Genomic DNA, 144,179 nt, shown 5'->3' on the forward strand with positions numbered 1-144,179 from the left:
TTATATATATTAGATGTCTTGTAATTTTGCATAAGTGAAATTGAGTCAACTGCTATGGAAATACTTTCAATGGATGTTTCTATAGGGCTTCGACGGATGACCCAAGTCTCATTCAACGGATGATCCAACAGAGTCTCGACGGATGATCCAACAAAGTCTTGACGGATGATCCAACAGTGTCTCGACGGATAACAAATTCATATAGGAGTTGATAGTGATTTGACAGTCATATGGGATGATTGTATACAAAAGGAATGTGGCAACCTATTAGCAGGGTTTTGAGAACAAAGAAGCATTTCCATGCTTACTTGAAGAAATATTAAGATGCTTGATGGAGAAATGAAGAAGCATGTGATTAGACTTAGACAGTTTTATTTTATTAGTTTGTCTTTTTTTTTCACATGTAACTTGGTGATATATAAACCAAGAGTAGGAAGTAAATGATTGATTAAAAAGAACTGAGAAATAGATAAGGCATAATCTGTTAAGAATTTCTTAGTTCTCTCTTTATAAATTTAATTGTAAGCAGCTGTGTACATTCTTGCATCACAGAGTTCTCAACCAATATATATCTTTGGTGGAAGAAATAAGCTAAGTCAATCTAGCTCTAATGGCCAAATCAGATGAAGCAGAAGTCAGTTCTTCAAGATATCAAGTAATCACTACTAAGTCTGTGGTGAGCTTGTGTCCCTAACCCTCTTGGCCTGTGCTCTTGGTTGGGAGCTTGTTTTAATAGTAACATCCTTTTGGGAGGATGAAACTAGAATTAAGCTGATTTCCTTATTAACAACCACAGTTTGTTGGGAAACTGTGGTGTGGCTAGTCTTAGGTACACTAATCTCACCAACCTTATCCTTAGGGTTTCTTTGATTTTCACCCTGTCCCTCACCTAATTCACTCTCCTTCACAGTCCCCTCTTTGTGTTTGATAGTTTTTCCAACTGGTTTCTTTTGAAAGAAACCAGAGGGGGCTTTCTTAGCCTTGGATTTTGAAATTGTTGATCTGGTAGCTTGGGTAGGCATCTGTTGGGTCATTAACACAGATGCCATAGCTACACTTGAAGGCACAAAAATTTGTGAGGTTGGAAGTGTAGAGACAGTGGTGCTTACCTCACTTACCTGAGGGCCCTCCATGATCGGAAAGTAGAAGAGGGGCACCTCTTTGTGGTGATTTGCTCTATTTAGATTTACAATTATTATCCTTTCTTAAACCCAACAATTCAGTTTGTTGGTTGGGTTCTCAACAACAATGTTCTCAATGAGATGGTTAGCAAGCATCATAAAGAATCTAGCATAGTAGACACTTTTACCCCTCTTATTAAGTTCCCCTAACTTATAACCTAACCCAAACATGATCATATCAATGAAGTTAAAGTACTTATCAGTAACTAGCATGTAAAGCATGTTAAGCATAACAATGTTAACAGAATCAAAATTACTCACTTTACCAGAAAATACCTTAGTTACCACATCACACAGATAGCTCCATTCCTTTCTAAGACCTAGCCTCCTAATCTCACTTAACTTAGAGGTAGAAAGTGCATAGCCCATAGAATTTAACATGGTAAATAAATTAGCATCAGTATGTGGAATAGTGGTAGAGTTATCTGGAATTTTAAAGCATGCTTTAAAAATGTCACTATTAATGCATATCTGCTTACCTTTAAGAGTGAAAGTTATGGTCTTGTCAGAAGATTGATACACAACAGTTGTCCATATCTCCTCCACAACTTCACAGTAGATTGTGGGTGACTCCAGCATAGCATAACTGGGTTTACAGCTCCTTACAAAGTCTATCATTTTGTGAAAGTCTATAGATTGTGGAATCTCCTTGTTCACAAGAGCTACAGAGTTGTTCTTTTCCAGTCTGGGACATGATTTTGACTACTAGTGCCATTGTTAGAGTATGGAAATTTGCAGAGAGAGAGTATTTGCTTTGGGGAAGAAAGAAGTTAGAGCAATTGATTTGAGAATGATAAAAAGATAAAATAAAAATGAATTCTGCTTTTATACTATCTCAGAAATAAACTGTCAAAAATAATGAAGTAAAATAAAGTAACCAATCAAAATAGCCAAAAATAGGCGTTTTAAAAAAAATAAATAAACTGTCGAAATTCTGTCAATTATCCATCGTGTTATACTTACAAACTGTAAGTATACCCAATTGATAATGTTCAGAGTTTTAACGGCTAAGATTGAGACAATTCGACGGATGAGAATAAAATAATTATACGTCGGGTTATATAATTATCGAGAAAAGTAATTAATTTTTACTAGTAAGTATTATTCCGACGGATGATCAAACTCGATGGATAATGAGCATCCGTCGGGATGTAAATTTTGACTTAGCCAAAATTTCATCCAGAACAGAAAAATTAGTTAAATTTCTGGCTACATTATAACTTGCAAAAATATATGAAATGATTCAAGAATAATTAAGCATACCTAATTCACTTACTAACCTTGAAAAGGTGGATTCATCAAGTGGCTTGGTAAGATATCTACAAGCTGCTTTTTACTTGGAACAAAATGAAGTTCCACAGTACCATTCATCACATGTTTCCTAATGAAGTGATACTTGATGTCTATGTGCTTTGTTCTTGAATGTTGTAGTGGATTTTTATTGATGGCCATTACACTTGTGTTATCACAGAAAATGGGAATTTTGTCCACTTGTAGACCATAGTCCAACAATTAGTTTTTCATCCACAAAATCTGTGCACAACAACTACCAGCAGCAATATATTCAGCTTCAGCTGTAGAAGTAAAAACTGAATTTTGCTTTTTATTGAACCAGGATACAAGCTTGTTCCCTAGAAATTGACAGGTTCCTGTTGTACTTTTTCTGTCTATTTTACAACCTGCATAATTCTGTATCTGAATAACTAGTTAGATCAAAACCAGAATCTCTAGGGTACCAAATGCCAAGTTTTGGAGTTCCCTTGAGATATCTGAAAATTCTCTTTATAGCTACTAGGTGAGATTGTCTAGTGTAATAACCCCAAAATTTTTCAACTTTTTGTAACCCTTGTGAATAGTGTTTTAGCTGAATGAGAAAACTTTTCACGCCACACTATGTAGGGGTTCTGTTATGGATATTCTGGGATATTATTAGTACTCTATGAAGTATATAAGTGTATGTAAAGATCGTCAGAATCCAATTCCGAACACTTTGGTTTTTCCCGGAAATCCACAAGATACGGAGAGAATTGAGTATAAGGTAACAGGATAAAAAGGATTTAAATTAAAGGATTATAATAGAGGATCATAAAAATGAATATAATGTATTGAGAAAGGTTAAGGGAACCTAAGTAATAAGATCCCGGGTGTGATCCTTCAAACGATAAACGAGAACGAAAGTTAAGCGAACCGTATAACAGATCAGCGGTCATTAGGCAAACGATTAGGAAGTTAATCAAAGGGATTAGCGGGAAGGATGTCATCCAACCAATAGAAAGAGGACAAGGAAGGGAGGATGACATCATGAGGATGACATAAGCATGACATGGGAAGGAAGGAGGTGTGGTAGCTTTGTAACCACACAATTTCAAGGGCAAGAAAGTAATTGACTAAAGCAAGCACAAAACAAGTCAACCAAGCCAAGTAAAAATCATTCTCATCAAAAATCAAAAGCAACCAAGGCATGAGTTCTTCATTTGCTCTCGGCTTTTAGCTTTTTTTAAAGGAATAAAATTTCAAAACTCAAGATCCAAGCCTCCTAAATTGGTAAGATAATTCCCTAATCATCTTCATGCTTAGTTAGGACTATATCATGAGTTTAAGCCATTAATTCTTTCTCAATCTTCTTCATTTAATCAAAGAAGAAGACAATGAATAGTGTTTTCAAGTTTTTTTACTTGAACTTTTCTTGGTTTTCTTGAAGATCCAAGCATTCTTAAGACTTCTCCAAGCTTCTTAAGGCTTCCTAGCTCCACCCACCACTTCAAGGAAGGTATACCATCTCCAAACCCTAGATTCCTATATATTATAAGATGATTTTGATTAGTGGGTTGATATTGTAGCTTGTTGTTATGATTTAGAGTTTGGGATTTGGAATGGTAGTGAAATGGAATGGTAATTGTTGTGGTTTTGATTTAAAGGAACTTAAGTATGATTAAAGTTAAGTTTAAGCATAAGTATGAATGATTAAATTGAATTGGTTGGGGTTGTTATGATGTGATAAGGATGGATGTTGGTTGTATGTTGGATTTGAGGTTGGTTTGTGGTTGGTTTTGTATGGTTTAAAATTTGGAAATCGCGTAAACATAGCCGTCGTACCGTCCGATTTTCTTTGGACTGTTTTTGTGCATAGCATTAGGACCCGAGAACCCCCTGCTAGATTATGACCACTGCCATGATTAGATAGCTCATGTTACGATCTTCGTTTTGATATGTAGTTCGTTCGATTCCGATGCACGGTTTAGGAGAAACGACCGTTTCAAGTAACGGCGTTTCGCGAACGAAACTTTTTCCCTCGCCTTACTTTGAAACATAGGTTAAAGACCAAAAAGGGTTAATTAATGTATGAAACATTTATGGTAAGTGTGTTAGGCAGTTGGTAAGACATTCGCGAAGGAATCGCTTTAAAACTCGTAAAGGTTAAATTATTAAAAATGGTGGAGCCGAGGGTACCCGAGTGACTTAAGCGAATCGGTGAGCGCAAAACAAGCGTTAGAGTCTAAGTTAGTTAAAGTATAGGTTTACAAGTGATTTTGGTTTAATTCCAACTTACTTGTTGTTTATAGGTTATCAGACTCGTCCCGAGCCTTTCTCACCCCCAAGTCGCTCAGGCAAGTATTCTATCCGTTATACTGTTGTTGTGATGAATATATGTATTTGCATTATCTTGCGATAGATGCATGTTGGTTAATTAGCAAAATCTTGCGATATATTGTAGCATGTGATATGGTATATATATGCATGCCTGTTTCATATTCTTGAAATATATATCTGTTGGTTCAGTTGATAATACCTATGCTAGAGGATAGCGGTATCTTGCATATACCCTTAGTATAGGGACCCAAAGGTGAAAATATTTTCTAAAACCGGGAGTCGAGGATCCCGAGTAGATTTTGTATATATATGGATATGGATATATATATATATATTTATATATATATATGGTTATAGTTTTTCCAAACTATTAATCGAATAAGGTTTATTCGATAACTTTAACTTTATTTTATTATTGAATATTATTTCGAATATTATTCGAAGGCGTATGACTCCGTTTATTTTATTAATAAATATTATTTTGAATATTCATTCGAGGACTTATGACTCCTTTTACTTTATTAATTGAATATCATTTGAATATTCATTCGAGGGTTATGACTCAGTTTATTTTATTATTTCAATATGATTTGAATATTCATCGGAGGACTTATGACTCCTTTTATTTTATTAATTGAATATTATTTGAATATTCATTCGAGGGCTTATGACTCAGTTTATATTATTTAATGAATATTATTTGAATATTCATTTGAGGATCTATGACTCCGATTATTTGCTGAAATATATTCTTTATTTTATTAAAGAATAAGGTGTTAATAATCAAACTTATTTTCGATTATTCAAATAAAGATAATACTTTCATATAAGTATATCTTTGGTTATTTAATACTCGTTTCAAGTATAAGTTTTAATACTTCTACTTCAATTATTTTTATAAAGATTATTCTTATGGGAATATTATTTAAATAATAATATTCAGTCATTTTCTAAATATTCTGGGGACTGATTTACTTCATTAAATCAGCTTTACTCCAAACACTCTATAAAGTGTTTTCGAGTCTTCAAAATGATTTTTAAAAGTTAGAGCGGATCCCAAAACTCAATTTTATATTTAAGATCTTCCTTTTTAAGGGGATTTAAATACTCGCTTAAAACCTGAGGGATCCGGCTCTGTGGTGTATTTTATATTCGCAACAAGGTTGCAGTTTTGGTAAATGAATTGATTACTTACCCAACGTTCGGGAAGTAAGTCCATCTATTGAGTCGGCATAAGCAACATGGGCTCAGTGGGCGTCCATGATAGTGTAAGTGGCTCAGTGGGAGTCCATCAAATGCATAAGTGGCTGAGTGGCAGTCCAGCATAAGGTCCTAATTATGACCAGGGTGATGACCAGTGGGGAATTCGTCCATCTACTAGTAGAAAAGGTTACTAATGGGTATCTTTGCCTGATCAGCAAGATATCTGGTTTATGCCAAAGGTTTTCTTTTCCTTCCAAATTTATTGGATATTGCAACTCTGTTCATACTTTACATAACAGAGGTTCCAGGAAATGTTTTAGAGATATATATATGTGGATATATATATATATCGGGACTAAATAAAGTATCTCATAACTTTTTTTTCATTCAATAATATTTCAAAGATTGAATCTATTCAAGTCTCAACTTGTGGTCTCATCTATGGGATGTTTTTCTTAAAACTTATAATACTTTGAACGGTGGTAGTTCAAGTAGCTTTATAAATGATATAAGTGTGGTGAAGTATTGGTAACTTCATTCCTTGTTTTTACATTATATCTAGTAAGTAATTATCTTACACTCGATAAAGATTCTAGTGAGTATCCATTTAGATACTTATATTATTGTTATCACTATGTATTATCTTGCGAGCTGTAAGGCTCACTCTTGCTTTATTTCTTCATCACACAACAACAGTTTGGAGAGATGGCCAGACTGCAGCAGACCCAGCGCAAGCGCGTGGGAAGCGCCCCGCGTCTTCCCGATGATGTTGTGGCTGCTATAGCTGCAGAGGTAGATCCATTGTAGTTCAGACCATCTACTTTTGAGAATCAAATTATGTATAATTATAACTTGTGGCAGATAATGGCAATTAACTGTAAATTATCAAGTAATCATTTTGGGTTGTAATAATTTTAAATTGTGGATTCAAAGACTTGTACTTATTTCAATTTCATCTCTGAGACTATAACGGGTTGTGGTGTGTGTTAGTGTGGGGTCACAGCATGAGGTTATTTATTATTAATTAAGTGAAGTGATATTGTGGAAAGAAAGACCGTGACAACCCGGATCCCCGACCCCGGATCTGGGGGTGTTACATCTAGGATCAGCTGAAATCTAGCACAAAGACAAGTAGAAAATATTATATCTGGCCTACTAGCTGTTAAGTACAAAAGTGAGCCAACCATGCCCCTATAGCTTGAATTTTCCACAGACTTTTTAGTAGTGTTTAATTCAAGTTTAGTTGCAGTGGCCATGGGAGTTTTTTCAGATGTATAATCCATTAGATCAAACTTCTTTAAAAGATCATGAATATATTTAGTTTGACTGATGAATATTCCATCACTAACTTGCTTAACTTGTAAACCAATAAAGTAAGTTAGTTCCCCCATCATGCTCATTTCATACTTACTTTGCATCAATTTGGCAAACTTTTTGCAAAGTTTTTCATCTGTAGAGCCAAATATAATATCATCTACATAAATTTGAACAAGTATACTAGAGCCATTAACATTTATAAAGAATAAAGTTTTATCAACAGTACCTCTTGTGAAGTGATTTTCCAAAAAAAACTTTGATAAAGTGTCATACCAGGCTCTAGGTGTTTGCTTAAGTCCATAAAGTGCTTTCAAGAGATAGTAGACATATTCTGGAAAAATTGGATCTTCAAAACCAGGAGGTTGACTGACATAGACTTCCTCCTCCAAATCTCCATTTAGAAAGGCACTTTTGACATCCATTTGATAGACCTTGAAATTGGCATGAGATGCATAGGCTAAGAAAATTCTGATGGCTTCAAGTCTTGCAACAGGAGAAAAAGTTTCATCAAAATCTATTCCTTCCCGTTGACAGTAGCCCTTAGCAACCAATCTAGCTTTGTTCCTGACCACTATGCCATTTTCATCCCTCTTGTTTCTGAATACCCACTTGGTGTCAGTTGGATTCTTTTCATTAGGTTTGGGTACAGCTTCCATACCTTGTTCCTTTCAAATTGGTTTAGCTCCTCCTGCATAGCTAAAATCCAATAAACAAAAACCACCTCGACCGAATCAGAGTAAACCACAATGTTGTTAGTCCCTTAACAATATAGCAAGAATTACAGAAGGGGGGTTGAATGGAATTCTTGAATCTTTTTCTTAAAATAAAAATGTTCAAACTCGAATACAAATATAAGTGTTTTGATTAGCACAATGCGGAATAAAAATTTAAGTGAATCAAAACATAAGTAATTAAAAACAAGAGTCTTTAAAAACTTTCTGGTGGATTTAAACAATTCCACCAGAGATATATATTATATCGAGAGAACTCTGTGTGCAAGAATGCTCACAGCTGCTTATAAATTTGAACTACAGAGAATACAGAGAAATGCTAATAATTCTGCTTACAAATTTTTCTCACTTTTTGTATCTCAGGTCACTGTTTCTATTTGCTACTTTCTTGGTTTATATATTACCAAGATTACAAAGTCAAAAGATAGAATCATTATAAAAACTATCAGTTTTTATGCTTTGCTACTTTGTTCTCTATTACCCAGTTAATAGGCTTCCTCATTCCATTTGCATACATCCCGACGCATGTGACCAGTTGTCACTGTCAACTGATGTTTGAATTCTTTATCCGTTGAGTACATGATCATCCGTCGATTTTATGATCATCCGTTGATGGCTTTATTGATCATCCGTCGACTGCTATATTAAACATCCGTTGATAGCCATTTGATCATCCGTCGATGGCTTTGTTAATCATCCGTCGGTAGCTATTTTGGCACTTGACTTCATTTCACTTATGCAGAATTACAAGACATCATTTTATGTACAATTAATCAACCTATTCTGCATATCTAGTTAAAGTCAACATGACTTATATGTTACTACATAATCTATACAAAGGTGTATGCAGAAATGTGCTACAGACTTATTATTACATAAGCTACTCACTCGATGGATAATAAATCATTATCCGTCGGGACTATAATGAGTTATCCGTCGGGACTATAATTTTTATCAGTTGAGTGCTACATTATTTCACTAAGTAAAATCTACTTAGGTGTTTTGTTTATGTCATCATCAAGTACACAATATATGCACAACAATCTCCCCCAATTTATGTCTACCGGAATTGTAGCCATAAATTAAGAGATACTTGATAATAACAAAACACCCTAAACATACATCTTTAAAAGAAAGTAGATAATACTGAAAGTGCTTCAAGTAATCAAAATGTACAACGATTGGCTCACAGTCATTTTCAAGATGCTCCTCTAGCCTGAGCAGATTTTTCTAGTTTCTTGAAGGTCTGGATCTTCTTCCAAGCTTTCTGTTGTTTTCATCAATTTGATTTTGGAGCTGCCTGTGGAATTCCAGTTCATCAGATTCTGAGAGATTTAGCTTTTCTTGCATTTCCAAGAGAGTCTCATTGCTGGAGATACTCAGTTGGTCTTCTAATCTGAAGAATCTTCTCACACCTTTGTCATCTATGAACTCCATCAACCAGTAGGGCCTTAGATGCACTCTTCTCCCTGTGTATGGGATGCTTAGAGTCTTTGGGAGTGCATCTTTAGCTCTAACACTCCTTAGTTCTTCAATCTTCTTCAATACTAGTCTTCTTGCAGTGACATTAAACCCAAAGTTCTTCTTGAAGGATGAATAAACTTTAATCAGTATAGCTTGGCTCTCTTGAAGAATCCTGTGAAGTGGCCACTGAATCTCCTTTCCTCCTTTGTACTTGAACACTAACCTTTCAGGTAGGTTTCTGTATGCATCAATTCCCCTCACTTCATCTAGTTCATCCAGATAGAGGTTTAGATCAGAAATTTCTTTGATGTCACAAAAGTACAAGTAGTCTCCCTTATTGACTTTGGGTTGAGCTTTGACTACAGATTTGGATTTGAGGGGTGACAGCTTCACTTTCTTGACTGCCCTTGACTTTGTCCTTTTTGGCTTGCTAAGGATTGGTAGACTGAAGTCAGGAATTGGTATGTTATCCCATTCTATTGGCTCATCCTTGGGCACAATAGGTTCACCATGAATATTCCTGTAGGGATCCACCACCCTTATATCTTCAAATACCACAGAGGGCTTTGATGCTTGAGTTGTAGTTGGTGTGGGTTCCTTACGAAAATTGATCTCCCAATTCCTTGTCAACAATATCCAGTTTCCTTTTTGTTCTTTTAGCCAATTCTTTCTTTTTTGGAGATTTCTTCTGTTCTCAAACTTGCTCCCTTGATTCAGATGGTTGAGAGGGAATTTGTTGAGATGAACTCACAGCCCGTAGCTTGGCCAAGATAGCAATCTCCTCTTTCTTTTGTTTAGCCTTCTTTGTATCTAGAATAGCTTGCTTCTTTTCCTGCTTTAATATGGCTCTTTCTTCTCTCTTTGCTTGAGCAAATTGAGGATGTCCAGCTATCACACAAATTTCCTTCCCATTTCTGAATATCTTAGCAATCCTCTTTTTAGAAGCTGAATCAGTTGGATCTTGTAGAAAATAATTGATCTTGACAGAAGCTTCTTCTCATCAGGATTTGGTGTCTCATACACAGTATCCAAGGGGTTCTTCAAGGATGATTTTGAATAGTTTACCCTTGGTTTAAGAATCATTTCAGCCTTTGGAGACTTGATGCAGGAAGATTGTCCTCTTTCCAGATAATTCATGCTCATCTCATTCACACTGATTTGCTTGACTTGAGAGTGATGGATGGCTGACTTAACTGGCTCCTTGACAAGTTGAAACTTCTTCTGTATCTCCTCATCAATCTTCTCCCAGTTGATCAAACTCAACTTTCCTTTCTCAGCAACTTTCAAGTTTGTTGCTGGTGCTTGAATCAGATCTATACCATCTCCAGCTGGTGGCTTGGAGACAGTAATTGATGGCACAATTACCTTAGTGATTTGTATCTGAAGATTCTCCCCCTCACTTGGTCCCTTCTCCCTCTTTTTGTTATCATCAAGTTGAGGAGTCAGGCCTTGAGCTTTAGCCAGTTACATTAGAAGATTTGTCTGAGACTGTTGATTTTGAAGAATGGTGGCCACATAAGTTTCAATAACTTAAACTCTGTCTTCCAATTTGGCCAACTTCTTTTCAGCATCTGATTCTCTTCTCAGTCTCAGTATAGATCCTGCATGGTACCATATGGCATGACTGAATCCAGCTTCTCAGAATTGTAGGTCTTCAAGTCAGCTATATCCTTTTTGAGTTCATCCACACTCAGATTCTGTCTTAACTGCTGTAGCTTCATGAGATGGAGAGAATCTAGGTGAGCTTGAAGAATTTCATTGGTACCAACATTTGAGCTCTTCTGAATGGCCTTTTGGATAGACATGATTTGTTTGACCAAGTAGACATTAAATTGTCCTGGTGTAGACTCCTTTGTCAAGGCCCATTCAGGCAAATCTGGAATAGAACTTGGGCCTTCATCTCCCCATAAGTTCATGCTTCCATCAAATGAAATAGAGTCATCATCATTAGAATTTACTCCAAATTCTTCAGATGGCTCACCAGTTGTAGGAGGCATTAAATTGACAGCAGCTTTATCCCTTTGTAGAGATTTTGAAGTATGTACCAGATTCAAAGTCTTTTCTGCCTCCACATTGCCCTGAGCTGCCAACAGTTGGTAGGCTGATACAGGATGTGTAAAAGTGTCAGCATCCAAGGAAATGTTATCAATTACAGCTTTGAAATGTTGCTGAAATTGTCTTTCCTTTTCAGCATCATCCACAATCATTGACTCATGAGCAATGGTTGGATTTACCCTTATACCCTCTATACCTGCTTTTTCTCTCATGTTCTCTCTTTTATTGTATCAGGGTCTCACCCTGGCTCCCCACCCTCACACCCTCACCTTCACCTACTAAGGTGGGACTCCTCTCACTCCCTTTTGCCAATCCTGAATAAATGGATTGCTGATTTTCACTCATTTTCTCTCCTTTTGCCTAGGAGCAACCCAGCCTCTCACTCAAGACACTCTCCTCTCTCAGTCCTAAGAGTGACTGTACAACCACTAAATCTTTTGCACTTGAAATAATTGAAGTTTGAAGTTGTGCAGAGATACTCGACGGATGAGTGATATCCATCGAGTGAGTGGTAATACTATCCGACGGATAACTGCTGTTAGGCTTATCCATCAGGATACAATCACTACTCGATGGATGAGCAATATCCATCGAGAGAGTAGAAATGAATGAGTTGGGAAGAGAAACTATTGTTGACTCTGTGCTGATTGAGGATATTTGGGGCACAGATGTCACAATAGTTTCTGAAAGAATTGGGAAGTGAGCCAACAAATCATCTAAAAGATGATGCTCACTTGCACTGAATTTTGGCTTCCCCAACAGAGTTAAAGAAGGGGAATCAGGAATTGAAGTGTTTATCATATCCACTTTCAGAGAGTTTGTTGGTGTATGAGATGCTTCTATAACTAGAGATTTTGGCTATGACTCCACATTTATTGGAGCCACATCAAACTGAATTTGAGAGAGTGCAGGGACTGTGTCTTTAGCACCAGTTTGCACTGTGTGTGCCATGTGCATCCCCAGAGGTTTTAGATTTCTTCTTTCTTGTGTAAGTTTGGGGTGAGCTTGTGTCCCTAACCCTTTTGGCCTGTGCTCTTGGCTGAGAGCTTTGTTCAATAACCACATCGTTTTGGGATGATGCAGTTAGAAGTGAGCTTTTATCCTTTTTAAGCACTACAGTTTGTTGGGAAATTGCAGTATGGCTAGGCTGGGATTCACTCAACTCTCCAACCTTATTCTTGGGGTTTCTTTGATGTTCACCCCTTCCCTCACCTAACTTACCCTCCTTCACACTCCCCTCTTTGGCTTTGGTGGAGTTTTCAACTGGTATCTTTTGAGAGATACCATAGGGGGTTTTCTTTGATTTAGATGTGGAAATAGTAGTAGGTTTGGAGGATTTGGTAGGCAACTGTTTGGTCATTAACACAGTTGCCATAGCTACTCCTGAATTCAAAGAAATAGTGGAGGTTGGAATAGTTGTAGGGATGGATGAACTTACCTCACTTACCTGAGGTGCCTGTATTATAGGAAAGTAGAACATTGGCACATCCTTGTGATGATTGGCCCTGTTCAAATCTGCAATGAGTCTTCTCTCTTGAACCCAACAAACCAGTTTGTTGTTTGGGTTCTCAAGCACAATCTCTTCACAGAGGTGGTTAGCCAGTAACATGAAAAATCTAGCATAATACACATTCTTACCTCTTTTAGCTAACTCACCTAATTTAAAACCTAACTCAAACAAGACAAGGTCACTGAAATTATAAAATTTATCTGTAACTAGCATGTATAGCATGTTAAGCATGGAAATATTCACTGAATCAAAATTACTGACTTTTCCAGAGAAAACCTTAGTAACTATATCACACATGAAACTCCACTCCTTCCTAAGACCCATTCTGCTAATATCACTCAGTTTAGAAGTAGGAAGTGCATAATACATGGAATTAAGCATATTGATAATATTAGTGTCATTGTGTGGTGAAGTCACATTATTATCAGGAATTTTGAAACATACTTTTATCACATCACTATTGATACATAATAATTACCTTTAATGGTTAGAGTGATGGTCTTGTCAGTAGAGTTGTAGATAGCAGTGGTCCACATCTCTTCAACAACTTCACAGAAGATTGTGGGTGATTCCAGCATAGCGTAATTGAGCTTGCAGTTCTTCACAAAGTCCATCATCTTGTGGTAGTCCTCTGATTGCTGAATACCCTTATTGACCAATGCAGTGAAATTGTTCTTCTCATAAATGAACCCAATTTGAGACATAATCTTTACTACAGGTGCCATTATTAGAGAATGAAAGCTTGAAGTGAGAGAGAGAGTAATTGCTTGAGAGAGAATAAAATTAGAGCAGTTGAATTTGAGAATGATAAAAGAAAACAATTGCAATGAAATAAGCTTTTATACTATCTCAAAAATAACTAATAAAAATAATAAAGTAAAGTAAATTAACCAATAGAAATTGTCTAAAATAGCCATTTAAAAATAAACTGTAAAAATTCCACCCATTATCCATCGTGTAATGCTTACAAACCGTAAGTATACTCGGATAATGTTCAGGGAATTAACGGCTGAGATTAAGACAATTCGACGGATGAGGATAAACTGTTATCCGTCGATTTTTAAAAGATTCCAGAAAAGTAATTGATTTTCATTAGCAAATAGTATATCGACGGATGACTAAACTCGATGGATAAGGGTCATCCGTCGAAATGTAAATTTTGACTTAGCCAAAATTTCATCCAAGACTGAAAAATTAACTAAATTTCTGGCTACATAGCAACTTGAAAAATAACTCAGATAAATTTAAGAGTAATTAAGCATACCTAACTCACTTACCAACCTTGAAAAGGTGGATTCATCCAGTGGCTTGGTAAAGATATCTGCAAGTTGCTTCTCACTTGGAACAAAATATAGTTCAACAGTACCATTCATTACATGTTCCCTTATGAAATGGTACTTGATATATATGTGCTTTGTCCTTGAATGCTGCACTGGATTTTCAGTGATGGCAATTGTACTTGTGTTATCACAGAAAATAGGAATTCTCTCAACTTGCAAACCATAGTCTAGCAATTGATTTTTCATCCATAAAATCTGTGCACAGCAACTGCCAGCAGCAATATATTCAGCTTCAGCTGTAGAAGTAGAAACTGAATTTTGCTTTTTACTGAACCAGGACACCAACTTGTTTCCTAGAAATTGACAGGTTCCTGTTGTGTTCTTTCTATCAATTCTACAACCTGCATAATCTGCATCTGAATAACCAGTTAGATCAAAACCAGAATCTCTAGGGTACCAAATGTCAAGGTTTGGTGTTCCCTTGAGATATCTGAAAATTCTCTTAATAGCTATCAAGTGAGATTCTCTAGGATCAGCCTGAAATCTAGCACATAAACATGTAGCAAACATTATATCTGGTCTACTAGCTGTTAAGTACAGAAGTGAGCCAACCATGCCTCTATAACTTGAAATATCCACACTCTTTTCAATAGTGTTTAATTCAAGCTTAGTTGCAGTGGCTATGGGAGTTTTTGCAGATGTGCAATCCATTAGATCAAACTTCTTTAAAAGATCAAAAATATATTTAGTTTGACTAATGAATATTCCATCACTAACTTTCTTAACTTGTAAACCAAGAAAGTAAGTTAGTTCTCCCATCATACTCATTTTCATACTTACTTTGCATTAATTTGGCAAACTTTTTGCAAAGTTTCTCATCTGTAGAGCCAAAAATAATATCATCTACATAAATTTGAACAAGTATACTAGAGCCATTAATATTTCTGAAAAATAAAGTTTTATCTACAGTAACTCTTGTGAAGTGATTTTCCAAAAGGAACTTTGATAAAATGTCATACCAGGCTCTAGGTGTTTGCTTCAGTCCATAAAGTGCTTTCAGAAGATAATAGACATATTATGGAAAATTTGGATCTTGAAAACAAGGAGGTTGACTGACATATACTTCTTCCTCCAAATCTCCATTCAGAAAGGCACTTTTGACATCCATTTGATAGACCTTGAAATTGGCATGGGCTGCATAGGATAAGAAGATTCTAATGGCTTCTCGTCTTGCAACAGGAGCAAATGTTTCATCAAAATCTATTCCTTCTTGCTAACAATAGCCCTTAGCAACCAATCTAGCTTTGTTCCTAATTACTATGCCATTTTCATCCATCTTGTTTCTGAATACCCACTTGGTGTCTATTGGATTCTTTCCTTTAGGCTTGGGTACCAGCTTCCAAACATTATTCCTTTCAAATTGGTTTAGCTCCTCCTGCATAGCTAAAATCCAATTAGGATCCAACAAAGCTTCTTCTACCTTCTTTGGTTCTTCCTTTGACAAAAATCTGCTGTATAGACATTCTTCCTTAGTTGCTCTACTTGTTTGAACTCTAGAAGAAACATCACCAATGATAAGCTCAAAGGGGTGATCTTTTGTCCATTTCCTTTGTTGAGGTAGATTAGCTCTAGATGAAGAGACCTCATGGTTGTCTTGATGTGTGACTGAGTTTTGATTGCTAGAAACTCCCCCTAAGTTTGTGGATCTTTGATTTGAGAAAGGGGAATTTTCTATAGGTGATCTGTCTTGACCTCCTACTCCTTTTGATAACCCGACGAATGGTGAATTTTGAGTACCGACGGATGAGGCAGGTTATCTTTCGACGGATAACGCAGATTGCCTTCCGACGGATGAAGCATTATGCAACTCGACGGATGTTGAGTTTTGTGCTTCATTGGTAGTAGATTTGTCTGCATTATCCTTAGACACTATTTCTTGATCACTTTCATCATCACTGTCATCACTAACCATCTCCATATTATCGAATTTGAGGCTCTCATGGTAATCTCCATCTTTCAGTCCTTCAATCTTTTTATCATCAAACACAACATGTATAGATTCCACAACAATGTTGGTTATTAGATTGTAGACTCTATATGCTTTACAACAACATATCCAACAAAAATTCCTTCATCTGCTTTAGCATCAAACTTCCCATTTTGATCAGTTTGATTTCTCAGGATATAGCATTTGCAGCCAAACACATGAAAAAAGTTTAGAGTTAGCTTCTTGTTCTTGAACAATTGATAGGGAGTCATGCATCTTGCTTGATTAACTAGAGAAATGTTCTGAGTGTAGCATGCATTATTTACAGCTTCAGCCCAGAAATATGTTGGTAGTTTAGATTCTTCAAGCATTGTCCTTGCAGCTTCAATAAGTGATCTGTTCTTCCTTTCCACTACTCCATTCTGTTGTGGAGTCCTTGCTGCTGAAAACAATACATTGACTGGTCCAAATAAATCCATGTGAAGTAGTTGCAAAGGCTCTTCAATTATTGAATCAAGTTTCTTCCTGAATGATGCTTTGATCTGCTTCCCTTTTTGGCAGGCATCACACAGTCCATCCTTTGAAAACTCCACTAGAGGAATGCCTCTTACCAGTTCTTTCTTTACCAGCTCGTTCATGGTCTTAAAGTTTAAATGGGATAGCTTCTTGTGCCATAACCAACTTTCATCCTGACTTGCTTTACTGAGAAGACAAGTTACAGATTCTGCTTTAGTTGAGTTGAAATCAGCTAGGTACATATTTCCTCTTCTCACACCAGTGAGAACCACTTTGTTGCTTCTTTTATTAGTCACAACACAGGCTTCTGAGTTGAAGATTACTGAATTGCCTTTGTCACAAAGCTGGCTGATACTCAACAGATTGTGTTTAAGACCATCCACTAAGGCAACCTCCTCAATGATGACATTGTCCTTTGAAATGAAGCCATATCCCACAGTATAACCCTTGCAGTCATCTCCAAAAGTGATACTTGGGCCAGCTCTCTCCTTAAACTCTGTGAGCAGGGTAGAATCACCAGTCATGTGTCTTGAACAACCACTATCCAAGTACCAAAGATTCTTTCTGTTTCCCTGCACACATCAAAATCAAATCAAGTTGATTTTGGTACCCAAGTTTCCTTGGGTCCTGCCTTGTTAGCTTTCTTTTTCTATTTTTCAGGTCTTATCTCATTTGACTTAGGAATTCCAGATTTGTCCTTAGTCATTTGGATTGGACCTTTGAAACCTGTCACACCCCCAACTTAATAAACACAATATATAACTATTACAAAATTTAAAAGAAAGTAAATATAACCAACTCCAAGATCTTACAGTTTAGGGTTTGGAGCAGCCCAACACTACCATCTATTACAACTGATTTAAAATACCGAGTCCTCACACAAACTACTATCACTTATTCTACCTGAGCTCGAACATAAGCATCAGCATCACAGGTCTTACGGGCAGTCTGCTTGAATCTAACCATAGCTGCTAGCTGTAATATCAGGGTAAAGCAAAGAGTGAGCCAAATGCTCAACAAGTGCTAACAGTACGATACAAAACATAAATCGAGATATTCATTAAAGAATGACAATGTAAAGACATAACTAATGATAACGAGGGATAAAACTATGCGTGATGGCATCATTTGCTTGTATCAAAACAATTTCAAAATCATATCTTAATCAAAATCATTTTATGACGCTACAGATTACAGCCGGTGATCAGCCGTGAAGTAATCCCGAACCTCGCTGGGTTCTAAAACATTAATGGGAATCCCTAGGCAACTTTTAAGCCTAATATAAGTGTGGAAAGGACTCGCGTCTCAGCCCAGATCCACCGTTCAAAGAAAACATTTATCCCCCTTTGGGACTGAAAAACCCACATTTTATTTATTTCAAAAACTGATGCCGAATTATGATAAAAATCTCTTTTTACAGTAAACATCTTTATCAAAGGATTATAGATCAACTCGAAACACGGGGAAATGGTGCTAACTCTCAGAGCCATGAATCACAAAACTAAACTCTATTTGGATATCATGAAAGGAAGTGCCAAATTGGGCTTAAAGCAATGGTTTCTCATCAAGGTTCAAGTGCTGGATCATCAAGAATGTAAGCTTCATGAATACTAAGGGTGTTAAGGTATGAAGAAATGATTTTTAGCTCAGGATATATCAGAATTGACAAGCTTTTGGATAAGAAAGAGGGGTATCAATCAATTAGGGACAACTTTGATAAATATCTGGCTTTCAGGTATCAAGGTAAGGTTCTATATGGGTTCAAGTATCAGGATGAGATATCATTACTTAGGAATCATTAGCATGGTAATCAAGAGGATCAACCGAGTGCTATAACAACTCTTTATTTTATCATGGCATTCGAATTACTTTAATATACTATCATGATAAGACTTTTGAACTACTTGCAATACGTACTTGAGGGTTTATGGCATTTCTATATGATTCAAAGATAAACATAAGATATGCTTGATTCAAATATAACAACATGACTCAGGATAGTTGCAGCAATGTATGAACCATTAGCAGTAAATACGAAGGTCAAGTTGAATCACTTGCATTGAGAAAGGCTGGTCTGGTCTGACTGGTAGGAGCAACTGGAGCTTCACTCGACCTTTATGGCAAGTTTTCCCTCATCTCGAGATCCTACATAATAATAATAATCCTCATTATAATATATTCTTACCATCTTAACCTATTTACAACTTGAAATTAAACATGGATGGCACTTAGGCATATACGCACTTAATTTTATATTCACTTTTAAATTACAAAAGTACACACATAGCCACATATTCACATATCATATATTAACACCAAATAACACCATATATACCATAATGCAACACTAGGCTTGGATGATCTCGACTCACCACTTAAGTAACTTGGTCGCTAAACTAGACATGGTCTTCTAATTTTGGGCTTCCTAACTCGATGTGCCTTTCCTAAATTATCCAAAACCTATTGACCCTCACTTGTGCCTTTAGCTCTAATGACCTTATACCATCTTACAACTATGGTGGTGGACCTAATACTCACTTCTAAGTGTTCTAAAACTATGTGATAAGTGAAAGCGCTCACTTGTGCAAATTTCAGAATGACAACTATAGTTTCTTGAGTGCATTAGGCACTCTTAAACTACAAGTTTTCCTTCAAAACTTTTACACAAGACTCTCCTGACCTAAGGGCATCTCACAAACTTGATGTGGCTCAAGGGCCTGGCTTGGGCCTTCTTGGGCCTAAGCTAAAAGTCCAAGGTTCCCCTGTTTTTCTCGGCAGAAAACACCCTGACTTGAATTAACTTGTGACACATGGTTCTAACTCATATCCTATGAACTATGGTTGGAAAAACTTTTATGACACTCCCTATAACTAAGGCCCAATAGGGCCTAATGAGGGCCTACCCATGACATGGTCAAATCTCCCTATTTCTAAGTTGCAACAAAATTGTCCCCTGTTGGACAGATTTTGTTATTCTACTTGTGCACCTAACCAAATGACATGCAAACCTCCAACCAACTCATAAAACCTTTTATATACTCCCAATACTAACTTCTGGTGTCTTGGGCCTCAAAGTGCACATCAATGACATGGTCAAAACTTACTCTAAACCTCAGGGTGCTAAACTGATTTTTCTGCAGAAACTATAACTCTCATTTCTCCAAGGTTTTGACTTGACAAACTCAACTACCAACATCCCAATACTTAAACCAAGACTTATACATGGTATTCTACTGAACTAACTCCCATATTCTCAAAATAACCTTGGTGAGATCATCCTTACCTAAGGTACAATTATGGCAAAACAAAAGAGACTACACTTCACAAATCACAAATCTTCATGCTTTTGAAACAACAAGATATATATTTTTATAAAAGATAACCACGAATTATTACCATGAAACAAGAAGCATAAATCAATATTAACACATTATTCCTACTGAAATTATGGCTCAATAACAAAATCTTTCTAAATGATCAAAAATCTTACAACATTCTAAGAGAAATCCACATACATGCATGCCCTCGGGTTTTGCAAACCAAAACAACACATTTTCTACATATATTCTACCATAAAATTGACATGCAAGCCTAGCATGAGCTATACCTAGATGATCACTTAGCATGCAAGGAGTTTTATCAAATTTTCACCACAAAATTCAAGTCATTATCACATAAACATGCAAAATTTGAGCAAAACAACAAGAATGATCTCAAGGACCATTCATTCAGCTCCCATATGGTCATGGCCGAATGAAATGGATGGGAATGGCCATTTAATCATCAAGAGTTTCCTTCTCAAGACTTGGCACTTATCCATTCCTTGTAGTCCTCTCAAAAACAACCCTAAACTCACAAGAATCAAGGTTGTATTTTGAGTTTCACTAAAACTTTTACATGCAACCTTTAAACTTAAACTTTCTACTCAAAACTCTTTGAAATATAAGTGATCATGGTATGGGAAGTAACATTTACTTATATAAAGAGTGGAAGCTTGGTTGAGGATTGAAGAAAAAAAAATGGGGAGGGGGTTTCGGCTTTTAGTCGAGAGTGAGAGGGGAGAGCCGAGAGGAGGGAGAAGGGAGGGAGGAGAGAGTGAGGTGTGGGTGGAGTATGAGAATGATCATGACATTTGCTTGTTTTTATGGTATTTGATTTGACAAAATTTGAGTGGAAAGGAGAATTGACAAGTCTATCCCTCCACTTATACTTGGTGCATTTTGCATGCAAGGGTAAAGAAGGAAATTGGCTAGAGAAATAAGAGTTAGTGGGGTTGGAATTGTCCTCTTTGTCCTTGAAAAGAATGAGAGGGTGGTTTGCATGCAAAGACTTTCTTGTAATTTTCTAAATATGACCACTAAAATTTATAATAATTTATTTTTATAAAATAAAATACAAGTTCAAAAATTATAAAATTTATACCATAAAATAACTTGGATTTTTAGAGGCTTTATAAAATCATTTTCAAAATTTGTGAACAAAATACCTTTTAAAAGAGAATTTTTCCAAGGCTTAGAATATTCCTTATAAATCAAAAATAAAGAAATTAAATAAACTATTGCTTTGAAAAAATCATATACTACATAAAGCAAATTTATAATGCAGAAATTTGCACTCACACAAACGTATAATCATTGAATATATTTTCATTCGGCTTTAATATTATACCAAATCCACAAATAATATTACACGAAGATACCGGTCATAACATCCTCTCCCCCTTAAGGGATTCTGTCCCCAGAATCTAAGAGAACAGATGAGGATACCGGGAACGCATATCAGACTCTAACTCCCAAGTCGATTCTTCGACCTTAGGGTTCCTCCAAAGCACTTTCACTAACTTTACCGACTTATTCCTAAGACTCTTTACTTGCCAGTCGAGTATTTTAACCGGTTGCTCCACAAATGACAGGTTTGCCTGAATTTCTACAGGTTCATATTCTATCACATGGCTAGCGTCAGGATTGTACTTCTTAAGCAACGACACATGGAACGCATTATGCACATGCTGATACTGAGGTGGTAAGGCCAACTCGTAGGCCACCTTTCCTACTTGACTCAAAATCTCAAAAGGACCTATGTATCTAGGTGCTAACTTCCCTTTCTTGCCAAATCTCATCAACCCTTTTCTAGGTGACACCTTCAGCAACACAGCTTCACCAATTTGGAATTGAACATCCTTACGCGCTGGATCCGCATACTTCCTCTGTCTATCTTAAGCAGCAAGCAACCTTTTCTGAATTAACTTGACCGAGTCATGCAACTGTTGTACCAATTCCGAGCCGAGAATTTTTCCTTCTCCTACTTCATCCCAACTTGTTGGTGATCTACATTTTCGCCCGTACAAAGCTTCGTATGGTGGCATGCCGATACTGGAATGATAGCTGTTGTTGTAAGAGAATTCAATCAATGGCAAATGGTCGTCCCAACTTCCTGTAAAATCGATTGCACAACTGCGCAACATGTCTTCGATTGTTTGAATTGTCCTTTCGCTCTGACCATCAGTCTGCGGGTGGTACGCCGTGCTCATATTCAACTTTGTGCCAAGATATTCCTAAAATTGCTTCCAAAATCTCGAGTTAAATCGGGGATCTCTGTCTGAAACTATTGATACAGGTACTCCATGCCTTAGTACGATTTTGCGCACATACAGATGAACCAACTTGTCCAATGATGACTTCTCGTTTATTGGAAGGAAATGCGCCGACTTCGTAAGACGATCAATTATAACCCATATTGCGTCATGTCCGGATTTCATTCGCGGTAGTCCTACTATAAAGTTCATAGCGATATTTTCCCATTTCTATTCTGGAATCTTCAGGGGCTGAATTAATCCGCTTGGTCGTTGATGTTCTGCCTTTACTTCCTGACAAGTATAACACTTCGCAACCCATTCTGCCACGTCTCGCTTCATATTTGGCCACCAAAAGTTTTTCTTTAAGTCTCGATACATCTTGGTGCTTCCCGGATGGATTGAAAATTTCGAATTGTGGGCTTCATGGAGGATCTCATTCTTTAATTCAAGTACATGAGGAATCCATATTCTGGATGAAAACCTTAGTATCCCTTGCTCATCCCTTTGAGTATTAATCTCCTCTCCAGATTACTGATTCTTCTCTTTCTCCATTACTTCTTCTTGACACTTCTTTATCTTTTCCACTAGTGTTGGCTGAAAGGTCATTGCACGACAAACTTCCTCGACATTTCCATAAGCACAAAGTTCCAATTCCAATCTTTCGATTTCTTCAGATAACTCTTTTGATGTTATCATCATATTCAGTCTCTCCTTCCTACTCAGAGCATCGGCCACTACATTCGCCTTTCCAGGATGGTAATTTATCGAACAGTCATAGTCCTTGATCAATTCCAGCCATCTCCTCTGCCTCGTATTGAGCTCTTTCTGAGTAAAAATGTACTTTAAACTCTTGTGATCCATGTAGATTTCACACTTCTCTCCGTAGAGGTAATGTCTCCAAATCTTAAGTGCGAACACTATGGCGTCTAGTTCCAAGTCATGCGTCGGGTACTTTAACTCATGCGGTTTCAACTGTCTTGACGCATATGCGATCACCTTACTGTGTTGCATTAACACACAGCCCAATCCCTTATGTGAAGCGTCGCTGAATATTACAAAGTTCCCTTGATCATCTGGAAGTACTAACACCGGAGCTGTCACCAATTTCTACTTCAACTCTTGAAAGCTATCCTCACATTCTGCACTCCATTCAAACTTTTGATTCTTTCTGGTTAACTTGGTCAATGGAGTGGCGATTTTCGAGAAATCCTTGACGAATCTTCTATAGTATCCGGCCAATCCTAGAAAACTTCACACTTCCGTAGGAGTCTTTGGCCTCTCCCAACTCATAACTGCCTCAATCTTTGCCGGATCCACTTTAACTCCCTCATTTCCAATGACATGCCCCAAAAATTGAACTTCCTTTAACCAAAACTCACATTTGGTAAACTTGGCATACAACTTCTCTTGACGAAGTATTTCCAATGCTATCCAGAGGTGCTGCTTATGTTCTTCTTCCGACTTAGAATAAATAAGGATGTCATCAATGAATACCACGACAAATTTTTCCAAATACTTCTTAAATACCCGATTCATCAGATCCATAAATGCGGCCAAAGCGTTGGTCAATCCAAATGGAATTACTAGGAATTCATAATGCCCATATCTGGTCCTAAATGCGGTCTTGGGAATATCTTCTTCCTTGATCTTTAATTGATGGTATCCCGATCTCAAATCAATCTTCGAAAAGCATTTTGCTCCCTTCAACTGATCAAAAAGGTCATCTATCCTTGGTAGCGGGTAGCGGTTCTTGATCGTTACCTTATTCAACTCCCGATAATCTATGCATAGACGCATACTCCCATCTTTCTTCTTTACAAACAGAACAGGTGCTCCCCATGGCGACGTACTTGGCCGTATCACTCCCTTATCCAACAATTCTTGTAGCTGGCTCGCCAACTCTTTCATTTCTGCTGGTGCCATCCTATATGGGGCCTTTGAAACTGGTTCCGTTCTTGGAGCAAGGTTGATCTCGAATTCGATTTGTCGATCTGGTGGTAAGCCTGGTAGTTCGTCGGGAAACACATCTGGGAACTCGTTAATTACAGGAATATCTTCCATACTGGGGCTGCCTTTTTCCGAATCCACTACATAAGCTAGGAATGACTCACAACCTTTTCTAAGTAGCTTCTTAGCCTGAACAATTGTAAGAAATAATTGCTCTTGCCTCTGCCCCTTAAATACTACCTTCTCTCCACTCTTTGTCTTTAAATACACTCTCTTGGTCTTACAATTAATCTGAGCATTATTCTCTCCTAACCAATCCATTCCTAAATTTATGTCAAACTCTCCCAACTTGAAGAGTATCAAGTCGGCTGAAAACTTATACCCCGAAATATCAATCTCACACTTTGGACAAAATTGATTCACATGAATTTTCTCTTGGTTCGCAATTACCATATTTACTAACTCACTCATAATCATTTTCTCACATTGAAGCTTATCAACAAAAGATTCTGATATAAAAGATCTTGTTGCTCCCGAATCAATCAATACTTTAGCTTTGACATTATTGAGTAAAAGTGTACCTGCTATCACCTCAGAATTCTAAACAACATCCTTCATTTTCAGATCAAATGTCCTTGTTGTTGCTTGCGGGGTTGGTGTAGGTGGTGGAGGTAATTCCAATACCTCAGCTGGCACGCTTGTACTGGTACTTGTCACGTTCATCAGAGCTTTGACTGGTCCGGTTGCCTTGCACTCCCTAGCTATGTGTCCAGTTCTCCCATATTTGTAACATATAACTCCTGGCTTCGGCATCTTGCACTCATTCGCCAAATGTCCCTTCTGATTGCACCTATAGCATGTCATGCTCAGCTTATTACACACTCCGGGGTGCCTTCTTCCGCAGTGCTTGCATTCTGGCCTCTGGAACCTGTTTTCTCCAACTTGCCCTTGGCTTGCCTGATTGTTCCCTTTTGATTCTTTCCTTTTACCCAAATTTCCTTTCTTTTGAAAATTTCCGCCCTTCTGGAAACCAATCCTCTTTACATTCCGATCTTGTGAACTTCCGGCTTCAGACTTTTCTCCATAAAATGGAACCTTCCTCTTCTTGCTATCCCTTTCCTTCCTTGACTGCGTCCTATTATTCTCAATCAGAGCAGCTTTCTGTACTACTCCCGCATAAGTTTCAAGCTCAAACATAGCCACCCTATCTCTGATCCAAGGCTCCAATCCTTGCTGAAATTTCTTTGCTTTTTCCTCATCAGTGCTGGTATACTTTGTCACAAACCTTGACAACTCAGTGAACTTCTTCTCATACTCCAATACAGTCATGTTCCCTTGCTTCAACTCAAGAAATTTTAGCTCCATCTGATTCTGCATGTACTTAGGGTAATACTTGTCCAGAAATAACTTCTTAAATCTCTCCCAAGAAACCTGCTGAGTGACTTCCATAGCTTTTACTGATTCCCACCAATAGATGACTTCTCCCTTCAAGAAGTAAGTAGCATACGGCGTCTTCTGATCGTCTCTTAACTGTACCAACTCAAAAGCCCTTTCCATCTCCTTGATCCATGTGTTAGCTATCACTGGATCAGTGGTATCATGAAATGCAGGTGGATTCACATTCTGAAAAGCCTTGAAAGTGACAACTTGTCTAGGTGGTACTGATGGTTCAGGTGGTTGGTGTGGTTCACGGTTATCTTGGTTTTCAATTCGTTGTTGAAGAGTTAGTTGTTGTTGAGCTATAGCATTGGTCTGCTGTTGTAAAGTTTCCAGTAGTCGAAGAATATTTGGGTCTGTGGTGGATGTGGTTGTTGGGTTCTTCTTTTTGGGAGGCATGATCCTGAAATAAGAGTTGTGTCAAAACAGATATGAATGATAAAATGATTCGAGGGTATCGCATGGCATTCTTATTTACATATGGGGTCAAGTTTCAAATTAAGCAGATATGGCGATGCATATAAAAGCGTAAAATAACAGTTGAGAGCAAATGGAACAATACTGCATGATTATTGAAATTTAAAGGTCACAATACATCTGGATTAGGACAAAGTCTGATTCTAGGATCAACAGGCTTATTTAGAGGAAATAACGGAAACAACTGGGGATTCCACAGAGTCTGATAGTACAACAACATGAAAGGTAAATGGAAAGAACTAAGGCTCCACTCCATCTGAACGGGGCTTGGTAGTCTTTTCCTCTCAAAGCGTCTTCACAATGCTCTGGAGCTCATCCGCCACCATCTGAATGACATACTGGCTGGTGCGATCCCGGTGCGCTAGCATCTCCTCAAGCTTAGTGTTGACGTACTGAACCAAGGTCTCAAGTCTCGCAGTCATCTGCTCCTTGGGCTTCCCTTCGTAGTTTCGGCTGTCCGGATACACGTTCTTCAGTCGGTCTATCAGTCGGTCGTACTTGCCCTGAAGCATGTCGAACTCGCGCCTCAACTCAACATACACGGAGAAAGCAATAGTGTCGTCCGACCCAGAGGATGACGAGGAATGTACCCTTTGATGACAACCAATAAGAGGAGTATTAATAATAATTTACTTAACCTACTCTCTCGCATATTATCTATAACCTACACACATATCCTATAACCTATTTGGGCTGTCCAGGGACTCTAAACCGTAGCTCTGATACCAAAACCTGTCACACCCCCAACTTAACAAACACAATATATAACTATTACAAAATTTAAAAGAAAGTAAATATAACCAACTCCAAGATCTTACAGTTTAGGGTTTGGAGCAGCCCAACACTACCATCTATTACAACTGATTTAAAATACCGAGTCCTCACACAAACTACTATCACTTATTCTACCTGAGCTCGAACATAAGCATCAGCATCACAGGTCTTACGGGCAGTCTGCTTGAATCTAACCATAGCTGCTAGCTGTAATATCAAGGTAAAGCAAGGAGTGAGCCAAATGCTCAACAAGTGCTAACAGTACAATACAAAACATAATTCGAGATATTCATTAAAGAATGACAATGAAAAGACATAACTAATGATAACGAGGGATAAAACTATGAGTGATGGCATCATTTGCTTGTATCAAAACAATTTCAAAATCATATCTTAATCAAAATCATTTTATGACGCTACGGATTACAGCCGGTGATCAGCCGCGAAGTAATCCCGAACCTCGCTGGGTTCTAAAACATTAATGGGAATCCCTAGGCAACTTTTAAGCCTAATATAAGTGTAGAAAGGACTCGCGTCTCAGTCCAGATCCACCGTTCAAAGAAAACATTTATCCCCCTTTGGGACTGAAAAACCCACATTTTATTTATTTCAAAAACTGATGCCGAATTATGATAAAATCTCTTTTTACAGTAAACATCTTTATCAAAGGATTATAGATCAACTCGAAACACGGGGAAATGGTTCTAACTCTCAGAGCCATGAATCACAAAACTAAACTCTATTAGGGTAACTGAATGGTTTTCATATATCAAAGTTTGGACAAGGGAATTTAGTGAGGCTATTGGATATCATGAAAGGAAGTGCCAAATTGGGCTTAAAACAATGGTTTCTCATCAAGGTTCAAGTGTTGGATCATCAAGAATGTAAGCTTCATGAATACTAAGGGTGTTAAGGTATGAAGAAATGATTTTTAGCTCAGGATATATCAAAATTGACAAGCTTTTGGATAAGAAAGAGGGGTATCAATCAATTAGGGACAACTTTGATAAATATCTGGCTTTCAGGTATCAAGGTAAGGTTCTATATGGGTTCAAGTATCAGGATGAGATATCATTACTTAGGAATCATTAGCATGGTAATCAAGAGGATCAACCGAGTGCTATAACAACTCTTTATTTTATCATGGCATTCGAATTACTTTAATATACTGTCATGATAAGACTTTTGAACTACTTGCAATACGTACTCGAGGGTTCATGGCATTTCTATATTATTCAAAGATAAACATAAGATACGCTTGATTCAAATATAACAACATGACTCAGGATAGTTGCAGCAATGTATGAACCATTAGCAGTAAATACGAAGGTCAAGTTGAATCACTTGCCTTGAGAAAGGCTGGTCTGGTCTGACTGGTAGGAGCAACTGGAGCTTCACTCGACCTTTATGGCAAATTTTCCCTCGTCTCGAGATCCTACATAATAATAATAATCCTCATTATAATATATTCTTACCATCTTAACCTATTTACAACTTGAAATTAAACATGGATGGCACTTAGGCCTATACGCACTTAATTTTATATTCACTTTTAAATTATAAAAGTACACACATAGCCACATATTCACATATCATATATTAACACCAAATAACACCATATATACCATAATGCAACACTAGGCTTGGATGATCTCGACTCACCGCTTAAGTCACTTGGTCGCTAAACTAGACAAGGTCTTCTAATTTTGGGCTTCCTAACTCGATGTGCCTTTCCTAAATTATCCAAAACCTATTGACCCTCACTTGTGTCTTTAGCTCTACTGACCTTATACCATCTTACAACTATGGTGGTCGACCTAATACTCACTTCTAAGTGTTCTAAAACTATGTGATAAGTGAAAGCGCTCACTGGTACAAATTTCAGAATGACAACTATAGTTTCTTGAGTGCATTAGGCACTCTTAAACTACAAGTTTTCCTTCAAAACTTTTACACAAGACTCTCCTGACCTAAGGGTATCTCACAAACTTGATGTGGCTCAAGGGCCTGGCTTGGGCCTTCTTGGGCCTAAGCTAAAAGTCCAAGGTTCCCTTATTTTCCTGGGCAGAAAATGCCCTGACTTTAATTAACTTGTGACACATGGTTCTAACTCATATCCTATGAACTATGGTTGGAAAAACTTCTTTGACACTCCCTCTAACTAAGGCCCAATAGGGCCTAATGAGGGCCTACCCATGACATGGTCAAATCTCCCTATTTCTAAGTTGCAACAAAACTGTCCCCTGTTGGACAGATTTTGTTATTCTACTTGTGCACCTAACCAAATGATATGCAAACCTCCAACCAACTCCTAAAACCTTTTATATACTCCCAATACTAACTTCTGGTGGCTTGGGCCTCAAAGTGCACATCAATGACATGGTCAAAACTTACTCTAAACCTCAGGGTGCTAAACTGATTTTTCTGCAGAAACTATAACTCTCATTTCTCCAAGGTTTTGACTTGACAAACTCAACTACCAACATCCCAATACTTAAACCAAGACTTATACATGGTATTCTACTGAACTAACTCCCTTATTCTCAAAATAACCTTGGTGAGATCATCCTTACCTAAGGTACAATTATGGCAAAACAAAAGAGACTACACTTCACAAATCACAAATCTTCATGCTTTTGAAACAACAAGATATATATTTTTATAAAAGATAACCACGAATTATTACCATGCAACAAGAAGCATAAATCAATATTAACACATTATTCCTACTGAAATTATGGCTCACTAACAAAATCTTTCCAAATGATCAAAAATCTTACAACATTCTACACTATGCCATAGATGGCCTATCGCAATGGTTTAATCATGTGTGTTACAAAATTATGTTACCTTAGCTATGCTCATCTTAGCCTACCGCAACGTAGTATTTTTTTATGTTACCATAGCCTTTGTAATATGTTATTGTAGCTTCAAAGTGTTACAAACGGTAACATGTGGAAACTTATGTTACAATAGGGTGTTAATAGATAAAAAAAAAGTAACATTTTATAAAAAAATTAAATATATATAATTATTTGACTTGAAAATTAATCAATTTTGATAATATAATTAAATAATAATATTAATATTAGCTAAGACTGATAAAATGATTTTTTTGTTAAATTTTGTTAACTATACTCATTAGTAACTGATAATTTTTATTAATAAAAAATTTGAACACTATTTAAACATAAAAATTTATTAAAAGTTAAAATTCAAAAAATAAAAGTGAGTAGCAACGGTTTTTTGGAGTTTCGTTGGGCTTCAAAAATTTTAGAGAGCGGGCTCAAAATTTTGGAGAAGCGGGCTCTCAGCCGCTCTATCACACTCTAAACGTATCTCTCTCAGTTTTTAATCGATTCACGCCCTATCAATTTAGGGCTTCACTGCAAAAGGATTTAACACAATTGGTTTGAGGCTTCACGGGTCTTCCCGCTTGCGCAATTTCTTTATCAGAAGAAGATGAAGGGGAGCTCATCAACGATGATGGCTTCGTCTATAAGCGCAACAAGCGCCCTCGCCTCGATATCATTGCCGCCACTTCTACTCCTCCTCCAGATCCACTTGTTGAGGACAACAATCGAAAGATTCGGAGAAGAAATGCTCTGTTAAAACTTAAAGAGAAGTACCAAGCTGAGCTTTCTCGTTGGGAACTTTTGTCAAACACCTTGAGGGACTTGAATTTGTGAACCCAGAATGTTGAAAAGAGGTCTGAGAAGATTGATGTTGGCCAAAGGGGAGATGAGTTGTCGTTTGAGTTTTCGGGTTGTAGTGGGTGTGCTCTTGTTGATGAGCTCTTTGCTCAGGTAGTTTCTAGATCTTAGTTTTTTGTTAAATTTGACTTTCTTTGTGAATTTTAGGAACTTTTTTTGTAGTGTATGAATATTCTGTTTTAATTCTTGGTAATTTCGAGTTTCGGGTTGTTTGTGAAATTGGGTTTTCTTGGATATATATTAAAATTTCATTTTTTATAGATGTAATATCATTATATCTATGAATCCAATTGCTTTTGCAGCACAGCTTCTCAATGGGCCTGGAGAAATGGTGTGTAGGTTAGATGCAAACATAAATAACTGTAAGAAACTCCCGTCTAATTCATGTAGTTAAATATAAGAATGCTCAGACTACTAGGATAGGGACAACCTCAGTTTTTACATCGGATTTTCGTGCAACTTCCTCAGCTGCTATTTCCTTGACAGGTTCCACCACTTTCTCCACAGCTGCTTCCTCCTTTGGCTTCTCCTCTGTCATTACCTCAGATGTAGTTTCTGGCTCAACAGTTTTTAGCTCCTCGGCCTTGGGAGCCTCATCATTTGAAGCAGAAACATCTACCAGAGGTTCATCTTTCTTTTCCTCTCCACCATTGATCTCCTGCTTTATATATGCGAAAATGAAATCAACTGATCGGTATTGTAAGGAATTAAGGTATATTTAAATACGATACGTCTTTGTTTTATTAGTTATCATATAAAAATATAATGCATAAAATCTAAACTAAAGGAATAGTTAACTTAACTAATTACCTGTGGAACAGTCTCAGCCACGTGCTCTTGGACGGTCTTTGCAGGATCCTCAGCTGGGACCTGAGTTTCGAGGGCCAAATCCTTAGTTTGTTAGGAGTGAATGAAGATGAAGATGAATAAAGCTTGCGATCTCAGCTATATCTCCATTCTTCCTCCTCAAGCCAGTATCTATATATTTAGATACGCGCCTCTGTGTTTATAGATGATTGTTTTTTTCTAATTACTGTGATTGACTAGATAAATGTTCGATTATATATGTATATGATTGTTTATATGATGATTTTTGTGTTTTCGCAATGAGTTGAGATCTAATATTGAGCATCGGTGATTATGCGTATATGTGATGATGATTATTGTGCTTATTACAACTGATGGAAATGAATTTTCTATTATGTATATATGTGATGATGATTATTGTATTTACTGTGAGTGACGTAGATGAATTTTTGATTATGTTTATTATGTTTTCGTGATAAAATGAAATCGAATATTGAGCAACGGAGCTGAATTTTCAATTATTGTTTATATGATGATTGTTATTGTGTTTAGTGCGAGTGATGGAGATGAATTTACGATTATGTGTGATTAATTGTATGCTGATTATTGTGTTTTGGTGATGGAAGGAGATCTAATGTTGCTAATACTGGCGCTGAGTCTTCGATTTTCGGGAGAAGTCAAGTTGCTTCTTAACTTCGATCGCAGCAGCTACCGCAACAGTCATTTTCTCAAGGTGTTTCGTCTCAGCCTAAGATGTTCTCACACCTCACTCAGAATCAGAACTCTCCTGATGACATTGCAATTAACGATCAGGTTTGAAATCTCCAAGCCTCTTGTAGCTTTCGATGATAATGTCACTAACTGATTTGAGTTTAAATAAACCTAGGTTAGTTTTGTTAAGTATGGAAGACATAAACCATATGTCTTCTGGATATGAAACATGTTTCCTTTTAAACTGCAAATTACTAGTAGATATTATATATGTGTTATTTTAATTAATTGAATTAGCCATTAAAACTCCAGACAATCACAAGATATACATATGCATTAGGAGAGAGTCAAGTGTCTGTTAGCTAGCTATTAAACATATACGACCCTATTAATAAATAGGGCTTTAATATTTAACAAAGTCAGTTCCTCTTTCTTTAAATATCGGTGAAAATTAATTAAATATTAAAAATACTGATATCACCGTTATTTTCATAGATTATCAGCATTCATGGATTCAAATCGCTGCATAAAGTTAAAAAGGTAAGCTGATTTCATAATTATACATACTTACATATATGTTCATATATTGATTCCTTGATTTCGTGTTAATTGTTACTCTGTGTGTGTGTGTAAGATCGGTGAATTGTGGTTCTGAATTGTTGGTAAGAGGTGCTGATTGATGCGGTAGACTTGATTAAGCTGATGGATCTGACTCGCTCCACTTTCAATGATGATAACGTGTCATCTGATGTGTTTGGAAAGCTTGGAATAATCTATGGCTAGGAAAGCTCTCTGAGCTTCCCAATAAGTAACAAAAAAATGTGCTTCGTATACTTCTATTTGGTACAAACTTGTTTTTTATGGCCTTTGTACTGTAATGGTTCCTATGATATTGTATATTAACATAATATTTTCTGGGATTTATGCAAGATTTAGCTTTTGGATCCCTGTTAGTGCATTGAATTTTTGGTAACAATTCACTTATACAACCTGTGTTGACTGAGATTCTATTCGCACTTGCAGAAAATACATATATTATCAACACATAGTTTTGTTGCTTACTTATATTTGATTCCATCTTGGTAGCAGACGGTCTGAACAGAACTCCAGCGAGAAACCCAGATTCAACCAAAGACGCACCTCCAGGTAATTCAGTTTTAACATTCCTTGTCAATCCACGTGATTTTGTATCTTGTTGCTATCGGTAATAGTATTTTTCTCGCCTTGTATACCATTATAGATTCTAAAAACATGTTCTAAATATATGATTATTAACTAGTTATTATTTAAGAAATAGGTACTGGTTCATCACATGGAAACCTCAACAATTTGGCAAATAAACCAACCATAATCCTTGTAAGCAAATAAACCAGCCATAATCCCGAGCCATACTGCCAACACCCAAACTCTTTTCCAGTTATCATGTACGAAGTAATTAATATCTTTATATGGTCTCGAAATTATTTGGTCTATTACAAATTGATGTTGCATTGATTAAATAGGTTGTTGACTAAATTGTGAACCATATTGTCATTACTTTTAACCACATTAATGTCATAATTAAAAAAATCTTTTGAAATGTCTGTTCTTCTTGTAGAATGACGCAATCCTAAAGGCATGTGCTAAGCCACCCAAAACTGCACAGATGGACAATGAGGGATTACAGTCAAAGAAAGAATGATTTAGTAGTACGCATCAAAATGTGGTGTAACCAAAAGGTAACAATGCCACTCATCAGCCTTGCCATTCTTCTTTTCTGTCAAATTTGTGTTGTCTAACTAATTTGTGCATTGTTATCTTTGAGGTATCTTGCAGTTAGAGACATGCTGGTGAAGGAGGACACTTAACAAAAAGTGGACCAACCGATTACGTCTGAAGTCGAGGAGAATGTGAAGAGTTTCTAGTGTTACTATTTATTAAGTTTATCTTTTTTTTCTAATGTTTAGTAAAGAACCTGAACTATTTTGTTTAGTTAAAATAATTGTTGTTGTTGTAGTTTTAGACATGTGATGGTTTGAGTGTTTGAGTTAGTTTGGATGTAATACATTTTGTGGTATGTAATGATATTTTGGGATTGTTCGATTTCGAATAGCAGAATTTCATGTAGTATTGCTTTTTACGTATGAAAAACATGTTAATGGTATATATGTTCAATTTATAAAGAAATCATGTCAAATTAATATATTACAAATCATTATAAAAAATGGGGCCCAGCAGTGGGTTTGAAAATTCTGAGTCCAAAGGTAACATACATATTATGATACTATAGATATAGATTTATGTTACCTTTGACAGCTATTGTAACACAAAAGTGAATGTTACACCAGGGCAAAAGTAATGTTACCTTAGGGGCCAAAGGTAACTCGAAAAAAAGCAACTTAATTTTTATGTTACCTTAGGTCTTTTTCTGGCTGTGGTAATACTTTTTTGGGCCTGTTGTAACATTTTCTTGGTGTTGCTGTAGGCCATTTATGGTGTAGTGCTAAGAGAAATCCACATGCATGCATGCCCTCGGGTTTTGCTAACCAAAACAACACATTTTCTACATATATTCTACCATAAAATTGACATGCAAGCCTAGCATGAGCTATACCTAGATGATCACTTAGCATGCAAGGAGTTTTATCAAATTTTCACCATAAAATTCAAGTCATTATCACATAAACATGCAAAATTTGAGCAAAACAACAAGAATGATCTCAAGGACCATTCATTCAGCTCCCATATGGTCATGGCCGAATGAAATGGATGGGAATGGCCATTTAATCATCAAGAGTTTCCTTCTCAAGACTTGGCACTTATCCATTCCTTATAGTCCTCTCAAAAACAACCCTAAACTCACAAGAATCAAGGTTGTATTTTGAGTTTCACTAAAACTTTTACATGCAACCTTTAAACTTAAACTTTCTACTCAAAACTCTTTGAAATATGAGTGATCATGGTATGGGAAGTAACATTTACTTGTATAAAGAGTGGAAGCTTGGTTGAGGATTGAAGAAAAAAAAATGGGGAGGGGGTTTCGGCTTTTAGCCGAGAGTGAGAGGGGAGAGCCGAGAGGAGGGAGAAGGGAGGGAGGAGAGAGTGAGGTGTGGGTGGAGTATGAGAATGATCATGACATTTGCTTGTTTTTATGGTATTTGATTTGACAAAATTTGAGTGGAAAGGAGAATTGACAAGTCTATCCCTCCACTTATACTTGGTGCATTTTGCATGCAAGGGTAAAGAAGGAAATTGGCTAGAGAAATAAGAGTTAGTGGGGTTGGAATTGTCCTCTTTGTCCTTGAAAAGAATGAGAGGGTGGTTTGCATGCAAGGGCTTTCTTGTAATTTGCTAAATATGACAACTGAAATTTATAATGATTTATTTTTATAAAATAAAATACAAGTTCAAAAATTATAAAATTTATACCAAAAAATAACTTGGATTTTTAGAGACTTTATAAAATCATTTTCAAAATTTGTGAATAAAATACCTTTTAAAAGAAAATTTTTCCAAGGCTTAGAATATTCCTTATAAATCAAAATTAAAGAAATTAAATAAACTCTTGCTTTGAAAAAATCATATACTACATAAAGCAAATTTATAATGCAGAAATTTGCACTCACACAAACGTACAATCATTGAATATATTTTCATTCGGCTTTAATATTATACCAAATCCACAAATAATATTACACGAAGATACCGGTCGTAACAAAACCATTCATTGCAACAAAATTATCATGCATATTATGACTAACAGGAAATGGCATGCTTGGTGTAAATATATTATTCCAGTAAGGCATGCTAAATGGCATTTATGGCATACTATATGCAGTATAATAAGGATTTGGTACAAATGGCATATTAGCAAACTGTGCATTCATGTTCTGTGTAGGCATAGCATTAACAGGCATGGGAGGCACGACATTCATGTTAGGAAATTGAGACTGAACATACATGGGAGTAGGCATGGCAGATTTGCGATTAACAGATAAATGATTTACACTACCACACTTGACACAGATTTTTCTAGGAGCATATTTATCAGGTGTGTAGTTATTGTGTTTGTTAATCCCTACTTTACCATTCCTATTGTTTTTCCTTTTGGTCTCTGTTTTTACCTCAATTTTCTCAAGTCTGTCACTTAACTGTTTGACAGTCATGTGACCAACATTAGCCTTTTTCCCTTTCTTAACTTGACTTGACTCTCCTGAAACAAAGTTCTTGGAAACAGACCCATACTTCTCATTCAGCTTGATTAGTTTGGCTTTGCTAATGGGTTTGCTCACAGCCGATGGATGAGGATTTTCATCATTCGACGGATAACACTTTTTGTTATCCGACGGATAGTCCTCATCATCCGTCGAGTCTACATCTATTAGGAGTCCATCTACCAAATTAGGTTCTAGTTTCTCTTTGTTCTTTTTCCAGGCTTCATCACAGAAAGACTCAATTCCTTGAACTTTGGTGATTTGAGCATGGACATCCCTGGATGTTTTCAATGCTTTAATCACCTCTTGTTCACGCTCGAGCTGCTTCTTTAAAATTTCTTCCTTTTTTAAGGACTCAGTTCATTCCTCCTTGGCAATCTTACACTCAATTCTTAATTTTTCAAAATCAATAAACTGAGACTCAAGCACATTATTCCCCTCCCTTAAAAATAAATTATTTTCTTTGATTTTAGCATTTTCTTTAGTAAGAGACTTAAGTGTAACACGCAAATGATATAATTCTGTAGACATGTCATTTATGGCATCATTACACTCAGCTTTAGATAAATGTGCAAGGTTTGTAGTAATTACCTGATTGCTTGAGGAACTTGTCTCTGTTTCATCAGACTTGGCCATTAGGGCTAGATTGACATAGCTGACATCTTCATCTTCATCCAAACCATCTGCTGCCCAGTCATTTTCTTGTGTAATAAAAGCCCTTTCTTTTTGTTTGAGTAGATCAAAGTATTTTTGCTTATAATCCACAGACTCAAACTTTTTCTTACTGGAATCTGACTTTCTACACTCATTGGCAAAATGCCCTGCCAAGCCACATTTGAAACATTTGAATTTTGACTTATCCACCATGTTTCTATGTGGCTTGGCTGCTCCAAAGTTCTTCTTGAACTTGAGCTTGGCAAATCTCCTGAAAAGAAATGCTAGGTGCTCATCAATGTCCTCCACGTCATCTTGGCTTAATGAATCTTCACTTTCTACTACAAGCCCCTTGCCCTTGTTCTCACAGACCTTAGAAGTTGATTCAACAGCTTCCATCTTCACTTTCTTCTCCTTTTCCAACTCAGCAACTAGTGCAATGGATCCTCCTTTCTTCTTTCCTCTCTCCATTCTTTCATCCTGCTGTATTTCAAGCTCATAGGTTTTCGGGATCCCATACAGTCTCTCCAAAGTAAACTCCTTATAATCTTGTGAGTTTCTTAATGAGACTGTCATTGGTTTCCATTCCTTTCGAAGAGATCTAAGGAATTTCAGATCAGAGTCTTTAGTCTGATAGACTCTTCCATGCAACTTAAGAGCATTTAGTAGTTTTTAAAACCTACTAAAAATATCAATGAGAGACTCACTTTCCTCATTATAAAAATGCTCATATTGCTGAATCAAGATCTGCATCTTATTTTCTCTAACTTGCTCAGTGCCATCACAGATTATCTGTATAGTATCCCAGACTTCCTTGGCAGTTTTGCAGTTGATAATATTGTCAAACATGTCTGCATCAACTCCATTAAACAGAATATTCATGGCCTTTTTATCCTTCCTGACTTGTTCAATGTCAGGATCAGACCATTCATGCCTTGGCTTGGGAACTGATGGCTCGTTTCCTGTTACAGCTCTCATTGGAACATGAGGGCCTCTTTCTATGCAGTCCACATAGGCCTCATCTTGAGAAAGCATATGAAGATGCATCTTTACCTTCCAATGATGGTAATTATCTTTATCTAGAAAAGGAATCTTGACTCCAACATCCTTCTTGTTCATCTTGCTGAATTGTTTTGATCTTTAAACTCTTTGTAGATTAAGAGCTTGCTCTGATACCAATTGTTAGTCCCTTAACAATATAGCAAGAATTACAGAAGGGGGGTTGAATGGAATTCTTGAATCTTTTTCTTAAAATAAAAATGTTCAAACTCGAATACAAATATAAGTGTTTTGATTAGCACAATACAGAATAAAAATTTAAGTGAATCAAAACATAAGTAATTAAAAACAAGAGTCTTTAAAAACTTTTTGGTGGATTTAAACAATTCCACCAGAGATATATATTATATCGAGAGAACTCTGTGTGCAAGAATGCTCACAGCTGTTACAAATTTGAACTACTGAGAATACAGAGAAATGCTAATAATTCTGCTTACAAATATTTCTCACTTTTTGTATCTCAGATCACTGTTTCTATTTGCTACTTTCTTGGTTTATATATTACCAAGATTACAAAGTCAAAAGATAGAATCATTATAAAAACTATCAGTTTTTATGCTTTGCTACTTTGTTCTCTATTACCCAGTTAATAGGCTTCCTCATTCCATTTGCATACATCCCGACGCATGTGACCAGTTGTCACTGTCAACTGAAGTTTGAATTCTTTATCCGTTGGGTACATGATCATCCGTCGACTTTATGATCATCCGTTGATGGCTTCATTGATCATCCGTCGACTGCTATATTAAACATCCGTTGATAGCCATTTGATCATCTGTCGATGGCTTTGTTAATCATCCGTCGATAGCTATTTTGGCACTTGACTTCATTTCACTTATGCAGAATTACAAGACATCATTTTATGTACAATTAATCAACCTATTTTGCATATCTAGTTAAAGTTAACATGACTTATATGCTACTACATAATCTATACAAAGGTGTATGCAGAAATGTGCTACAGACTTATTATTACATAAGCTATTCACTCGATGGATAATAAATCATTATCCGTCGGGACTATAATGAGTTATCCGTCGGGACTATAATTCTTATCCGTCGAGTGCTACATTATTTCACTAAGTAAAATCTACTTAGGTGTTTTGTTTATGTCATCATCAAGTACACAATATATGCACAACAAATGTCGAATCAGGCCGCCCAGGAAGCTGTTATATAGAAATTCTTTTTGAGTTACTTTCCTTGTTTGAACTCCAGAAGATACATCACCAATGATGAGCTCAAAAGGGTGATCTCTAGTCCATTTTCTTTGTTGAGGTAGATTAGCTCTAGATGAAGAGGCCTCATTGTTGTCTTGATGTGTGACTGAGTTTTGATTATGAGAAACTTTCCATGAGTTTATGAATCTTTGATTTGAGAAAAGGGAACTTTCTGTAGGTGATCTATTTTGACTTTCAGCTTCTCTCATTGTTCGTGATGCTGATTGTCTCCCGACGGAGAAGGCAGATTGTCTTCCGACGGATAAAGCATTTTGTAACTCGATAGATGTTGAATTATGTGCTTCATTAGTTGTAGATTTTTCTACATTATCATTAGTCATTGTTTCTTGATTACTTTCATCATCACCGTCATCACTAACCATCTCCATATTATCAAACTTGAGGCTTTCATGGAAATCTCCATCTTGTAGTCCTTCAATCTTTTTATCATCAAACACAACATGTAGTGATTCCATAACAATGTTGGTTCTTAGATTGTAGACTCTATATGCTTTTCCCACAACATATCCAACAAAAATTCCTTCATCTGTTTTAGTATCAAACTTCCCATGTTGATAAGTTTTATTTCTTAAGATATAACATTTGCAGCCAAAGACATGAAGAAAATTTAGAGTTGGATTCCTATTCTTGAACAATTGGTAGGGTGTCATGCACTTTGCTTGATTAAACAAAAAGATATTCTGAGTGTAGCAGGCAGTATTCACAGCTTCAGCCCAAAAATATTTTGGCAACTTTGATTCATCAAGCATTGTCCTTGCAGCTTCAATAAGAGATCTGTTCTTTCTTTCCACTACTCCATTTTTTTGTGGAGTTCTTGCTGCAGAAAACTCATGCTTAATCCCATTCTCTTCATAAAATGATCTCATCACATAATTCTTGAACTCAGTTCCATTGTCACTCCTGATTCTACTTACTTTAAAGTCAGGATGATTGTTGACTTGCCTTATGTGATTGATGATGATTTCACTAGCTTCATCTTTAGACTTTAGGAAATATGTCCAAGAGAACTTTGAGAAATCATCCATAATTACCAGGCAATTTTTTTTCTTGAGATGGACAACACATTGACTGGTCCAAACAAATCCATGTGTAACAATTGCAAATGTTCTTCAATTGTTGAATCAAGTTTTTTCTGAATGATGCTTTGATCTGCTTTCCTTTTTGGCAGGCATCACACAATCCATCCTTAGTAAACTCCACTTAAGGAATACCTCTAACCTGTTCTTTCTTGACAAGTTCATTCATGGTCTTGAAGTTTAGATGGGACATTTTCTTGTACCATAGCCAACTTTTATCTTGACATGCTTACTGAGAAGATAAGTTACTGAATCTGCATTTAATGAGTTGAAATCAGTTAAGTACACATTTCCTTTTCTCACTCTAGTGAGAACCACTTTGTTGCTCTTTTTTTGTCACAACACAGGCTTCTAAATTGAAAGTAACTGAGTTGCCCTTATCACAAAGCTGGATGATACTCAACAAATTATGCTTGAGACCATCCACTAGGGCAACTTCTTCAATGATGATATTATCTTTTGAAATCAAGCCATATCCTATAGTATAACCTTTGCTGTTATCTCCAAAAGTAATACTTGTGCCAGCTCCTTCCTTGAACTCAGTGAACAGGGTAGAATCTCCAGTCATGTACCTTGAGCAACCACTATCCATATACCAAAGATTCTTTCTGTTTCCCTGCACACATCAAAATCAAATTAAGTTGATTTTGGTACCCAAGTTTCCTTGGGTCCTGCCTTGTTAGCTTTCTTATTTGGTTTCTTAGGTTTGATCTCATTTGACTTGGGAATTTCTGATTCATCCTTAGTCATCCGAGTTGGACCTTTGAAACCAGTCATTAAAACAGAATTATCATGCACATTTTGATTAACAGGAAAAGGCATGCTATTTGCAAACATGTTATTACAGTAAGGCATGCTAAATGGCATTTGAGGTATACTAAATGCAGCATAATAAGGATTAGGTGCAAATGGCATATTAGCAAATTGTGCATTCATATTTTGAGTAGACATAGCATTCATAGGCATGGTAGGCATGGCAGCCATGTTGGGAAAAAAGAGGGTGCAGACATAGAAGTTGGCATAGCAAGTTTGCAATTAATAGACAAGTGATTAACACTACCACATTTAACACATATTTTTCTTGGTGCATATTTATAAGGTGTGTAGTTGTTATGTTTATTAATTCCTACTTTCCAATTTCTATTGTTTTTCTTTTTAGCTTCTATTTTAACCTCAATCTTTTCTAATCTGTCATTCAATTGCTTGATAGACAGATGACCAACATTAACTTTCTTTTCCTTCCTGACTTGAATTAATTCTCCTGGAATAAAGTTCTTAGAAACTGATCTATATTTCTCATTCAACTTAGCTAGCTTAGCTTTGCTAACAGGTTTACTCACAGCCGACGGATGTGGCTCCTTGTCACTCGACGGATAATACTTTTGATTATCCGATGGATGATTTTCATCATCCGTCGAGTCCACATATGTAAACAATCCTTCAACCAAATTGGACTTAAGCTTTTCTTTACTCTTCTTCCAGGCTGCATCACAAAATGACTCAATGCCTCGAACTTTAGTGATTTGAGCATGAACATCTCTAGATGATTTCCATGCCTTAATCACTTCCTGTTCTCATTCAAGTTGCTTCTTTAAAATCTCTTCTTTCTTCAAGGACTCAGTTAATTCATCCTTAGCAATCTTACACTCAATTCTCAACTTCTCAAATTCAATAAACTGAGATTCTAGCACATTATTCCTCTCACTTAAAAACTTAGACGTTCATCAATATCATCCATGTCATCTTGGCTCAACTGATCTTCATCTTCAGCTACCAGCCCTTTACCCTTGCTTTCACAGACCTTTGATGTAGACTCAACAACTTCTATCTTCTTCTCTTTCTCCTTCTCTAACTCAGAAACCAGTGCTATGGAACCTCCTTTCTTCCTTTCTTTCTCCATCCTCTCATCTTGATCTATTTCAAGCTCATAGGTTTTCAGGATGCCATACAGTCTCTCCAAGGTGAACTCCTTGTAATCCTGTGAATTTCTCAATGAGACTGTCATTGGCTTCCACTCTTTTGGAAGAGATCTAAGGAACTTGAGGTTAGAGTCTTTTGTTTGATAGACTCTTCCATGCAACTTCAGAGCATTTAGTAGCTTTTGAAATCTACTAAAAATATCAGTGTGAGACTCACTTTTTTCATAGTGGAAATGCTCATATTGCTGAATCAGTAGTTGCATCTTATTCTCCCTTACTTGCTCAGTACCATCACAGATAATCTGGATTATGTCCCAAACCTCTTTGGCTGTTTTACAGTTAATGATGTTATCAAACATATCACCATCAACTCCATTGAACAATACATTCATGGCCTTCTTATCTTTCCTGACTTGCTCAAAATTAGGGTCTGACCATTCATGCCTAGGTTTTGGAACAGATGGCTCATTGCCAGTTGCAGCTCTCATTGGTAGATGAGGACCTCTCTCTATGCAGTCCACATAGGCCTCATCTTGGGAAAGATGTAGGTGCATCTTCACCTTTCAGTGGTGATAGTTTTCTTTGTCCAGAAATGGAATCTTTACTCCAACATCTTTTTTGTTCATCTTGTTGTTTGTTATGATCTTTATACTCTTTGTTCTTCAAGAGTTTGCTCTAATACCAATTGTAAGTCAAGTAAGAGATATATGTTATAGTCGATCATGAGTTGGGTTCTTCAAAAAAAATAATATGCAAGTCAAGTAAGAAATATATAGCCTCGTCTCCCAAGTCAGTCTACATGCACAATTAAAAATCATTGACAAATGTAATTACATCAAATTTACATATAATTTTTGGAATTAAAGTAATGTATCAGTCAATTTTTTATTTGCTCTATCTTTGGTATAATAATTTGACCATGTGTCTATTCATATAGAAAGAAAAATGCACTCACGCAGAGTTACATCAATCAGGGTCCTTACAAATTTTAGCATATGGGGGGGGGGTGATGATCTTTGTTTCAATAAAAAATTAAATGGTTAAAGACACAGAGTTGCTAATAACTAGTACTGGTTCCGATTGTATCGGACACTAATTTAATTAATTTGAGAGACCAACTCTTCCCAGTTGTCAGAGCTTCATAGGGTAAATTCTAAAATTTAACTTATCTTCATGATTGCATTTCCATTATCTGGTATCTTGACTTGACTGTACTTTATGAATCGGCTCACCAACAAGAAACTATACAATATAGATAACCCGAATTTTGTTGCGTCTAACACAATTGTTGAGGCAAATGGTGAAACAGAGAATAAATAGAAGGCTTTAGCCGAGGGATTAAATGAATTATCTATTTTATTTTGATAAAAATAAATTGCATGGTGAGAATATTGAGAAGGCCATGGCTGAAGGATTAATTGACATGTCTTAGAAAAATCGATTGGTATGGTATCAAAATTTCCAAAACTGAACTTCGGTGTCTATTTTTAACCCTAAAATTTGGTCCTATATATTCCTGTTTCCCAAAATTTTATTACAGATTTGTAGGAATGATACTTATGTCTAGATCAAGCATGTCTATAAAGTTCATTTCATTTAAGTTCATAGTTCGAATTTGTTTAGTAAAAAAAATTAAAGGATTAAGAGTCTCAGAATATGAAACATAAAGAACATATAGTGGCAAAACACTTTACACGGGACTGTTGTTAATTTAAGATATGCCGATTAAAAAGAAAGAAGTTTGAATATATAAAAAGTATAATCTTAGTTAATAATTTTATATCATCTAGTATCATAATGCTGAGTGAATTAAAGACAAAAAAGGGGCACCAGAGAAGCTTAATGATCCCCAATGTGAGCTGTGCTCCTTCGAGTTTGCACAGGTCTAAGTAAAATGTATTATCCTCTTCATACTTGTCCACCATAGCGCTTTACAAAAGTTTCATCTCAGTTTGACATCACTTTGAGAAAGGCATTAGATAACATTGTGACGTTTGAAGGACGTGGATTTGGTGCCCTTCAATGGAGACTAACAACCATGCCTATTTGAAGGGGTGGGTTAGGTTTATATGCAACATGTGGCGCTATTTTATTTGCCTTTGTGGCTTCTCGAATTTAGTCCATTGATCTGCAGAACCATATTTTGTGGGAGTGTGATGCAATTTTTTCAGGAGAATGTTTTATTTTAGCACAAGAATCTTTGCGTTGTTACTCTCACATGTGGATTTTCCACAATTCACAGCTAAAGGGTCTGTCCCCCAAACAAATGCACTACTTGGCAGATCATTACTTTAGTGGTGTTTGTAAAATTCTACCCACTGAGTTTAACTTTTCCCAATGACGAACCATAGTGTTCTATTTTTTGAAATACGAGTAAGCTTAAGATTTTCTTCCGACTACTTGTATAGATGGATTGGGTCAACGTTTGATGCCCCTGGAGTACCAAATGATTTTACATTATAGGCTCATAATATCTTTATTTTCACAGGGTGTAATTTGCTTATTATACTTTACTCGTATGGATATATTTGGAGAGCATGTTGTGTATTGTCAGAATTAACTTGGTTTTAAATATCAATATGATATGGTTAGAGATGTGTTATATGATGTTCTCTGGAAGGAAAGGATCCCAGCTAATAAGGAAGTACCAATCAACTTTCTTACTCCTCCCGGTGAAATAAAATCAACTCTTAAACCAGCCAATAGGGGTGTACATAACCCGACCAAACCGACCAAACCGATCCAAACCAACCTTATTTCGGCCGATCTGAACCGATTTTTTTCAACCCGATACATATTTGGGTTGAAAAAATGTCAATCCGATTTAATTGGGTTGGATATTGGGTTCAATATTTTTAAACTTATCCAACCCAAACCGATTAAAAATATAATTACACGTTAATATATTAATTTCATAACTGTGAATATGTTCAGGTCTAATAGATAGGCTAATATATCTGTAGCTTATAACATCAGTCCTTGATATTTAAAGAATATGCCACTCTTTTCTTTTATCAAGTTCAATGTTTAAAGAATGTTTAAAGACTAATTATCGTATTATCACTCTCTTTTGGATATTTAAGCCATATCTGACAGGGATGATTTTAATATTTTGTTGAACTATTTTCAAGTATTTTAGACTTTGAGACTTTTCTGCTTTATTCTATAATTATTAATATTACTTTTGAATATTTACTAAACTGATCAAACCGATCCAAACCGATGTATTACAAATTGGGTTGCTAAATTCACTCAACCCACCCATCTGTGTACACCCCTACCAGCTGATATTTTGGTTTATAGCTGGGATGGGGGAACATACTTGCATTGATCTTACAAGAGTTTCTTCTTTGAGTGGGTTTGGTAAGGGGGCGTTCACTATTGGTCATGCGATAGTTAAATAGGTGGAAGCAAAAGTACATAAGCATGATCAAGCATGTAGAGATGACCAGCATAATTTTATGCCATTTGTTTTTTACGCATTTGGTTTCTTAGCTTCTGATGCGGTTGAATTTCAAAGAAGATTACAAAAAGTAATGGACAAGAATGTAATGACTGCTAGTTAAGTTGAATTTGTATTTAGACGGGTAGGATTTGCAATTCAACATGGTCTCGCGGTGCAACTTGTTGCTCATTTACCTCGTGCGCATGTAACATAATGTCAAATATTAATGTTTATTTTAATTGTAAAATAAGAGATTATCCCAAAAAGAAATACTTGAAAAACAATGCTAACAAATTTCCTTATTCAGAGCTCCACTAGAAATTTTCTCTAGTATAATATCGTTCATTTTAATGAAAATTTTCAAATCACATGCATTCACTATTCGTCATCTTTAAATAATTAATGTGCCTCCCACTTTCACGGAGTCCATAAAATGTAGTCATTTTCCAATAATATTTATATATTATCTTAAAACCATTAATATCTCATTTTTCAACAAAATTCTTTTTACATGATCAATTTGTTCACCATTGTCTAAATGGACAAATTTAAAATAATTTGTCACCGATACTTATCTTATTTCTTTCAAGTTTTCTGGATATTTACTAAAAAAAAACTCCCTTCAATGAAAAAATCCTTTGTGAGAAAATAATAAAACCATATATTATCACAAATATTTTATTTCATACATGCCAAAATAATATCATCTATTATAGTGACAATTTTGAATTTGCATAATGATAATAATTTTTTTTCGACTACATCCAAAGTTGCTAGTACCGTTTAATATTCTAAAAATGCCAATTAATGAAATAAAATGTCTATCTCATTTTAAATCTAATAACTAGATTTAATAATTAAGCCAAGATGTAAGCTTTACATAACGGAATCTATATCGCAAAATTAAAAAACAATTATTAAAAAATGAGTAATGTGAAAAATGAACTCTTGAATTTATCATATGAAGAGTAGGAAGTTCAATGTTTCTCAATTGTGCAATAGATTTATTTGGATTTGACATATTTAATTTGTAAAAAAAATAGGATTTCTTGATTAGTTCTACGAATATCTTAAGTATGGAAATACTCAACATCGTTCTGATAACAGTGTAGTATTATTAGACCTACACTATATTATTAGAAAATTATTTTTTATGGGGTTTCGGAAATAGAGTGAACAAGTTACGTTTGGATGCTTTTTCTTGTAGAAAATAATCCTCTATATATGGGCTTAACCTCCAATGTCTCCACCCCATAATATGTAACTGCCTATAATTAATAATCAATTTTACCATCAATATAATTAATAATTTTATTTGTAACTTCTTTTGTCATTAATCACTAAACAAATATATGTAACTCTCATATATTTAATTCCATTTCAAGTCTTTTAGGCTCTATACATTAGGTTTCTGTAAGTAGTATTTTGTCTATTCTTCCGTCATATTTAGAATATAAGTGTTTTCAGCAACTAATAATTTCTTCCTCTGGTTAATAGATGTACATTCTTGTGATGTATTTGAGAATCTAGATTAAAAGTACTCCTCAGTCACAGCTACCGCATTGATATATGTCATTATATCTATAAGACTTCTCAGGTACTAATAAGTTTTTCTCTGATACTCAATATTGCTTCTCGAGGATCACGTTTACCATTATAGTTTGAAGTTGTTTTACCATTATAAAAAACCTCTGATTTGGTGTTTATAGAGAGGATATTAGCACATCACACATGATGTGTAAACTTGTAATTAGTCAATATGAGGATAAAATCTACAATCACTACACCATATATGTCCTATATCAACACTTTTTTTGGTATTACAAGCAAAAATGTTGCCTTAAATTACTAAAACTTGACCTAAGATAACAGTTTTTTTATGTTACAGTAAAGGATACTAGATGTTATCATAGACACGATGAAATTGCTTTTGTAACACAAAAAATAGTGCTAGAAATGATAGTACAATTAGTGTTACCATAACACTAAATATTTAGGCGGGATTGTAACTACAGGCCAAAATTTAACCAAATTTTCACCGAATTTTGGGCTGCCCAAATGTGAAAATTTGACCCGCTCATTTTTACTAAAATAAAATATGAATACTCAATTTGATCCGCTTACATGTACACTCATTGATAAACACTCTCATACATTCAAATACCCTCGACGAGTTTGAGCTTGGAGATTAGGGTTCTAGTAGTTGGGGTCAGAGCTCTTTTCATCACCGACGATAATTCTAGTTGATTTAATTAGTCAGGTTCTTCAAAGAGTCTTCACTGTACTTACATCTACTGGGGCTATCAATGATTAGTAGAATATAGGTTGGTTAATCTCAATTGGGGTTTTCGGCAATTAGAATTTATTAGATTTTCATAAATTGGAGCTTTCATCAATTTGGTTTCTTCTTTTTGTAGGTGTACATTCCAGTAATAAACAAAGAGTTTCATCAGCTTCATGGTAAGTCGACTGTACTTCCCACAATTTTTTTTACCGATTTTGTTTATTTACGATTTAAGATACAAACTTTTACCTAATAATTTAATTTAAGACACACTATACACTTAAGTGTTTTTGTTTTTTTGTGAAGAATTGATGTTATTTTTTCTTTTTAATTTTTAATTTGATATATATATGTGTGTGTGTACGTAGTAGCAGAAACAGTCATATTTTTCATCATTTTATAGATTAATAATCTTGATTATATATTATATTATGCCTTGTGTATTTTTAGCCTTGAGTGCGCAAGGTATGATTTTTCTCTCTCTTTGTTTTATAGTTTTGAGGTGAATTTATTTGGTTGAGTATGTACTTGAGCACTTGTGGTTAAATGATTTGTTGTCATATGTTACATGAATTATTCTGCATTTTATTGTATAATATCTCTTTTGGATGTTAGCATTTTGTGATAGTATATTTGTAATACTGTTGAGTTTCCTATGGAATCAGAGTCTTCACATTTACGTTAAGGTTGTGTATTTTGAGTTCTGTACTTTCTTAGGAAAAGCCTTGTTACACCATAAAATCCCTCCATTTTCAAGGAAATAATTCAAACCCAAAACCCAAAATTTTCTAAAAACACGAACACTTAAAAACTAAACTTTCAACCACCATTTTCAAGAAATTAATCCAAACCAAATGGAGCCAAAACAAGCACTTAAGCAAGAATATGGTATATATTAATGTGTCTAAATGGTACATCTTTATCTTTACAACTACTTGCAGTTATACCATGTAGGTATACGTCTTTGTGACTCGTTAATACTGATCTTAGATTTTTTTTGGGGGGTTGGGGGGTTTGGCGGTGGCACACGCCACATTGTTAACATTAAATAGGCCAACTTTGTTAACCATGAAAGCATATACGCTTGTAATGTTTATTCGCTTTCTTTAATGATTTTTATGTCCCCAATTCTCAGCCAGGTTAGTTATATATTTTTAGAACATGCTAATTTCAGTTCCAATTTGTGCTTGAATAATATGACATCATCTTCTTATGCAGACCGTTTAAGGCGGGGATCTAACTCTAGAGCCTGTTATATGGCATGAAGATTATAGAAGGAAGCCATGGGAAAATAGAAGGTAAAAACACCTCTCTTATAATGCTAGTGGTTGGTTTACTTGCGTTGATCTCTAGTTTACTGAGTATATTTTTTAGGCACTACACTGTTATTCTTCACTAGTGTGTATTTGTATCTCAGTGTGTGTAAAAAAGTGTCTTGTACTTGTTGTATGTTATGTTTGAAGTTGCAATAAAATAGATGCAGAATAAAAGCAGTCTATGTTATTATGTCCGAATATGGGTATTGTACTAATGTGTTAGATACACTTAAATCTTATCTTCAGTTTTAGTGGTTCATGCTTATGTCAAAGAATCTGGAGAACGTGTACATTACAAAATTATTTTAAATTATATTTGTATGCTTCTCCAACTCACCTACAAATCTAATAAAAAAGTTTATTAATGTCATTAGTACAAATACTTCACGATTCCATCATTTATGATTGAGTTTTGAGAATATTAAGATAAACATGACCACATAGTTAATTTCTTTGTTGGATGTTTCTTGACTTCAAATTTAAAAACACTGTAGATTTATATATGGCACTACAATGGAAGAGGTGAGACGGTATCACCTTCAATAATATTTAAAATACACCATTTTCTTCGTGCTGTGCATTTCCATCCTCATGCTGCTCCATTTCTTTTGACTGCTGAGGTAATTTTCGATGTTGATATGTTGAAAATTAGAATTTTCTCATTTTACTCTTTATGATCGACTACGCGTTAGTTTCAGATCAATGAACTTGAATAATCAGATTCAACACTGACACTTGCAACTTGTCCAAATTATTTGCGGTACCCCCTCCCACAGTAAATCTGGCAGATGCTCATCCTGATGATAAATCTAGACAGGTGAGTGAGTTACCATTAATGACTCTTCCATTCTTGTTATGGCCTTCGATTGGTCGAGGTGATGGGAGAATCCCATCGTGATAAACTGATGCAGATGTCAGGTCAACTTGCTACAGCAGCTACAACATTTGCTACAACACTTTGTTGAGCGAATCCAATCCGAGATTTCCAGATCACTTGCTGCAGTAGCTACAACAGAGTTTCCTTACACTGTGAAGCTTAGAATATGGCCTCATAATGTTAAATAACCTGGTCTACTTCTTGACGCAGAACGATGTCTCTTCATTATACCACATGTTGTGCTTTGTAGGTATATTGTAGCCCATTATAAGATTTCAACCTTATGTTAAATTCCTCTTCATTGATTTTACCGTTTAGTGGTAATGTGTCTGACAAGTTTATTTGGTGAGATCCATTGGAATTATTAGCTCATGACCTTTACTTCGCTTAATAAGAAATTGATTATCTTAAGATGATTATTTCAAGAATAGAGGCTCGTTATCCAAATGTTTTACTGGTTGAGAAAGGTGTTTCTTCTTATGTCCATGAGTATCTATTGGCAAAGGAGATCTCCTTGGTATTGAATGTTAAAAGGCCATTACTTTATAGAATAGCTAGGTGCACTGGTGCTTCTATAACTCCTATTGATAAGTTATCTGTGGCGTGGTTGGGACATTGTAAACTCTTCCGGATAGAAAAAGTATCTGAAGACCTTGAACAAGCTAATTAGCTCCAAAGGAAGCCATATAAAACCTTAATGTTCTTTGAAGGTTGTCCACGGCGTTTAGGCTGCACAGTATAAATTTCCATCTCTATGCATAACCTAATTCAAAGGGGCACCCTACTATTCGATCCCTCCAATGTGATTAAATGTAGGAAGCATATTTATCTCCAAATTTATTTCAAAATTTTAAAATAGTGGAAACTACAGTTACTTTTTATCTTTTAATGAAGAGGTATTTTCCTTGATGATCAATTTGTAAGAATATATAAATAGTTAATCGGTACAGTGTGTCCCTGAAAGCAAGTATTATAAATGGTTCACCTAATTAATTTTTTGTGCGCTCTTGAAAGTACAAAATCTGATAGCGAGATAGTTGCATGCTTGCATCTAGTTGAACATCAACCACAAAAGTATTTATTTTTTGCATCAAAGTTGATGCTTATATTCAAAGTTTATTTGCTATGTTGCTTACTTTTTTTGTTTCCAGAATAATTTTTCGGTGTCAAGTGAAGCCTTATTAATTGTTCATTATTTTCTGTTCTCATTAGGTCCTGCTGAAGGGTTCATGTCATGAAGAACTGTTAGAAATATGTTGTAGGCTTGATGATATTTTACCAAAACACCTTAGTAGATTTAATTAAGTGTTTTTGTAGCTTTCAACAAATAATCTCATTCTATCATTCGTTGAAAGAGTAGGTTATGTTCAAATAAGTTTTTGTAGCATATTCCTGTGTACTGTAATTCCTTAGAGAACTAGAAGTTGTAGGATATTCTAAGCCATGTTGACTATAAGAATGATACGTAAAATAGGTTGGCTAATTATATATATTAGATGCCTTGTAATTTTGCATAAGTGAAATTGAGTCAACTGCTATGGAAATACTTTCAATGGATGTTTCTATAGGGCTTCGACGGATGACCCAAGTCTCATTCAACGGATGATCCAACAGAGTCTCGACGGATGATCTAACAGAGTCTTGACGGATGATCCAACAGTGTCTCGACGGATAACAAATTTATATAGGAGTTGATAGTGATTTGACAGTCACATGGGATGAATGTATACAAAAGGAATGTGGCACCTATTATCAGGGTTTTGAGAACAAAGAAGCATTTCCATGCTTACTTGAAGAAATATTAAGATGCTTGATGGAGAAATGAAGAAGCATGTGATTAGACTTAGACAGTTTTATTTTATTAGTTTGTCTTTTTTTTTCATATGTAACTTGGTGATATATAAACCAAGAGTAGGAAGTATAAAATGATTGATTAAAAAGAACTGAGAAATAGATAAGGCATAATCTGTTAAGAATTTCTTAGTTCTCTCTTTATAAATTTAATTGTAAGTAGCTATGTACATTCTTGCATCACAGAGTTCTCAACCAATATATATCTCTAGTGGAAGAAACAAGCTATGTCAATCTAGCTCTAATGGCCAAATCAGATGAAGCAGAAGTCAGTTCTTCAAGATATCAAGTAATCACTACTAATCTAGCACACCTTTCTGAAGATGAGTGTAATGATGCTATAAATGACATGTCAACAGAATTATATCACTTTCGTGTTATACTTAAATCTCTCACTAAAGAAAACAAAAAAATTAAGGAAATTAATTTGTTTTTAAGTGAAAAGAAATACTATGTTAGAAACTCAATTTGTTGAGTGTGAGAAACTGAAAATAGAGTGTAGAATTGCTAAGGAGGAACTGACTGAATCCTAAAAGAAATAGGAGATTTTAAGAAAGCAGTTTGAACGAGAGCAAGAGGTAATCAAGGCCTGGAAGTCATCAAGAGATGTACATACTCAAATTGCTAAAGTTCAAGGTATAGAATCATTTTGTGAAGAAGCCTGGAAAAAGAGTAAGGAGAAACTGGATCCTGGTTGGATAGAAGGACTTTCAACGGATGTGGATTCAAAGGATAATAAAGATTATCCGTCAAAAGATAAAAGGAATTATCCATCGAAAGACAAAGAACCACATCCGTCAAATGAAAGAAAACCAATTAGCAAAGCTAAGCTATCCAAGCTCAATGAGAAATATGGATCTGTTTCCAAGAACATTGTTATAGGTGAATCAAGTCAAGTCAAGGAAATCAAAAGAGTTAATTATGGGGCATCTGTCAATACAACACATGAGTGACAGATTGGAGAAAATTGAGGTCAAGGCAGATTCTAAAAGGAAAAATAATAGGAATGGGAAAGTAGAAATTAACAAATATAACAACTACACACTTGATAAATATGCACCTAGAAAAATCTATGTTAAATGTGGTAGTGTTAATCATTTGTCTGTTAACTGCAAATCTGCTATGCCTGCACCCATGTCTACACCTCCTTCATTTCTCAACATGCCCACAATGCCTATGAATGTTATGCCTGCACAAAAATTGAATGCATAATTTCCTAACATGCCATTTGCACAAAATCCTTACTATGCTGCATTCAGTGTGTCTCAAATACCATTTAGCATGCCATATTAGAATAGCATGTTTGCAAACAATATGCCATTTCATGTTAACCAACCTGTGCATGATAACTCTGCAATTATAAATGGTTTTCAAAGCCCTACTCTAATGCCCAAGGTTGAATCTCAATCACCTAAGTCAAATGAGGACAAGCCTAGGAAACCTAAAAAGAAGGCTAACAAGGAAGGAACCAAGGAAACTTGGGTACAAAATCAACTTGATTTGATTTTGATGTGTGTAGGGAAACAAAAAAGAATCTTTAGTATTTGGATAGTGATTGCTCAAGGCACATGACTGAAGATTCTACCCTGCTCAATGAATTCAAGGAGAGAGCTGGCCCAAGTATCACTTTTGGAGATGACAACAAAAGGTATACTGTGGGATATGTTTTGATTTCTAAAGATAATGTCATCATTGAAGAAGTTACTCTAGTGCATGGACTCAAACATAATATTTTGAATGTCAGCCATCTTTATGACAAGGGCAACTCAGTAACATTCAATTCAGAAGCCTCTGTTGTTACAGATAAAAAGAACAACAAAGTGGTTCTCACTGGAGCGAGAAAAGGAAATGTGTATCTAGCTGAATTCAACTCATCAAGTGCAAATTCTATTACTTGTATTTTCAGAAAAGCAAGTCAAGATGAAATTGGCTGTGGCACAAGAAACTGTCCCATCTGAACTTCAAGACTATGAATGAATTAGTCAGGAAAGATCTTTTAAGAGGCATTCCTCAAGTTGAGTTCTTAAAGGATGGGTTGTGTGATGCCTGTCAGAAAGGAAAACAAATCAAGGCATCATTCAAAAAAAAAGCTTGAATCTACAATTGAACAACCACTACAACTATTGGACATAGACTTGTTTGGACCAGTCAATGTGTTGTCAATCTCAAAGAAAAGATTTTTCCTAGTGATTGTGGATGATTTCTCTAAGTTCACTTGGACATATTTCCTAAAATCTAAAGATGAAGCTAGTGAAATCATAATCAATCATATAAGGCAAGTCAACAATCATCCTGATCTCAAAGTTAGAAGAATCAGGAGTGACAATGGAACTGAGTTCAAGAATTCTGTAATGAGGTTATTTTGTGAAGAAAATGGGATCATGCATGAGTTTTCAGCTGTAAGGACTCCACAACGAAATGGAGTAGTGGAAAGAAAGAACAGATCTCTTATTGAAGCTGCAAGGACAATGCTAGAAGAATTAAAGTTTCCAACTTACTTTTGGGCAGAAGCTGTAAATACTACATGCTACATTCAGAATATTTCTTTGGTCAATCAAGCAAAATGCATGAATCCCTATTAATTATTCAAGAACCAGAAGCCAACACTAAACTTTCATCATGTCTTTGGATGTAAATGCTATATTCTAAGAAATCAAATTGAGCAGTATGGAAAATTTGATGTCAAAGTAGATGAAGGTGTTTTTGTTGGGTATGCAGTTGGAAAAGTATACAGAGTCTACAATCTAAGAACCAACATTGTTATGGAATCTATACATGTTGGGTTTGATGATAAGAAGATTAAACGCCTGCAAGATGAAGGTTTTCATGAAAGCCTCAAATTTGACAATGTTGAGATAAACTGTGATGATAGTGATGATAAAAGTGATCAAGAAATAATTTCTAAGGATAATCCAGAAAAGTCAGCATCAAATGAAGCACCTAATTGTATATCCGTTGAATGATAAGGTGCATCATCCATTGAGAGAAAAACTACATCATCCGTTGAAAGGAAAAATTCAACATCCGTTGAGCCATCAATATGAGTTAAAAATTAATATATATCACATATAGAAAGGATCCCCACTTCAAGTCAAAGATCCACAAACTCAGGGGCAGTTTTTCTAATCAAAACTCAGTCACACATCAAGATAACTTTGAGGCCTGTTCATCTAGAGCTAATCTACTACAACAAAGAAAATGGACTAGAGATCACCCATTTGAACTAATTATTGGTGATGCATCTTCAAGAGTACAAACAAGAAAAGCAACTCAAGAAGAATGTCTGTATAACAACTTCATGTCACAGGAAGAACCAAAAAAGGTAGAAGAAGTTTTATTGAATCCTGCTTGGGTTTTAGCTATGTAGGAAGAGCTGAACCAATTTGAAAGTAATAAGGTATGGAAGCTGGTACCCAAACCTAAAGGCAAGAATCCTATTGACACCAAATGGGTATTCAGAAACAAGATGGATGAAAATAACATAGTAGTCAGGAACAAAGCTAGATTGGTTGCTAAGGGCTTATTGTCAACAAGAAGGAATAGATTTTTATGAGACCTTTGCTCTTATTAAAAGACATGAAGCCATCAGACTTTTTCTAGCCTATGCAGCCCATGCCAATTTCAAGGTCTATCAAATGGATGTCAAAAGCGCATTTCTGAATGGAGATTTGGAGGAGAAAGTCTATGTTAGTCAGCCTCCTGGTTTTGAAGACCCCAAATTTCCATATTATGTCTACTATCTTTTGAAAGCACTGTATCGTTTGAAGCAAGCACCTAGAGCCTAGTATGACACCTTGTCAAAGTTTCTTTTAGAAAATCATTTCACAAGAGGTACTATTGACAAAAATCATTTCTTTAGAAATGTTAATGGCTCTAGTATACTTTTTCAGAATATGTAGATGATATAATATTTGGCTCTACAGATGAGAAACTTTGCAAAAAGTTTCTCAAATTGATGCAAAGTAAATATGAAATGAGCATGATAGGAGAACTAACTTACTTTCTTGGTTTACAAGTTAAGCAAGTTAATGATGAAATATTCATTAGTTAAACCAAATATATTTGTGATCTTTTAAAGAAGTTTGACTTAATGGATTGCACATCTGCAAAAACTCCTATGACCACTGTCACTAAACTAGAACTGAACACTACTGAAAAGTCTGTGGACAATTCAAGTTATGGAGGCATGGTTGGCTCACTTTAATATTTAACAGCTAGTAGGCCAGATATAATGTTTGCTACTTATCTTTGTCCTAGATTTCAAGCTGATCCTAGAGAATCTCATTTAGTAGCTATTAAGAGTATTTTCAGATATCTCAAAGGAACAATAAACTTGGCATGTGGTATCCTAGAGATTCTGGTTTTGATCTAATTGGTTATTCAGATGCAGATTTTACAGGTTGTAAAATTGATTGAAAAAGTACAATATGAACCTGTCAATTTCTAGGAAACAAGCTAGTGTCCTGATTTAGTAAGAAACAAAATTCAGTCTGTACTTCTACAGTTGAGGTTGAATATATTGCTGCTGGTAGTTGTTGTGCACAGATTTTATGGATGAAGAATCAACTACTGGACTATGGTCTACATGTGGACAAGATCCCAATTTTCTGTGACAACACAAGTGCCATTGCTATTACTGAAAATCCTGTGCAACATTCAAGGACCAAACACATTGACATCAAGTACCACTTCATTTGAGAACTTGTTATGAATGGTACAGTGGAACTTCATTCTGTTTCAAGTGAGAAGCAACTTGCAGACATCTTTACCAACCCACTTGATGAGTCCACCTTTACTAGGTTGGTAAGTGAGTTAGGTATGTTTAATTATTCCTAAATTGTTTTCATGTCTAAGCAATTTGTAATGCAGTCAGAAACAAATTTGATTTTTCTTAAAAAGATGAAATTTTGGCTATGTCAAAATTTACATCTCGACGGATGTTCATTATCTGTCAAAATTTCATTATCTATTAAAAATCAAATATTTTTCTGGGTACTTTTTATCTCAACGAATATCTGTTTAATCTACATCCGTTGAATTGCTTTAATCATATCCGTTAATTTTATACCTTATCCGTCGAATTTACTTACAGTATGTAAGTATATGTCGATGGATAATCTCTAGAATTTCTACAGTTTATTTCATTTTTAAACGGCTATTTTAGGAAAATTTCAGTGGGCACTTTATTGTACTTTTTAGTTTTTACTTGTTTATTTATGAGAAAGTATAAATGTCCCTTTCATTTTTCATTTTACTTTTATCATTCTCAAAGCAATTTTACTTTATTCGTCTCTAAAACAAAACCCCTTTTCTCCATAACTGCTTTCAATCACAACAATGGCACATGTAATCAAAATCTTGTCCCAATCTGGATTTGTTTATGAAAAGAACAACTTCATAGCACTAGTGAACAAAGATATTGCTGGTTTTGAGGACTATCACAAGATAATGGATTTCATTCAAAGTTACAAACTAAGCTATGCGATGCTTGAATCTCCAATTATCTAATATAAAGTTGTGGAGGAGATTTGGATTACGGCAGTGTACAACTCTAAAGATAAGACCATTGCCTTCTCTCTCAAAGGTAATGACTATTACATTAACTGTGATGAAATTTAAGTATGCTTTCGTTTACCTGAAAACAAGACACCTGTTCCACACACAGACACATTTGTGAGCACCATGCTTGTGTCTATGGGTTATTCTCTTAATCCTACCAAATTAGGTGAGGTTAGGAGAATGGGCCTTAGAAAAGAGTGGAGCTTTCTCCATGACTCTTTTATTAAAGCATTTTCAAGAAAGATTAGCAATTTTGATGCTGTTAGTTACTCTATGGTTAACATAATTTACATGTTTTTAAGTGATTAGTACTTCAATTTCAGTAGTTCTTTCATGTATGAACTAGGGTATAAGTTAGGAGACATTAAGAAGAGGTCTAAGAACATATACTTTGCTAGGTTTATTATGATGCTAGTAAATCATGTGTCTAAGGACCTCTTGAATGAGAACCCAATAAATAAGCTTGATTTTTGGGTCCAAGAAAAGAGGGTACTTGCTGATCTTAACAAGAACAATCTCCACAGTGAGGTACCTCTCAACTACATGCCAATCATGGAGGCACCTCAGGTAAGTGAGGTAAATGTTTCCGTCTCTACTATTTCCCAACCTTAAGTTTCTTTACAAACTACTGTGGCTATGGCTTCTGTGACAGTGACCAAACAGATGTCTACTGAAGCCACAAAATCCAAAATTTCTAAATCTAAGTCAAAGAAAACCCACTCTAGTTCCTATTAAAAGAAACTAGTTTTAAAAACTACCAAAGAACAAGAAGGGAGTGTGAAGGGTGGTAAGGAAGGTGAGGGACAAGGTGAAAATTAAAGAAATCCTAAGAATAAGGAGAGTGAGGTTTGTGTGACCCAAACCAACCATATTGCAGTCTCCCAACATACTGTAGTGCTCAATAAGGAAATAATCTCATTACTAGTTACATCCTACCAAATGGATGTGACTATTGAAACATTCTCTCAACCAAGAGCACACGACAAAAGGGGAAGGGACACATACCAACCTCAAACTTCTATTAGAAAGAAGAAATCTAAACCTTTGGGGAGTCACAGGGTGAACACACAGTGCCAACTGCAGTCCAAGACTTAGTTATTGCGCCATCACAAAGCCAGGTTGATGTGGCTCCAATAAATGTGGAGTCACAACCAAAATCTCTCACACTTCAAACACCTCACACACACAATTCTTCCACAAACTCACTGGATGTGGACATGATAAACACATCAATTACCGATTCTCCACCTTTGAAACTCATGGAGGAGCTAAAATCCAAAGCAAGTGAGCATCATCTTATAGATGATTTGGTGGCTCACTTACCATTTCTTTCTGATACTACTGAGAAATATGTGCATAATCTCAAATCAATTACCACAGATTCTATAGTAGTTTCAACCCCTAACTCTATCATTTCTAATCTCTCGACGGATATTCCTCATCTGTCGACTAGTGATTGTCTCTCGACGGATAAGCTTCACATTAATTATCCGTCGATAGTCACAACTACTATTTTAATGGATGTTTCTCATCCGTTGGAAGTCTCTACACAACTTAAAATTCCCAAATATGTTACTAGTGTAGATAACTTAGCGGTTGTTCAATCACTCCTAGGATTGAGGGATGGGAGTGAATTGAGTGAGAGGATGAGTTGCTCTCAGGAAAAAGGAGAGGAAAAGAGTGAACAAATGCATGCTATTTCTTCCAGCATGGCAAAAGTGAGTGAGAGGAGTCCCACCTTAGATGGTGAAGGTGAGGGTGTGAGGGTGGGAAGCCAAGGGGAGCCCTTGATGTAAGAAAAGAGAGATAATGAGAGAAAAGAAGGTATAACAGAAGAATGGGAAGATCCCACTGCTAGTGAGTTAAATGATGTCAATGAGGCTGAAAAGAAGCAACTATTTCAGCAAGAATATCAAGCTATTTTAGATTCTGTTTCTTTTGATGCTGAGACATTTACTCATCCTGTTCCAGCATATCAAATTCTAGCTGGACAGGGCAACAAGGATGCTGGGAAGAGCCTTAATTTGGTGCATACAACAGCCTCCATACAAAGTGAAAAGGATGCAATCAACTCTCTTCCACCTACAGCTGGTGATGATCTTGAGTTGGATTCTAGTGCCTCTCCTGGAGATGCTTCCAATAAGGAAGATGATGGCATGAGCATATGGGGAGATACAGGACTTAGCTAACCCGCAAGCACTCCATCCTGGATGTTTAACAAGGACTGCACTGATCATCATTTTAAATCTACTCTATTCAAGCTTATCCATCAAACTCAATCAGCTCTTTAAGCCACCACAGATGCAAATACCAAATGTCCTCTCCAAGACCATCTAGAATCTCTACAACTGCACAAGATTCAATCTCTCAAACAGAATCAAGATGTGGATGACATCAAGACCAACATTGAGCAAGTCAAGAAAGATATGAATGACAGAATGAAGTATAAACTTCCTGAATCAACAATGAAAGACAATTCATCAGAAAATCAGGAAGGACTATGACTTGAGTAGCAAAATTGATTCTTTGGACTCTAGGCTGACAACAGTAGAAAATTCTATTACCAAGGTTCTTGTCAACCAAGTCCATCAGACACTCCTTCTTTAAAAATTGGTGGCTGTTCAAACTCCAACCCCTCTATTACTTGATGAGAACAAAAAAGGGGAGAAAGATGCAGTTGTCCAAGTTAGTGAGGGGGAGAAGGATGTGCACATTCAACTCAGCAAAGTAATTGTTCCAACCATTACTTTCTCAAAGGCACCAGTGTTGGACATTATTGGCTTGATTAATATTGCAGCAGTTGAACTCAAGCTGAAAGAACAAATAAAGAAAATTGATGAGAAAATTGAAAAGGTTTTTGGTCCAATTAAAAATCAAGACAAATCTTTTAAGCACTTCACACAATTGAGACATATTCCAATAAGTGAAATGTGCTTAAGAATATGGAAAGAGGTCAAACCTCAGGTAGAAAACATCAAAAGGCCACTGTGATTTTGAAGCCTAAGAATCATTCATCAAAACATTCTAGCAGGAATCCTTTGGACCTAGTTTATGAAACTCTTCAACCTGATTAAAAGAAGATGCTTGGTCACTCCATTTCCAATCATAAAGATCCAAGAGATTCAGTCTTGAAGAAAATAATAGCTAAAATCTACAGGCATGGAAAACTAATTTGTATGATGGTTGGACACCCTCAATTTGGAGAAGCCAAGAAAAAAGAAAAATTGAGGCTGAAGAATCAGAAAAGGCAAGCTGCCTCAGAAGCTAAGAAATAAGATGAAAAGCTTGCCACCAAATCCGAAGTTGAGAAGCCTGCAACCATAACTGAAACTGAGAAACTGGAAGAACCAAATCAGAAATCAGGAAAGGGGTATAGGAAGGAAAGAGCCAAGAGGAAGCTGGTATTTGAAGAAGAAGAGATAGAACCAAAGCCAATCCTGTCTACTACTACAAATAAACCAACATGCCCACTTTGGAGCAAGTTGAAATCAAGGTCCATCTGGGTGTGAATTTTCATGGTGAGCCAATCATTCCTAAGGATGAACCAATATACTGAGAAAGCCTACTTATTCCAGGGCTGATTTCCCTATTCCACCCTCCTCTAAAAGAAGAAAGAACATACCAAGCAAGCCATTCAAGTCTATCCCATTTAAATCCAAAACTTTATCTAAACCCAAGCCAATAGTCAACAAAGGAGATCAGGTCTTTATTTGTGACATAAAAGAGTTTTCATACATAAATCTTTACTTGGATGAGCTGGATGAAGTGAGAGCTATTGATGCCCATGCAAGACTCCCAGAAAGATTAATATTCAGATACAAAGGTGGAAAGGAATTTACTTGCCCTCTTCATAGAATTCCCAATAAAGGCTACTCTGTCTTAGTAAAAGTATTCTCTACAATCAAGAAAAAATTTAGATTTACCATGGTGGCCAAAAAGGAGATACTCAACAAAATTGAACAAATAAGACAAAGCTGGAGAGACCCAAGTGCACTTTCAAGCGTCTTAACCATTCCTTATACTGGGAATAGAGTGCACTTGAGGCCATATTTGTTAATGAAGTTCAAGGATGAAAAGAACACCAGAAGATTCTTCAGATTAGAAGACTAGCTAAAGATATCAAGCAATGAAACTGTCAAGGAAATGCAGGAGATGCTGGATTAATCAAATGAAGATGAATTTGAGTTCTGTAGACAACTCTGACACCAGATAGAAGAGAACAATGAAAAGCTGGGAAAGAAGACTAGACACTCAAGGAGAAAAGATTAATTTGCTCAGACTAGAGGAACACCTTGAACAAATCTTGTGAGACTTTTATGAACTTTGTTTTATCTTTCAATAAAACTACAGTACTTATCATTTTTATCTGCTAGTTGAATAACCCTTTAGATAAAGTATTTTGTTATCATCAAGTCCTCCTAAATTTATTCCTACAATTCTAGTAGACATAAATTAAGGGAGATTGTTTGGAATATATTGTAGGCTTGATGATATTTTAACAAAACACCTTAGTAGATTTAATTAAGTGTTTTTTTAGCTTTCAACAGATAATCTCACTCTGTCATCCATTGAAAGAGTAGCTTATGTTCAAATAAGTTTTTGTAGCACATTCTTGTGTACTGTAATGCCTTAGAGAACTAGAAGTTGTAGGATATTCTAAGTCCTATTGACTACAAGAATGATATGTAAAATAGGGTGGCTAATTGTATATATCAGATGCCTTGTAATTTTTCATAAGTGAAATTGAGTCAACTGCTATGGAAATACTTTCAACGGATGACCCAAGTCTCATTCAATGGGTGATCCAACAGAGTCCCGACGGATGATCTAACAGAGTCTCGACGGATGATCCAACAGAGTCTCGACGGATAACAAATTCAAATATGAGGTTATAGTGACTTGACAGTTACTTGGGTTGATTGTATACAAAAGAAATGTGGCAGCCTAGTAACAGGGTTTTGAGAACAGAGAAGCATTTCCATTTCTATGCTTACTTGAAGAAATACAAAATGCTGGATGGAGAAATGAAGAAGCATGTGATTAGGCTTAGACAGTTTTGTTTCATTAGTTTGTCTTCTTTTTTCACATGTAACTTGGTGATATATAAAACCAAGAGTAGCAAGTAGAAAAAGATTGATTAAAAAGAACTTAGAAATCGATAAGGCATAATCTATTAAGAATTTCTTAGTTCTCTCTTTATAAATTTACTTGTAAGCAGCTGTATGCATTCTTGCATCACAGAGTTCTCAATCATTATATATCTCTGGTGGAAAGTTCAATCCACCAGAAAGTTTTAAATCTTAGTGTTTGGTAACTTTGTGTTTTGAATATAGTCATATTTCATTCCGCACTCTTGTATATTTAAACATTGATATATTTTGATAAAGTAATTTCTTAAATTTCGCAAAGAAACCTAGAATTACATTCAACCCCCCTTCTATAATTCTATTGTTAGATTGTTTGAGAATAACAAGAACTAAAAAAAGCTAAACATGTAGTTCAATATGTTATTTTTGCAGTTATCATTTGTCCCTTGTAACTTCTTCCCTTGCAGACGATGGTGCTAGCTTACGTAAACCAACTGTGAGATCCTCAATTTCACTACTAGATAGGATAAGTGTTGATAATACTATTTCTATTATTCCTACTTCTGTTGCTTTAAACTCCTACTTAGAAGTTTTTGATCTCCCAAGTTTTAATAAGGAGTCTGCAGGTCTCAATCTAGAACTTGAGGAAAGAGAGTCAAGACTTGAGCCTTTTCATCCTCAATTCATTTCTTCTCCCAACTCTGTGGAGTATAGAGTCGGATCCTTAGATGTGTTAAATGATCACTTAATAGCTACAACATCCATGGAAAAATATTGGCTAGATGTGGTTCAGAGTTCTGAAAGAACAATAATGACATGTAGAAAACTCCTCCCACATATTTGAATTGGAACTTTGTATTGTGTTGAATCTGAACTTTAATTTGAGTTTTTAAGTTAAACATATTTAAGATTTTAGTGTTGCAAGTGTGACCAATTGATACATTTATGATAGTAAAAACAGGAAAAAGTGTTACAATAAATACTAGAGTGATTCAAAAAAAGTTTCAATAAGATATTAAGATGTTACCAAAAGATTGAACTGTTTTATATCCAGTGTTACAGTAGCAAATATGATGTTGCAAAAGAGTTTATTGTAACATATTTTTAGGTGTTACTAGACCTTTGAGGGTGTTGTAATAAAACTATTATTACACCTGCATTATGTTATCATAGATATTTAAAGTGTAACCATAGGTGGTCTCTTGTAACACTTGTACTAATGTTACTAAAGATCCAAAAAGTGTTACCATATACCCCTATTGTAGCAGGGGAAAGTCCAACACTCACAAATTTTCAATAAATGTAACCATAGCGAAATTTTTGGCCTTATGTAACACTTTTTGGTCATTTTAACACTTTATTTGGTGTTGCTACATGCCAGATATGGTGTAGTGAATAGTTGAAAATGCTAGTATAATTAAAAAGCACTTATACCATCGAGCATCAAATATGCAAGTACAAAAAAGTTAGGTTTAACCATCCATTTTAGAAAGATCAACACTATAAACTTTTTTTAGTACCGAAGTGTTTAATACTCACTCCTTTTTCTGCCTAGGTAATAGAACACTATATTAATTGTTACAGTTAATTAATTATTGATAGAGATGGATGCCATTCTAATCATTTTAGGGCAACAATGACCTACTACAGATAAACATGATTTTTTTCATTCCCTATTATTAAGGCCTTGCAGGTTCAATATACGGGTTAACACATAATTGATGTTGTTGAAAGAGTCAGGATCATCCAAGTTCAGTTAGAATACTAATATAATTCCTGAAAGATGTTCCTGACAGATTCACGATCCTACAAGTCCGGTGAGAATAATAATATATGATTTTGAAAAGGACTTCCTCTAACACCTTGAGGATTTAAAGTGCTTGTTTCCTTTACATGGTATGGTATGAAAAAGAGCTCAGGTTCGACACCCTGCCATCCTCAATATTCTTATAATTTATCGTGGCACAAAAAAATTCATGCCTTAAAGATGGGTGCCCGTGATCCACTCTTTGATTAATAAATGGGTTTTCGAGTGAGGTAAAATGTTAGAAAACTAATATAATAAGATCCTGAAAGCGACATTCCTCCAAACCCTTCGACATATAAATGGGCTTTCGAGTGAATAAAAGTGTTATAATACCAATATAATAAGAGTTTGAAAAAGGCCTTCATGTAACATCTCGGGGGCTTTCGACCGAGGGAGAGTTTTAAAATACTAATATAATAAGATCCTGAAAAGGATTTTACTTTAACATCCTGTGGGCCACTGGTTCCTTAACAAGTACGCATACTATTTTTTGATAAATATTTAGGTTCCCATATTTAACTAAACTTAATGCCATACATTTCATGTGTGTTTTTTATTTGCAGTATTCTAAATTTTGTTAATTGTGATCCAGTAATTACATGCAAGCATGTAATAACAACATCAAAAATGAATAATAAATATAGCTTGCTACCTTTTTCATTCAAGATTTGTGTTAGTTTTGTTACTTTATGTAAATATACTTATTTTGTATAATATTTTTTTGATTTTAATTTGTTGAGTTTATTCCTAACCCAAGTTTATATAGTTATCAATAAGTCAACTATATCATGAAAATTTAAATACGCTTTAATTCAAGCTAAATTTGAATTTTTAGTCAAATTGGTATATTCAACACATTTGCTATTGAATTATTAAATCTATTATATTTGTTAACAATTCACTAAAATCATAATATTTTATTAAACTATACACTATACATTTTGGGTCATTTATTAAAAGTAAACATGGAAAAAGTATGTAATGTTGACAAAATTGATAAAAATAAAAAGTACGTAAAAACAAGTGTAAACCCTTTATCAGTGTACTTGTAAAAGGTTTTGAGGCCCATCTATTGATGGGCACTAGTTACTATATAAAAAAAGGTTTTGAGCCCCAATTCGTTTATATGTTATTAATGAAAATAATTTCATATATAATACATGAATCCAGAATAGTACAAACATATGTTCTTATATAAATATTTATATACATATGCACATATTTTTAGTATCACCACTTTCAGTCTTAATATTCTTTTATCCTTTACTATTTTTGGCCCTTAAATTCAAAATTCTCGGCTGAGATCAAATTAATTTTAGTTTGTGTACAAATTTATCTTATTATTCTTGATTCAACTGTTAGTGTTTGTGCCCTAGAGACAACATTATGATATTTTAGTTTAAGACATTAGGATTATTAATGTTTATGTTCTATCGATTATTCTCTTTATAATTTATTAATTCTTAATTTACTGCGATATAAATATTAGATTAGTAAATGTCCTTGGAATATGATATGCAATTCTATATCTCTAAGTACATGACTTAGAAATGAGATTATGAGAATAGTATCAATATTCTTAAGGGTCCCTAGACATGTATTATTATTAAGGAACAATAATAATGCATTAAGACTGGTGTGTTTGTTGACTGATGATCACATCTCATTGATCATAGGTATAGTGATATTAAAGTCAAAAACACAGGTAGATGTATATGTACATAAGTAATTCTCACAGTGATAATGATGTAATGGTCCTTAGACCTAAAGTCATTATATTTCTATACGAGAATTAATATACATTGATTGCATTAAAAGTTATCCTTGACCGGGTAATGATAAAAGTGGACATAGAGTATATTATGAATCATATGAGAAATATGAATGATCTAGATGGGATTTAACCCTCCAATTTTAGGAGTGATATTATTGGCCTCTTGTGTGAGCTAGACTATGAAATGCGTGGCCACACTCAAATATTGATTTGATATGATAGTCTACTCATTGATCAAAGAAACTTGGATTAAACTATGATGAGGATGACACATTCCATGCCTTTAGTTTAATCCATAATATTTGGGTAAAGGGATTATATTACATTATACATTATTCACGAAAGGTTTAATCGATCACCGATTCAATTATTATTACTTGGGTAGCAATGATGTATTACTAGATGCCGCTCATTGTTTATGATTTTAAATTTGGTTTAAAATTCGTTGCCAACATAATAATAACCTATAGGGTCACACACTAAGAGTGTTTGAAGGATTATTTAATTTAAATTGGATTTAAATTATATTAAAGTAATTCAAATTATTTATAAGATTAATTAAGTATGACTTAATTAGATAAATATTGATATTCGAATTTACTAATATTAATTATGAAATTCATTTGTTAAATAATTAAGTGTGGTTTAATTATTATACAAATAGGAATTTCGAATTAGTAATAATTTATAATAAGTTAATAGTTATAATTCTTATTATACTCTCTATATAATATCTCTTGTGTGGGTGATTTTATGTGAAAGACTTTTACTAAAACCCTAGCCACCAAGAGAGAAGATGGAGAGAGCAAGAAGAAACGGGTTTGTGCTAGTACACATCCAATACTTGAGTTCAAGCATTCGCGTGGATACCGATAAAGCGTAGATCGCGAGAGCAGAATGCGTGGTGATTGAACAAGTTTTGGATCTCCATTAGTCAACCAATTGGTAAAGCTTCTTAAGGTAAACAATCTGATATACGAATTAAATATATGTTTTTCGCATGGATCCTGTGGTGGGTTTCGAAAATTCTGATTTTTTACATTTTTAATTACTGTTTCAGTTGCGTTTATTTGCTCGAAACCCAACATCAACACCATACCAAATAAGATATTCTGGATCCGGTTATCATTTCGATTTATGCTAAGAGGCTCTTATATCATCATTAATTCGTACTTAAAAATTAACACTGATTTCAAGTCAATACCCTTGTCAGTTGTACCATCAATCATTTCTCTTTCATCGAGCGTTTATATTACAAAAACTACTTATCATATTTATCTTGATAAAGTCATGTATTCGTATTATGGTTGTTGAGTTGTTGTAAACTATGAAGAAATTGCTCCCTGAAGATCGATGTGGATGATGAATTGATTCATCAGGTAAAATATTTATATCTTTATTTAGTAGATGTATCCCCACCATTTATTGTGTTAACAGATTCCTTTTTACGAAAGATAAAATTACATAATATCTGATGAGTGCTTGATCGGTTCCGATCTGACTCATCCAATATTTCTCCCAAATCCTGTATATTGGTGACAAGTCCATTCAATTTAATATAAAAGACGTCGGGCTGCTCATTCCCTTTCATGTTCAATGATTCAAACTCCGCCTTTAAAGTCTGCACCTTGACACAAAGTCTTGATCGCCTCTCAGGCCTCTTTGATCGTTTTCTTCTCTGCTAATGACAATAGCACCTTTTCAGGTATGCCCTAGTAAATATGGCCAAGGCTAGCTTGTATAAAGACTTTTATCTTCATGGACCATGCCATGTAGTTGCGTCTGGTTAACATCAGATAAATCAACCCAAAAGATCCTCCATTCGCCCTGTCCATCGTTGATGTCATTGACATTTACTCAGAATTATTCCCGTAATATGATACCAAGTGTAGGCTATTACATATACTGATATATTAAACATGTTTTGATATGAAAACTTGAGAGAACAAATCACACAGATTTATTTGTCAAAATGACTTGTTTTTCTTATTGCAAATGAGTACAATATATAAGAGAAAATACATAATAAGGAAATTTAAAATCTAGGACATGATTACTAGAAGACCTAAAATGACTCAATCACTATCAATCCTAAACAGAATTAATCACTATCAATTTATTCCATACGATATTATTATGCCAAGTCACTGTGACCAAAACATCTTAACAACTATAAACTAGAAAGTGCAAATTCGAGATTAAACTTTCTAACATGAAAACATGAATGAAGCCGAAGAATTTCAGAACTCATGGAAGTGCTTTATGGGATATTTCCCGTCGGGGGATGATGTATTTAAACTAGAATCATATTTAAGTAAACATTTCGGCATGTAATTTCTATCCAGTAGAGAAGGTAATTCAATTTGCATATAATTTGAATCATTGTGATTTTAAATGCTGTAGGGATAAATTTATTTTCCTTTAAATTAAAATTCTTGAGGAATGGTACCTTAACTATGTGGGGTTTTGTGTGGTAAATAGTTCTACAAGGATAAGACTATACTTTGGTAAACCATATTTTGGCAAAATGAAATTCCTAAATATACAGGGAGAGAGCATGATACAACCAACATATAAGAGGTTGGGGGTATGGTGAACGGGTAAAAAATATCTTAGCATAAAAGAAGAAGAAACAACTCTTGGTTCTTTTAAACTAGCTAATCGTTAATGTTTTTATTTAAGAATTAGGACTTGTTGGTTGATGACAAATCATCGCTTTAGACTGATTTCATTATTTGTGCAAAATATCTCTGCACATAAAGTTGACTTTTACATGATTTGAACAAACCAATTATGTCCTAAACCCAACCAGCTTGCCATTTTTTTATAATCGAGCATGATCTACACAAATACTCAGCCTAAAGAAATTTATTAATTAACATGTATTTAATAATTTTGGTAACTAATATTATTCAAAGTTCTATGACATTTTTTACAATTCATAAGCAGGCTGAACGCAGCTCCTGGTCTGGCTCTGGGTTTTCACCACACAAGTTTATAATGACAAATATGGTCCATAATTTTATAAGAAGATCAAGTATATTCAATAAATTTTTACAAGCGTAACGCTGGATAACTCTTTGAGATGTCAGGTCGCTATTCCAGTACTTCACCTCGTAGCAATTGATCCACCAGAAGCAACAAGTTGGTTGTGCAGCTACAATTTTCAAACAAGTGATTGTATTAGCATGCCTTCTCCAATAAAATATGCTTTCATCGTATAATAACATATAATTGATGTGTTCATGAGCCAAAAAATTGCTCTTTCTCAATATGTCAAGATTACCTTGAGCATGGTTTCAAGCTTGTTCTTCACTAAAAAATATTCACTCTGCATTTGTTGTACTGAATCGAAACATCTGCACTTATACAAGTTCTAGATATTTAGTAATCCTCAAAATACATAAGAAATAAAAATACCTTAAAAAACAAACAGAATAAAAATACCCTAGCATATTCTGTTGCTTTCTGTACTCAAGGAGAACAATATTGGATGACCTACACAGTCGTTAAGATCCAATCACTACAGGATAACAAGACATAACCTACCATAAAAAATGGTCAGTTATGCCTACAAATGGTCGGTTGAATCTTAAAACCGACCACCTACTATGGTCGGTTATGACAGTTGGTCATGTTTAACCCTCATAATCGATCATAGTAGGTGATCGATTACCTTGTTTTTTCATTTCCGTAAAAGTAGATCTTTTCTTGTACAACTCTGAACACGTGTCCACATGTGACAACACGTGTTTTCTGCATTCACAATTGTATAAATTATGTCCCAAACCCAATTAGCTCGCTAATTTTTTAGGAATTAAGCATGATCCACACACATACTTGGCCTAAAGAAATTTATTAATTCACACGTATTTACTAATTTTGGTAAATAATATTATTACAATGTTCTCTGACAGTTTTCACAATTCATAAGAAGGCAGAACGCAGGTCTTGGCCTGGCTCTGGGGTTCACCACACCAAAACTTTTGTGTACTCTGTTAATAATAAGGTCCTGTTTTTAAGGCCAGTAAATGTTTAGTCCCTAATAATGTGCTGAGATATTAATTACTTTATTTTTATATATCCAAAACCACTCGAGCATATTATTTCCTACTAGGTTGTTATATGGGTGCTTAATTGTGACTTGCTATTGTGTGTCTGTCAAGATGACACATATACATATCTGTTTATAAATAACTTTTAACATTACCTTTTGTTATTCTTGGTGATTTAGGACACATAGATCTGCCCATATTATAATCGATGTATGGTGTGCAAGCGTGGAGGAAGATGCAAGTTTAACCATCCTATACCTCAATCTAAATTTTTTTTTACTGCTGAATCAGAAGAAGCTCAGCTTCAGCAGCTTCCCTGCCCTACATCTAGAGATAATAACTAATGAAAGGAGTCTTGTATGTAGTATCTTGACTTTCTGCATTAGGATTCTAGTTTATTATAACCAAAATGTTATAATAAAGAGAGTATATATTAAGTTATTTCACTAAACTATTGTTTTTTGCGGTAACTTGATTTTTTTTACATGGCTCTAAATTATGAATATCTAATGTATGATTACATAATATTTAAGATATATTAGTACATAATTTATGTTAACATGATTTTTCGAGTCTCCAATTTAGATAGAATCCGGGCCGGGTTATGATTTTGAATTGGGTTTCAGATCGGTAATGTTTATAATATGAATCATAATTATTTCAAGTTTAAAATGTAAACTGAAAATCAAGAAATCAGGATTGGTATAATTCATTCAGATTAGAACCGATCAAGCACTCATCAGATATTATGAAATTTTGTCTTTCATAAAAATATTCAATTAACATAATAAATGGTGGGGATACATCAACCGAATAAAGGTATGAAAATCTTACTCGATGAATAATTTGTCATCCACTCGATCTTCATGGAGCAATTTCTTCATTGTTTACAACCCAACAACCATAACACGAATACATGAATTTACGTAGAGAAATATGATAAGTAATTTTTGTAATATAAACGCTAGTTGAAATAGAAATGATTGATGATACAGATGACGGGGGTATTTACTTGAAATCAATGTTAATTTTTTTAGGTACGAATTAATGATGATTTAAGAGCCTCTTAGCACAAATGATAATGATAACAGATCAAATTGTAAGCAGATCTAAGTTTAAATATCTAACTTTGTTTGATATTATAATAAATCAACAATATTATGAAAAATTTGTTCTCGCCAGACATAGATAAACTAGAACCAATTCGATCTCAACCAGGTTTTAAATTGAAGGATGAGATTGTGGCCGAAAAAGAAAAGGGAAAACCTATGATGGGAAGAGGCGAGGACAACAATTACGTGCATATGTCTATGTGTATATATAAGTGCAGATATTCTGGATATGAATATTTTATAATAAGTATCCTTTTATTAACAACCTATTATTGAATTGGGCCTCAAAGCCTTTTTGATAATAAAATGTCGACAACCTACTAATGAATTGGGCTTCCAAACCTTTTAACTAGTATAGTGATGATTGTTTATGGTTGTTTTAAATAATTTTTTGTTGGCAGCAAATATTCTTATCAATATTAGACACTTCTAGTTATAAATATAATTTTATAAAGGGCTTAACGTGTGCATATCTCAACAAAATTTTTTGGGCTAACTGATTCTTTTATGAATACAATGAATTAAATAATTTAATGACAAAGACGGTGATTTATAATTGTGACTAAAAGTTCATATTCACAATGATCTACAGGCGTAAATAAATTTTCACGATATTTTATAATATGAATTAATATTTATAAATATGTTTTTTTTATATATAAGAGCATGTATGTGGACTACATTCTACATACAAATATTTTTTATTAAATTTCTTTTCATTAACAAATTTATAATAAATTGGGCCTCGAACCTTTTCGATAATATAGTGACGGTAGCCGATTAATGAATTGGGCCTCAAAACCTATTTATTAGAATAATGATGATCATGGGTTTACAGTTGTTTTTAGAAATTTTTTATTGGGCGTAAAATATTAGTTATCAATGTTGGACACTTTTAGTTTTTGATATACATTAATAAAGATTGTGCACATATTTAGTGATTTATTGAGTAGGGTAATGAATAATTTTGTTCATAGATTTACTAATATGATTAGATGTTATTTTACCATGAATGCATAATTGTGTTTGTTAATTATTCAAGTCATTGTGAAAAAATATCATTTTGCGAAAGGCATTAATATATTCCGAAAAACACTTTGAATATGTTCTGAATTATATATTCTTTCAAGGGCAACCTAAAGGAGATTGAGTATTATGCATACTTCATGTTTGCTTGTGTGCATGTATAATTTATTATAGTAGCAATGGAAGAGCCCGTGTTTAATGAGAAGAAAGTGGACTGGCGAGTCCGACATGAAAAATTGAATTACCGGAAGATCAAGAAGGTGGGGTTATGGTGATGTCACCTCTGTCGGAGGAGAAGAAAGTGATAATCAGTAGGTACTCTACCTGCTCGGAAGTTTCAAATTGTCAAGTACGAGTGCTGCAAGCTTACATAGGAATGTACGATCACATATGTTGCACCTGTGCAAGAGGGGCATCAGGTGCAATGGACTTGTGGGCTGTGTTCGGAGGTGGTGAAGGATGAAATTGATATAGCGGGCTGTGTTCAGATGTGGATCCAGTGCTTTCTCGATGATATAATTCACTTTTGATGGGAACTACTTTCTTGCTTTCCTGGACATTAGGCAGCTACTATACACACCTTTGGTTGAACTATATTTGGAATTCCATTTACGATCTTGTCTTTAAACATGAGGCTTAGGGACAAATAATTTTTCTGGGTACTTTTTATCTCGACGGATATCTGTTAAAAATCAAATATTTTTTTGGGTACTTTTTATCTCGACGAATATCTATTTAATCTACATCCGTTGAATTGCTTTAATCATATCCATTAATTTTATACTTTATCCATCGAATTTACTTATAACATGTAAGTATATGTTGATGGATAATCTCTAGAATTTCTACAGTTTATTTCATTTTTAACGGCTATTTTGGGCAAATTTCATTGGGCACTTTATTGTACTTTTCAGTTTTTTACTTGTTTATTTATGAGAAAGTATAAATGCCCCTTTCATTTTTCATTTTACTTTTATCATTCTCAAAGCAATTTTACTCTCTTCGTCTCCAAAACAAAACCCCTTACTATTTTTGTTAATAATTTTTCGGTGTCAAGTGAAGTCTTATTAATTGTTCTTTATTTTCTGTTCTCATTAGGTCCTGCTAAAGGGTTCATGTCATGAAGAACTATTAGGAATATTTTGTAGGCTTGATGATATTTTACCAAAACACCTTAATAGATTTAATTAAGTGTTTTTGTAGCTTTCAACGAATAATCTCATTCTAACATCCGTTGAAAGAGTAGCTTATGTTCAAATAAGTTTTTGTAGCATATTCCTGTGTACTGTAATTTCTTAGAGAACTAGAAGTTATAGGATATTCTAAGCCATGTTGACTACAAGAATGATATGTAAAATAGGTTGGCTAATTATATATATTAGATTCCTTGTAATTTTGCATAAGTGAAATTGAGTCAACTGCTATGGAAATACTTTCAATGGATGTTTCTACAAGGCTTCGACGGATGACCCAAGTCTCATTCAAAGGATGATCCAACAGATTCTCGACGGATGATCCAACAGAGTCTTAACGGATGATCCAACAGAGTCTCGACGGATAACAAATTCATATAGGAGTTGATAGTGATTTGACAGTCACATGGGATGATTGTATACAAAAGGAATGTGGCAACCTATTAGCAGGGTTTTGAGAACAAAGAAGCATTTCCATTCTTACTTGAAGAAATATTAAGATGCTGGATGGGAAAATGAAGAAGCATGTGATTAGACTTAGACAGTTTTATTTTATTAGTTTGTCTTTTTTTCACATATAACTTGGTGATATATAAACCAAGAGTAGGAAGTATAAAAAGATTGATTAAAAAGAACTGAGAAATAGATAAGGCATAATATGTTAAGAATTTCTTAGTTCTCTTTTTATAAATTTAATTATAAGCAACTGTGTGCATTCTTGCATCATAGAGTTCTCAACCAATATATATCTCTGGTGGAAGAAACAAGCTATGTCAATCTAGCTCTAATGGCCAAATCAGATGAAGCAGAAGTCAGTTATTCAAGGAATTAAGTAATCACTACTAATCTAGCACACCTTTCTAAAGATGAGTGTAATGATGCTATAAATGACATGTCAACAGAATTATATCACTTTCGTGTTATACTTAAATCTCTCACTAAAGAAAACACAAAAATTAAGGAAATTAATTTGTTTTTAAGTGAAAAGAAATACTATGTTAGAAACTCAATTTGTTGAGTGTGAGAAACTAAAAATAGAGTGTAGAATTGCTAAGGAGGAACTGACTGAATCCTTAAAGAAATAGAAGATTTTAAGAAAGCAGTTTGAATGAGAGCAAGAGGTAATCAAGGCCTGAAAGTCATCAAGAGATGTACATACTCAAATTGCTAAAGTTTAAGGTATATAATCATTTTGTGAAGAAGCCTGGAAAAAGAGTAAGGAGAAACTGGATCCTGGTTGGATAGAAGGACTTTCAACGGATGTGGATTCAAAGGATAATAAAGATTATCCGTTAAAAGATAAAAGGAATTATCCATCAAAAGACAAAGAACCACATCCGTCAAATGAAAGATAACCAATTAGCAAAGCTAAGCTATCCAAATTCAATGAGAAATATGGATCAGTTTCGAAGAAATTTGTTATAGGTGAATCAAGTCAAGTCAAGAAAAACAAAAGAGTTAATTGTGGGGCATCTGTCAATACAACACATGAGTGACAGATTGGAGAAAATTGAGGTCAAGGAAGATTGCACAAAATTTGAATGCACAATTTGCTAACATGCTATTTGCACAAAATACTTACTATGCTGCATTCAATGTGTCTCAAATCCCATTTAGCATTCCATATTGGAATAACAGGTTTGCAAACAATATGCCATTTCATGTTAACCAACCTGTGCATGATAACTCTGCAATTATAAATGGTTTTCAAAGCCCTACTCCAATGACCAAGGTTGAATCTCAATCATCTAAGTCAAATGAGGACAAGCCTAGGAAACCTAAAAAGAAGGCTAACAAGGAAGGAACCAAGGAAACTTGGTTACCAAAATCAACTTGATTGATTTTGATGTGTGTAGGGAAACAAAAAAGAATCTTTAGTATTTGGATAGTGATTGCTCAAGGCACATGACTGAAGATTCTACCCTGCTCAATGAATTCAAGGAGAGAGCTGGCCCAAGTATCATTTTTGGAGATGACAGCAAAAGGTATACTGTGGGATATGGCTTGATTTCTAAAGATAATGTCATCATTGAAGAAGTTGCTCTAGTGGATGGACTCAAACATAATCTTTTGAATGTCAGCCATCTTTGTGACAAGGGAAACTCAGTAACATTCAATTCAGAAGCCTCTGTTGTTATAGACAAAAAGAATAATAAAGTGGTTCTAACTGGAGCGACAAAAGGAAATGTGTATCTAGCTGAATTCAACTCATCAAGTGCAAATTCTATTACTTGTATTTTCAGCAAAGCAAGTCAAGATAAAAGTTGGCTGTGGCACAAGAAACAGTCCCATCTGAACTTTAAGACTATGAATGAATTAGTCAGGAAAGATCTTGTAAGAGGCATTTCTCAAGTTGAGTTCTTAAAAGATGGGTTGTGTGATGCCTATCAGAAAGGAAAACAAATCAAGGCATCATTAAAAAAAAAGCTTGAATCTACAATTGAAGAACCACTACAACTATTGCATATGGACTTGTTTGGACCAGTCAATGTGTTGTCAATCTCAAAGAAAAGATTTTTCCTAGTTATTGTGGATGATTTCTCCAAGTTCACTTAGACATATTTCCTAAAATCTAAAGATGAAGCTAGTGAAATCATAATCAATCATATAAGGCAAGTCAACAATCATTCTGATGTCAAAGTTAGAAAAATTAGGAGTGATAATGGAACTGAGTTCACGAATTCTGTAATGAGGTTATTTTGTGAAGAAAATGGGATCATGCATGAGTTTTTAGCAGTAAGGACTCCATAATAAAATGGAGTAGTGGAAAGAAAGAACAGATCTCTTATTGAAGCTGCAAGGACAATGCTAGATGAATCAAAGTTACCAACTTACTTTTGGGCAGAAGCTGTAAATACTACATGCTACATTCAGAATATTTCTTTGGTCAATCAAGCAAAATGCATGAATCCCTATCAATTACTCAAGAACCAGAAGCCAACAATAAACTTTCATCATGTCTTTGGATGTAAATGCTATATTATAAGGAATCAAATTGAGCAGTATGGAAAATTTGATGCCAAAGCAGATGAAGGTGTTTTTGTTGGGTATGCAGTTGGAAAAGCATACAGAGTCTACAATCTAAGAACCACCATTTTTATGGAATCTATACATGTTGGGTTTGATGATAAGAAGATTAAACGACTGCAAGATGAAGGTTTTCATGAAAGCCTGTTAGGTCCCAATATGTTTGTAGAAGGGGGAGTTGAATACAAACTATACCGTTTAATCGAATTTAATGCGGAATAAAAAATTGAAACAAAATACAAGTTAAATAAAGCTATTATTAAACTTGAAAGGTGTTACAAAAACGGTATCATTTACAAGGGAGTAATCTCAAATAAATTATCACAAATCTAGAAAAAATTCGACATAAACTTTTTCTATTTTTGCAATAAAAAGATCAAATGCTAAAAGCAATTTGAGATTAAGTTCTAGGGATTTTGATCCGCTAGATAGTTACACAAGAACAAGAGAATGATTTCTAGTGGTTTGAATTTAACTTTAAAACTAGAAATTGATAATCTTGAAGTGCAATAGTGAAGAGATGAAATGTTTTGTTCGGCTGCTGCTTTGTTTGTTCTTGAGTAATTGATTTTCTTAAATGTCTTCTGCTGCTTCTGTCTTTTATCATTCAATCAACAGAATCCACTTGAACTAGCATGACTATCTGAGAATTGGCATGACTTTCGGTGAGACAATCTTTTGAACTAGCAAGATAATCAGTATGACAATTGTTTGAACTAGCATGACAATCGGTGAGACAATTGTTTGAACCGGAAAGAAAATCTCATAGCTAGTAGAACTTTCGGTATGACAATCAATTTGAACTAGCATGACTTTCGGTATGACAATCTGATTGTCATACCAGTTCAACTGATTGTCATGCTGAATTAATATTGAATATGAATTCAAAATCAATTCTGAAAAATCATAATATTAATTCAGAATTAATTAATCAATTAATTCAATTAATAAATAAATTAATATTTGCAGATATAATTTATTTTCTATATGACTTAATTAATTAATAGAGAATTAATACTACTCTTCAACAACAACCATTCTTCTGAAAATCTTCTGAAAATCACTGTCAATTATGAATCAATTCCGCCACTTCAATGTTGACACTCAATGTACTGTCTGGTTTATGAGTGACTAACTTTCGTGATGTTTCTTCATGTCTTGACTTTGATAACTTGATCTTCTTCAGATTAAATCCCTGTAATTATCTGATACCCTGACAAGATCTCTGTCACTTGATTAAATCCACAATCTTGATTTATATGACTGAGGCTTGATCAATTTCTTGAACTTCTTTCAGTGAAGTAATTCCTCAAGTCTGTAGATGAACATTGTTTCTAAATCCTTTGATATATGTTACTTTGAGATATCTCTTTGATGATAGATCCAATATTTACGTGTTACATTCTTATTTGAGTTGAGTTAAATCCTCGAATAAACAAATAGGCTATGACATATGCCTTTCAATCTCCCCCTATTTGTTTGTTAAACAATAATAACAAATACCTAGAGGATAACTCAACTAACAAATAAGAAAAAGATGTAAATAGAAATGCAAAGTAAATAGCAGAAAAGTTCTGGATTATATTTAACATTTTCCAGATTTCAAATAGATGTTCCTCTAGACTGAACATATCTTCAAGTAGTTTCATCTTCTTTTGTACAACCATATTTCCTGTTGAGAAGAGCATATCTCTCTTGCTTCCCCCCCTATGAGAATCAACTGCTTAAGGGAGATCACCTTCGTTTACCACATCTCCCGTACAATAGGATCCGCAGATAAAAACCAATGGTACTCCCCTTTTGTAAAACAACTTCTTCCCTTACTAGAAAATCACCGTGTGTTTACCACCTCTCCCGTACAATAGGATCCGTAGTTACAAACAACAATGGTGTGGTGTAGTGTATATGTGCTTTACCTTTTTCTTCCTCCCTGCTATTTCTCCCCTTAGTTGAGGAATCCTCCAAACTATTACTTAAGCTTTTATCTCCCCCTTCGAGAAGGAATGTATGCCGTTGTCTGAAGGAGTTCTCATATTTCACTTGGTTGGAAAAGAAATAACAAGTAATTCTCTTTCTTCCTTATTGTGAGAGTGTGATTCTGTTTAGTGTACCTCACATGTGTTTCACTCTTCTCTCCACTCGTGTTTACACTCATTCTCACAAGTGTATCACTCCTCTCATAGCTCCAAAATTCAGCTGTACCTGCAAGGAAAATCACCTTAGCCATCCTTAAGGAGGTCACATGTGGTGCAATGGGAGTTCGCAAATCCCCGTCCTTGTTAAACTTGTCAGATGAATCTGAGTCATAATCTACAAGTTGCTAGTTTCCCTTTTAGGGTTCCAGATTTGAATTCTGGGAAGGTAAACAATGATCCGACGAATTTAGCATAAAGATCAAAGTTCCCTTCTAATGTTTGTGAAGACATTCCCTTGTGACTCATCAGGTAATATCTGAGTCATTGTCAACAAGTTGCCGATCTGCACCTATGTCAGATCCGCTATCTGCAGATGCATCCAGGGATTTTAAGCCTGGGGAGGTAGACACTGACCACTGCCATATGGCTTTTGGATCAGTATCCTCTCCTAACACCTGTAAAGGTAATTGGTCTATTAAAGAATCTTGAACAATCGAATATGACGTTAAAATGGTCGAAACTCTTGTTTCCGTCAACTCCTCCTTTGTATGTGTAACCTTTCCTTGTACATCAAGAATTGTTTGTGTTTGAGGTGGTGACACTACATCGGATAACCTGGCCGACAAACAAATTTCAATAGATGCACCCTGTTGAGAGGATGAATCTAGCAACTATTTTTGTGCCTTTTTCAGCCATTACATCTTTTTGAGAAGATGTGGGGGCTAGCAGTTGTCTCGGTTTAAATACTACTCATCTTTGTAGGAGACATAGCTGCTGGGTTGACTTCAGAACCTTCCTTATGTGGTGCACTAAGGCACTATCTCCCTCACACTCATTTATACTACATTTTAGTGGTAAGAGAGTGGTTGTTGGTTCCGTTTCTATGTTTGTCTTTACAGTCTGGGATAGGAGTTGTGGGTTTTCAACCTCATGACTGTTAATCAAAGAAGGCCATTGGAGGCTAAACCTGTATCACAGAACATATGGCAATAGAGATAAAATGTACTTAAGATCTATAATGAATGAAAATCTTATATTTAATCTTTTGAGAGAGATGATGTACAATAATGACTTCAAAAGATTTTAAATGAAATAAGAAATCTCTAATGTCGAAAGAAGTTTGATTTTCTCCTAAAACTGTTCGAGTGCACAAGTCTATTTTTATGCCTAAAAAGATAAATGATTTGATAAGACAAAGACTGATAACCTAGTAGTATTAGGAAGAGAAAGAGAGATTTGTCTTTCAATATGAATGAGTTTTTGTTAAAGCATTGATCACTTAGGGTAAAGTGTAAGTAATTCTCATTCATGTCAAAAGCTTCATAATCTATCTTAATAAAATTATAATCAACAACATTGTTTGTTGAAAAATAATATTAATAAGAATGACTATGCTGCTGATTTCAAATTATAGTGAATCTTTCAGATATAACAACTTATATAAATTCACTAGAACTTAAAATCTCACAACTATCTACAATAAAATATTAACAATATATCATTGACCGATACTTGTCAAGTACAATTATGTTGCATATTATTTTAATATAATTAAAAAAATATTAATGAATTAAATACCAAATATCTATCAAAGAGATATCAGCATTCAATTTCATATATCATACAATTGTTAACTCGTAACAACTGTAATATCTCAAACAATATTTACAATTACAGAAAGTACAAATAAAAACTTATATTAATATAGCAAAAATATAGAAAATATTTAAAAGTTCAATGATAACATTACCAGCTTGCAAACAGCCATATCCCTCACTTAAACCTTTGCTTTTATCTCCAAAGGTAACCACTGGGCCAGCTTTCTCAACCACATTTGATAGCAGGGCTCTATCTCCGGTCATATGTCTTGACGATCCACTGTCAAGAATCCACACTGCCGGTTCCACCTATTTAATGCCCTGCAATACAAATGGATTAAACCTTCTTTGGAACCCAAACTTGGTTGGGTCCGGCATACTTGTAGAATTGGCTTTATCAGGAAAAACAACATTCTTAACTTCTATGTTCTCAACTTTCTCAATGACTGGACATTTGACCTTGTAAACAGCCTTCACAAATTTCTGTTTAGGCTTAGGCACAAATGTTTCCTTTCTAGCCTTAGGAGGACTAGCAGTCTTAGACCTATTATGCTTCCTATTATTCACATGCTGACGAGGAGTAGTCTTATCACTAGAAACATGCTTACCATTAAAATAAGCATACATCAAATTAAAAGCACAAGACATACAATTAGGAACACCACATACTTTATGAGAGAGATTAACAACAGGAAAATTATGCATGGTAGACATGGCATTTTTGTTATCCAACTCATGTGTGTCTGAGTTAGTCTCAGTTGCTTTCACAACTTTGACTGGAACTTTCGACACACTTGGCTTGGAAACAACCTTCTCATTAGCACGATCTTCAGCATATATTTCTTCTTGAATAATAAAGGAGGTCTCATAAAATGGTTCAACAATTGATCCTTTATAGAGGGGTTTATCAACACCCTTAAGCACATGTGGTACTTCCCTACCTTTAGCACAGACGTGAGGAGGGGAGTTTATGCCTAATTCTCTAATAGCAGCATTGTAATCAAAACCTATTCCAAATGTTTGATTAACAGCTTGCTTATTGTAGAACTCTTTAGCCTTCGAACAAGAATTAAAGTAAGCTTTAACCTTAGTCTCAAGACCGGTGATCTTGTCTTTGAGAATAGTTTCGAATTGTCTATAACAGTTAACTCTATTCTCTAGAAAAGATACTTGTTCTTTTAATTTGTTTTGATTAATGTGCACAAGTCTTAATTCATTGACCTCTTTCTCAAGGTCTGTGATCTTCTGACTTAACAGTTCATTATCACGACGAGCACAATCTAAGGAACCTCCTAGATGATAAACTAATTTAGCATCAGTAAATTTTACCTCTTTTCTTGACGATGAAGTATTTCCATCAATAGCCATAAGAGCAAGATTCCCAACTTCTTCATCTTCACTATCAGTATCATCCCAGCTTCTTCCCTTTGCCAGATAAGCCCTTTAAGAGTTACTCTTCTAATTTGAATCATAAGAGTTCTTCCTTACTTGCTTTGGCTTCCTGTATTTTGTGGCAAAGTGTCCCAACTCATTACAGTTAAAGCATCGAATGGTGCTCCGATCAACCATCCCTGTTTTATATCCACCACTGCTGGTGTTAGAGGATGAAGATCCACCTTTCTGGAATCTGTTGTAGTTGGGCTTGTACTTGAACTTGGGATTTCTCTTGAATCTGACATTGGAGAATCTCTTGATAATCTGGGCCATTGACTCATCTTTCAATTGCTCCAGGTCTTCCAAGGAGTAAAAATCATCACCAGATTGATTTGTAGTAGGAGGATCATATTCTGCTACTAACACATTTTCCTCAGCCTTGGAAGACTGTACCATTCTCTCTGACTGTTGAGATTGTTGTTGTTGTTGTTGTTGTTGACCTTCAGCTACTAGAGTAGTAAATGTGCTGACCACTCTATCTTTCCCGTAGATCTCCTTCTGCTGAATCTACTCCAACTAATAGGTTTTTAACACACCATAGAGTCTATCCAAAGAAATCTCACTCAGATCTCAAGCTTCTCTTATGCCAGTGATTCTATGTTCAAGATGAGTTGGCAGTGTTAAAATGAACTTTTTGTTGATCTCCCTGATTGAATAATATTTCCCATTTATGTTTAGGTTGTTGATCAATGCATTGTACCTCTCAAACACTTCAGTAATTCCTTCTCCTGGATTGGATTTAAAATGTTCATATTCAGAGGTTACGATCTCTAACTTGTTTTCCCTAACTTCCTCCGTGCCTTCGTTAATCACCTCAATAGTTTCCCAGATGTGTTTGGAATTTTTACAGTTAATCACATGTCTGTTCATCAAGGGATCGAGGGAATCAACTAAAATTAATTGAAGGCTGGCATCCAAGGAGGCTTCTTCCTTTTCAGCTGAAGTAAAATCCTGAGGATCTTTTGCATAGGTTCTAGCTTTGGTAATTACAACATTATCTACTATAACTTCCGGTTCAATAACCATCGGAATTTTTGGACCCTTCTTTAACAAGTTCAGATATTTGGGATTTGCAACTTGTAAAAACAAAAGCATCTTCTACTTCCGCATAATATAATTTTCTTTATCAAATAGTGGAATTTTAACAGTTCCAACTTTTTGTGAAGTCATTATGAATTTTTGAATAAATAAAAATTCAAGGAGTTGAAAAATCATAAAAATCTAGGATCTTGATTTGTTCGTTAATCAGAATGCTCTAATACCAATTGTTAGGTCCCAATATGTTTGTAGAGGGGGGGGGGGTTGAAAACAAACTATACCGTTTAATCAAATTTAATATGGAATAAAAAATTGAAACAAAATACAAGTTAAATAAAACTATTATTAAACTTGAAAGGTGTTACAACAACGGTATTGTTTACAAGGGATTAATCTTAAATAAATTATCACAAATCTAGAATAAATTCGCCATGAACTTTTTCTATTTTTGCAATAAAAAGATCAAATGCTAAAAGCAATTTGAGATTAAGTTCTAGGGATTTTGATCCGCTAGATAGTTACACAAGAACAAAAGAATGATTTCTAGTGGTTTGAATTTAACTTTAAAACTAGAAATTGATAATCTTGAAGTGGAGTAGTGAAGAGATGAAATGTTTTGTTCGGCTGCTGCTTTGTTTGTTCTTGAGTAATTGATTATCTTAAATGTCTTCTGCTGGTTCTATCTTTTATAATTCAATCAACATAATCCACTTGAACTAGCATGACTATCTGAGAATTGGCATGACTTTTGATGAGACAATCTTTTGAACTAGCAAGACAATCGGTATGACAATTGCTTGAACTAGCATAACAATCGGTGAGACAATTGTTTGAACTGGAAAGACAATCCCATAGCTAGTAGAACTCTCGGTATGACAATCAATTTGAACTAGCATGACTTTCGGTATGACAATCTGATTGTCATACCAGTTCAATTGATTGTCATGCTGAATTAATATTGAATATGAATTCAAAATCAATTCTGAAAAATCATAATATTAATTCAGAATTAATTAATCAATTAATTCAATTAGTAAATAAATTAATATTTGCAGATATAATTTATTTTCTATATGACTTAATTAATTAATAGAGAATTAATACTACTCTTCAACAACAACCATTCTTCTGAAAATCTTCTGAAAATCACTGTCAATTATGAATCAATTCCGCCACTTCAATGTTGACACTCAATGTACTGTCTGGTTCATGAGTGACTAACTTTCGTGATGTTTCTTCATGTCTTGACTTTGATAACTTGATCTTTTTCAGATTAAATCCCTGTAATTATCTAATACCCTGACAAGATCTCTGTCACTTGATTAAATCCACAATCTTGATTTATATCACTGAGGCTTGATCAATTTCTTGAACTTCTTCCAGTGAAGTAATTCTTCAAGTCTGTAGATGAACCTTGTTTCTGAATCCTTTGACAAATATTACTTTGAGAGATTTTTTTTGACGGTAGATCCACTATTTACTTGTTACATTCTTATTTGAGTTGAGTTAAATCCTCGAATAAACAAATAGGCTATGACGTATGCCTTTCAATCTCCCCCTATTTGTTTGTTAAACAATAATAACAAATACCTAGAGGATAACTCAACTAACAAATAAGAAAAAGATGTAAACAGAAATGCAAAGTTAATAGCAGAAAAGTTCTGGATTATATTTAACATTTTCCAGATTTCAAATAGATGTTCCTCTAGACTGAACATATCTTCAAGTAGTTTCATCTTCCCATATGAGAATCAACTGCTTAAGGGAGATCACCTTCGTTTACCACATCTCCCGTACAATAAGATCCGCAGATAAAAACCAATGGTACCCCCCTTTTGGAAAACAACTTCTTCCCTTACTAGAATATCACCCTGTGTTTACCACCTCTCCCGTACAATAGGATCCGTAGTTACAAACAACAATGATTTGGTGTAGTGTACATGTGCTTTACCTTTTTATTCCTCCCTGCTATTTCTCCCCCTTAGTTGAGGAATCCTCCAAATTATTACTTAAGCTTTTATCTCCCCCTTCGAGAAGGAATGTATGCCGTTGTCTGAAGGAGTTCTCATATTTCACTTGGTTGGAAAAGAAATAACAAGTAGTTTCTCTTTCTTCCTTAATGTGAGAGTGTGATTCTGTTTAGTGTACCTCACATGTGTTTCACTCTTCTCTCCACTCGTGTTTACACTCATTCTCACAAGTGTATCACTCCTCTCATAGCTCCAAAATTCAGCTGTACCTGCAAGGAAAATCACCTTAGCCATCCTTAAGGAGGTCACAGGTGGTGCAATGGGAGTTCGCAAATCCCCGTCCTTGTTAAACTCGTCAGATGAATCTGAGTCATAATCTACAAGTTGCTAGTTTCCCTTTTAGGGTTCCAGATTTGAATTCTGGGCAGGTAAACAATGATCCAACGAATTTAGCATAAAGATCAAAGTTCCCTTCTAATGTTTGTGAAGACATTCCCTTTTGACTCATCTGGTAATATCTGAGTCATTGTCAACAAGTTGTCGATCTGCACCTATGTCAGATCCACTATCCGCAGATGCATCCAGGGATTTTAAGCCTGGGGAGGTAGACACTGACCACTGCCATATGGATTTTGGATCAGTATCCTCTCCTAACACCTGTAAAGGCAATTGGTCCATTAAAGAACCTTGAACAATCGAATCTGACGTTAAAATGGTTGAAACTTTTATTTCGGTCAACTCCTCCTTTGTGTGTGTAACCTTTCCTTGTGCATCAAGAATTGTTTGTGTTTGAGGTGGTGACACTACATCGGATACCCTGGCCGACAGGCAAATTTCAATAGATGCACCCTGTTGAGAGGATGAATCTAGTAACTGTTTTTATGCCTTTTTCAGCCATTACATCTTTTTGAGAAGATGTATGGGGCTAGCAGTTGTCTCGGTTTAAATACTACTCATCTTTATAGGAGACAGAGCTGCTGGGTTGACTTCAGAACCTTCCTTATGTGGTGCACTAAGGCACTATCTCCCTCACGCTCATTTATACTACATTTTAGTGGTAAGAGAGTGTTGGTTGGTTCTGTTTCTATGTTTGTCTTTACAAGCTGGGATAGAAGTTGTGGGTTTTCAACCTCATGACTGTCAATGAAAGAAGGCCATTGGAGGATGAACCTGTATCACAGAACATATGGCAATAGAGATAAAATATACTTAAGATCTATAATGAATGAAAATCATACATTTAATCTTTTGAGAGAGATGATGTACAATAGTGACTTCAAAAGATTTTAAATGAAATAAGAAATCACTAATGTTGAAAGAAGTTTAATTTTCTCCTAAAACTGTTCGAGTGCACAAGTCTATTTTTATACCTAAAAAGATAAATGATTTGATAAGACACAAACTGATGACCTAGCAGTATTAGGAAGAGAAAGAGAGATTTGTCTTTCAATATGAATGAGTTTTTGTTAAAGCAATGATCACTTAGTGTAAAGTCTAAGTAATTCTTATTCATGTCAAAAGCTCCATAATCTATCTTAATAAAATTATAATCAACAACATTGTTTGTTGAAAAATAATATTAATAAGAATGACTATGCTGCTGATTTCAAATTATAGTGAATCTTTCAGATATAACAACTTATATAAATTCACTAGAACTTAACATCTCACAACTATTTGCAACAAAATATTAACAATATATCAATGACCGATACTTGTCAAGTACAATTATGTTGCATATTATTTTAATATAATTAAAAAAATATCAATGAATTAAATACCAAATATCTATCAAAGAGATATCAGCATTCAATTTCATATATCATATAATTGTTAACTCCTAACAACTGTAATATCTCAAACAATATTTACAATTACAGAAAGTACAAATAAAAACTTATATTAATATAGCAAAAATACAAAAAATATTTACAAGTTCAATGATAACATTACCAGCTTGCAAACAACCATATCCCTCAGTTAAACCTTTGTTGTTATCTCCAAAGGTAACCACTGGGCCAGCTTTCTCAACCACATTTGATAGCAGGGCTCTATCTCCGGTCATATGTCTTGACGATCCACTGTCAATAATCCACACTACCGGTTCCACCTATTTAATGCACTGCAATACAAATGGATTAGACCTTCTTTGAAACTCAAACTTGGTTGGGTCCGACATACTTATAGAATTGGCCTTTACCAGGCAAAACAACATTCTTAACTTTTATGTTCTCAACTTTCTCAACGACTAGACATTTGACCTTGTAAACAGCCTTCACAAATTTCTATTTAGGCTTAGGCACAAATGTTTCCTTTCTAGCCTTAGAAGGACTAGCAATCTTAGACCTATTATGCTTCCTATTATTCACATGCTAACGAGGAGTAGTCTTATCACTAGAAACATTCTTACCATTAAAATAAGCATACGTCAAATTAAAAGCACAAGACATACAATTAGGAGCACCACATACTTTATGAGAGAGATTAACAACAGGCAAATTATGCATGGTAGACATGGCATTTTTGTTATCCAACTCATGTGTGTCTGAGTTAGTCTCAGTTGCTTTCACAACTTTGACTGGAACACACTTGGCTTGGAAACAACCTTCTCATTAGCACGATCTTCAGCATATATTTCTTATTAAATAATAAAGGAGGTCTCATCAAATGGTTTAACAATTGATCCTTTATAGAGGGGTTTATCAACACCCTTAAGCACATATGGTGCATCCCTACCTTTAGCACAGACGTGAGGAAGGGAGTTTATGCCTAATTCTCCAATAGCAGCATTGTAATCAAAACCTATTCCAGATGTTTGATTAACAGCTTGCTTATTGTAAAACTCTTTAGCCTTCCAACAAGAATTAAAGTAAGCTTTAACCTTAGTCTCAAGACCGGTGATCTTGTCTTTGAGAATAGTTTCGAATTGTCTATAATAGTTAACTCTATTCTCTAGAAAAGATACTTCTTCTTTTAATTTGTCTTGATTAATGTGCACAAGTCTTAATTCATTGACCTCTTTCTCAAGGTCTTTGATCTTCTGACTTAACAGTTCATTATCACGACGAGCACAATCTAAGGAACCTCCTAGATGATAAACTAATTCAGCATCAGTAAATTTTACCTCTTTTCTTGATGATGAAGTATTTCCATCAATAGCCATAAGAGCAAGATTCCCAACTTCTTCATCTTCACTATCAGTATCATCCCAGCTTCTTCCCTTTGCCAGATAAGCCCTTTCAGAGTTACTCTTCTGATTTGAATCATAAGAGTTCTTTCTTACTTGCTTTGGCTTCCTGCATTTTGTGGCAAAGTGTCCCAACTCATTGTAGTTAAAGCATCGAATGGTGCTCCGATCAACCATCCCTATTTTGTATCCACCACTGCCGGTGTTAGAGGATGAAGATCCACCTTTCTTGAATCTGTTGTAGTTGGACTTGTATTTGAACTTGGGATTTCTCTTGAATCTGACATTGGAGAATCTCTTGACAATCTGGGCCATTGACTCATCTTCCAATTGCTCCAGCTCTTCGAAAGAGTAAAAATCATCACCGGATTGATTTGTAGTAGGAGGATCATATTCTGCTACTAACACATTTTCCTCAGCCTTGGAAGACTGTACCATTCTCTCTGACTGTTGAGATTATTGTTGTTGTTGTTGACCTTCAGCTACTAGAGCAGTAGATGTGCTGACCACTCTATCTTTTCCGTAGACTTCCTTCTGCTGAATCTACTCTAACTCATAGGTTTTTAACACACCATAGAGTCTACCAAAGAAATCTCACTCAGATCTCTAGCTTCTCTTATGCCAGTGATTCTATGTTCAAGATGAGTTGGCAGTGTTAAAAGGAACTTTTTGTTGATCTCCCTGATTGAATAATATTTTGCATTTATGTTCAGGTTGTTGATCAATGCATTGTACCTCTCGAACACTTCAGTAATTCCTTCTCATGGATTGGATTTAAAATGTTCATATTCAGAGGTTAGGATCTCTAACTTGTTCTCCCCAACTTCCTCTGTGCCTTCGTTAATCACATCAATAGTTTCCCAGATGTGTTTGGAATTTTTACAGTTCATCACATGTCTGTTCATCAAGGGATCGAGGGAATCAACTAAAATTAATTGAAGGTTGACATCCAAGGAGGCTTCTTCCTTTTCAGCAGGAGTAAAATCCTGAGGATCTTTTGCATAGGTTCTAGCTTTGGTAATTACAACATTATCTACTATAACTTCCGGTTTAATAACCATCGAAATTTTTGGACCCTTCTTTAACAAGTTCAGATATTTGGGATTTGTAACTTGTAAAAACAAGAGCATCTTCTTCTTCCACATAATATAATTTTCTTTATCAAATAGTAGAATTTTAACAGTTCCAACTTTTTGTGAAGTCATTATGAATTTTTGAATAAATAAAAATTTAAGGAGTTGAAAAATCATAAAAGTCTAGGATCTTGATTTGTTCGTTAATTAGAAGGCTCTGATACCAATTGTTAGGTCACAATATGTTTGTAGAAGGGGGGTTGAATACAAACTATACCATTTAATCGAATTTAATATGGAATAAAGAATTGAAACAAAATACAAGTTAAATAAAACTATTATTAAAATTGAAAGGTGTTACAACAACGGTATCGTTTACAAGGGATTAATCTTAAATAAATTCTCATAAATCTAGAATAAATTCGACATGAACTTTTTCTATTTTTGCAATAAAAAGATCAAATGCTAAAAGCAATTTGAGATTAAGTTCTAAGGATTTTGATCCGCTAGATAGTTACACAAGAACAAGAGAATGATTTCTAGTGGTTTGAATTTAACTTTAAAACTAGAAATTGATAATCTTGAAGTGCAGTAGTGAAGAGATGAAATGTTTTGTTCGGTTGCTGCTTTGTTTGTTCTTGAGAAATTGATTGTCTTAAATGTCTTCTGCTGCTTTTGTCTTTTATAATTCAATCAACAGAATCCACTTGAACTAGCATGACTATCTGAGAATTGGCATGACTTTCGGTGAGACAATCTTTTAAACTAGCAAGACAATCGGTATGACAATTACTTGAACTAGTATGACATTCGGTGAGACAATTGTTTGAACTGGCAAAACAATCCCATAGCTAGTAGAACTTTCGGTATGATAATTAATTTGAACTAGCATGACTTTCGATATGACAATCTGATTGTCATACAAGTTCAATTGATTGTCATGCTGAATTAATATTGAATATGAATTCAAAATCAATTCTGAAAAATCATAATATTAATTTAAGAATTAATTAATCAATTAATTCAATTAATAAATAAATTAATCTTTGCAGATATAATTTATTTTCATAATTAAACTATATGACTTAATTAATTAATAGAGAATTAATATTACTCTTCAACAACAACCATTCTTCTGAAAATCTTCTGAAAATCACTGTCAATTATGAATCAATTCCACCACTTCAATGTTGACACTCGATGTACTGTATGGTTAATGGGTGACTAACTTTCATGATGTTTCTTCATGTCTTGAATTTAATAACTTAATTTTCTTCAGATTAAATCCCTGTAATTATTTGATACCCCGACAAGATCTCTGTCACTTGATTAAATCCACAATCTTGATTTATATCACTGAGGCTTGATCAATTTCTTGAACTTCTTCCAGTGAAGTAATTCCTCAAGTCTGTAGATGAACATTATTTCTGAATCCTTTGACAGATGTTACTTTGAGAGATCTCTTTGACGGTAGATCCACTATTTACTTGTTACATTCTTATTTGAGTTGAGTTAAATCCTCGAATAAACAAATAGGCTATGACATATGCCTTTCAAAGCCTCAAATTTGACAATGTTGAGATGAACTGTTATGATAGTGATGATGAAAGTGATCAAGAAATAATCTCTAAGGATAATGCAGAAAAGTCAGCATCAAATGAAACACCTAATTATACATCTGTTGAAAGATAAGGTGCATCATCCAGTGAGAGAAAAACTGCATCACCCGTCGAAAGGAAAAATTCAACATCCATTGAGCCATCAATATGAGTTAATAAATTAATATATATCACATATAGAAAGGACCCCCACTTCATGTCAAAGATTCACAAACTCAGGGGGAGTTTTTCTAATCAAAACTCAGTCACACATCAAGATAACTTTGAGGCCTCTTCATCTAGAGCTAATCTACTACGACAAAGAAAATGGACTAGAGATCACCCATTTGAACTAATTATTGGTGATGCATCTTCAAGAGTACAAACAAGAAAAACAACACGAGAAGAATGTCTGTATAACAGCTTCATGTCACAGGAAGAACCAAAGAAGGTAGAAGAACTTTTATTGAATCCTGATTGGGTTTTAGCTATGTAAGAAGAGCTAAACAAATTAGAAAGGAATAAGGGATGGAAGCTGGTACCTAATCCTAAAGGCAAGAATCCTATTGACACCAAATGGGTATTCAGAAACAAGATGGATGAAAATGGCATAGTAGTCAGGAACAAAGCTAGATTGGTTGCTAAGGGCTATTATCAACAAGAAGGAATAGAATTTTATGAGACCTTTGATCCTATTGCAAGACATGAATCCATCAGACTTTTTCTAGCCTATGTAGCCCATGCCAATTTCAAGGTCTATCAAATGGATGTCAAAAATGCATTTCTGAATGGAGATTTGGAGGAGAAAGTCTATGTTAGTCAGCCTCCTGGTTTTGAAGACCCCAAATTTCCATATTATGTCTACTATCTTTTAAAAGCACTGTATCGTTTGAAGCAAGCACCTAGAGCCTCATATTACAACTAGTCAAAGTTTCTTTTAGAAAATTATTTCACAAGAGGTACTATTGACAAAAATCTTTTCTTTAGAATTATTAATGGCTCTAGTATACTTGTTCAGATTTATGTAGATGATATAATATTTGGCTCTACAGATGAGAAACTTTGCAAAAAGTTTGCCAAATTGATGCAAGGTAAATATGAAATGAGCATGATAGGAGAACTAACTTACTTTCTTGGTTTGCAAGTTAAGCAAGTTAGTGATTAAATATTCATTAGTTAAACCAAATGTATTTATGATCTTTTAAAGAAGTTTGACTTAATGGATTGCACATCTGCAAAAACTCCTATGACCACTATCACTAAACTAGAACTGAACACTACTGAAAAGTCTATGGACAATTCAAGTTATGGAGGCATGGTTGGCTCACTTTTATATTTAACAGCTAGTAGGCCAGATATAATGTTTGCTACTTATCTTTGTGCTAGATTTCAAGCTGATCCTAGAGAATCTCATTTAGTAGCTATTAAGAGAATTTTCAGATATCTCAAAGGAACACCAAACTTGGAATTTGGTATCCTAGAGATTCTGGTTTTGATCTAATTGGTTATTCAGATGCAGATTTTACAGGTTGTAAAATTGATAGAAAAAGTATAACAGGAACATGACAATTTCTAGGAAACAAGCTAGTGTCCTGATTTAGTAAGAAATAAAATTTAGTCTGTACTTCTACAGCTGAGGTTGAATATATTACTGCTGGTAGTTGTTGTGCACAGATTTTATGGATGAAGAATCAACTACTGGACTATGGTCTACATGTGGAGAAGATCCCAATTTTCTGCGACAACACAAGTGCCATTGCTATTACTGAAAATACTGTGCAACATTCAAGGACCAAACATATTGACATCAAGTACCACTTCATTCGAGAACATGTCATGAATGGTACGGTGGAACTTCATTCTGTTCCAAGTGAGAAGCAACTTGCAGACATCTTTAACAAGCCACTTGATGAGTCCACCTTTACTAGGTTGGAAAGTGAGTTAGGTATGTTTAATTATTCCGAAATTGTTTTCATGTCTAAGCAACTTGTAATGCAGCCAGAAACAAATTTGATTTTTCTTAAAAAGGTGAAATTTTGGCTATGTCAAAATTTACATCTCGACGGATGTTCATTATCTGTTGAAAATAGATATCCGTTGAATTTTATTATCTATTGAAAATCAAATATTTTTCTGGGTACTTTTTATCTCGACGGGTATTTGTTTAATCTACATCCGTTGAATTGCTTTAATCATATCCGTTAATTTTATACCTTATCCGTCGAATTTACTTAGAGTATGTAAGTATATGTTGATGGATAATATCTAGAATTTCTACAGTTTATTTCGTTTTTAAACGGCTATTTTGGGCAAATTTCACTGGGCACTTTATTGTACTTTTCAATTTTTACTTGTTTATTTATGAGAAAGTATAAATGCCCCTTTCATTTTTCATTTTACTTTTATCATTCTCAAAGTAATTTTACTCTCTTCGTCTCTAAAACAAAACCCCTTTTCTCTGTAACTGCTTTCAATCACAACAATGGCACATGTAATCAAAATCATGTCCCAATCTGGATTTTTTTATGAAAAGAACAACTTCGTAGCACTAGTGAACAAAGATATTGCTGCTTCTGAGGACTATAACAAGATAATGGATTTCATTCAAAGTTGCAAACTAAGCTATGCGATGCTTGAATCTCCAGTTATCTAATGTAAAGTTATGGAGGAGATTTGGATTACGGCAGTGTACAACTCTAAAGATAAGACCATTGCCTTCTCTCTCAAAGGTAATGACTATTACATTAACTGTGATGAAATTCAACCATGCTTTCATTTACCTGAAAACAAGACACCTGTTCCACACACAGACACATATGTGAGCACCATGCTTGTGTCTATGGGTTATTCTCTCAATCCTGCCAAATTAGGTGAGGTTAGGAGAATGGGTTTTAGAAAAGAGTGGAGCTTTCTCCATGACTCTTTTATTAAAGCATTTTCAGGAAAGATTAGCAATTTTGATGCAGTTAGTTACTCTAAGGTTAACATAATTTACATGTTTGTAAGTGATAAGTACTTTAATTTTAGTAGTTCTTTCATGTATGAACTAGGGTATAAGTTAGGAGACATTAAGAAGAGGTCTAAGAACATAAACTATGCTAGGTTTATTATGATGCTAGTAAATCATGTGTCTAAGGACCTCTTGATTGAGAACCCAATAGATAAGCTTGATTTTTGGGTCCAAGAAAAGAGGGTACTTGCTGATCTTAACAAGAACAATCTCCACAGTGAGGTACTTCTCAACTACTTGCCAATCATGGAGGCACCTCAGATAAGTGAGATAAATATTTCTATCTCTACTATTTCCCAACCTTAAGTTTCTTTGCAAACTACTGTGGCTATGGCTTCTGTGACAGTGACCAAACAGATGCCTACTGAAGCCACAAAATCCAAAATTTCTAAATCTTAGTCAAAGAAAACCCACTCTAGTTCCTATTAAAAGAAACTAGTTTTAAAAACTACCAAAGAACAAGAAGGGAGTGTGAAGGGTGGTAAGGAAGGTGAGGGACAGGGTGAAAATAAAAGAAATCCTAAGAATAAGGAGAGTGAGGTTTGTGTGACTTAAACCAACCATATTGCAGTCTCCCAACATACTGTAGTGCTCAATAAGGAAATAATCTCATTACTAGTTACATCCTACCAAATGGATGTGACTATTGAAAAAATCTCTCAACCAAGAGCACATGACAAAAGGGGAAGGGGCATATACCAACATCAAACTTCTATCAGATAGAAGAAATCTAAACCTTTGGGGGAGTCATAGGGTGCACACACAGTGCCAACTGTAGTCCAAGACTTAGTTATAGCGCCATCACAAAGTGAGGTTAATGTGGCTCCAATAAATGTGGAGACACAACCAAAATCTCTCACAGTTGAAACACCTCACACAAACAATTCTTCTACAAACTCACTGGATGTGGACATGATAAACACATCAATTACTGATTCTCCATCTTTGAAACTCATGGAGGAGCTAAAATCCAAAGCAAGTGAGCATCATCTATAGATTATTTGTTGGCTCACTTGCCATTTCTTTCTGATACTACTGAGAAATATGTGCATAATCTCAAATCAATTACCATAGATTCTATAATAGTTTCAACTCCTAACTCTGTCATTTCTCCTCTCTCGACGGATATTCCTCATCTGTCGATTAGTCATTGTCTCTCGACGGATAAGCTTCACAGTAATTATCCGTCGACACTCACAACTACTATTTTGATGGATGTTTCTCATCCGTTGGAAGTCTCTACACAACTTGAAATTTCCAAACATGTTACTAGTGTAGATGACTTTGTGGTTGTTCAATCACTCTTAGGATTGAGGGAAGGGAGTGAATTGAGTGAGAGTATGAGTTGCTCTCAGGAAAAAGGAGAGGAAAAGAGTGAACAAATGCATGCTATTTCTTCCAGCATGGCAAAAGTAAGTGAGAGGAGTCCCACCTTAGATGGTGAAGGTGAGGGTGTGAGGGTGAGAAGCCAAGGGGAGCCCTTGATGTAAGAAAAGAGAGATAATGAGAGAAAAGAAAGTACAACAGAAGAATGGGAAGATCCCACTGCTAGTGAGTTAAATGCTTTCAATGAGGCTGAAAAGAAGCAACTATTTAGCAAGAATATCAAGCTATTTTAGATTTTGTTTCTTTTGATGCTGAGACATTTACTCATCCTGTTCCAGCATATCAATTCTAGCTGGACGGGGCAATGAGGATGTTGAGAAGAGCCTTAATTTGGTGCACACAACAGCCTCCATGCAAAGGGAAAAGGATGCAATCAACTCTCTTCCACCTACAGCTGGTGATGATCTTGAGTTGGATTCTAGTGCCTCTCCTGGAGATGCTTCTAATGAGGAAGATGATGGCATGAATATAGGGGAGATACAGGACCTAGCTAACCCACAAGCACTCCAGCCTGGATGTTTAACAAGGACTGCACTGTTCATCATTTTAAATCTACTATATTCAAGCTTATTCATCAAACTCAATCAGCTCTTCAAGCCACCACAGATGCAAATACCAAATGTCTTCTCCAAGACCATCTAGAATCTCTAAAACTGCACAAGATTCAATCACTCAAACAGAGTTAAGATGTGGATGACATCAAGATCAACATTGAGCAGGTCAAGAAAGATATCAATGACAAAATGAAGTATAAACTTCCTGAATCAATAATGAAAGACATTCATCAGAAAATCAGGAAGGACTATGACTTGAGTAGCAAAATTGATTTTTTGTACTCTAGGCTGACAACATTAGAGAATTCTATTACCAAGGTTCTTGTCAACCAAGTCCATCAGACACTCCTTCTTCAAAAATTGGTGGCTGCTCAAACTCCAACCCCTCCATTACCTGAGGAGAACAAAAAAGTGGAGAAAGATGCAGTTTTGCATGTTAGTGAGGGGGAGAAGGATGTGCACATTCAATTGAGCAAAGTAATTGTTCCAGCCATTACTTTCTCAAAGCCACCAGTGTTGGACATTATTGGCTTGATTAATATTGCAGCAGTTGAACTCAAGCTGAAAGAACAAATGAAGAAAATTGATGAGAAAATTGAAAAGGTTTTTGGTCCAATTAAAAATCAAGACAAATCTTTTAAGCACTTCACACAATTGAGACGTATTCCAATAAGTGAAATGTGCTTGAGAATATGGAAAGAGGTCAAACCTCAGGTTGAAGACATCAAAAGGCCACTGTGATTTTAAAGCCTAAGAATCATTCATCAAAACATTCTAGCAAGAATCCTTTGGACCTAGTTTATGCAACTCCTCAACCTAATTAAAAGAAGCTACTTGGTCACTCCATTTCCAATCATAAAGATCCAAGAGATTCAATCTTGAAGAAAATAATAGCTAAAATCTATAGGCATGGAAAACTGATTTGTATGATGGTTGGACATCCTTAATTTGGAGAAGCCAAGAAAAAAGAAAAATTGAGGCTGAAGAATCAGAAAAGGCAAGCTGCCTCAGAAGCTAAGAAACAAGATGAAAAGCTTGCCACCAAATCAGAAGTTGAGAAGCCTGCCACCATAACTCAAACTGAGAAACTGGAGGACCAAATCAGAAATCACGAAAGGGGTATAGGAAAGAGCTAAGAGGAAGCTGGTATTTGAAGAAGAATAGATAGAACCAAAGCCAATCCTGTCTACTACTATAAATAAACCAACATGCCCACTTTGGAGCAAGTTGAAATCAAGGTCCATCCTTGTGTGAATTTTCATGTTGAGCCAATCATTCCTAAGGATGAACCAATAGACTGAGAAAGCCTACCTATTCCAGGGCTGATCTCCCTATTCCAACCTCCTTTAAAAGAAGAAAGAACATACCAAACAAGCCATTCAAGTGTATCCCATTTAAATCCCAAACCTTATCTAAACCCATGCCAACAGTCAACAAAGGAGATCAGCTCTTTATTTATGACATAAAAGAGTTTTAAGACATAAATCTTTACTTGGATGAGTTGGATGAAGTGAGAGCTATTGATGCCCATAAAAGACTCCCAGAAAGATTAATGTTCAGATACAAAGGTGGAAATGAATTTACTTTCCCTCTTCATAGAATTCTCAATAAAAGCTACTCTGTCTTAGTAAAAGTATTTTTTGCAATCAAGAAAAAAATTAGATTTACCATGGTGGCCAAAAAGGAGATACTCAACAATATTGAACAAATAAGACAAAGCTGGAGAGATCCAAGTGCACTTCCAAGCGTCTTAACCATTCCTTATACTGAGAATAGAGTGCACTTGAAGCCATATTGGTTAATGAAGTTCAAGGATGAAAAGAACACTAGAAGATTCTTCAGATTAGAAGACTAGCTAAAGATATCAAGCAATGAAACTATCAAGGAAATGCAGGAGATGCTGGATTAATCAAATGAAGATGAATTTGAGTTCTACAGACAACTCCAACACCAGATAGAAGAGAATAATGAAAAGCTGGGAAAGAAGACTAGACTAGAGGAGCACCTTGAACAAAACTTGTGAGACTTTTATGAACTTTGTTTTATCATCTTTCAAAAAATTACAGTACTTATCATTTTTATCTGCTAATTGAATAACCCTTTAGATAAAGTGTTTTGTTATCATCAAGTCCTCCTAAATTTATTCCTACAATTCTAGTAGACATAAATTAGGGAGATTGTTAGGAATATATTATAGGCTTGATGATATTTTAACAAAACACCTTAGTAGATTTAATTAAGTCTTTTTGTAGCTTTCAACAGATAATCTCACTCTGTCATCCATTGAAAGAGTAGCTTATATTCAAATAAGTTTTTGTAGCACATTCCTATGTACTGTGATGCCTTAGAGAGCTAGAAGTTGTAAGATATTCTAAGTCCTATTGACTACAAAAATGATATATAAAATAGGGTGGCTAATTGTATATATCAGATGCCTTGTAATTTTTTATTAGTGAAATTGAGTCAACTGCTATGGAAATACTTTCAACGGATGTTTCTACAAGGCTTCGATGGATGACCCAAGTCTCATTCAACGGATGATCCAACAGAGTCTCGACGGATGATCTAATAGAGTCTCGACGGATGATCCAGCAGAGTCTCGACGGATAACAAATTCAAATAGGAGGTTATAGTGACTTGACGGTTACATGGGTTGATTGTATATAAAAGAAATGTGGCAACCTAGTAGCAGGGTTTTGAGAACAGAGAAGCATTTCCATTTCCATGCTTACTTGAAGAAATATAAAATGCTGGATGGAGAAATGAAGAAGCATGTGATTAGGCTTAGACAGTTTTGTTTTATTAGTTTGTCTTTTTTTCACATGTAACTTGGTGATATATTAAACCAAGAGTAGCAAGTAGAAAAAGATTGATTAAAAAGAACTTAGAAATAGATAAGGCATAATTTGTTAAGAATTTCTTAGTTCTCTCTTTATAAATTTACTTGTAAGCAGCTGTATGCATTCTTGCATCACAGAGTTCTCAATCATTATATATCTCTGGTGGAAAGTTCAATCCACCAGAAAGTTTTAAATCTTAGTGTTTGGTAACTTTGTGTTTTGAATATATTCATATTTCATTCCGTACTCTTGTATATTCAAACACTGATATATTTTGATAAAGTAGTTTCTTAAATTTTGAAAAGAAACCTAGAATTACATTCAACCCCCTTCTATAATTCTATTGTTAGATTGTTTGAGAATAAAAAGAACTAACAAAAGCTAAACATGTAGTTCAATTTGTTGTTTTTGCAGTTATCATTTGTCCCTTGTCACTTCTTCCCTTGCAGACGATGGTGCTAGCTTACCCAAACCAACTGTGAGATCCTCAATTTCACTACTAGAGAGGACAAGTGTTGATAATACTATTTCTATTATTCTTACTTCTGTTGCTTTAACCTCCTACTTAGAAGTTTTTGATCTCCCAAGTTTTAATAAGGAGTCTGTAGGTCTCAATCTAGAACTTGAGGAAAGAGAGTCAAGACTTGAGCCATTTCATCCTCAGTTCATTTCTTCTCCCAACTCTGTGGAGTATAGAGTCGAATCCTCAGATGTGTTAAATGATCACTTAATAGCTACAACATCCATGGAAGAATATAGTCTAGATGTAGTTCAAAGTTCTGAAAAAGAACAGTAATGGCATGTAGAAAACTCCTCCCACATATTTGAATTGGAACTTTGTATTGTGTTGAATCTGAACTTTAATTTGAATTTTTAAGTTAAACATATTTAAGTTTTTAGTGTTGCAAGTATAACCAATTGATACATTTATGATACATTTATGTAACCAATTATAACATTTTTTGGTCATTTTAACACTTTTTTGGTAGTGAATTGTTGAAAATGCTAGTATAATTAAAAATCACTTAAACCATCGAGCATCAAATATGCAAGTACAAAAAAGTTAGGTTTAACCATCCATTTTAGAAAGATCAACACTATAAACCTTTTTTAGTACCGAAGTGTTTAATACTCACTCCTTTTTCTGCCTAGGTAATAGAACACTATATCAATTATTACAGTTAATTAATTGTTGATAGAGATGGATGCCATCCTAATCATTTTAGGGCAACAATGACCTACTACAGATAATTGATGTTGTTGAAAGAGTCAGGATCATCCAAGTTCAGTTAGAATACTAATATAATTCCTGAAGATGTTGCTGACAGTGTCACGATCCTACAAGTCCGGTCAGAATAATAATATAGGATTTTGAAAAGGACCCCCTCTAACACCTTGATGATTTAAAGTGATTGTTTCCTTTACATGGTATGGTATGAAAAAGAACTCAGGTTCGACACCCTGCCATCCTCAATATTCTTATAATTTATCGTGGCACAAAAAAAAATTCATGCCTTAAAGATGGGTGCCAGTGATCCACTCTTTTATTAATAAATGGGTTTTTGAGTGAGGTAAAATGTTAGAAAACTAATATAATAAGATCCTGAAAGCGACATTCCTCTAAACCCTTCGACATATAAATGGGCTTTCGAGTGAGTGAAAGTGTTATAATACCAATATAATAAGAGTTTTAAAAAGGCCTTCATGTAACATCTCGAGGGCTTTCGACCGAGGGAGAGTTTTAAAATACTAATATAATAAGATTCTGAAAAGGATTTTACTTTAACATCCTATGGGCCACTAGTTCCTTAACAAGTACGCATACTATTTTTTGATAAATATTTAGGTTCCCATATTTAACTAAACTTAATGCCATACATTTCATGTGTGTTTTTTATTTGCAGTATTATAATTTTTGTTAATTGTGATCCAGTAATTACATGCGAGCATGTAATAACAACATCAAAAATAAATAATAAATATAGCTTGCTACCTTTTTCATTCAATATTTGTGTTAGTTTTGTTACTTTATGTAAAGATACTTATTTTAAATAATATTTTTTTGATTTTAATTTGTTGAGTTTAATACTAACCCAAGTTTAATCAGTTATCAATAAGTCAACTATATCATAAAAATTTAAATACGCTTTAATTCATGCTAAATTTGAATTTTTAGTCAAATTGGTATATTCAACGCATTTGCTATTGAACTGTTAAATATACTGTATTTGTTAACAATTCACTAAAATCATAATATTTTATTAAACTATGCACTATACATTTTGGGTCATTTATTAAAAGTAAACATGGAAAAAGTATATAATGTTGTCAAAATTGATAAAAATAAAAAGTACGTAAAAACAAGTGTAAACCCATTATCAGTGTACTTGTAAAAGATTTTGAGGTCCATCTATTGATGGGCACTAGTTACTATATAAAAAAAGGTTTTGAGTCCCAATTCGTTTATATGTTATTAATGAAAATAATTTCATATATAATATATGAATCCAGAATAGTACAAACATATGCTCTTATATAAATATTTTTATACATATGCACATTTTTTTAGTATCATCACTTTCATTCTTAATATTCTTTTCTCCTTTACTATTTTTGGCCCTTCAATTCAAAATTCTCGGCTGAGATCAAATTAATTTTAGTTTGTGTACAAATTTGTCTTATTATTCTTGATTCAACTGTTCGTGTTTGTGCCCTAGAGACAATATTATGATATTTTAGTTTAAGACATTAATGTAATAACCCCAATTTTTGGAAATTTTTGAAACCCTTATGAATAGTGTTTTTGCTGAATGAGAAAACTTTTCATGCCACACTATGTAGGGGTTCTGATATGGATATTCTGAGATATTATTAGTACTCTATGTGGTATATAAGTGTATGTAAAGATCGTCAGAATCCAATTCCGAACACTTTGATTTTTCCCGGAAATCCACTAGATACTGAAAGAATTGAGTATAAGGTAACAGGATAAAAAGGATTTAAATTAAAGGATTATAAGAGAGGATCATAAAAGGAATACAATATATTGAGAAAGGTTAAGGGAACCTAAGTAATAAGATCCCGGGTATGATCCCTCAAACGATAAACGAGAACGAAAGATAAGCGAACCGTAAAACAAATAAGTGACCAAGAGACAAGCTTGTACAAGAAGCCAAGGACTGTGACATCATCAAACCACAAGGTGTGGACAAGTGGGAGCATTATGACATGTGCAAGGTGACATAGGCATGACAAGGAAGGAAGGAGATGTGGTGACTTTTTAACCACACAAAACCAAGGGCAACTAGGTAATTCACTAAAGCAAACAACAAAAATCAACCAACCAAGCAAATCATTTCATTTTCATCAAACAAAACACAAAATTCTCTCTTCTCCTTCTTCATGCTCTCGGGTGGTTTCTTAAGAAATGGGAAGTCCAAGCTCCTCCACTTGTTATTTTCCAAGGTAATTATCCTAGCTTCTCCTAGTTAAGTTACATACTTCCTATAAGTTTAAGCTTCTAAATCCAAGCCAATCTTTTTCTATAAATCATCAAAGAAGATGGTGAATAGTGTTTTCAAGAACTAAAATTTGTGTTCTTGAAGTTTTGTTTAGATTAAGCTTGAATAAGGACTTTAAAGGTGATTCCAAGCCATCCTCTTGATTCTCCACTCTCCAAGGAAGGTATAAACTACAAACCCTAGCTTTAGTTTTGAGTATTTAGGAATGGTTATGAGTAGTATAGTATATGTGAAGCATGAAACTTGTTTGTTTGAAAGTTTGGGTTGGAATGGTGGTGATTGATTTGTTGAAATCTTAAGATTTGGTTAAAGAATGTAGTATAGTTTAAATTCAAGTTTTAGGAGTAAGTAAATGGATTATAATGAGTTGGTTTGGGGCTGTTGTAATGTATTTTGGATGGAGTTTGGATTGGGTTGTGAATTGGGGTTGGATTGTGGTTGTTTTGAGTTGGTTTAAATTTGGGAAATCGCGTAAACATAGCCGTCGTAATGTCCGATTTACCGTAGACTGTTTTTGTTCTTAACATCAGAACCCTTGAACTCATTGCTAGGTTTTGACCATTGTCATGTTTAGATAGTTCATGTTACGGGCTTCGTTTTGATATGTGGTTCGTTTGATTCCGATTTACGGTTTAGGAGAAACGACCGTTTCAAGTAACGGCGTTTCGCGAACGAAACTTTTTCCCTCGCCTTACTTTGAAATGTAGGTTAAAGACCAAAAAGGGTTAATTAATGCATGAAACATTTATGGTAAGTGTTTTAGGCAGTTGGTAAGTCACTCGCGAAGGAATCGCTTTAAAACTCGTAAAGGTTAAATTATTAAAAATGGTGGAGCCGAGGGTACCCGAGTGACTTAGGCGAATCAGTGAGCGCAAAACAAGCGTTAGAGTCTAAGTTAGTTAAAGTATAGATTTACAAGTGACTTTGGTTTAATTCCAACTTACTTGTTGTTTATAGGTTACCAGACTCGTCCCGAGCCTTTTATCACCCCAAGTCGCTCAGGCAAGTATTCTATCCGTTATACTGTTGTTGTGATGTATACATCTGTATATGCATGATCTTGCGATAAATGCATATTGGTTATTTAGCAAATTCTTGCGATATATTGTAGCATGTGATATGGTATATATGCATGCCTGTTTCATATTCTTGAAATATATATCTGTTGGTTCATTTGATAATACCTATGCTAGAGGATAGCGGTATCTTGCATATACCCTTAGTATAGGGACTCAAAGGTGAAAATATTTTCTAAAACCGGGAGTCGAGGATCCCGAGTAGATTTTATATGGATATGGATATATATATATATATATATATATATTTATATATATATATGGTTATAGTTTTCCAAACTGTTAATCGAATAAGGTTTATTCGATAACTTGAAACTTCATTTTATTATTGAATATTATTTCGAATATTATTCGAGGGCTTATGACTCTTTTATTTATTTATCTGAATATTATTTGAATATTCATTCGAGGGCTTATGACTCTTTTATATATTATTATTGAATATTATTTGAATATTCATTCGAAGGCTTATGACTCTTTTATATTATTTATGAATATTATTTGAATATTCATTTGAGGATTTATGACTCCGATTATGTGCTGTAATATATTCTTTATTTTATTAAAGAGTAAGGTGTTAATAATCAAACTTATTTTCGATTATTCAAATAAAGATAATACTTTCATATAAGTATATCTTTGGTTATTTAATGTTTATTTCAAGTATAAGTTTTAATACTTCTACTTCAATTATTTTTATAAAGATTATTCTTTATGGGAATATTATTTAAATAATAATATTCAGTCATTTTCTAAATATTCTGGGGACTGATTTACTTCATTAAATCAGCCTTACTCCAAACACTCTTTAAAGTGTTTTCGAGTCTTCAAAATGATTTTTAAAAGTCAGAGCGGATCCCAAAACTCATTTTTATATTTAAGATCTTCCTTTTTAAAGGGGATTTAAATACTCGCTCAAAACCTGGGGAATCCGGCTCTGTGGTGTATTTTATATTCGCAACGAGGTTGCAGATTTGGTAAATGAATTGATTACTTGCCCAACGTTCGGGAAGTAAGCCCATCTCATTGAGTCGGCATAAGCGACAGGCCGGGGTACGGTCTATTATTGTGTAAGTGGCTGGGTGGCAGTCCATCAACGCGTGAGGGGCCGGGGTACGGTCTAGCGCGAGGTCCTAATGCGGCCAGGGTGATGACCGGTGAGGAATTCATCCATCTACAGTAGAAAAGGTTACTTATTGGTATCTTTGCCTGATCAGCGAGATATCGGGTTTATGCCAAAATTCTTTTCCTTTCCAAAATTCATTGGATGTTTCAAACTCTGTTCATACTTTACATGACAGAGGTTTTCAGGAAATGTATGGGAGATATATATGAATATATTTATATATCGGGACTTAATGAAGTATATCATAACTTCATTTCCTTCAAAATATTTCAAAGATTGAATCTATTCAAGTCTTGTCTTGTAGTCTCATCTATGTGATGAACTTTTGAAACTGATTATAACTTGAACGGTGGTAGTTCAAGTAGTATTTGGGAAAGATATAAGTATATTGGGGTATCTTGTAACTTCATCTTTTAAACTTATATCTAATTAATAATTGTCTTATGAATGACAAAGATTTTCAGAAAAACGTTGAGACAAGGTTAGATATATGAGATCACCTTGCAACGATATTTTTTTTTATATACAGTTATACACTGGGACTTTGTGTATATTATGCATGGAAGAGGACTTCCAATATTTTGAAAAGTATATATGTATATATATATATACTGAATATTTTGCGACTTCATCGCATTAAGATATCAAACTTGGTTCATTTCTTTTGACCAAGACTTTCATGAGTACTATGAGAAGGCTCATATATTGTTAATCATTATACATATTATTTTGGTGGGCTTGCCGCTCACCCTTGCTTTCTTCTTTCATCACACAACATCAGATAGATAAGATGAACAGGACCAAGCTCCCAATTCGCGAGCGGATAGGAAGCGTTCCGCAGCTTCCTATAGGCATTGAAGTCACTGTAGCTGAGGTAGGGAACTACCAATAGACTAGGCTTCAACTTTTGATGTACCAGATTTATGTATACTTATGAATTGTAATAATGGCAAAGAAATGTAAATTTATTCAGAACCCTTTTAAGGTGTATTGACTTATAATTGTGGAATAAAACGACTTGTGATTATTTGTGGATGTTCATCTCTGAGACTATAACGTGTGGTGTGTGTTTATTGTGGGGTCACAGTACAGAGTAGTTGATTGTGTATTAAGATTGGGTGTTATTAAGGGTAATGGATCTCGTGACAACCCGGATCCCCGACCCCGGATCTGGGGGTGTTACAGAAATGGTATCAGAGCTAAGCGTTATAAACCTCAGAGATGATGGGACGTTAAGATAATAAGTTCACTAAGATAATAAGAACTCTCGCCAAGTTCATAGTCGGGCTACCTAACGTAGCACTGACAGTTAAAACCCTTATGGGAACCCTTATAAATATCGTAATAGGAGCGTAGTTCGTTATCGTATATGGTAGCGGGACTCCGAACCCTGAGGTTGAGGAGCAACAGCGCGATGGTGTTTTATTACTAATTGGAGATCGGATTGTGGATCCGATAGAGTGTCCTAATGCAGGACCGGATGATGTTGATATTGAGGATGTAGCGGTTGAGGATGTTGTCCTAGAAGGGATAGTTGTTGAGGAGGATCCCATGGAGGATCCTGACAAGATTGGATAAAGGACCACTGATGAATCGATGACCATGGTTTGGTCGACTACCAGAGGTAGGATTGGTCGGTCACTACCGGAGGTTCGTTCAAGTTGTAAAGATAGTAGCCCCTTTAACGCGGCTTACTCGTAAGACTGAGAAGTTCGAATGGACAGAGAAATGCGAGAACAGCTTTCAAGAACTGAAGCAGAGGTTGGTGATGGCCCCTATGCTGGCGTTTCCGGATGGAAAAAGGAGATTTTGTGATTTGTAAGTGACGCTTCGCATAAGGAATTAGGGTGCTTCTCAGCACAGCAAGGTAATCGCGTACGCGTCAAGACAATTAAGGGAATATAAAATTCGATATCCCCACCCATGAGCTTGGGCTCGTGGCAATAGTTTTTCCCTAAAGATTGGAGGCACTACTTGTATGGAGAGAAGTGCAAGATTTACACAAACCATAGGAGCTCTAGTACCTTTTTACGTAGAAAGAGCTCAACATACGACAGAGGAGGCGGTTAGAGCTAGTCAAGAATTATGATTGGGAGATTCTTTATCATTCGGGGAAAGCCAATGTGGTGGCTGATGCCCTTAGTAAAAAGGAGAGACTCAAGATGATAATGTCTTTGGGAGAGTTGATAAGAGACTTTGAGAAAATGGAAATAGTAGTGAAGGTAACCGGAGCCGGTACCGAAAAGCTGTTTGAGATTGCAATAGAGACCGAATTATTGGAAAAGAACATATTGTGCCAGAAAGAGTGATGAATGAAGGCAGAGAGCCAACAAATAGATAAGAGGTTAATACCGAGAAAGATGAGAAGGGAATAATGAGGTATTCCTACAGAATTTGGGTTCCAAATGTTCAAGAGCTTAAAGATGAGATCTTAGATGAAAGCTAGTTTGAGGAATAAAATTTTGAGCAAACCCTGAACCTGATAGTCAGGGAGGTCGCCATCAAGATAGAAGGAACCCATAATATAATGTAGTGGAAAATGAGGATTTTAACGTATAAGATAACCCCGATTATGGAAGAAGGTTGGAACATTTCATACTGAGAAAACAGAAGTTGAACAAGATAGGGAGAATCAGGATGGTACTCGTATTGGGCAATTCATGGACCTGTCTAGACAGAACTTAGACTATTATCCCCAACCACCACCTTGAGGAAACAATGCGATAGGAAATTCTTTCAGGACCTTTAAGTCTCTAAGCTCTCAGAGTTCCAAGGAACGGGTTGACCCAGTCGAGGCAAGAGCCTGGCTAAAGGAAATATAGGAATCATTTGAGATTCAAAATGATTGATGAACCACAAAAGACTGTTTTTATCACTCACCCTCCTAAGAGAGAGACCACCCGCTGGTGAAAGGCCAAGGAAGGCACGGAGCAAGAGATTATAATAAACTGATTTAAGTTCAGTCAATTGTTTTCAGGAAAGTACTTCCCAAGGTTATGGAGATAATGTAAAAGCTTTAGAGCCATAACAAAGGCAGACGAGTATGATGAATTATGAATCTAAGCTGTAAAAGTTGTTAAGATTCGTTCTGAAGACGCGAATCCAGAATGACGGGATATTTGAAATCAATGCTTATGATGTGTTGGTTCATGAAATAATGATAAGAGAAAGGAAAATAAAAAGAAATTGAAGTGGAAAGGAATATAATGGCAATAGAGTTTGAGGTATGATAAGGGAGTTGGGTATGAGGAAACCCTAAAGACTCGTAGAAATAGAAATAGAAGAGTATGTAATCATCAGGATGAGGGTGATTCACCATGAGTTAAAATTGATGGTTGAGGGCATAAGAGATACATATATTTTATCCCCCGTAAGTTGGGAAGATTCGAGGAAACCTTGAGATAATTCGAAGGATAAATAAGGAGACGCGGATAGACTGAGGAGACAAGAAAGTAAGAAATTAAGAAAATTGGATGAAGGAAGTGACCTTCAAGAAGGTGAAGTGTAAGACCGGTGGCATGATACCCAGAAAGGGAGACGCCAGATATGAAAGATATCCCAACATCGAGGTGACTGTTGAGATAAACAACAAAAGTAAATAAGGAATTATTAAGAAGAAGTTCACGTTGAACACGACCAATATCCTCCAGAACATCCTTGTTATCGTTACCAAATTAGGCAAGAAAAGCGGATGACCATTGTTATCTTTTGGAGGCCATATGGATTGACCTCAATTTGAATAAGGATGCTATTATGAAATTAGGTATCGACTATCGAGGTGGGAATGATGAATAAGATAATCTGTCAAGGATATATGACTTGATTTATCCATGGATGGATGCAGGTACCTTTTAAAGGTGGAATTAAGGCTAGAACATCGGTAACTTAAAATGAATCCTAGGGGAATGCATAAAGGTTTGCATTTCACCCTTAATAGGGACAGTATGAGTTTTGACAGTATGATTTGGAAAGGGTTAAGGTAACAATAACCTTTAAGAATTAGTGGAGAAATTTTCAGAAGTATATAGACAATGGTTCTAGTAATAGTAAATGGTATTTTGATATGCCCTGTATTTAGGGAACACAGGAGGAACGATTGAAGGATAACCTTAGAGGTTTTCCAAGGAGAAAGGTAATATTCAAAATTCTCAGGAATAAAAATGTTGATAAAAGAAATATGACGTAATTATAATGATGCCAAGTGGGGCACGTGTTAAACCACGAGAAAGTATGGATCGAACCAGTAATGGTCGAAATTGTTCAGGGCAATTAGGACTTAAGATAAAAGATGTTCTAAGTATGATTGAGAGTCAGTCGTGACAGTGATTATCCTCTAAAGACTGAGGCAATAACTTATGGAAAAATGGTGATATTTTTTTTTTACTTATCAGATTTTAAGGAAAACATCTTCACATAAGCTGTGATTGAAATGAGGTAGAAAATTTAGTTGAAGGTGGTTAAAAGACATTGATTATAAGGAAATATTACTATCAGGAAAGGCCAAAGAGGTGGCCGACACTTTAACGGTAAAAGGATAATGGTAGGCGCTTGTGCCAAAGGATACAGTGATGATGGTTAAAAGCTGAAGGTTGTATTATGGTTTGGAAGATTGACATTCCTTCTGATGACTGTGCAATACCCAACAGTAATAGTAGTTGGTAAAATTTAATTCGTGTAATCGCCATGAACGGGCTATCTATCTCAGAAGATACTATCTTGAGAATAAGCCAGGACCATATTCCAAAAAGGACCAAACAAACCTTTGAGTTAAGTCTTCTATTGAAGGCATCTGATTAAGAATGGTATTAACCTGCTATCGTTGCTTTGAGCGAAACTCTTCTGCAATTTTATCTGCTTCATGTCATGTATGTATGTCAGAATCAGGAGTGTTCTTCATGAATCGTGAATGGTGATTATGTTACCTCCTTAGAAGGATTTGATATGACATGTATGGACTTCGTATGGTTAGATATTAAGATTTCATGGAACGTGAATGACGACAGTAGGTCAGTGGTGGACCATAGTAAGGCAGCAATGATTCTGCGAGTAGTGAGCTGATTACAACCGTGAGAGTTGTATTGGAATGGGTGTTGAGATTGAGTACCACTAATCGGGTCGTGGTAGTGTATAAGTTATCATTGATAGACTAATTAAGTAGAGTATCTACCTAGTGAATATTTATTCTTTCTTATCAATAGAGAGTCGTATTATTATACGAGGAAGGTTGCGGTGCAAGCATAGAATTCTAGTAACGATGATGTATAGAATGATATCCCAGATTCGATTTTCGATGTCGAGGGAGTTTCAAAGGTGATTGTGTATAAGCTCGAGGAAGAGCATGGGTCCATAGAATGATGAACGGAATAGAAATATTTAGGCATGGGAAATACGATGTTATAATACTTGATGCTGATATAAATATGTTTATGTTTTGTTCTCCTATGACAAACCTCTATAGTTCAGAGGTAGATTCCAAGCCAGATATTTTGTGGCAGTATATTTTTTTTATATATACAATTCTCTTCAGTTCGTTCTTTTCTCTTCTTTTCATTTCATGTAATCTGAGAAGAACAACCCTTCCAAAAGGGGAGGTATTGCCGAATGACTATCTATCTGTGTGATAGAAGCCGAGTAGGATACCAACTATTGTTTAATTGCTTGTCAAGTACTAAAGGCTGGCCACCTTCTGTACTAACTATGCAATAGGACAAGTGTTCGTGATCATAGTGATCTCTCAACAAATTCCTTTACTTCTATATGAAGGATTAAGCTTTCGATAATAGAAACAACTGAAAAAGGAGTAATAAAGTGGTGGTAGTATGCGGAATGGGAACACATTCGTGATACTAAGGTTGACGTGGTTATTAAAAGGTTATAGAACGCTAACGAGCAAAAGTATAACCAGTATAATATTAGGAACGGAAGGTAGTAGCGATTACGAACTGGAAAAGAATGGGTATTGAGAAGCAAAAGCTCTAATGCTAAAAGCAATAATGAGAGTCTGTGCAATAGACTTAAAAGAATTTGGAATGATCACTTAATTCGGATTGAGTTATCTTACGACAATAGATCATATGTCATTATCGAGATGTCGCCTTATGAGATCCTTTAGGGAAGACAATGTCGATCTCCCTTATGTTAGGATGAAGTTGTAGAGCGCAAGATGCTCGGACCCGCAGTAGTCCAAAGGACCAAGGATATGATAGATCTAATCAGAGGACGGCTGATAGTAGCCCAAGATGGACATGATAAGTATGTTGATTTGACACGAAAGGATAAAGAGTACGAAATAGGGGACCTAGTAATGTTATAGGTATCCCTTGGAAAGGATTGATGAGATTCGGAAAGAAAGGAAAGCTAAGTCTACAATTTGTTGGACCCTTGGATATGTTAAGACGTTTGGGAAGTTAGCATATGAGCTAGCCCTAACCCCGAACATGTAGCAGGTCGTAACGTGTTTCACGTATCAATGTTAAGGAAGTGTAATTCAGATGCCAGATAAATAGAGGCATATGAGCGCATAGATATGCAACCCAACGTAACCTATATGGAGCAACCAGGAAGGGTTATAGAGTGAAAAAGGAACAAGTGCTTAGGAGAAGGATTATCAAACTAGGCAGAGTTTGGTGGTAGAACCACAATGTGGGAAAATTGACTCGAGAGTTAGAAAGTGTAATGCTAAGCAAGTATTCCCATTTGTTTTCTATCTGATTCCGGGACGGAATCCTTTTAAGGAGGGGAGACTGTAATAACCCCAATTTTTGGAAATTTTTGAAACCCTTATGAATAGTGTTTTTGCTGAATGAGAAAACTTTTCATGCCACACTATGTAGGGGTTCTGATATGGATATTCTGAGATATTATTAGTACTCTATGTGGTATATAAGTGTATGTAAAGATCGTCAGAATCCAATTCCGAACACTTTGATTTTTCCCGGAAATCCACTAGATACTGAAAGAATTGAGTATAAGGTAACAGGATAAAAAGTATTTAAATTAAAGGATTATAAGAGAGGATCATAAAAGGAATACAATATATTGAGAAAGGTTAAGGGAACCTAAGTAATAAGATCCCGGGTATGATCCCTCAAACGATAAACGAGAACGAAAGATAAGCGAACCGTAAAACAAATAAGTGACCAAGAGACAAGCTTGTACAAGAAGCCAGGGACTGTGACATCATCAAACCACAAGGTGTGGACAAGTGGGAGCATTATGACATGTGCAAGGTGACATAGGCATGACAAGGAAGGAAGGAGATGTGGTGACTTTTTAACCACACAAAACCAAGGGCAACTAGGTAATTCACTAAAGCAAACAACAAAAATCAACCAACCAAGCAAATCATTTCATTTTCATCAAACAAAACACAAAATTCTCTCTTCTCCTTCTTCATGCTCTCGGGTGGTTTCTTAAGAAATGGGAAGTCCAAGCTCCTCCACTTGTTATTTTCCAAGGTAATTATCCTAGCTTCTCCTAGTTAAGTTACATACTTCCTATAAGTTTAAGCTTCTAAATCCAAGCCAATCTTTTTCTATAAATCATCAAAGAAGATGGTGAATAGTGTTTTCAAGAACTAAAATTTGTGTTCTTGAAGTTTTGTTTAGATTAAGCTTGGATAAGGACTTTAAAGGTGATTCCAAGCCATCCTCTTGATTCTCCACTCTCCAAGGAAGGTATAAACTACAAACCCTAGCTTTAGTTTTGAGTATTTAGGAATGGTTATGAGTAGTATAGTATATGTGAAGCATGAAACTTGTTTGTTTGAGAGTTTGGGTTGGAATGGTGGTGATTGATTTGTTGAAATCTTAAGATTTGGTTAAAGAATGTAGTATTGTTTAAATTCAAGTTTTAGGAGTAAGTAAATGGATTATAATGAGTTGGTTTGGGGCTGTTGTAATGTATTTTGGATGGAGTTTGGATTGGGTTGTGAATTGGGGTTGGATTGTGGTTGTTTTGAGTTGGTTTAAATTTGGGAAATCGCGTAAACATAGCCGTCGTAATGTCCGATTTACCGTAGACTGTTTTTGTTCTTAACATCAGAACCCTTGAACTCACTGCTAGGTTTTGACCATTATCATGTTTAGATAGTTCATGTTACGAGCTTCGTTTTGATATGTGGTTCGTTTGATTCCGATTTACGGTTTAGGAGAAACGACCGTTTCAAGTAACGGCGTTTCGCGAACGAAACTTTTTCCCTCGCCTTACTTTGAAATGTAGGTTAAAGACCAAAAAGGGTTAATTAATGCATGAAACATTTATGGTAAGTGTTTTAGGCAGTTGGTAAGTCACTCGCGAAGGAATCGCTTTAAAACTCGTAAAGGTTAAATTATTAAAAATGGTGGAGCCGAGGGTACCCGAGTGACTTAGGCGAATCAGTGAGCGCAAAACAAGCGTTAGAGTCTAAGTTAGTTAAAGTATAGATTTACAAGTGACTTTGGTTTAATTCCAACTTACTTGTTGTTTATAGGTTACCAGACTCGTCCCGAGCCTTTTATCACCCCAAGTCGCTCAGGCAAGTATTCTATCCGTTATACTGTTGTTGTGATGTATACATCTGTATATGCATGATCTTGCGATAAATGCATATTGGTTATTTAGCAAATTCTTGTGATATATTGTAGCATGTGATATGGTATATATGCATGCCTGTTTCATATTCTTGAAATATATATCTGTTGGTTCATTTGATAATACCTATGCTAGAGGATAGCGGTATCTTGCATATACCCTTAGTATAGGGACTCAAAGGTGAAAATATTTTCTAAAACCGGGAGTCGAGGATCCCGAGTAGATTTTATATGGATATGGATATATATATATATATGGTTATAGTTTTCCAAACTGTTAATCAAATAAGGTTTATTCGATAACTTGAAACTTCATTTTATTATTGAATATTATTTCGAATATTATTCGAGGGCTTATGACTCTTTTATTTATTTATCTGAATATTATTTGAATATTAATTCGAGGGCTTATGACTCTTTTATATATTATTATTGAATATTATTTGAATATTCATTCGAAGGCTTATGACTCTTTTATATTATTTATGAATATTATTTGAATATTCATTTGAGGATCTATGACTCCGATTATGTGCTGTAATATATTCTTTATTTTATTAAAGAGTAAGGTGTTAATAATCAAACTTATTTTCGATTATTCAAATAAAGATAATACTTTCATATAAGTATATCTTTGGTTATTTAATGTTTATTTCAAGTATAAGTTTTAATACTTCTACTTCAATTATTTTTATAAAGATTATTCTTTATGGGAATATTATTTAAATAATAATATTCAGTCATTTTCTAAATATTCTGGGGACTGATTTACTTCATTAAATCAGCCTTACTCCAAACACTCTTTAAAGTGTTTTCGAGTCTTCAAAATGATTTTTAAAAGTCAGAGCGGATCCCAAAACTCATTTTTATATTTAAGATCTTCCTTTTTAAAGGGGATTTAAATACTCGCTCAAAACCTGGGGAATCCGGCTCTGTGGTGTATTTTATATTCGCAACGAGGTTGCAGATTTGGTAAATGAATTGATTACTTGCCCAACGTTCGGGAAGTAAGCCCATCTCATTGAGTCGGCATAAGCGACAGGCCGGGGTACGGTCTATTATTGTGTAAGTGGCTGGGTGGCAGTCCATCAATGCGTGAGGGGCCGGGGTACGGTCTAGCGCGAGGTCCTAATGCGGCCAGGGTGATGACCGGTGAGGAATTCATCCATCTACAGTATAAAAGGTTACTTATTGGTATCTTTGCCTGATCAGCGAGATATCGGGTTTATGCCAAAATTCTTTTCCTTTCCAAAATTCATTGGATGTTTCAAACTCTGTTCATACTTTACATGACAGAGGTTTTCAGGAAATGTATGGGAGATATATATGAATATATTTATATATCGGGACTTAATGAAGTATATCATAACTTCATTTCCTTCAAAATATTTCAAAGATTGAATCTATTCAAGTCTTGTCTTGTAGTCTCATCTATGTGATGAACTTTTGAAACTGATTATAACTTGAACGGTGGTAGTTCAAGTAGTATTTGGGAAAGATATAAGTATATTGGGGTATCTTGTAACTTCATCTTTTAAATTTATATCTAATTAATAATTGTCTTATGAATGACAAAGATTTTCAGAAAAACGTTGAGACAAGGTTAGATATATGAGATCACCTTGCAACGATTTTTTTTTATATATACAGTTATACACTGGGACTTTGTGTATATTATGCATGGAAGAGGACTTCCAATATTTTGAAAAGTATATATGTATATATATATACTGAATATTTTGCGACTTCATCGTATTAAGATATCAAACTTGGTTCATTTCTTTTGACCAAGACTTTCATGAGTACTATGAGAAGGCTCATATATTGTTAATCATTATACATATTATTTTGGTGGGCTTGCCGCTCACCCTTGCTTTCTTCTTTCATCACACAACATCAGATAGATAAGATGAACAGGACCAAGCTCCCAATTCGCGAGCGGATAGGAAGCGTTCCGCAGCTTCCTATAGGCATTGAAGTCACTGTAGCTGAGGTAGGGAACTACCAATAGACTAGGCTTCAACTTTTGATGTACCAGATTTATGTATACTTATGAATTGTAATAATGGCAAAGAAATGTAAATTTATTCAGAACCCTTTTAAGGTGTATTGACTTATAATTGTGGAATAAAACGACTTGTGATTATTTGTGGATGTTCATCTCTGAGACTATAACGTGTGGTGTGTGTTTATTGTGGGGTCACAGTACAGAGTAGTTGATTGTGTATTAAGATTGGGTGTTATTAAGGGAAATGGATCTCGTGACAACCCGGATCCCCGACCCCGGATCTGGGGGTGTTACAATTAAGATTATTAATGTTTATATTCTATCGATTATTCCCTTTTATAATTTATTAATTCTTAATTTACTGCGATATAAATATTAGATTAATAAATGTCCTTGGAATATGATATGCAATTCTATATCCCTAAGTACATGACTTAGAAATGAGATTATGAGAATAGTATCAATATTCCTAAAGGTTCCTAGTCGAGTATTATTATTAAGGGACAATAATATTGCATTAAGACTGGTGTGTTTGTTGACTGATGATCACATCTCATTGATCATAGGTATAATGATATTAAAGTAAAAAACACAGGCATATATATATGTACATGGTGCTGGACAGACCTAATGTGAGATTCTACATGTCTGTTGTGTCATAAGTAATTCTCATAGTGATAATGATATAATGGTCCTTAGACCTGAAGTCATTATATTTATATACGAGAATTAATATACATTGATTCCATTAAAAGTTATCCTTGACCGGGTAATGATAAAAGTGGGCAATGGGTATATTATAAATCATATGAGAAATATTAATGATCTAGATGGGATTTAACCCTCCTATTTTAGGAGTGATAATTTTGGCCTCTTGTGTGAGCTAGACTATGAAATGCGTGGCCACACTCAAATGTTGATTTGATATGATAGTCTACTCATTGATCAAAGAAACTTGGATTAAACTATGATGAGGATGACACATTACATGCCTTTAGTTTAATCTAAAATATTTGGTTAAAGGGATTATATTACATTATACATTATTCACGAAAGGTTTAATCGATCACCGATTCAATTATTATTATTTGGGTAGCAATGATGTATTACTAGATGTCGCTCATTGTTTACGATATTAAATTAGGTTTAAAATTTGTTGCCAACATAATAATAACCTATAGGGTCACACACTAAGAATGCTTGAAGGATTATTTAATTAAAATTGGATTTAAATTATATTAAAGTAATTCAAACTATTTATAATATTAATTAAGTATGACTTAACTAATTGGATAAATATTGATATTCGAATTTACTAATATTAATTATGAAATTCATTTGTTAAATAATTAAGTGTGGCTTAATTATTATACAAATAGAAATTTCGAATTAATAATAATTCCTAATAAGTTAAGAGTTATAATTCTTATCATACTCTCTATATAATATCTCTTGTGTGGGTGATTTTGTGTGAAAGACTTTTACTAAAACCCTAGCCACCAAGAGAGAAGATGGAGAGAGCAAGAAGAAACGGGTTTGTGCTAGTACACATCCAATCCTTGATTTCAAGCATTCGTGTGGATACCGATAGAGCGTAGATCACGAGAGCGGGATGCGTGGTGATTGAACAAACTTTGCATCTCCATTAGTCAACCAATTGGTAAAGCTTCTTAAGGTAAACAATCTGATCTACGAATTAAATATATGTTTTTTGCATGGATCCTGCGGTGGGTTTCAAAAATTCTTATTTTTTACATTTTTAATTACTGTTTCAGTTGCGTTTATGTGCTCGAAACCCAATATCAACACCATACCAAATAAGATATCCTGGATCCGGTTATCATTTCGATTTATGCTAAGAGGTTCTTATATCATTATTAATTCATACTTAAAACTTAACATTGATTTCAAGTGAAAACCCCCGTCAGTTGTACCATCAATCATTTTTCTTTCATCGAGCGTTTACATTACAAAAATTACTTATCATATTTATCTTGATTAAGTCATGTATTCGTATTATGGTTGTTGAGTTGTTGTAAACTATAAAGAAATTGCTCCCTGAAGATCGACGTGGATGATGAATTAATTCATCAGGTAAAATATTTTTATCTTTATTTAGTAGATGTATCCCCACCATTTATTATGTTCACAGATTCCTTTTTACGAAAGATAAAATTACATAATATCTGATGAGTGCTTGATCGGTTCCGATCTGACTCATCCAATATTTCTCCCAAATCCTGTATATTGGTGACAAGTCCATTCAAATTCATATAAAAGTCGTCGGGCTGCTCATTCTCTTTCATGTTCAATGATTCAAACTCCGCCTTTAAAGTCTGCTCCTTGACACAACTTGATCGCCTCTCAGGCCTCTTTGATCGTTTTCTTCTCTGCTAATGACAATAGCACCTTTTCAGGTATGCCCTAGTAAATATGGCCAATGCTAGCTTGTATAAAGACTTTTATCTTCATGGGCCATGCCATGTAGTTTCCTCTGGTTAACGTGGGATAACTCAACCCAAAAGATCCTCCCTTCGCCCTGTCCATCGTTGATGTCGTTGACATTTACTCAGAATTATTCCCGTAATATGATACCAAGTGTAGGCTATTACATATACTGATATATTAAACATGTTTTGATATGAAAACTTGAGAGAACAAATCACACATATTTATTTATCAAAACGACTTATTTTTTTTATTGCAAACGAGTACAATATATAAGGGAAAATACATAATAAGGAAATTTAAAATCAAGGACATGATTACTAGAAGACCTAAAATGACTCAATCACTATCAATCCTAAACAGAATCAATCACTATCAATTTATTCCATACGATATTATTACGCCAACTCACTATGACCAAAACATCTTAACAACTATAAACCAGAAAGTGCAAGTTCGAGATTAAACTTTCTAACATGAAAACATGAATGAAGCCGAAGAATTTCAGAACTCATGGAAGTGCTTTATGGGATATTTCCCGTCGAGAGAAGATGTATTTAAACTAGAATCATATCTAAGTAAACATTTTGGCATGTAATTGTTATCCAGTAGAGAAGGTAATTCAATTTGCATATAATTTGAATTATTGTGATTTTAAATGCTGTAGGGATAAATTTATTTTCCTTTAATTTAAAATTCTTGAGGAATGGTACCTTAACTATGAGGGGTTTTGTGTGGTAAATAGTTCTACCCGGTTGACACTTATAGTTTGAGGAGAAGACTATACTTTAGTAAACCATGTTTTGGCAAAATGAAATTCCTAAATATACAGGTAGAGAGCATGATAAAACCAACATATAAGAGGTTGGGGGTATGGTGAACGGGTAAAAAATATCTTAGCATAAAAGAAGAAGAAACAACTCTTGGTTCTTTTAAACTAGCTAACGTTAATGTTCTTATTTAAGAATTAGGACTTGTTGGTTGATGATACATCATCGCTTTAGACTGATTTTATAATTTGTGCAAAATGTCTCTGCACATAAAGTTGACTTTTACATGATTTGAATAAACAAATTATGTCCTAAACCCAACCAGCTTGCCATTTTTTTAGAATCGAGCATGATCTACACAAATACTCAGCCTAAAGAAATTTATTAATTCACACATAAATAATAACTTTGGTAACTAATATTATTCAAAGTTCTATGCCATATTTTACAATTCATAAGAAGGCTGAACGCAGCTCCCGATCTGGCTCTGGGTTTTCACCACACAAGTTTATAATGACAAAAATGGTCCATAATTCCATAAGAATATCAAGTATATTCAATAAATTTTGACAAGCGTAACACTGGATAACTCTTCGAGATGTCAGGTCGCTATTCCAGTACTTCACTTCCTAGGAATTGATCCACCAGAAGCAACAAGTTGGTTGTACATCTATAATTTTCAAACAAGTGATTGTATTAGCATGCCTTCTCCAATAGAATATGCTTTCATCGTATAATAACATATAATTGATGTGTTTATGAGCCAAAAATTTGCTCTTTCTCAATATGTTAAGATTACCTTGAGCATGGTTTCAAGCTTGTTCTTCACTAAAAAATATTCACTCTGCATTTGTTGTACTGAATCGAAACATCTGCACATATACAAGTTCTAGATATTTAGTAATCCTAAAAATACATAAGAAATAAAAATACCTCAAAAAACAAACAGAATAAAAATACCCTAGCACATTCTGTTGCTTTCTGTACTCAAGGAGAACAATATTGGATGACCTACACAGTCGTTAAGATCCAATCACTACAGGATAACAAGACATAACCTACCATAAAAAATGGCCAGTTATGCCTATAAATGGTCGGTTGAATCTTAAAACTGACCACCTACTATGGTCGGTTATGACAGTTGGTCATGTTTAACCCTCATAATTGATCATAGTAGGTGATCGATTACCTTGTTTTTTCATTTCCATAAAAGTAGATCTTTTCTTGTACAACTCTGAACACGTGTCCACACATGACACCACGTGTTTTCTGCATTCACAATAGTATAAATTATGTCCAAAACCCAACTAGCTTGCTAATTTTTTAGGAATTGAGCATGATCCACACACATACTCGGCCTAAAGAAATTTATTAATTCACACGTATTTACTAATTTTGGTAACTAATATTATTGCAAAGTTCTCTAACAGTTTTTACAATTTATAAGAAGGCAGAACGCAGGTCTTGGCCTGGCTCTGGGGTTCACCACACCAAAACTTTCGTGTACTCTATTAATAATAAGGCCCTGCTTTTAAGGCCAGTAAATGTTTAGTCCCTAATAATGTGCTGAGATATTAATTACTTTATTTTTATATATCCAAAACTACTCAAGCATATTATTTCCTACCAGGTTGTTATATGGGTGCTTAATTGTGACTTGCTATTGTGTGTTTGTCAAGATTACACATATACATATCTGTTTACAAATAACTTTTAACATTACCTTTTGTTATTCTTGGTGACTTAGGTCACATAAATCTGCCCATATTATAATCGATATATGGTGTGCAAGCAGGGATGAGGATGCAAGTTTAACCATCCTATACCTCAATCCAAATATTTTTTTACTGCTGAATCAGAAGAAGCTCAGCTTCAGCAGCTTCCCTGCCCTATATCTAGAGATAATAACTAATGAAAGGAGTCTTGTATGTAGTATCTTGACTTTCTGCATTAGGATTCTAGTATATTATAACCAAAATGTTATAATAAAGAGAGTATATATTAAGTTATTTCACTAAACTAGTGTTTTTTGCGGTAACTTGATTTATTTTTACATGGCTCTAAATCATGAATATCTAACGTATGATTACATAACATATAAGATATATTAGTACATAATTTATGTTAACATGATTTTTCGAGTCTCCAATTTAGATAGAATCCAGGTCGGGTTATGATTTTGAATTGGGTTTCAGATCGGTAATGTCTATAATATGAATCACAATTATTTCAAGTTTAAAATGTAAACTAAAAATCAAGAAATCAGGATCGGTATAATTCATTCAGATCGGAACCGATCAAGCACTCATCAGATATTATGTAATTTTGTGTTTCATAAAAATAATCAATTAACATAATAAATGGTGGGGATACATCAACCGAATAAAGGTATGAAAATCTTACCCGATGAATAATTTGTCATCCACTCGATTTTCATGGAGCAATTTCTTCATTGTTTACAACCCAACAACCATAACACGAATACATGAATTTACATAGAGAAATATGATAAGTAATTTTTGTAATATAAACGCTAGTTGAAATAGAAATGATTGATGATACTGATGACGAAGGTATTTACTTGAAATCAATGTTAATTTTTTAGGTACAAATCATAATGATAACAGATCAAATTGTAAGCAGATCTAAGTTTAAATATCTGACTTTGTTTGATATTATAATAAATCAACAATAATATGAAAAATTTATTCTCGCCAGACATAAATAAACTAGAACCAATTCGATCTCAACCAGGTTTTAAATTGAAGGATGAGATTGTGGCCGAAAAAGAAAAGGGAAAACCTATGATGGGAAAAGGCGAGGACAACAATTATGTGCATATGTCTATGTGTATATATAAGTGCAGATATTCTGGATACAAATATTTTATAATAAGTATCCTTTTATTAACAACCTAATATTGAATTGGGCCTCAAAGCCTTTTCGATAATAAAATGTCGACAACCTACTAATGAATTGGGCTTCCAAACCTTTTAACTAGTATAGTGATGATTGTTTACGGTTGTTTTAAATAATTTTCTGTTGGCAGCAAATATTCTTATCAATATTAGACACTTCTAGTTATAAATATAATTTTATAAAGGGCTTAACGTGTGCATATCTCAACAAAATGTTTTGGGCTAACTGATTCTTTTATGAATACAATGAATTAAATAATTTAATGACAAAGACGGAGATTTGTAATTGCGACTAAAAGTTCATATTCACAATGATCTACAGGCGTAAATAAATTTTCACGATATTTTATAATATGAATTAATATTTATAAATATATATGTTTGTATATATAAGAGCATATATGTGGACTACATTCTACATACAAATATTTTTTATTAAATTTCTTTTCATTAACAAATTTATAATAAATTGGGCCTCGAACCTTTTCGATAATATAGTGACGGTAGCCGATTAATGAATTAGGCCTCAAAACCTGTTTATTAGAATAATGATGCTCATCGGTTTACAGTTGTTTTTAGAAATTTTTTATTGGGCATAAAATATTAGTTATCAATGTTGGACACTTTTAGTTTTTGATATACATTAATAAAGATTGTGCACATATTTAATGATTTATTGAGTAGGGCAGTAAATAATTTTGTTCATAGATTTACTAATATGATTAGATGTTATTTCACCATGAATGCATAATTGTGTTTGTTAATTGTTCAAGTCATTGTGAAAAATATCATTTTGCGAAAGGCATTAATATATTCTGAAAAACACTTTTAATATGTTCTGAATTATATATTCTTTCAAGGGCAACCTAAAGGAGATTGAGTTTTATGCATACTTCATGTTTGCTTGTGTGCATGTATAATATATTATAGTAGCAATGGAAGAGCCCATGTTTAATGAGAAGAAAGTGGACTGGCGAGTCCGACATAAAAAATTGAATTACCGGAAGATCAAGAAGGTGGGGTTATGGTGATTTCACCTCCGTCGGAGGAGAAGAAAGTGATAATCAGTACGTACTCTACCCGCTCGGAAGTTTCAAATTGTCAAGTACGAGTGCTGCAAACTCACATAGGAATGTACGATCGCATATGTTGCACCTGTGCAAGAGGGGCATCAGGTGCGGCGGACTTGTGGGCTGTGTTCGGAGGTGGTGAAGGATGAAATTGATATAGCGGGCTGTGTTCAGATGTGGATCCAGTGCTTTCTCAATAAAATAATTCACTTTTGATGGGAACTACTTTCTTGCTTTCCTGGACATTAGGCAGCTACTGTACACACCTTTGGTTGAACTATCTTTGGAATTCCATTTACGATCTTGTCCTTAAATATGAGGCTTAGGGATAAATAATTATTCTGGGTACTTTTTATCTCGACGAATATCTGTTGAAAATCAAATATTTTTCTGGGTACTTTTTATCTCGACGGATATCTATTTAATCTACATCCGTTGAATTGCTTTAATCATATCCGTTAATTTTATACCTTATCCGTCAAATTTACTGAGAAGAATGTATGTATATGTCGATGGATAATCTCTAGAATTTCTACAGTTTATTTCATTTTTAAACGGCTATTTTGGGCAAATTTCATTGGGCACTTTATTGTACTTTTAAGGTTTTACTTGTTTATTTATGAGAAAGTATAAAAGCCCCTTTCATTTTTCATTTTACTTTTATCATTCTCAAAGCAATTTTACTCTCTTCGTCTCCAAAATAAAACCCCTTTTCTCTGTAACTGCTTTCAATCACAATAATGGTACATGTAATCAAAATCATGTCCCAATCTGGATTTGTTTATAAAAAGAACAACTTCGTTGCACTGGTGAACAAAGATATTGCTGCTTCTGAGGACTATCACAAGATGATGGATTACATTCAAAGTTGCAAACTAAGCTATGTGATGCTTGAATCTCCAGTTATTTACTATAAAGTTGTGGAGGAGATTTGGACTACGACAGTGTACAACTCTAAAGATAAGACCATTGCCTTCTCTCTCAAAGGTAATGACTATTACATTAACTGTGATGAAATTCAAGCATGCTTTCATTTACCTGAAAATAACACACCTGTTCCACATACAGACACATATGTGAGCACCATGCTTGTGTCTTTGGGTTATTTTCTTAATCCTTCCGAATTAGGTGAGGTTAGGAGAATGGGCCTTAGAAAAGAGTGGAGCTTTCTCCATGACTCTTTTATTAAAGCATTTTCAGGAAAGATTAGCAATTTTGATGCAGTTAGTTACTCTATCGTTAACATACTATACATGTTTTTAAGTGATAAGTACTTGAATTTCAGTAGTTCTGTCATGTATACACTAGGGTATAAGTTAGGAGACATTAAGAAGAGGTCTAAGAACATATACTATGCTAGGGTTATTATGATTCCAGTAAATCATGTGTCTAAGGACCTCTTGATTCAGAACCCAACAAATAAGCTTGATTTTTGGGTCCAAGAAAAGAGGGTACTTGCTGCTCTTAACAAGAATAATCTCCACAGTGAGGTAGCTCTCAACTACTTGCCAATCATGGAGGCACCTCAGGTAAGTGAGGTAAATGTTTCTGTCTCTACTATTTCCCAACCTTAAGTTTCTTTACAAACTACTGTGGCTATGGCTTCTATGAAAATGACTAAAACAGATGCCTACCGAAACCATAAAATCCAAAATTTCTAAATCCAAGTCAAAGAAAACCCACTCTAGTTCCTATTAAAAGAAACTAGTTTTGAAAACTACCAAAGAACAAGAAGGGAGTGTGAAAGGTGGTAAGGAAGGTGAGGGACATGGAGAAAATCAAAGAAATCCTAAGAATAACGAGAGTGAGGTTTGTGTGACCCAAACCAGCCACATTACAGTCTCCCAACATACTGTAGTGCTCAATAAGGAAATAATCTCATTACTAGTTACATCCTACCAAATGGATGTGACTATTGAAACAAGCTCTCAACCAAGAGCACATGACAAAAGGGGAAGGGACACAGACCAACCTCAAACTTCTATCAGAAAGAAGAAATCTATACCTTTGGGGGAGATATAGGGTGCACACACAGTGCCAACTGCGCGCAGTCCAAGACTTAGTTATTGCACCATCACAAAGTCAGGTTGATGTGGCTCCAATAAATATGGAGTCACGACCAAAATTTCTCACACTTAAAACCCCTCACACACACAATTTTTCCACAAACTCACTGGATGTGGACATGATAAACATAACAATTACTGATTCTTCATCTTTGAAACTCATGGAGGAGCTAAAATCCAAAGCAAGTGAGCATCATCTTATAGATGATTTGTTGGCTCACTTGCCATTTCTTTCTGATACTACTGATCTTGAGTTGGATTCTGGTGCCTCTCCTGGAGATGCTTTTAATGAGGAAGATGATGGATTGAACATAGGGGAGATGCATGACCTAGCTTAACCACAAGCACTCCATCCTGGATGTTTAACAAGGACTGCACTGATCATCATTTTAAAACTACTCTATTCAAGCTTATCCATCAAACTCAATCAACTCTTTAAGCCACCACAGATGGAAATACTAAATGTCTTCTTCAAGATCATCTAGAATCTCTACAACTGCACAAGATTCAATCTCTCAAACAGAGTCAAAATGTGGATGACATTAAGACCAACATTAAGCAAGTCAAGAAAGATATCAATCACAGAATGAAGTATAAACTTTCTAAATCAACAATGAAAGACATTCATCAGAAAATTAGGAATGACTATGACTTGAGTTACAAAATTGATTCTTTGGACTCTAGGCTGACAACAGTAGAGAATTCTATTACCAAGGTTCTTGTCAACCAAGTCCATCAGACACTCCTTCTTCAAAAATTGGTGGCTGCTCAAACTTCAACCCCTGCATTACTTGATGATAACAAAAAAGGGGAGAAAGATGCAATTGTCCAAGTTAGTGAGTGGGAGAAGGATGTGCACATTCAAGTCAGCAAAGTAATTGTTCCAGCCATTACTTTCTCAAAGCCACCAGTGTTGGACATTATTGACTTGATCAATATTGCAGCAACTGAACTCAAGCTGAAAGAACAACTGAAGAAAATTGATGAGAAATTTGAAAAGGTTTTTGGTCCAATTAAAAATCAAGACAAATATTTGAAGCACTTCACACAATTGAGACATATTTCAATAAGTGAAATGTGCTTGAGGAATATGGAAAGAGGTCAAACCTCAGGTAGAAGACATCAAAAGGCCACTATGATTTTGAAGCCTAAGAATCATTCATCAAAACATTCTAGAAAGAATCCTTTGGACCTAGTTTTGCAACTCCTCAACCTGATGAAAAGAAGCTGCTTGGTCACTCCATTTCCAATCATAAAGATCCAAGAGATTTATTCTAGAAGAAAATAATAGCTAAAATCCACAGGCATGGAAAACTAATTTGTATGATGGATGTACATCCTCAATTTGGAGAAGCCAGGAAAGAAGAAAAATCGAGTCTCAAGAATCAGAAAATTCAAGCTGCCTCAGAAGCTAAGAAATAAGATGAAAAGCTTGCCACCAAATCAGAAGTTGAGAAGCCTGCCACCATAACTGAAACTGCGAAACTGGGGAACCAAATAAGAAATCAGGAAATGGGTATAGGAAAGAAAGAGCCAAAAGAAAGCTGATATTTGAAGAAGAAGAGATAGAATCAAAGCAAACCCATTCTAATACTACAAATCAACCAACTATGCCCACTTTGGAGCAAGTTGAAATCAAGGTCCATCCTGGTGTGAATTTTTGTGGTGAGCCAATCATTCCTAAGGATGAACCATTAGACTGGGAATGCCTACCTATTCCAGAGCTGATCTCCCTATTCCAACATCCTCTAAAAGAAGAAAGAACATACCAAAAAAGCCATTCAAGTCTATCCCATTTAAATCCAAAACCTTATCTAAACCCAAGCCAACAGTCAACAAAGGTGATCAGCTCTTTATTTGTGACATAAAAGAGTTTTCAGACATAAATCTTTACTTGGATGAGCTGGATGAAGTGAGAGCTATTGATGCCCATAAAAGACTCCCCGAAAGATTAATGTTCACATACAAAGGTGGAAAAGAATTTACTTGGCCTCTTCATAGGATTCTCAATAAAGGCTACTCTGTCTTAGTAAAAGTATTCTCTGCAATCAAGAAAAAATTTGGATTTACCATGGTGGCCAAAAAGGAGATACTCAACAAAATTGAACAAATAAGACAAAGTTGGAGAGACCCAAATGCACTTCCAAGCGTCTTAACCATTCCTTATACTGGGAATATAGTGCACTTGAGGCCATATTGGTTAATGAAGTTCAAGGATGAAAAGAATACTGGAAGATTCTTCAGATTAGAAGACTAGCTAAAGATATCAAGCAATGAAATTGTCAAGGAAATGCATGAGATGCTGGATTAATCAAATGAAGATGAATTTGAGTTCTACAGACAACTCTGACACCAGATAGAAGAGAATAATGAAAAGCTGGGAAAGAAGACTAGACATTCAAGGAGAAAAGATTAATTTGCTCAGACTAGAGGAGCACCTTGAACAAAGCTTGTGAGACTTTTATGAACTTTCTTTTATCATCTTTCAATAAAATTACAGTACTTATCATTTTTATCTGCTAATTGAATAACCTTTTGTATAAGATGTTTTGTTATCATCAAGTCCTCCTAAATATATTCCTATAATTCTAGTAGACATAAATTAGGGGAGATTGTTAGGAATATATTGTAGGCTTGATGATATTTTAACAAAACACCTTAGTAGATTTAATTAAGTAGGATATTCTAAGTCATTTTGACTACAGGAATGATATGTAAAATAGGTTGGCTAATTGTATATATTAGATGCCTTGTAATTTTACATAAGTGAAATTGAGTCAACTGCTATGGAAATACTTTTAACATATGTCTCTACAAGGCTTCGACGGATGACCCAAGTCTCATTCAATGGATGATCCAACAGAGTCTCGACGGATGATCTAACAGAGTCTCGACGGATGATCCAACAGAGTCTCGATGAATAACAAATTCAAATAGGAGTTGATAGTGACTTGACAGTCACATGGGTTGATTGTATACAAAAGAAATGTGGCAGCCTAGTAGCAGGGTTTTGAGAACAGAGATGCATTTACATTTCCATGCTTATTTGAAGAAATATAAAATGCTGGATGGAGAAATGAAGAAGCATGTGATTAGACTTTGATAGTTTTGTTTTATTAGTTTGTCTTTTTTTCACATGTAACTTGGTGATATATAAACCAAGAGTAGCAAGTAGAAAAAGATTGATTAAAAAGAACTTTTAAATAGATAAGGCATAATCTGTTAAAAATTTCTTAGTTCTCTCTTTATAAATTTACTTGTAAGCAGCTGTATGCATTCTTGCATCACAGTGTTCTCAATTATTATATATCTCTGGTGGAAAGTTCAATCCACCAGAAAGTTTTAAATCTTTGTGTTAGGTAACTTTTTGTTTTGAATATAGTCATATTTCATTCCGCACTCTTGCATATTCAAACACTGATATATTTTGATAAAGTAGTTTCTTAAATTTTGAAAAGAAACCTAGAATTACATTTAACCCCCCTTTTATAATTCTATTGTTAGATTATTTAGGAATAACAAGAACTAAAAAAAGCTAAACATGTAGTTCAATATATTGTTTTTGCAGCTATCATTTGTCCCTTGAAACTTCTTCCCTTGCAGACGAGGGTGCTAGCTTACCTAAACCAACTGTGGGATCCTCAATTTCACTACTAGAGAGGACAAGTGTTATGTTATTCCCTAACAATACAACAAGAATTACAGAAGGGGAGTTGAATGTAATTCTGGCTACTTTTTTAGATTTTAAAACAGTTCTAACTTGATAAATATAACAGTGTTTGATTAGCAGTTGTGCGGAATAAAAAGATGATAGAAATCACAACACTAAGTAATAAAAACAAAAGCTTTTAAAACTTTCTGGTGGATTTGAAAGTATCCACCACACACATATATATATCAAATGAGAACCCTATGAAGCTTGAAAAGCTCACAGCTGCTTACAAGTTTGAACAATTAAACTACAGAGAAATGCTTACAGGATATAGCTTGATAAGTTTCTCTGAAAATGTATCTGCTTAGTTCTATTTTTGTTCTACTTGCTACATTTGGGTCATATATTACCAAGTTTACATGATAATAAGAGAAGATAATAAAACAAAACATATCTAGTCTAACTTCATTCTACTTCACTACTCAAATTCCTCCTTAACAGGCTGCCACATTCCTTTTGCAAACACCCAACATATGTGATTGTGTTGTCAATGTCAACAGATATTTGAATTTGATCATGCGCCGGGACTATGCTTGTCATCCGTCGGGAGCTTTGTTAATCATCTGTCGGGAGCTTGGTTGATCATCCGTCGGGAGCCTTTTTAGTCACTTGACTCCATTTCATTTATACAGAATTACAAGACATTTTGAAGGAATTTACGGATGAGCGGAAGCGTGAAATAACAATTTATTCCGTAAAAAACATATACCGCACATATAGAAAAACGTATAAAAGGGAAAAACTGAGAAATCGAAATCATACCTCGTGAATCGAAGCTTTATAAAATTGGAATGCTAGCAGTTGCTCCTCAGTGTGTGAAGCACTCTACCGGTATCCACCAAGAACGATCCTCTTCGATGAACCTTTTTATAAAACTAAACTTTTATAAAAATGGAGTTTTTGAGAGAGAGAAAGAGAGGAAGAAGATGGAGGCTAGGGTTTTCACAAAACCAAAATTGTGTGTAGTGTTTTATGAGCCATCCATCTCATTCTTTTTATAGGGCTCTCCTAGAGTTTTATAATATATCTTTATATATATTAACCCCCACATTTTATCTTCATAAAATGCTTTAATAATAAGTAAAACTATTTTAATCATTATTTCTTTTCTTAACTATTTAGAAAATAATTCTCTCTCTCATTATTTCATCAAAGAAAATATTCTTTTATGGTGTGACCCTGTAGATTCAATATTATGCCGGTAGTAGAAATAAATAATAATAAACTATTATTAATTATTTATATGAATATTAAAATTCACTAAATATAATTAACTGATTAATTATATTTATTCTACATCGTGAGTGATGCTTCTCAACATATCGCGACTATCCGGATAATATGAATTCACTGCTTAGAATATCAAGAACCTGTCAGTGAATAGTTATCGTACAATAAACTCCTTCTACCCTACAATGTCCTGATTAAAATCAAGGCATGGATCTTGTGTCAAGCCTATCTAATTTAATCACTTGCTTACCATTTACTATGCTTAGTTCTATGCAAATTAGAAACTCCTTTCTAATTTCATTCACTCTGGCCAGAGATTCCTGAACTAGCATAAGTGGATCATCCTTGAACATTCGCTTCCTTCACTGGAAGGGGTAGATCCTTTATTGATCATACACTATCTTCGTGTACAAATTCCTATACCCAGTAGAGCCCTAATAATTGTGCCTGGAGACTAAGAACTAAACCAAAGCATAGTTCAGTGTACACAAGATGACTATGATGACCTCAAGTCTAAGGATACTTGTACAACTATCACTATGTGAACAACTGCTGACACGTGAGTGAACTCCATCAGTTGTTCAGCTGTGCGAGTCATGTTCAGTGAACTTATTCTATAATAAGCACCTACATACTAGCTATAGTGTCACCACACAATTGTCTATGAGAACAGACATCCTTCATAATGAAGCAAGCATAGTATGTACCGATCTTTGCGGATTATTAATTACCAGTTAGTAATCCTATGATCAGGAACTATTTAAGTTTAGAGTTATCATCTTTTAGGTCTCACTATTATGATCTCATCATAATCCATAAAAAGCTTTACTCTAAACTATGGTATATCTTATTTAAGCACTTAAATAGATAGAGCCCGTAATAAAAACAAAACAAGTCTTTTATTAATATCAATGAAATCAAAACAGATTACATAAAAAGTTATTCCTAAATCCTAATACATAATTGGACTTAGGACATATTCCTTTCAATCTCCCACTTATACTAAAGCCAATCACTCTGGTATCTAATACCCATCTTGTCTTTATGACGATCAAAGTGACTTTCATAAAGTAGCTTTATGAGTGGGTCTGCTATGTTGTTATGTGTGTCAACTCTAATTCAATACAACACAAGAAATGTTATCGCGCTCCCACTAACCCTTTTGTAAACACATGGTTCATCTACATTTTTCATAAAACCAAACTCTTTGATTTTCTCATCAAAATGGATGTTCCATCTACGAGAAGCTTGCTTTAAACCATATATGGTTCACAGCAGCTTACACACTAGGTTTTCATTTCTCTTGGAATGAAAACCATCTGGCTATTTGCCAGATCTCATAGTCGTAGTAAGCAGCATTCTCAAGCAAAATCCGAACTGATTATAACAGGGCTACAGGTAAAAGGTTTCATCAAAGTCAATCCATTGCCTTTGTTTGAATTCTTTTGCCACAAGCCTGGCCTTAAAGGTCTCCACCTGGCCATCTGCTCTAATCATTCTTTTGTATCCCGTATACATAAATTTCATTCCGGATTACATGGCACTTTGCCATTTCTCTGAGTCAACACTACTCATAGCCTCATTATAGGTCACAGGGTCATCATCATCAATGATCGACAGCTCATTGTCATTCTCAATGATAAGGCCATATTACCTCTCAGGTTGGCGAGACACTCTCCCTGACCTACGAATGGGCTGTTCCACAGAAGGTTGTTCAGTCAGAACAGGTATTTCCACTTGAACCATAGTAATTTGTGCTTCTTGAACTTCATCAAGTTCAATTTTGCTCCCACTGTTTCCTTCAAGGATAAACTCCTTTTCCAAGAAGGTAGCATGTGTGGAGACAAACACCCGATGATCAGTGTAAAAGTAATACCCTAAAGTCTCTTTAGGATATCCCACAAAACTACATTTTACGGATCGAGATTCCAGCTTATCTGGGTCAACTTTCTTGACATAAGCTGGACATCCCCAAATCTTAACGTGTTTAAGACTCAGTTTCCTTTCTTTCCATATCTCATATGGAGTTTGAGGAACAGATTTGGAAGGCACCTTATTCAGTAAATATGCTGAGGTTTCCAATGCGTAACCCCATAGGAATACTGGAAGATTCGCATAGCTCATCACAGACCGAACCATATCTAACAAAGTTCGATTTCTCCTTTCAGATACCCCATTCAATTGTGGAGTATATGGAGGAGTCCACTGGGAGACTATACCATTTTCTTTGAGATAATCTAGAAACTCTCCATTTAAGTATTCACCACCTCGATCTGATCGAAGAGTTATAATACTGTGTTTGGTTTATTTCTCCACTTCATACTTATACTCCTTGAACTTTTCCAAGGCTTCAGACTTGTGTTTCATCAAATACACATATCCGAATCTAGATCTATCATCTATGAAAGTAATGAAGTACGAAAATCCACCCATAGCTTACGTAGACATTGGTCCACATACATCTGTGTGTACCATTCCTAGCAAATTTGCAGCCCTCTCTCCATGTCTACTAAATGGAGACTGCAGTGCCACAATGAAGTGAGATTTTCATCATCCCTTTTCTTTTATTAGTTTGTTCAATCTGAAGTAAATTATGTCACATTTATACAGACCATTATTTAAAGTACCACGTCCATAAAGAATATTATCTCTAAGAATAGAACATTCATTATTCTCAATAATAAATGAAAATCCAGCCAAGTCTAACATGGGAATAATATTCCTCACAATCGAGGGAACAAAATAACAATTATTTAAAAAACAATATTCTTGCCCGTAGGCATATATAAATGAAATGATCCTATAGATATGGCCGCAACCCTTGCTCCATTGCCCATACATAGAATCACCTAATCTTTTTCAAGATTCCTACTTCCCTTTAGTCCTTGCAACGAATTGCAAATATGAGAACCACAGGCGGTATCTAATACCAAAGTAGAAATTTGACCTAGTGACATATTAACTTCGATCATTAACATGCCTGAATCAGAAGCGGTAGTCTTACTACCCTTCCTCTTCTTCAATTCTGCAAGGTAAACCTTGCAGTTTCTCTTCCAGTGCCCTAACTTGTTACAGTGAAAGCAAACAACTTTGCTCTTGGGGTCTTCAGCTTTTGGTGGAACCGGCTTTTCTTCACCTACTTTCTTCTTCTTGGAAGGGTTCCTCTTCCTTATCTTAGGATTGGAACCTTTACCAATTAGAAGAACAGAACTCTTCTTAGGGGAAAATTCGATTCCGCAGTCTTCAACATGTTGTGGAGTTCAGCCAGGCTGACATCCAGCTTATTCATGTGAAATTTCACAACAAACTGCGAAAATGAACCCAGAAGTGATTGCAAGACCAAGTCTTGGCTCAACTCCCCATCCATGGAAAAACCAAGTTGTCCAAGACGTTCAATCAAATTGATCATCTTAAGTACATGGTCATTCACGAATGATCCCTCAAACATCCTAGAACCGAACAGCTCCTTCGATATCTCATATCGAGCTGTCCTCCCTGCCACATCATACAACTCTTGTAGATGCATAAGGATAGTGTGAGCATCCATATGCTCATGCTGCTTCTGTAGCTCAATATTCATGGAAGCTAGCATGATGCATTGAGCAAAATTTTGCATCATCTATCCACTTACGATACACAACATGTTCATCATTATGTGCATCGTTAGCAGGTTCAGTAGGCTTAGGTGAGTCAAGCACATATTCCAACTTCTCCACCCTGAGAACAATTCTCAAGTTTCGAAGCCAGTCAGCAAAATTAGGACCAGTCAACTTGTGAGCATCTAGTATACTCCGGAGTGATAGTGCAGAAGACATAACGAATATAGTAAATCTGTAAATGATAAACACATAACAACATTTAGCAAATATTCAATTTCATTTCAAAAAACACTATATGAATCGGGTCTTTATTCATAAGTGGCTCCCACTAGTTTATCTAATTTATACAACCCCCTAAGTGAAAATTAGGCATTCATAATGCTAGTGGGAATAGGGATCCTACATTCCATCACACAACCTCGGCTGTGGCACGAACCGCCATGTAATGTTCAATAGGTAGACAACTCTTGTCAATTACATCTTATGTTATTCCCTAATCAAAATTTAGCCTCTTGAATACTTGAGTCACGGCTGTGGCACGACAAACTCAATATTCTAAGTCAAGTCTAACCCAATATTTCGTACAATTGAATCAGTCTCCAACGGCCCACGGCTGTGGCACGTACCGACCTTTAGATTCTAATTCAACATACACATCTCTATGTAATAGACAAATATTTCTTATTTCTAAATCAAAGCCCTCGGCTGTAGCACGAACCGACAATGATTCAAAAATAAGAACTACTTTTCTATCATGTTGGAAGGCTATGACCGACACAAGCCCGTTGTATCATTGGCCAATTACTACTTGATATTATTTAATTTTAGAGGGATTATATTACGTTACAATCATAATCATATTATAAAGAGATTCTTCCTTTTAAATTAAATATTTCAAATCAATAATCGATAATCAGATGATTCCCAGATCGGGTGGAGCATTGTCAAGAGGCGTCACTTAATAACCCTTTCTTACAGATATAAATCTGTTGTTGACAGAATCATCCTTTCTCTCAAAATTGAAAATTCATATTTAATTACGTGTTTCATAAACACAAGAATCTCATGATTGTATTCATAATATTATTGTCAAGGCAAGAAACGATTCCTATTCTAGATTTTCTAGAGCACGCCTTATATTGATTTAAGTTCACCTAAATCTATCATCGCATGGTAAACACAGGCATATATCTCATATATAAAAATAAATAAACAAGTAAGCATGCAAGTAATATCATGTCACACATTGATATAATGATGTATGGATTTATTATAGCATTTAAAAGCAACTAAAACAATTAAAACATGCTTTAAAACACTTTCGGGAATATAAATAGTTCAAAACTTTTATATAAAAAATATTTGACCACTCCATTAGATCCGTCTCGGAAAAACGAATCCAACGATATATTGTACGCCCAAAACGGAATTACGAAACTCCCAAAAAATCAAATTTAATGTGGACATACGGGCTGTAACGCATGTACGTAATGCGTTACAACACTGTTGAGCCATTTACGCGTGTAACGCATTCCGTAAATGCGCAACAGCGCGTAACGCATTCACGGAATGCGCAACACACCCCGCGCGTGCGTCTCACGCGCCCGCACCTGGCCGACCGTTGGCAACATCAGGTTTTTTTTTCTTGTTCTGTCAGCTTTTGTCTTCTCCTTTTCTGCTGTTACAATTAGGAGATGTAACCCCCCTTTCCCTTTACTCCCTTATTAATAACTCTTTATTAAATTATTATTTTGATTTTATTATTAATAAATTAATTAACATTTAATTAATAAATTAATAAAAATCAAAATAGTATGATTTCACAAATCAGGGAGTAGCAGAAAAATACCAGATCAGCCATGGGTCCTTGTGCAAATTTTAATCATAATTATTCACATGCATAATTATTTCATGAATTTTAATTAAAACAATTTTTAAAAATTCATAACAAATAATCTACACATCACAAAATTATGAAAAAAATACCTAGATGATCTACAACACTTGTAGAACCCATATCAGTAGTCAAAATCTCATGCAAATATTATTTCGAATTAATTCATAATTAAATCCAAAAAAACTTGCGAAATTCATAACAAATCCATACATGCATTAAAAAATCTGAAAATTTTTATATGAATCTCTATATGCAGAACCTAGCTCTGATACCAATGAAGGAATTTACGGATGAGCGGAAGCGTGAAATAACAATTTATTCCATAAAACCATATACCACACATATAGAAAAACGTATAAAGGGAAAAACTGAGGAATCGAAATCATACCTCGTGAATCGAAGCTTTATAAAATTGGAGTGCTAGCAGTTGCTCCTTAGTGTGTGAAGCACTCTACCGGTATCCACCAAGAACGATCCTCTTCGATGAACCTTTTTATAAAACTGAGCTTTTATAAAAATCTAGTTTTTGAGAGAGAGAGAGAGAGAGGAAGAAGATGGAGGCTAGGGTTTTCACAAAACCAAAATTGTGTAGTGTTTTATGAGCCATCCATATCATTCTATTTATAGGGCTCTCATAGGGTTTTATAATATATATATATTAACCCCCATATTTTATCTTCATAAAATGCTTTAATAATAATTAAAACTATTTTAATTATTATTTCTTTTCTTAACTATTTAGAAAATAATTCTCTCTCTTATTATTTCATCAAAGAAAATATTCTTTTATGGTGTGACCCTGTAGGTTCAATATTATGCCGGTAGTAGAAATAAATAATAATAAACTATTATTAATTATTTATATGAATATTAAAATTCACTAAATATAATTAACTGATTAATTATATTTATTCTACATCGTGAGTGATGCTTCTCAACATATCGCGACTATCCGGATAATATGAATTCACTGCTTAGAATATCAAGAACCTGTCAGTGAATAGTTACCGTACAATAAACTCCTTCTACCCTACAATGTCCTGATTAAATACAAGGCATGGATCTTGTGTCAAGCCTATCTAATTTAATCACTTGCTTACCATTTACTAGGCTTAGTTCTATGCAAATTAGAAACTCCTTTCTAATTTCATTCACTCTAGCCAGAGATTCCTGAACTAGCATAAGTGGATCAGCCTTGAACATTTGCTTCCTTCGCTGGAAGGGGTGGATCCTTTATTGATCATACACTATTTTCGTGTACAAATTCCTATACCCAGTAGAGCCCTAATAATTGTCCCTGGAGACTAAGAACTAAACCAAATCATAGTTCAGTGTACACAAGATGACTATGATGACCTCAAGTCTAAGGATACTTGTACAACTATCACTATGTGAACAACTGCTGACACGTGAGTGAACTCCATCAGTTGTTCAGCTGTGCGAGTCATGTTCAGTGAACTTATTCTATAATAAGCACCTACATACTAGCTATAGTGTCACCACACAAATGTTTATGAGAACAGACATCCTTCATAATGAAGTAAGCATAGTATGTACCGATCTTTGCGGATTATTAATTACCAGTTAGTAATCCTATGATCAGGAACTATTTAAGTTTAGAGTTATCATCTTTTAGGTCTCACTATTATGATCTCATCATAATCCATAAAAAGCTTTACTTTAAACTATGGTATATCTTATTTAAACACTTAAATAGATAGAGCCCGTAATAAAAATAAAACAAGTCTTTTATTAATATCAATGAAATCAAAACAGATTACATAAAAAGTTATTCCTAAATCCTAATACATGATTGGACTTAGGACATATTTCTTTCACATTTTATATTTACAATTAGTCACCCTATTCTGTATATCCACTAGTAGTCAATATGACTCATATACTCCTACAGAATCTACACAAAGTTGTTTACGGAAATGTGCTACAATACTTATTTGTTACATAAGCTACTCACCTAGTGGATGTCAAATTGTCATCCGTCGGGACGATATTAAATCATCCGTTGGGACTATATTTGATCATCCGTCGAGTGCTACAAAATTTACTAAGTTAAGTATACTAAGGTGTTTTGTTTAATTTATCATCAAGTTCATAACATATTCCTAACAATCTCCCCCAACTTATGTCTACTGGAATTGTAGCCATAAATTAAGAGAAACTTGATGATAACAAAACACCCTAATGATACAGATTGAAAAGTAGTAGATAAAACTGATAAGTGCTAAAATATTTACTGAAAATTGAACAAAGCATAGTATACAAAGAATTCTCACAACCAATTTTTAAGATGTTCCTCTAGTCTGAGCAGATAGATCTATTTCCTTGATTGTCTGGATTTCTTCCCAAGCCTCCTGTTATTTTCCTCTATTTTATTCTGGAGTTGTCCGTGGATTTCAAGTTCATCAACTTTTGTGAGATCTAACATTTCTTGCATTTCAAGTAGAGTCTCATCGCTAGAGATACTCAACTGGTCCTCCAATCTGAAGAATGTTCTAACTCCCTTATCATCCATGAATTCCATCAGCCAATAAGGCCTCAGATGCACTCTCTTTCCTATGAAGGGAATAGATAGAGTTTTTGGAAATGCATCTCTTGCTCTATTACTCCTTAGCTCCTCTATTTTTCTTTTGGACTATTCTCCTTGTAGTCACATTAAATCCAAAGTTCTTCTTGAAGGATGAATAGAGCTTTATCAGTACATATTAGATTTCTTGAAAAACCCTGTGAAGTGGCCATGTGATCTCTTTCCCTCCCTTGTACTTGAACACTAGCCTTTCAAGAAGATGTCTATGAGAATCAATCCCTCTTACTTCTTCCGATTCTTCCAAGTAGATGTTTATTCCAGAGAACTTCTTGATGTCATAGATGTATAAGAGATCCTCCTTATTGACTGTGGGTTGAGATTTGGTTAGGGTCTTTGATCTAAGAGTCACAAGCTTCACTTTCTTGATTGCTCTAGTCTTTGTTTTCCTTGGCTTGTTGAAGATTGGAAAGTTTAGTTCAGGAATTGGCAAACTATCCCAGTCTACTGTCTCATCCTTTGGAATTATGGGCTCACCATGAATATTCCTTGTTGGATCCACCACCTTGAATTCTTCAAATACCACTAAGGGTTTCGATGTCTGAGTTGAAGTTGTAGACTTTTTGGGAATGTAGTCTTCCATTTCCTCATCAGTGAAGTCAATTTTCTTTTGGAGGGGAGCTTGTATCTGAATCTTCTTTTTTATTGTGGTTCCTGTTTCATTTTATGATCTTGAGGTTCAACAATCACAGATGGTTGTGCAAAAATCTCAGTTTTAGTCTTCACATCTTGAAGTTTGGAGGAGAAGGGAGTTATAGCAATTGAATATTGAGAATGATAAAAGAGTAGAATAAAAATGAATTATGCTTTTATACTATCTCAGAAATAAACTGACAAAAATAATAAAGTGAAATAAAGTAACCAATCAAAATAGCTCAAAATAGCCATTTAAAATAAATAAACTGTAAAAATTCTTTCAATTATCCATCGTGTTATGCTTACAGATTGTAAGTATACTCGATGGATAATGTCTAGAATTATGACGACTAAGATTGAGACACTTTGACGGATAAGGATAAAGCAATTATCCTTCGAGTTATAAAATAATCCAGAAAAGTAATTGATTTTATTAACAACTATTACACCGACGGATGGTCAAACTCGATGGATAATGAACATATGTCGGGATGTAAATTTTGACTTAGCCAAACTTTCATCCATAACAGAAAAGTCAATTAATTTCCTGCTGCATTATAACTTGCAAAAAAATATCTGAAATGATTCAAGAATAATTAAGCATACCTAACTCACTTACCAACCTTGAAAAAGTGGATTCATCAAGTGGCTTGGTAAAGATGTCTGCAAGGTGCTTTTCACTTGGAACAAAATGAAGTTCCACAGTATTATTCATCAAATGTTCCCTTATGAAGGGGTACTTGATGTCTATGTGCTTTGTTCTTGAGTGCTGCACTGGATTTTCAGTGATGGCAATTGCACTTGTGTTATCACAGAAAATGGGAATTCTGTCCACTTGTAGACCATAGTCTAACAATTGGTTTTTTATCCACAAAATCCCTGCACAGAAAATGCCAGCAGCAATATATTCAGCTTCAGCTGTAGAAGTAGAAACTGAATTTTACTTTTTACTGAACTAGGACAAAAGCTTGTTTCCTAGAAATTGAGAGGTCCATGTTGTACTTTTTCTGTCTATTTTACAAATTGCATAATCTGCATCTAAATAACCAGTTAGATCAAAACCAGAATCTCTAGGGTACCAAATGCCAAGTTTTGGTGTTCCCTTGAGATATCTAAAAATTCTCTTTATAGCTACTAAGTGAGATTCTCTAGGATCAGCCTAAAATCTAACAGAAAGGCAAGTATCAAACATTATATCTGGCCTACTAGCTGTTAAGTACAGAAGTGAGGCAACCATGCCTCTATAGCTTAAAATATCCACAAACTTTTCAGTAGTGTTTAACTCAAGCTTAGTTACAGTGGCCATGGGAGTTTTTGCAGATGTGCAATCCATTAGATCAAACTCCTTTAAAAGATCATGAATATATTTAGTTTAACTAATGAATATTCCATCACTAACTTGCTTAACTTGTAATCCAAGAAAGTAAGTTAGTTCTCCCATTATGCTCATTTTATACTTACTTTGCATCAATGTGGAAAACTTTTTGCAAAGTTTTTCAGCAGTAGATCCAAATATAATATCATCTACATAAATTTGAACAAGTATACTAGAGCCATTAATATTTCCAAAGAATAAAGTTTTATCAACAGTACCTCTTGTGAAGTGATTTTCCAAAAGAAACTTTGATAAAGTGTCATACCAGGCTCTAGGTGCTTGCTTCAGTCCATAAAGTGCTTTCAAGAGATAGTAGACATATTCTGGAAAATTTGGATCTTCAAAACTAGGAGTCTGACTACCATAGACTTCCTCCTCCAAATCTTCATTCAGAAAGGCACTTTTGACATCCATTTGATAGACCTTGAAATTGGCATGGGCTACATAGGCTAAGAAGATTTTGATGGCTCCAAGTCTTACAACAGGAGCAAAGGTTTCATCAAAATCTATTCCTTCTTATTGACAATAGCCCTTAGAAACTAATCTAGCTTTGTTCCTGACCATAATGCCATTTTCATCCATCTTGTTTCTGAATACCCATTTGGTTTCAATTGAATTCTTTCCTTCAGGTTTGGGTACTAGCTTCCATACCTTGTTCCTTTCAAATTGGTTTAGATCCTCCTGCATAGCTAAAATCCAATCAGGATCCAACAAAGCTTCTTCTACCTTCTTTGGTTCTTCCTTAGATAGGAAGCTGTTATATAGACATTCTTCTTGAGTTGCTCTTCTTGTTTGAACCTTAGAAGATGCATCACCAATGATAAGCTCAAAGGGGTGATCTTTAGTCCATTTCCTTTGTTGTGGTAGATTAGCTCTAGATGAAAAAGCCTCATTGTTGTCTTGATGTGTGACTGAGTTTTGATTATGAGAAACTCCCCCTGAGTTTGTGAATCTTTGATTTGAAAAAGGGGAACTTTCTGTAGTTGATCTATTCTGACTTTCAGCTTCTCTTGATGTTCTGACGGATGATGCTGTTTGTGTTCCGATGGATGAAGCTGATTGTCTCCCGACGAATGAAGCATTTTGTAACTCGACAGATGTTGAATTATGTGCTTCATTAGTTGTAGATTTTTCTGCTTTATCCTTAGTCATTGTTTCTTGATCACTTTCATCATCATTATCATTACTAACCATCTCAATATTATCAAAATTGAGGCTTTCATGGATATCTCCATCTTGCAGTCCTTCAATCCATGTGTAACAATTGCAAAGGTTCTTCAATTGTTGAATCAAGCTTCTATCGGAATGATGCTTTGATCTGCTTTCCTTTCTGGCAGGCATAACACAATCCATCCTTAGTAAAATCCACTTGAGGAATACCTCTAACCAGTTCTTTCTTGACAAGCTCATTCATGGCCTTGAAGTTTAGATGGGACAGCTTCTTTTGCCAAAGCCAACTTTCATCTTGACTTGCTTTACTGAGAAGACAAGTTACTGATTATGTATTTGATGAGTTGAAATTAGCTAAGTACATATTCCCTTTTCTCACTCCAGTGAGAACCACTTTGTTGCTCCTTTTGTTTGTTAAAACACAGGATTATGAATTAAAGGTTACTGAGTTGCCCTTATCAAAAAGCTGGCTGATACTGAATAAATTATGCTTGAGACCATCCACTAGGGAAACCTCTTCAATGATGACATTATCTTTTGAAATAAAGCCATATTCCACAGTATAACCCTTGCTGTCATCTCCAAAAGTAATACTTGGGCCAACTCTTTCCTTGAACTCAGTGAGCAGGGTAGAATCTTCTGTCATGTGCCTTGAGCAACCACTATCTAGATACCAAAAATTCTTTCTATTTCCATGCACACATCAAAATCAAATCAAGTTGATTTTGGTACCCAAGTTTCCTTGGGTCCTGCCTTGTTATCTTTCTTCTTTGATTTCTTGGATTTTATCTTATTTCACTTTGGAATTTATGATTAATCCCTAGTCATTTGAGTTGAACCCTTGAAACCATTCATTGAAATAAAATTATCATGCACATTTTGATTAACTGGAAATGGAAAACTATTTGCAGACATGTTATTCTAGTAAGGCATGCTAAATGGCATTTGAGGCATATTAAATGCAGCATAATAAGGATTAGGTGCAAATGGCATATTAGCAACTTGTGCAATCATATTCTGAGTAGACATAGCATTCAATGGCATAATAGGCATAGCAGTCATATTGGGAAAAGAGAGAGATGCATACATAGGAGTAGGCATGGCAAGTTTACAATTAACAGACAAGTGATTAACACTACCACACTTAACGCAAATTTTTCATGGTGCATATTTATCAGGTGTGTAGTTGTTATGTTTTTTAATTCCTACTTTCCCATTTCTATTATTTTTCTTTTTAACTTTTGCTTTAACCTCAATCTTCTCTAATCTGTCATTCAATTGCTCGATAGACAGATGACCAACATTAACTTTCTTCTCCTTCTTTACTTGACTTGATTCTCCTGGAACAAAGTTTTTGGAAACTAATCCATATTTCTCATTCAGCTTGGCTAGCTTAGCTTTGCTCACTGGTTTACTCGCAGCTGACGGATGTGGCTCTTTGTCACTCGACGAATAATTCTTTTAATAATACGACGGATGATTTTTATCATCCGTCGAGTCCACATCTGTCAACAATCCTTCAACCAAATTGGACTCCAGGTTCTCCTTACTCTTCTTCAAGGCTGCATCACAAAATGACTCAATACCTTGAACTTTAGTTATTTGAGCATGAACATCTCTAGATGATTTTCATGCATTTATCACTTCTTGTTCTCGTTCAAGCTGCTTCTTCAAAAGCTCTTCTTTCTTCAAGGACTCAGTTAATTCATCCTTAGCAATCTTACACTGAATTCTCAATTTTTCATATTCCATAAACTGAGACTCTATTACATTATTCCTCTCACTTAAAACAAATTGTTTTCTTTGATTTTAGCATTTTCCTTAGTAAGGGGCTTAAGTGTAACACGTAGATGATATAATTCAGCTGACATGTCATTGATTGCATCATTACCCTTAGCTTTAGATAAATGTGCTAGGTTAGTGGTGATTACCTGATTACTTGAAGAACTTATTTCTATTTCATCAGACTTGGCCATCAGGGCTAGGTTGACATAACATGTTTCTTCACCTTTATGCAATCCATCAGCTGTCCAGTCATTTTCTTGTGTAATGAAAGCCCTTTCCTTTTGCTTGAGCAACTCAAAATATTTTTGTTTATAATCAACAGGCTCAAACTTCTTCTTGTTAAAATCTGACTTTCTACGCTCACTGGAAAAATGCCCTGCCAAGCCACATTTGAAACATTTGAATTTGGATTTATCCACCATGTTTCTACTTGGCTTGGCTGCTCCAAATTTCTTTTTGAACTTGAGCTTGGAAAATCTTCTGGATAGGAATGCTAAATGCTCATCAATATCATCCATGTCATCTTGGCTCAACTGATCTTCATTTTCAGCTACCAGCCCTTTACCCTTTCTCTCACAGTCCTTTGAAGTAAATTCAACAACTTCTACCTTCATCTCCTTTTCCTTCTCTAACTCAGAAACCAGTGCTATGGACCCTCCTTTCTTCCTACCTTTCTCCATCCTTTCATCTTGCTCTATTTCAAGCTCATATGTTTTGAGGATGCCATACAGTCTCTCCAAGGTGAACTCCTTGTAATCCTGTAAATTTCTCAATGAGACTATCATTGGCTTCCACTCCATTGGAAGAGATCTTAGGAACTTGAGGTTAGATTCTTTTGTTTGATAGACTCTTTCATGGAACTTCGGAGCATTTAGCAGCTTTTGAAATCTACTAAATATATCAGTGAGAGACTCACTATCTTCATAATGGAAGTGCTCATATTGCTGAATTAGCAGCTGCATCTTATTCTCCCTTACTTGCTCAGTGCCATCACAAATAATCTGGATTGTGTCCCAAACCTCTTTGGCTGTTTTGCAGTTAATGATGTTATTAACCATATCACCATCAACTCCATTGAACAATATATTCATGGCCTTCTTATATTTCCTGACTTGCTCAATATCAGGGTCTGACCATTCATGCCTTGGTTTTGGAACAGATGGCTTATTGCCAGTTGCAGCACTCATTGGTACATGAGGACCTCTCTCTATGCAATCCACATAGGCCTCATCTTAGGAAAGAAGATGTAGGTGCATCTTCACCTTCCAGCGGTGATAATTATCTTTGTCCAGAAAAGGAATTTTAACTCCAACATCCTTCTTGTTCATCTTGCTGTTTGTTGTGATCTTTACACTCTTTGTACTTTAAGAGCTTGCTCTGATACCAATTGTTATTCCCTAAAAATACAACAATAATTACAGAAGGGGGGTTGAATGTAATTCTGGCTGCTTTTTCAGATTTTAAAACAGTTCCAACTTGATAAATATAACAGTGTTTGATTAGCAGTTGTGCGGAATAAAAAGATGATAGAAATCACAACACTAAGTAATAAAAACAAAAGCTTTTAAAACTTTCTGGTGGATTTGACAGTATCCACCAAATATATATATATATATATATATATATATCAAATGAGAACCCTGTGAAGCTTGAATAGCTCACAGCTGCTTACAAGTTTGAACAACTAAATTACAGAGAAATGCTTATAGGATATAGATTGATATGTTTCTCTGAAAATGTATCTGCTTAGTTCTATTTTATTCTACTTGCTACACTTGGTTTATATATTACCAAGTTTACATGATAATAAGACAAGATAATAAAACAAAACATATCCAGTATAACTTTATGCTACTTCACTACTCTATTCCAGCATCTTTGTTCTCAAATTCATGCTTAACAGGATGCCACATGTGACTGTGTTGTCACTGTCAACAAATATTTGA

General features: G+C 34.9%; 1 long non-coding RNA gene across 1 annotated transcript; it reads left to right on the top strand.

The window, feature by feature from the left end:
* The first annotated feature begins 33,137 nt into the window (after positions 1-33,137).
* Positions 33,138-34,180, top strand: LOC141683209 (uncharacterized). Its single transcript, XR_012560162.1, has 3 exons — positions 33,138-33,422; positions 33,874-33,994; positions 34,092-34,180. It is a non-coding gene; the product is annotated as an uncharacterized LOC141683209 (long non-coding RNA).
* Positions 34,181-144,179: the final 109,999 nt, after the last annotated feature.

Source organism: Apium graveolens, chromosome 9 (genome assembly GCF_009905375.1).
Source record: "Apium graveolens cultivar Ventura chromosome 9, ASM990537v1, whole genome shotgun sequence".
Lineage (NCBI taxonomy): Eukaryota > Viridiplantae > Streptophyta > Magnoliopsida > Apiales > Apiaceae > Apium > Apium graveolens.